Raw genomic sequence first — 117,914 nt, 5'->3', positions numbered from 1 at the left:
ACACAAATTAGCTATACAACTAGGGTATTCCTTTCACAGAGAGCAAAACAAAAAAGGGAAAAGAGGCATTCTCTCGGGCTTTGCCAAAGATCTCTGGCTCTTTGAAAGTGTTGCTACATCAGTAGCGGTACCTATTGTGTCCAGAAAATAGCCAAAACCAAAGCAGATCCCAAAGGAAACATGATGGTATTCATAGAAATAGTTGAAAGGGCCAAGCAGATGCCACTTGCCAGGCTGCTTACCAGATTGGTTCCTGATAATTAGACACCCCGTGGGAATTCCCAAAAATACTTAGAGAGGAGACAGCAGATTCAGGCCTTTGTAGAGACTTGAAGTTTTGCAGATGGGGTAAGGCCAATGAAATCCAGGTTATCATTATTCTTGTGATCCCACTTTCAATCATAGGTTAGCCAAGCTTGGGAAATCCTGGGTCACAAGAGAAAATGTATAGACCTTCTTATTCTATTAAGAATTTGAAGACTTGTGTGTGTAAATAGGAAGTTTGTAAATTGAATCATTTAAAATGTATTAGGGGAGCGTATTCTTTAAAAGTAGCCCTAGATAAAATTCTCCTGTAAGGCACATAATCATTTTAATAGCAAAAATAAATACCTGCTACATAGCTCGTAAATATGTTTCAAAACAGATATATTGATAACATTTTGTTTCTTCTTAAAAACTCTTTACTTACTATATTTTACAATTCCAGTTGGGTACCATTAATAAGGAGCAAGCAATGGGAAAGACTAATGGATGTCTTCAAATAGTTATAGTAAAGTAACAGGCTACATAGAAGAGAGAATCGACAACATTAGCATTGTTACCCATGTTTGGGAGTTGCCTAGGGTTGGTTAGATGTTAGGATGGCCAGATTTATTTGTTGTCTGTTTCCCCTATCAGAATATAAATTCCCTAAGTTCTGGGTCTTTGTTTTGTTCAAGGGTGTATTCCCAATACCTAGACAGTAGTTTTACATGATAGGCACTCAATAAATCTTTCAGATGTTGGTGAGAACGCAGAGAAAATGGAACACTTATATATGGTTGGTGGTAATGTAAATTAATGCAGCTATGGACAACAGTATGGAGATTTCGCAAAGAACTAAAAATAGAACTACTACTCGATCTGGCAATCCCACTACCGTGTATCCACCCAAAGAAAAAGAAATTATTATATCAGAAAGACACCTGCATTCTTACAGTTATTGCAGCACTTTTTTACAATAGCAAAGACATCATCCTAAGTGTGCATCAATGTGTAATTGAATAAAGAAAATATGATGTGTATATACCATGGAATACTATTCAGTCATAAAAAAAGAATGAAATCTTGTCTCTTTTTGTGAGACAGTATCTCTCTCTGTCACCCAAGCTGGAGTGCAGCGGTGTGATCAAAACTCACTGCAGCCCCAAACTCCTGGTTTCAAATGATCTTCCCACCTCAGCCTCCTAAGTAGCTAACTACAGGCATGTGCCCTCATGCCTGGCTAATTTTCTAAAATTTTTATAGAGATGGGGTCTGGCTATGTTGCCCAGGCTGGTGTTGAACTCCTGACCTCAAGCAGTCCTCCCACCTTGGTCTCCTAATGTGCTTAGATTATAGGTATTAGCCACCACACCTGGCCAGAAATCATGTATTTTTATGCAACGTAGATGGAACTGGAGGCCATTATGTTAAGTGTAATAACTCAGAAGCAGAAAGTCAATTACTGCATGTTCTCACTTGTAAGTGGGAGCTAAATAATGCATAAACATGGGCATAGAGAGTGGAATAATAGACACTGGAAACTCAGAAAGGTGAGAAGGTAGAAGGGAATGAGGGATGAGAAATTACCTAATGGGTACAATGTACCCATTATTACATTATTACAATGTACAATGATTGCACCCATAGCTTAATCTTCACCACTTCACAATATATCCATATAACAAAACTGCACTTGTACTCCCTAAATATATAAAAATAATAATTTTAAAAATCTTCCTGAATGAATACAATAAAATCTGTTAGTTATATCTCAGCCAAGCTGAAAAATTTTATCATTAAAAAATTCATTAGGGAGTCAACTAACATATATGTAAATGCAAGCACCTAAGACCCATAAGACACACATATAAATACACATAGACACACATGTTTTATCAAACATTACAGAAAGAAAACTTTTCCCCCACAAAGCACTATGTTTGAAAAACTGTAACCCGTTTTAGTGAATACTGGCTCATGTGACATATCCCAACAAGACAATATGAGCTCCATAAGACCAGAAAACAGACACAATAAGAACATTTCCCTTTCTGCTGTTTTCTGGTAAATAATACTGAGCACATTAATTGGGAACTGTCCATTATTATATATAATTAATTGCAGACAGTCTATTATTGTATATCTCTGAGACTAGAAAATAAAAGTATAGCAGGTTTATGGGGGTAGTATTGATAAATATATGAGTAAGGTAAATGTAGATATGTAATGCAGTAGAGATCAAAAGAATATACATGTAAACAATTTCAAAATACTTATTTTTAAAAAACAATCCCTAAAATGTTTTTAAAACTGTATATCAAATTGGTTACATAATAACACCATGAAAGGATTTATTTGGAGTGAATTTAAAACACAGTACAACACATTCCAAGGACAATAAACCAAAAAGACATGTTAAGTCTCATTCAGTCATTTTCTTGTTAGTATTAATATTGGTTTCGTTGTTTGAAATTATTTTTCTTAGAGTACAGGACAAACATATTATTAGGTTAATAATGTTAGGGATCAACAATTTCAGTGTAAGAGAAGAAAAGACCCAATTAGAAGACATACTTGCAGCCACGAAGCCTCTGAAAGCCTGTTCAACATCACTAATAATTAGAGAAATGCAAATCAAAAACACAATGAGGTACCAGATAAAGGAAATGTGGTATATACCCACCATGGAATACTATGCAGCCATAAAAAAAGAATGAGATCATGTTTTTTGCAGCAGCATGGATAGAGCTGAAGGCCATTATCCTAAGCAAAATAATGCAGGAACAGAAAACCAAATTCTACATGTTCTTACTTATAAATGGGCACTAAACAACGAGAATATTTTTTCCTTTTTCTTTAATCTATGCTCAGGAAGAATTTAAGGTTAAGTACAAAGTTCCCTTACTTTTAGTTTTTCTTCTTTAATAATGAAAGTACTCTAAATATGCCTTTCACTATATCCCATTTATTTTTTAAAGAAGAGGTCTTTTCAATGCTTCCTTTGATTTCTTTTTGCTCCAAGGACTATCTTAATTACATTTTATAACTTCCCAGTAATTAAGGTTTAATATTATATTATTATTTATTTCTACTTGATTGGCTTTTAGATCTGAGAATATGGTCTATAAACTCTCCAGTTTTTCTGATTTTAAGGTTTTCTTTGTGGCCAACTACATACCAGTTTTTTCACAAATGTTCTAAATCATACAAAGGAGACATATTACTCTAGTCAAATAATGCAAGAATACAATACGTTGAATTTATTGATTGTACTATTCAATTCTTTTATAGCCCACTAATTTTTGCCTACTAGACATGTTACTGAAAAAGAAATGTTAAAATCTTCCACAAATTGTATTTTCATCAAGTTTTCCTTGCATTTCTTCATTTTCTTCATTGTTTTTGTATTACATTAAGGGTTAGCAATAATGGAGAGCTCAGGAATGCTCATGCACTGGTAGTGAGAATGTAAATTGGCATGCTTACTTTAAAAAACAATTAGTATCATCAAGTACAACTGAAGATACCCATAGCTGTGATCACTGCTTCCAAACATAGAAATATCCCCGCCAGCACCAGGAGACCTAGATACGAGAATGTTCACTGCTACAATTGAAATATTAATAAGTTTAAGCAACCCAAATATTCATCAACTGTAGAATTAATAAAGCATAATACATGCATAATAGCTGCCATACAGCAATAAAAATGAATGAATTATAACTACATGCAACATAATGAATAAATTTCAGGGATGTAATAATTTTGAATGAGAAAAAGCAAGGCACAGAAAAAAAGCACAACAGGATTTTATTTATATGAAGTTCAAAAACATTTTAAACTAAACAGCATATTAGGAGTACACACACATGTTGTAAAACTATAAAGAAAACCTTGAAAAACCATTTCTTTCATTAGTAACTTGTTCACATTTTGAGATGAATGTTGGATACCTGCATTCTATAACACTTGAAAAAGTTAACTATATATAATATTAAATATTCCCCTGATTAAAATATAGGTCTTATTTTAGCCTTAGAAAACTTTGTGTTATAAATATATTTTGAACTGACATCTTTCTCTTTTTTGGATCTTAACAATCTGTAGTCATTACCATCCAGCTGAGTATCTCCTGATAGAATCTTCCATTTAGGAAATAGGCAAACTATAATTGAAGCATTTCAAGAAAAGCAAAGTCCAGACCAGGTGGCTCGCACCTGTAAATTCCAGAACTTTGGGAGGCCAAGGGAGAAGGATTGCTTGAGCCCAGGATTCTGAGACCAGCCTGGGTAACACAGCAAGACCCCGTCTCTTCAAAACATAAAAAAATTGGCCTGGTGTGGTGTCACACACCTGTAGTCCTAGCTACTCTGGAGGCTGAGGTGGGAGGAACACTTGAGCCCAGGAGGTCAAGGCTGCAGTGACCCAGGCTCACACCACTACACTCCAGCCTGGGAAAGAGAGCAAGACTTTGTCTCAAAAAAGGGCAAATAAATAAATATTACATACATTTTAAGTACATATAGTCCATATATATGGTGTGTGTGTATATATATGTATATGTATATATAAGCGCCATATATTGTTATGATCTTTAGTTAGAAGTCTACTAAGATGGTAACCTCTGCAGAGCATGACTTAAAGTATAGATTTTGTATTTTAATCCCTTCAGCTATGGTCATAGAGTATATTACTTAATTACCTAACTACTTAAGCAAATTTCCTTGGTCAAACCAACAATGTTCAAACATAATGAAAAAGAAAACTGGTCATTTTATGTAACTCTACGTAACTATAGAAAAGTGTCATGTTCACTCAGCAGTGCTAAAAATAAAAATGAAAAAGGATGCATCCCACCCTTTGTTTTAAACCCAACACTGCCAGCAAGTTGATGATGATACCTCTTTAGGAGGGAGCCCGGACATGACATAATTCGCTATGTGTGAATTTATCTAAATTTTCCATGAAACTAAATTTATTTTCAGCCAATACCAACAAATCATCTTAGAGACTTCTAAATTACTTTGTACAAAAATAATTCTTACATGTGAAAGATCGAAGAATACACCACTTCAAAATATGCCACTTTGACATAATTATTTTGAGCTGAAGTCAATTAAAAAGAAATACACACAAGAACAGCTCTTTGCCCTCCGCTTTCTACCAGGGAGGGCAGGATAATTCTTATTTGTCCAAGACAACTCTAGATGTAGCCCAGAGATGGCACCAGAGGAAGCTACATAACACACCAATCCAACAAAATAATAATATAATAAAATCACGAATTATTGAATGCTACCAATCTAAGTATTTAATATATGGAATAGGCATCATTTTAAAAAATTTAAATGATGTGTTTTCAAATGTGAAAAAATATACAGTTCATACAGTATGAAGTCTTCATACCACATCTACTGTATACATGCCTGTGACATAGGCTACTATATTTCAATATGAATTTCTATATCTCATAGTGCTATTATAAATACTATTTTGTAAGTAAGGGTTTATAGTTATGAATAATAATAAAAGTAAGGCATATATTATCAACTCCTGAATAATGTCCTGCAGCTTTACCATGTCAAGTCAATATTTGTATTTCTAAAGCAGTAGTTCTCAAACTTTTTAGTCTTAAAAACATGTTTGGCCAGGCATGGTGGCTCACGCCTGTAATCCCAGCACTTTGGGAGGTTGAGACGAGCAGATCACTTGAGGTCAGGAGTTTCAGACCAGCCTGGCCAGCATGGTGAAACCCTATCTCTACTACAAATGCAAACGTTAGCTGGGTGTGGTGGCATGCACCTGTACTCCCAGCTACTTGAGAGGTGGAGGCAGGAGAATCGCTTGGACCTGGGAGGTGGAGGTTGCAGTGAGCCGAGATCGCGCCACTGCACTCCAGCCTAGGCGATAAGAGTGAAACCCTGACTCAAAAACAAACAAACAAACCCGTTTACACTCTTATGTATTGTTGAGAACTCCCTAATAGCTTCTGTTTATGTGAGTTATATCTATTACAATTATCTTATTAGAAACAAACACTGAGAAATGTAAGAAATATTTGTTAAATCATATGATATACAGCTTCTTAGGTGGCCACTGATCCCTGCCTCCTGGTCTTCGTGCCCTGGTGTAATCCACTTCCCTTATTAATTCCCTTGAATAGAGCAGAAGCAATGGAATGTTACTTCAGATAACAGGTTACAAAAAGGCCGTGGCTTCTGTCTTGCTTGCTCTTTCTCTCTCTGAATCCCCATCTCTCTCTGAGGAAAACCAGCTACCATGTTGAGAGTTGTCCTATGGAAAGATCCATGTGGCAAGGAACCAATGTCTCTGGCCAACAGCAGTGAGGACCTGGGTCCTGTCAATAGCCATATAGTGAGCTTAAAAACAGATCCTCACTCAGTCAAGCCTTAAGATGACTGTCACCCCACTAACACTTAATTATAGCTTTGTGAGAGATCCTGAGCCAGAGATACCCAACTAAGCTACACCTGGACTCCTGACCCATAGAAACAATAAGATAATAAATATCAACTGTTTTAAGCTGCTAAATCTTGTGGTAATTTTTTGTTGTTGTTGTTTTGAGATCGAGTATCGCTCTGTCGCCCAGACTGGAGTGCAGTGGCATGATCTCGACTCACTGCAACCTCCACCTCCCGGGTTCATGCCAGTCTCCTGCCTCAGCCTCCTGAGTAGCTGGGACTAAAGGTGCCCGCCACCGCTCCTGGCTAATTTTTGTATTTTTAGTAGAGACGGGATTTCACTGTGTTAGCCAGGATGGTCTCGATCTCCTGACCTCGTGATCCACCCACCTTGGCCTCCCAAAGTGCTGGGGTTACAGGCGTGAGCCACCGCACCCTGTCATATCATGGTAATTTTTACATAGCAAAATAAAACTAATACAATTCATTTAAAAACTAGCAAAATAATAACATTTTCTATGAAAAATAACTATTTTCTAAAATAAAAAATGCAGTAAGCTGACTGGTACTGTTTGCATTTTTACAAATCTCTTCAATGTCTAGTACCATAGAAAACATTTGTTTCTCCTATCTGCTTCTGAATTTAAGCTGTTGCAGTACGTTGTTTTCGGTGAAATACATAAAGAAAATCCTGCTTCACACTGATATGTAATTGTAAAAGAAAGGAGTATTGTAATAGTTTTTCCAGATAACAGTGGGCATTACTCTTTGATCCTACAGCAGCACTCAACAAATGATGCCTTGGCACGGTGGCTCATGCCTGTAATCCCAGCACTTTGGTAGATCGAGGCAAGAGGACTGCTTGGGGTCAGGAGTTTGAGACCACCCTAAGCAACATAGCGAGACCCTGTCTTTACAACAAATTTTAAAAATTAGTCTGTTGTGCAGGTGGCTGAGATGGGAGCAGCACTGAGTCTAGGAGTTCAAAGTTGCAGTAAACTAACAGCTAGGATTGCACCACTGCACTCCAAGTCAGGGGACAGAGTAAGACCCTGTCTCCAAACAAAACAAAACAAAACAAAATGGTAATTTCTTAAAGATTAGGTGCAACCTAAATACCACATCAATGAACTTTTTATGCTCTGTTATATTAAAATTTATAGATCTATCCTCCACTTGGAATGGCTCATTTACTAATGCATAATTTTATAACATCATGCATTGATTATTTGAATAATATTGGTTCTCTCAAGATCTTTTATTGACATGTTTAATTTTATAATAAGTGCCCCCAAAAAAGTCCCAAAACAAAAGACAAATCTTTGCTAATATCACCACTGCTCTTATCAGAAAAGCTTTAAATATTAGAAACCTGTTGTATTAATTATCTATTGCTGCATAGCAAATTACCCCAACTCAGCAACTTAAAACAATAAACTTTTATTATCTCACAGTTTCTCTGGGTAAGGAATTTAAGAGTGGCTTAGCTAGGTGGTTCTGGCTTGAAATCACTCGAGAGGTTACAGTCAAGCTGTTGGCTGGGCTGTGGTCATCTTAGGACTCAACTGAGGGATGGTCCAATTCCAAGCTCACTCATGCGCCTTTTGGCTGCTTCAGAAGATCTACTCCCAAGTTCATTCCCATGGTTGCTGGGAACCTTCAGTTCCTTACCATGTGGCCTCTCCATAGGCTGCTTGAGTCTGTCCTCAGCTGGCTTCCCTCTCTCAGGGCCACCTCACAACCTGGCGGATTGTCCCATGGTGAGCAGTTCAAAAGAAAGAGGAGTGGCAAGGAGAGAGAGAGACACAGAGAGAGAACAAGACAGTCCGCTCAAGATGGGAGCCACAGTCATTTTATAACTAATCTCAATATGATAGCTCATCACTAGAAACAATCAACTCCACAATCAAGGGGAGGGAAGGTAACCTCTGCCTCTTGAAGGGCACAGTATTGAAGAATGTGTAGCCACAGCTACAAAACCACCACAAATTGTCAAGCTCATCATTCTGGATGCAAGTTTTCCCAAGTTCTAATTTTTGCTTTAAAGCTCAATTTATTATTGGCAATAAACACTGTCAATTGTTTTCCTTCAAATGACAGACATGCTTCTTTTACATTCGAGAAAATACCTGCCAAATACCCAGCTCCCTATAACCATAGTTGGGTGTTTTTGTCTGTCATTCTTTCAAGTGAAAATGACATTCCATGAAAAAAAAAAAAAGCAGCTCACAGCTCAAACAATTATACAAGTGCATTTCTTTGAGGCAATCATGTGTTTCAGTAAGCAGCAGAAGTGCCTATGCTTACTTCATATTTAATTACGTGGAATGTTAAAAATGATGTGTACCCTGGGGTCCATATTTAATATATGTACTCAAGTTTCTTAAGTAAAACTGATTTCTTCTTTTTTCTTTTGGTACAGACTAGAGAGCTTGGGACTTTCGTTTGGGAAAATCACTGTGGGAAGGAATAAATAAGGAAATACTTCATGGAAAAAGGTATGCACTGCGATTAGATGGGAATTACATTGAGATTGGCAGAAAGGAGGAAACGTGGGAGAGGAAAGTAAGCAGACAGTGGGGCTGGAATGAAATGAGCATGTTGTGGTCTAGAGTAAAGAGAGAGAAGGCTAAGTTCACAGCAAGCTGTGGACTTGATGCAAGCATAAGTGAATGGAGCCAGTCTGAAATTCTCACAGCAGGCTCCATCTGAAGAGGCAGTGTCAGGCCGACTCCTAGATGCTCAGGGACTAGATTGTTATCTGGCCAGAAATGCTGTAGAGGCTCCCAGAAGGCTTCCAAGAGACAAAACCTTGGGTTATTTGCCACTCCTAAGGGCACTAATGTCAGTCATAACTATGCAGTTAAGTAAGAACTTTTCCCATCTTACCTTTTTGTCCTTCCCTCTTGCAGCTTTGAAGAGGCCAAAAACAGAAACCGATGAGGGAGAAGGGGAGCTGAGAAGAGGAAAAGCAGCTGACCAAAGTTCCCTCACTTCTCCACTGTAGACTTCCAAGCCTGGAGCAAAACTCTACTGGGAATGGGAAGAAGTTTTAAATGAAATGAGATTAACGTTTGGTTTATTACACCGAACTGGATTCAGTTACAAAAATCAAAAGACTACTCATTTATTACCTGAGAGCAGCAAAAAAATTATTATTATTCATTTATTACAGCAAACTCAACTCAATTACTTAAAAAAAGAGTATTTATTTATTACCTAAGGGCAACAACAATAACTATAAAATCTCCCCGAGATTTGAAAGGGGTGGGAGTGGGGCACTGTGAGCTGGAACAAATGGAAGGTGCAGGCTTGAAGGTCAGTGGGAGCTTTCAGCATGCACCCTGCTCTGTTCAACTCATTTAATAAAGTGCTTTCAATACCTGCGATTCATTGAGCTTCTATTTTTGCCAGGTTGAGGTTCTGCTGGGTATATTTTAATGAAGGAACAAAATGTATTTATATTTAGGAGAATGGTGTTTCATAATGATTGTAAACAGGCTAACGAGTTCATATCCTGGCTCTGCTACTTAAACAATGTGGCACATTTGTAAATCTCTTGGACCCTCAGTTTTCTCATTTATAAAATGGGGATAAATGATGCCTGCTTCACAGGGCTGTCATAAAGTGTAAATGAGATAATATATGTACAGTAAGTATCACAGTGCCTGGTATACAGTGAGCACTCCATAAGTAGCATCAAGGATTATGATCACGCTCTTAGTGTGGTGACCTGGCCAATTGGAAACATTTACCAGAAGTTAGTATACCAAATAGACTAAAGAGGAATCACGACTAAGAGCAGGGAGAAAAATGAGAAACATTTAGCAACAACAACAAAAACACAGTAGCCATAGAAATGAAATAGAAGGGACGAATATAAAGGATATTTGAGAGGAAAATGGACACAAGAGATAACTGCTTAGACATATATGGTAAATAAAAGTGAAGGAAGAGTCCAAGGCAGCTTACATTTTAAAGGCTTGGTTGGATTAGAAAATAGTAGAAATGGGAGAAATACGGAAATTGCCAGAGTGAGCAAGTTTGGTGGGTGAGCTTAGTGGGAAGAAATTCTGGTTTTGTTTTGCTATATTTCGAATTTAGAAGACTGTGAGACTTTCAAGTATAAATATCGTATAGCTATTTTAAAAGTTATTTATTCATTCATTCATTCATTCATCTAATATTTCTTGAAAGCCTACTGTTTGTGTCAGACACCATGCAAAGATATAGCAAGAGCAATCTAGTAAAGAGTTGGAGTTTGAATGGGACTTCTGGGCCAGACAGAAAGATCTGGGGACTTCAACATAAGAGCTGGCCCCCGAAACCATGGATATTAATCAGTTTTCTATGAAGAACGTCAAGAAGAAAAAACTTGTGAAAATATTAACAGTTAGGGAGTCATGAGGAATGATCAAAGGGGTGAAAGCTAAAGCAGTATCTCATGTGGTAATTATTTTTATATTAAATTCTAACCACCTATAGTTTATAAATATTTAATCGTGTCAAAAAAGCAATTTCATAGTAGCTATCTATATTTTTTAATTTTTGTTTTAGTTAGCAGTGAGTTCTTGTTTGCCCTTCATGCAGTTTCCCCCAATAACTACATTTAAATTTTTTTTTAGACGGAGTCTTGCTCCATCACCCAGGCTGGAGTGCAGTGGTGCAATCTCAGCTCAATGCAACCTCCACCTCCCAGGTTCAAGTGATTCTCCTGCCTCAGGCTCCAGAGCAGCTGGGATTACAGGCGTGTGCCACCATGGCTGGCTAATTTTTGTATTTTTAGTAGAGACGGGGTTCCACCATGTTGGTCAGGCTGGTCTCGATCTCCTGACCCCTTGATCTGCCTGCCTCAGCCTCTCAAAGTGCTGGGATTACAGACTTGAGCCACCGCGCCTGGCCAAAAAAATTTTTTTAGAGATGGGATTTCGCCATATTGGCCAGGCTGGTCTCAAATTCCTGGCCTCAGTGATCTGCCCAGCTCGGTCTCCCAAAATGCTGGGATTACAGGCCTGAGCCACCGTGCCCAGCCCCAGTACTACATCTTATATAACTGTAGTACAATATCAAAACCAGGAACTTGACATTGCTCTAAACCACTGACTTGATTCAGATTTCACCAGTTTTATATGTACTAGTGTATGGTATGAGTATAGTTCTAAGCCATGTTATCACATATATGGATTCATATAATTTTCATCTTTATTTCTTAAAGTATTTTCCTTCTTATCACTTCAGTTACTTAGATGAGGTGAAGAATCCACACCACAAGAATTTGAAGAAACAATTTTTGTAGTTTACTGATACTCCCTAATGTTCAAACAGCCAAATATAGCAAAGGCCACAAAGATTCTTAAAATAGTTAATTAACAAGTAACATGTATGTATTTTACACTATTTGCTTTATCTGTAAAATGTGAGTTATGATTTCTAAAGTCCTTTATAACTCTGAAATTCTACAATTCTAGAATTCTAATTCCTAGGTCACTTAACCTCTTGATATAAAGCAGAAAATTGTGGCAACTGCAATAATTCTTTGGAGGCAGGGTTAGTCTCTTACCTTATCAGGCCAGTGCCCAGTGGGACACAATTAATCACTGTCTTATTGTAGTAAAAACACTCTGCTAGCTTGGGAGATTTAACCACATTCCCACAGGAACCTGCTTCTCCAAGAGGGCTTTGTAAACCTTTGATAAGGAGAGAATAAACTAATCAATAGTTGTTCTAACAAAAAAATCTACTATTTTTTGTAATAAAAATATTTTTATCATTATTGTTTTAATAATATTTTAACTAAAACATCTATACTGGTAGCATACAGTATATTAGTATTGAGCTTCATTCCCACTCACTTAAATCCAAATCTATAGTATTCTGATCTTGGCTAGACAAAGAGAAAGCATCTTCAGTTTAGGAAGAAAATAGTATTAAGCTAGTTGTCAAGAAAATAATTTGTAAACTAGATCCCCCCAACAGGTCTATAATTAATTTCATGAAAATAGTGAAAGCTTTTGTGCTTAGACAAAATGTTAGAAGATTCCTATAAGTAAGAGCAGTGTCAGAACAAATATTTGCAGGCTGAGAAGACACCACTTTGTGAAAGTTGCCATGAGATGTAGACTTTGTACAACGGTTACATTTGAGAGCTTGACAGACTTCATATGTTTTACAGATTGATGACAATACACAGCAATCATAAAGCTAGATTTCTAATTCAGTGACGTTCTAGAAAAATACAGTAACAACAATAGTGGATTACACCATTTGATGATATTACTTTTACTGAACAAAAGTTAATGGAGTATATTTAAATCCTTAAAGGATTGTTCAGTAGCTTTTTCCATTTTAAACTGTACTAGTACTTCCATTTCATGATACCAAAATTCTCTCAAGGGGAAACTTAAGAGCACATAGTACTTGCTTTCAGTCAACAGAGTCAGTAGAGGAAAAAAAACAAAAACCTTCTCACTAAGAGGAGTAAAACATGACACCATAAAACCCAGGTGTTAAAAAAAATTATGGCAAAACCAAAACACGCACACACACGCACAATTTTTCATGTTATCTTCAAGTTTTTGGCAGAGAACCACAGCACATCCTGGGGTTCAAAAAGTAGTTTGTCCTCATATTTAAACATATGTATCCAATTTGGAAATATTCATCAAGGGACAGAATTCACAAAGAGACAGAGACCATTTGCAGAGCACTTCCAGGCACAACTCTGGGAGAGAGGCCTGAGCGTCCCCAATTTACAGATGCTCAGAGGCATCAAGTGACTCTACCCTATCAGTCAGCTGCCCAGGGGCAGAAATAAAATAAGAACCAATTTGTCTAACTCAAAAATTTGCTGCTCTTAGATATATTCTACATTACCATCTATGAGTCATTCCTGTATCTTTATTTAAATAGTCAGAGGCCAGACACAGTGGCTCACACCTGTAATCCTAGCACTTTCAGAGGCCAAGGCAGGACCACCACTCAAGACCAGAAGTTCCAGACAAGCCTGGGCAACATAGTATGACCCCATTCCTACAAAAAAAAAGTTTTATAAATGAACTGGGCATGTTGGCACACACCTATAGTCTAGCTACTTTGGAAGTTTAAGAAGGAGGTTTGCTTGAGCCCATGAGTTTGAGGCTGCAGTGAGCAATTATTGCACCACTACACTCCAGCCTGGGTGATAGAGGAAGACTCAACTTCAAAAAAATAAAAAGAAAAAAAGAAATAGAGCAAAAAATCTACTGAGGAACATTCAGCACTTCGCTCCTGTACTTTGCATTTACTTCATTTATTTCTTTAAAATTTCCTATAAAGTACCATTTGCATTAAATCTGACGTCTTTTTCATTTGACTAAGTCTAACTATATGTTTGAGTATTATTTTCTGTTCTTTTGGTAAAGAAAAGTTTAAGTATAAGCAAGGGAAAACAGTATTTGGAACATATTTAGCAAAGGGCTAAAATCCTCACTTCATATGGAATTCATAAATAAGTACAAAAATATTCGAAATTAGGGAAAATGGCAAAGAACTTATACAGATGATCACAAAGTATTTCTCTATTTCTTTAACAGATACTTTCTGAATGTCTACCATGTACTCTATGCTGTGCTATGTATTAGGGATAGAATGAAAAAGTATTTATTGACTTCTTGCTACATTGTTTAAAAAATGGTTTATTTAGGGCCAGGCACGGTGGTTCATGCCTGTAATCCCAGCACTTTTGGAGGCCGAGCCAGGTGGATCCCTTGAGGTCATGAGTTCGAGACCAGCCTGGCCAACATGGTGAAACCTCATCTCCACTAAAAATACAGAAATTAGCTGGACCTGGTGGCACATGACAGTAGTCCCAGCTACTTGGGAGGCTGAGGCAGAAGAATTGCTTTAATCCAGCAGGTGGAGGCTGCAGTGGGCCGAGACTGCACCACTGCACTCCAGCCTGGGCAACCAGAGTGAGAGCCTATCTCAAAAAAAAAAAAAAAAAAAAAAACCAGTAAAAAAAAAAAAAATTTCATTTTTCAAAAATATGTATGCATAATTCATAAAAATGTCTGGAAGGATATATATCATATATTCACAAAAATATCTGGAAAGGTATATATCAAGTGATTATCAATGGTTGGTTGGATTTGTTTATTTGAAACAAAATAATAAACATTTCTTTTGTAATAAAATAGCTTCATAAAAATTAAAAACCTATAGACATTAAATCACTCAATTATTTCACATATTGTTCAGAGTTTTTGGTAATAAAAACATATTCTTTTTTCTTATACAATGGAAGATAGACTCCAATAGAAATGGACTTTCTTCCTTTTATAACATTATCATCCCACTTCCTGTATTCTACGTTCAAGACCCAACAGACACACAAACACTGACAAATGTGCATGCAGATACACAAATACACAGACAGAAGAAGATTGTCTCCCTCACAGTGCATACACACACACACACACTCACAGAGACAGAGAGAGACAAAGTCTCACTTTGATGTAAGTGAAAAAAGAGTTTGGCAGAGATCTGATGGTCTTGACCTTGGAAATACTTTTTATTATTATCTACATTTCTCTAGACTTTTCTTTCATTTGCAACCCCTGAATGCAGTATTTTTCATGTTTGTGTATTATAAAATGTATAAATTCTTTCATTGGAAAAATAGCTCTCTGTCTGACCCCTCTGTTTGTTTTTGTGCCTAAATAATCCATTCTATTAGCTCTGAGTATTAGACAGTCTAAGGACATGTGGCAGACACATGACTATAGCAGCTGCTAGTCTAAGGAGGTGGCAAATCTTTCTGTGGAATCAAAACAGATTAATATGAAATAGTTGATAGGAGGTAGTAATTTTTTCCACTTAACTTTTAAAATTATTTTATTTAGACTCATGTATAAAATGTTACATGTCAATCTATAAAAATAGTTTTAAATAAAATATAGGTCTCCTTTAAATGATTAATAAAGTATTAATTAAAGAGTTAAAACCAGCCCCATAATATGTTCCTTATAAATATATTGCCTAAAAAAAAAAAAAATAAATATATATATATATAGCCTTAGTCCATCTGTAATGCTATAACATAGTACCTGAGACTGGGTAATTCATAAAGAACAGAAATTTATTTCTCACGGTTTTAGAGGCTGGGAAGTCCAAGACTGAGGCACGGACATTTGGTGAGGATCAGTCTCCATTTCCAAGATGGTGCCTTATTGCTGCATCCTCTGGAAGGGAAGAATGCTGCATCCTTATATGGTGGAAGGGACAGAGGGTCAACACAGTGTACCCTTCAAACTTGAGCCCTTTTATAGGGGTATTAATCCCATACATGAGGATAGAGTACTTTTATTTATTTATTTATTTTTTTGAGACAGAGTCTCCCTCTGTCACCCAGGCTGGAGTGCAATGGCAAGATCTCAGCTCACTGCAGCCTCAACCTCCCAGGCTCAAGTGATCCTCCCACCTTCGCTTCCTGAGTAGCTAGGACTACAGGCACATACCACTGCACCTGGCTATTTTATTCATTTATTTATTTTTATTTTTTGTATTTTTTGCAAAGATGGGTTTTGCCATGTTGCCCAAGCTGGTGTCGAATTCCTGGACTCAAGTATTCGCCCACCTCAGCCTCCTAAAGTGCTGGGATTACAGGTGTGAGCCACCAAGCCCAGCCAGGAGGGAGTATTTATGACTTAATCACCTGCCAAAGGCCACATCCCTTAACATGGTTGCATTGGGGATAAACTTTCAACATGAATTTTGGAAGGGACACCATAATTTCAACCATAGCATATATAATTAAGTATTTCATTCAAGAAATTCAATAATTCCATGTTACTAGCAGGTCAATGACCATTTAAAAATATATTAATGGTTTAATCACAATGAAAGGTTATCTGATTTTCAACTTTTTCAGTTTTATGTACAGAGCTCAGTGACCAAAATTTTTCTTTTAAAAATACAACAAAGTTCAGCTGGTAATAATGCGTATGAAGTACACTCCTCTAATATAACTTTGTAAAAAGAAAATGAATTGAGTGTTTGTGGGGAGCTCGCTTTAAACCCAACTCTATAATGATTATAAACTAGATTAAATTTTTTCCGTAATCTAATAGTTACCCAGTTTTTTACTTCATTGTGAGAAGTCTTTTCATTTTCAATGATTATTTTCCAGCTAACAACTGTCAAGAAACACACGAACATTAACTGACATCTCAACAAGAGTTGGTCAAAATCTATCTCAATAGAATTATATCTCTGGTGTTTTTCCATGGGTTTTTATTACTCAGAAACATTCCCAAATTTTCTTTTTTGATATTCCAAAAGGAAGTTAGCTATCTCCTTACTTTTCCTCCCTCTCCCAGCAGCGAAACAAAAACCCATGTCGCAGACCTTCTTTTAGACTGATTAGTAACAGATCCTTTAATGGCCCACTTGATTCTATTAGGCTGTGAAGTCTTCCTGAATAAGGAGAGGATTCACTCACTTCCTAGAGCAACTGCCCAGTTGATATGGTTAGGATTTGTGTCCCCACCCAAATCTCATGTCGAATTGTAATTCCCGGTGTTGGAGGAGGTGCAGGCGGGAGGTGATTGGATCATGGGGGCGGATTTCCCCCTTGCTGATCTTCTGATAGTGAGTGAGTTCTCACGAGATCTGGTTGGTTAAAAGTGTGCAGTACCACCCCCTTCCCTCCCTTCCTCCTACCCCAGCCACTAATGGGTGGAGACGTGCCTGCTTCCCTTTCACCTTCTGCCATGCTTGGAAATTTCCTGAGGCTTCCCCAGAAGCAGAATCCTGTACAGCCTGCAGAATTGTGAGCCAATTAAATCTCTTTTCTTTATAAATTACCTAGTCTCAGGTATGTCTTTATAGTGTGTGAGAACAGACTAATACACCAGTAGATAATCTAAGATAGATCTCCTTTACATCAGACAGGTAAATTAAGTTGTTTCTCTCCCTTCTCATTCCTTTCATCATTTATGTAAATTCTTACATTCTAATGTTTTTTTTTCTTCAGTAACTAGAAAAGAGGACAATTTCTCCCCTTCTCAATCTTATCTAAACAGAAACTCTGAATACATTATCCAAACCTTCAACAATATTTATTTGTTTTAAAGTCACACAAATACACATGTGCATATATATACATAATTTTTATGCAAAGTATACCTTTATTAATATTTGTTTAATATTTCTGCTTTAATGTTAAAGAGACAATAAGATCCCTGCTATCAGAAACAAGTCTTATCAAGTCACTTGTATAATATAACAGGGCAATGTAGAGTTTGATTTTGCCATTTTGACCCTACTGTTTTTGACCCTGAGGGTATTTTGATGCGAAAGTATTTTTTAATAAAAATATGTAAATCAGAAGCTAACATTAGTGAATCTTAGAATTCTATAGTCAGCTAAATATCATTCAAGAAAAAAAGTTAAATGAAAGCTTATTTTCAGACAGAAATCAGAAGAATTTACCATGAATAGGCCCTAGCTGTGAAAGAACTACTAAAGGAGGAATTTTAGGAACAAGGAAATCCTGGAGGAAGAACGAATGTGAGAAGGAAAGATAAGAAAAGAGAGTGATTAACACATGGATTCGTTCAAACAGACACGGACCTTTAGAACAAGAATAATGACTAAGTTTTACAGTTAAAAAAAAAAGAATGCTGAAGTATTGGACAACAATTACATGTAAGTTGGGCATGGGGACATTCAGATAACATTTATATATTAACTAATTAAGAATTGAGATTCAAATGATGGCATCCAAGAACATGTATCTCAGATTACATTTTCCAAAGATGCTGCACCAGTATTTCCCATCCCACAATGTGACCTTGACACTCCTCTCATCAAGAAATGGGGTCTACGTCCTCGCCCCTTTAACCTGAGCCATCTTGTCTCTGAGTTGTACCCGGTAGCATGCAGCTGAAGTGACACTGTGTGAATTCTAAGACTAGGTTATAAAAAGTGACGTAATTTTCTCCTTGTTCACTGGCACACCCACTTCTGTACCCTGGCGCCACCACTTCTGTACCCCGGCGCCACCATGTAAGATGTCCAACTACCCTGAGGCCTCTATGCTGTGAGGAATGCAAGGGCAGGGTACGTGTAGGGCAACTGGTTATCAGCCCCAGCTGAAGTCCTAGCCAACAACAAGCATCACCTGTCAGACATGAAAGTGAAGGTGCCTCCGGATGATTCCAGCCTCGAGTCACTGGGCCACTGAAGGATGTTAAATCACCGCAAGTCATTTGAGTTTTCCCACCTGAGGCCCCAGACATCATGGAGCAGATACAAGCCATTCCTATTGTGTTCTGTCTAACCTCTGACCCACGGAATTTGTCAGTAAAATGAAATGGCTGTTTTAAGCCTCTAAACTCTAGGATAATTTTATTTGTTATCCTAATAGTAACTAGAGCAAACAGGGAAAGCCTTTTCCATGTTGTTTTTTTAATTGCTTTTTTATTAATGTTTAAAGTTTTCTTCATATAGATCTCATGCATTTCCAGTTAGTTGCATTCCAAGAGATTTTATCCTTTTTGTTATTACTGTCAGTGAAATATTTTCTCCTATTAAGTTTATAAGTGGGTGTTGTTTACATATATAGATTATGCATGCATACATTTGTTCCCAGACAATTTACTTAATTTTTCAATTTGTTTTAGTTCGTTTTCTTGTTGATTCTCTTGGGACTTCCAGGCATACAATCGTATCATCTGAAAATGATGACTTTATCCCTTTTCTCTAATTTTTTATATCTCTATTTTATTTTTCTTTTATATTTGCCTTGGGTAATTTAAATTCTATACATGTTGAGTTTGCATAGATATATTATTTTAGATAAAGTTAGTGAATTTTTATTATTAAGCTTGCTGGGGAAGATCAACTGGGGATGACTAGGCAATTGGATATACAGGCTCGAGGCTCAAGAGAGTAATATGGGATCTGAGAATTTGAAATCTGAGAATCATCAATGTAGGGGCAATCACTGAAGTCATGAGAGCAGATGAAAGGGCTCCAGGAGGAACAATGTATAGCAAGAGGAGAGAAAAGAGTCTAGGACAGAACCCTAAGAAACATCAACATGTAAGAGACTGACTGAACAAGTAATCCTGCAGCAGAGAAGTTGAAAAAACAAGAGCATTTTGCAATAGAAGGAAAAAAAGATGGCATTTCAAAAAGGGGGAAAGGTCTGTAAGCTCTTGAGAAAGCTAAGGATGTCCTTCGGATTGGGCAATTTGAGGGCTGTTGGTGACCTTGAAATAGCAGTGTGACTGGAGTGGTGGAGGAGGAAACAGTTTGTAGTGAGTTGAGAAATGAATGGCATATAAGAAAGACAGAATCATTTTTAACAAACTTTGAGGAAGTTTGTCTTAATTATTAGAATTAATAATGGGACTTAGCAGAGTTATGAAGGCAAATCAATTTCAAAAAATCAACGGTATTTTTATACACCAATAAGAAAGAGGTAGATGATGAAACAGGAAATGATTCCCTTTATATTCACTTTATAATAACATCTAAAAATATCCAGTATGTAGGAATAAAACATTACTGAAAAACATTAAAGAAGACTTAAATAAGTGAAGAGATACATACTATGTTTATAAGTTGGAAAACTGAATCCCATATTAATTCATAGACTTAATACAATCGCAGTTAAAATCTTAACTTCTTTCCTTTGTGTAACTTGATAGTCTGATTATAAAATTTATATAAGATTGTGGCCCGGTGTGGTGGCTAATACCTGTAATCCCAGCACTTTGGGAGGCCAAGGCAGGCAGTTCACAAGGTCAGGAGATCAAGACCATCCTGGCCAACACGGTAAAACCCTGTCTCTACTGAAAATACAAAAATTAGCTGGGCGTGGTGGTGCATGCCTGTAGCCTCAGCTACTCGGGAGGCTGAGGCAGGAGAATGGCGTGAACCTGGGAGGCAGAGGTGGCAGTGAGCCGAGATCGCGCCACTGCACTCCAGCCTGGGGAACAGAGAGAGATTCCATCTCAAAAAAAAAAAAAAAAAAAAAATTATGTAAGATTGCAAAGGGCCAAGACGAGACATATTTTTCAAAGGTGAAATAATTAAGGCAGCATAGTATTGACAGGATAACCAAGTAGACGAATAGAAAAGCACAGACACTTAACATATGAAGTAGATGGTACTGCAGAGCAATAGGGAAAGGAAACTCTTCAAAAAATGAAATTCAAACAATAGAATATCCATATGGAGAAAAAGAAAATTGTTTTCCTGTTTTGTGTTATGTATAAAAATTATTTGCAGGTAGATTAAATACCTACATGTGAGAGGCAAAATATAACACTACTAAAAATAATATAGAAAAAATTTTATGATCTCAGGGTAGGGAAGAATTTCTTTAACAAGACAGAAAACATCCTACTTATAAAGGAAAATATTGATAAATTTGATTTCATTAAACTAAAGAACTTCAGTTCAGCAAAACAAAGAAATTAAAAGATAAACTACAGAATGAGAAGCCATATAAGTAACAGATATAGCTAACAAAAACTAAAATCTAGAATACAGAAAGAATTTGTTCAGATCTAGAACAAAAACCACTCAATGTAAAATATGGACAAGAGTTCAACAGATACCACATAAAAAGACAAACCCAAATGGCTAATAAAGTCAATCTTATTATTGTCAAGGAAATGCAAATGAAAATCACGATGACTCACTGCCCACCAGAACTGGCAAAAATACAAAAGTGTGAAAATAACAGGATGGTTACTTTGGTGAGGATAGAGAGTAACAGAATCGCTGTGTACTATGGGTGCAGTGTAAATTGAAGCTGCCACTTTGGAAAATTGTCTGGCATTCTCTCATAAAATTAAATATGTGTATATTTTATGATGTCGTAATTCCAATCCTACATATATACCATAGAGAAAAATGTGTATATAGATGCATATATCAAAATGTTCCTAGATGCACTGTTTATGATAGCTTAAATCAGGAAACAACACACATAGTCATCAACACTAGAATGGATACATAAACCATGGTATATTCATGTATTAGAATTCCATACAGCAACAAAGATGAAAGAACTGTTATATACAACAATATGGATGAAGCTTCTATAAATAACACGGAACAAAGGGAGCACAACACAGGAAAATATACACCATGACTCCATTTATATCAAATTCAAAAGCAGGTAATTATATGATTTAGGATTGCATGCTTGCAAAGTGTATTGGCATACTTAAGCTGAATAATTAAGGACTGTTTAATAAAAGGTGTGGGCAGAGTTTAGGAAAAACTACAAGGAATGGTGCATGCCCTCGGGCTCATAACAGCCAGAGCCGTAACCAATCCTACGCCTGAGAGAGGTGCATGGAAAGGTAAGTCTCATAAAAAATGTGGCCTTTTGGGCTGAGCGCAGTGGCTCATACCTGTAATCCCAAATAGCAAATAACAACAAACAAATAATAGTTGTAATGCCAAAATACTTGAATAAGGGGTCCAGATATTAGCTACTTTAAGCCATTTTAGTTAGGGAGAAGATTTGTAAAAAATGCAAAGCTCTCAGGACCCTAAATTAGGAGTGTGTGTGTGTGTGTGTGTGTGTGTGTGTGAGAGAGAGTGTGTGTATTTTAAAAATAAAAGGCAGAATTCTCTATTTCTAAAAAGGCCTATTAAATTTTTAATTGGGCCAGGTGTGGTGGCTCATGCCTGTAATCCCAACACTTTGGGAGGCTGAGGCAGGCAGATCACCTGAGGTCAGGAGTTCAAGACCAGCCTGCCCAACATGGCAAAACCCCATCTCTACTAAAAAAAAAAAAAAAAAAAAAAAAAAAAAAAAAAAAAATTAGCTGGGCATGGTGGTGATGTACTCCAGTAGTCTGAGTTACTTGGGAGGCTGAGGCAGGAGAATTGGTTGAACCTGGGAGGCAGAGGTTGCAGAGAGCTGAGATTGCACCACTGCACTCTAGCCTGGGCAACAGAGCGAGGCTCCATCTCAAAAAAATAGAAATGTGGCCTTTGTTTGGTGTGACGGTTAATTTTATGTGTCAGCTTGGCTGGTGATATGGTTTGGCTATGTCCCCACCCAAATCTCACCTTGAATTGTAGCTCCCATAATCCCCATGTGTCAGAGGAGGGACCTGGTGGAAGGTAATTGACTCATGGGGCAGGTTTTTCCTGGGCTGTTCTCATGATAGTGAATGAGACTCATGAGATCTGATGGTTTTATAAAGGGCAGTTCCCCTGCGTATGTTCTCTTGTCTGCTGCCATGTAAGACATGCCTTTGCTCCTCCTTGCCTTCTGCCATGATTGTGAGGCCTCCCCAGCCATGTGAAACTGTGTGTCCATTAAACATCTTTTTATTTATACATTACACAGTCTCAGGTATGTCTTTATTAGCAGTCTAAGAACAGACTAATACAATAAATTGGTACCAGTAGAGCAGGGTGCTGCTGTAAAGATACATGAAAATGTGGAAGCGACTTTGGAACTGAGTAACAAGCAGAGGTTGAAACAGTTTGGAGGGCTCAGAAGAAGACAGGAAGATGTGGGGAAGTTTAGAACTTCCAAGAAACTTGTTGAATGGCTTTGACCAAAATGCTGATAATGATATGGACAATAAAGTTCAGGCTGAGGTGGTCTCAGATGGAGATGAGGAACTTGTTGGGAACTGGAGTAAAGGTCACTCTTGCTATGCTGAGACTGACAGCATTTTGCCTCTGCCCTAGAGATCTGTGGAACGTTGAACTTGAGAGAGATGATTTAGGGTATCTGGCGAAAGAAATTTCTAAGCAGCAAAGTGTTCAAGAGGAAGCAGAGCATAAAAGTTTGAAAAATTTGCAGTCTAACAATGCAACAGAAAAGAAAAACCCATTTTCTGGGGAGAAATTCAAGCCAGCTGCAGAAAATTGCATAAGTAAGGAGGAGTCAAATGTTAATCTGGTGATTAGCAAAGACAATGGGCAAAATGTCTCCAGGGCACATCAGAGACCTTGCAGCATCCCCTCCCATCACAGGCGCAAGGACTAGAAGGGAAAAATGGTTTCCTGGGCCAGGCCCAGGGCCCCCCTGCTGTGTGCAGCCTATGGACTTGGTGCCCTGCATCCCAGCTGCTCCAGCTGTGGCTAAAAGGGGCCAAAGCTCAGGCCGTGGCTTAGAGTGTGCAAGCCCCAACCCCTGGCAGTTTCCATGTGGTGCTGAGCCTGCAGGTGCACAGAAGACAAGAATTGAGGTTTGGGAACCTCTACCTAGATTTCAGAGGATGTATGGAAATGCCTAGATGTCCAGGCAAAAGTTTACTGCGGGAGCAGAGCACTCATGGAGAACCTCTGCTAGGGCAGTGCAGAGGGAAATGTGGGGTGGGAGCCCCCACACAGAGTCCCCACTGGGGCACTGCCTAGTGGAGGTGTGAGAAGAGGGCTGCCGTCCTCCAAACCCCAGAATGGTAGATTCACCGACAGCTTGCACTGTGCACCTGGAAAAGCCGCAGACACTCAATACCAGCCCATGAAAGCAGCCAGGAGGGGAGGTTATACCCTGCAAAGCCACATGGGCAGAGCCATGGGAGCCCACCTCTTGCATCAGTGTGACCTGCATGTGAGACATGGAGTCAAAAGAGATGATTTTAGAGTTTTAAGATTTGACTGCCCCACGGGATTTAGGACTTGCATGGAGCCTGTAGTCCCTTCATTTTGGCCAATTTCTCCCATTTGGAATAGTATATTTACCCAATGTCTGTACCTCCATTGTATCTAGGAAGTAACTAACTTGCTTTTGATTTTACAGGCTCCTAGGTGGAAGGTACTTGCCTTATCTCAGATGAGACTTTGGACTGGTGGACTTTTGAGTTAATGCTAAAATGAGTGAAGACTTTGGGGAACTGTTGGGAAGGCATGATTGGTGCTGAAATGTGAGGACATGAGATTTGGGAGGTGCCAGGGGTGAAATGATATGATTTGGCTATGTCCCCATGAAAATTTCATCTTGAATTGCAGCTCCCATAATCCCCACGTGTCATGAGAGGGACCCAGTGGGAGGTAACTGAATCATGGGGGTGAGTTTTTCCCATGCCGTTCTCATGATAGTGAATAAGTCTTATGAGATCTGATGGTTTTATAAAGGGCAATTCTCCTGCACACATTCTCTTGCCTGCCACCATGTAAGACATGCCTTTGCTCCTCCTTCACCTTCTGCCATGATCATGAGTCCATTAAACCTCTTTCCTTTATAAATTATGCAGTCTCAGGTATGTCTTTATTAGCAGTGTGAGAACAGACTAATACGGCTGGGTCATGGGGTCCATATACTTGGTTGCTTCTGTGAAGGTATTTTTTGGATGAGATTGACATTTAAATTGTTGGACTTTGAATAAAGCTGATTACCCTCTGTAATGTGGATGGGACTTATCAAATCACTCGAAGGCCTTAATAGAAAAAAGATTGTCCTCCCTCAACCAAGAAGGATTTCAGCCAGCAGACTGCCTTTGAACTCAAACTGCAACTTTTCCCTAGGTCTCCAGCCTGCCAGCCTACCCTGTAGATTGTGGATTTATTTGAGTCTCCACAATTGCATGAGCCAATTCCTTAAAATAAATATCTCTCTCTCTCTCTCTCTCAATATATAGAGATGTGTGTGTATATGTGTGCATATGTGTGTGGGTACACACATTATATACATATATGTATATGTTTGTATATACAAACACACACAACACACACATATATATACAAACATCATGTTGGTTCTATTACTCCAGATAACTCAACTAATACAGTGGTGACAAAGGAGACTCTGTAGAGGAGGAGCCAGGGGAAGGAAATATCCTATCTCATTCTGCTCCCTCTGATCTCTGCATTGACTAAACCTAACTAGAAGCCAGAGGCCAAAGGAATCTGTTGATATACAAGCTAGCTTCCCAGTGGATGGAGCAGGATGGAGAAGGGGAGGAATGGGCCTGGAGGGACAAAGAAAGGGTTAAACCCATAAAGAAAAGGTGAGGAATCATTATAATAAAATTCAGGATGGTGGTTATCTCTAGAAGGGTGAGATCAATTTAGAAGGGACATATAGGATGGGGTTATTTCCTTGATCTAAATGACAGTTAAGTGGGTATTTGTTTTATAGTTATTCATTAAACTATACATTTATGTTTTATACCTTTTGTATATTTTGTAATTTAAAAGTTTAAAGAAGAAAACAATACTGAGCAATTAAGAACTTATAAAATATTTGAATTCTAAGTGGTAAATAATTTTCCAGGTGAGCAATTTTGTAGCATTTAAAACCAGTTTGCTTTAAACACTAGAAAATATGTTATAGGCCATTATACGAGTCATAACAAGTGAAAAAGTTAAATAATCCTGAACTAAGAGATACTTTCTTTTTTTTTCTTTAAAAAAATGTTGCTTCTAGTCATATGGGGAAGAAAGAATAATAGCTAGAGACTTGCATATGTTTAAACGCTAACAGCGAAGAGCAGTAGAGAGATAAAAGTTGAAGACAGGGGAGAAGAAAAGGGAAATAGATGCCGTGCAGTCCCTCCAAGTTAAAAGGTCTACACACAGCACTGTCAGAGGGATCAGCCTGAGATCAGATAACGCATTCTTATTGCATTTTGACTGGAGGAAAAAGTAAAGGACGGATGTGGCTACATGCACATTTGTTAGCTAATTGTGGGAAGCTGAGGGAAGTTCCCCAGTTGATGCCTCTGTTTTCTCTGTGACAGAAAACATGAGACTGAGGGAAGAGATATCAAAGTTATAGACAGGGGAAAGTGAGAAGACTTGAACCACTTTGGAGAGCCAGGCAATACCAAATGCTCAATTGAAGTTGGAGGCCATGAATTTATAGTGCCATCAATATGCACTATTTTGAGATTTTCTATAGCAATATTTTACAACCCAGATATGGGTATTGAAAAATCACACACTAAGGTTGATCCAGGGTTTGGGTTTTAGACTAAAAAACAATAGAAAGGAGCTATGAGAACAGAGACAAGAGAAGCAGCATGAAATCTCAGTTGGATAGGGAAGAAAACGAAGACAGAAGAGGACTAGCAGAGAGGAAGAAAGCAGGAGGATCAAGAGTTAGCAGGTCCCAGGAGAGCAAAAGCGGGGAGCAACTGGATGATGGAAACAGGGTAGAAGGCTGCTTGTCCAAGTTGTTGGATAACTGAATGTGTTGTTTTAGATGTGGAGCTGTTGCAGGCAGTGACATTATCTAGGGTCTGGCCATGGTAAGGAGGTATAAAGTGGAAGGGAGGTGAAGGTCATCATGGAAAAACAGGCTGAGATGTTGAAAAGGAGTTCATGAGGCCATTGAGATCATAGAGGACCATGGACATATCTGGGGTCGAGAGAAAGACAGAGGCTAGATACTGAGCATTTAATGAACAATGTGTGTGTTGAGGGGAATGAGGTTAGGTGGTTGACTGGGATGTTGCTAAATGACAGCAACAGGAGAGAGAGACGGGAGTATAGTAAATGTCTTCCTTGAATCTCAGAAGAACAGAAGTGCTTCAGGAGGATGAAAGAGTAATTAACTGGCTCTCCCTCTCTACCCAGATTGGAATTCCAGAAGGTGAACTAGAAAGACTCGACAGGAAGCAAAGCATGGGTAAACCTAGATGGGTAAACCTAGATGGCCAAGATAAGTTACAGCTGGGCCTGTAATAAGGCTATCAGGGAATAGGGCAAGTTAGGTTAAACTGGCTATACAATTTTTAAGAATTCATTTTAGTAATACCCTGATATTGGGTAGTGAGCAGTATTGGTCTAGCTCTGGAGATTCCAAGTTTATACATCACTACTTGATATGAGAATCTAATAGTAAAACATATATATGCATTACATGCAATTATTTGCATACCTGTTCAGTTATAAGATTTCTTTGAAGAACCATATTCAGAGACTGGCTTTGTGACTGTGGCTCTTGGATGATCTTTGTAGTTAATGCCATCATGCAGAAAGGTCATCGGTCTTTCCTAAATGGCTGAACCTGCCAATCAGAAGAGAAAATTTTAGAAAATTGGTCAAGGTATAAATTGGCTTAATGCAGTTTGCTCTGGAAATGGTATCTCTCTGTGATAACTCGGTGTTGGTATAGTTCTAATAAAAGTGTTTATAGACACAAAACATCCTTGGGATAAAACGTACAGGTCATTTTGATCCAGGTGCTTAAAAAATGTCTGTTGAACTGAAAAGATAATGATAATGATGGGCTTCCCATGTAGACTTTCCTATAAGGGAAGACAATATTTGCTACCTATTATAAGTTTCTACCCCTTTAATAGTCGAGAGTCCTATTACAAATGAGCAAATAAGTATTCTAGTTTACACATTGGCCTCTTGTGCTTTGGATTGGGACAAACCTAGTCCCTTGAGTGTGATCAACCCTGGGCACCTTGACAAAATAAAGTTTGTGGACTTGCAAAACTGAAGAATGAGCCTTGGACAATGTGACTTAACAGGCAATGTCATCCTGAGGCCAGCCTGAGCAGCCCAGCTGGCCTCTCCCCATGACATTTCTAGCTCAGTTGTTTAGAATAGTGACTCTATTTAGATCAATTTCACTTCCTGCAATAAAAATCTTTGAGATCATGATGGGGATCATTAGCAAAACATTGTTGTAATCATAGTTAATGCAAAAGGACTGAGGAATTTATATTAGATCATAGTGAGTTAATAAAATGCACTGGCTGAAAATGTCTCCTAATTCTAGAGTCTAGCATGGAGAGTTACTAATAGTGTACAATTTGTGGCTGTTTGTGGGTGGTGGCCTAGTAACAGACTGTTCCATTTCAAGGCTACAGCTAGTGAGAAATAAAATGCTTGTGCTGAAACAAAACAAAGCAAAGTAAACTCTGCTTTTTTTTTTGTCTGTTTTGTTTTGTTTGTATTACATTATACTTCACTGCTGCTTATGTTATACCAGGGCTGCACATTTCTGAGTGTCTCATTCTTTTTATTCATAGATAGACACATAGATTTTTCCCATGATTCTGAAGAGTTAGACATAATGATCAGTAAAAACAGATTTTTGCCAATATGACAAACATTCTAGTAACAATGACTGATTATTCTTTTGTTTCTCTTCACCTACAAAAAGAATTGTGCACTAATTTGTTCAACAAAATGTCATTTGTTGCCATGTTTTACTGAAGAAAAGGATTTTCTGGCTCCTTAGAATTTAATAGGTTCTTCTTATGATTTGTCAATTTCTATGGTGGTAAACAAAACTATCTAAAAGAAAAGTCAGTCTAAACATGGCACATCCCTTAATTTTACCTGGTGGTTAAGTAATCCTTATTTTTATATTAAATCAATAAGGATACACTATGACTTAAAGGCAAAAAAACTCTGGGAAGACTTTGAAGAAATCAGGGCCTGCACTGCACTATTTACGTTGCAGCCTGAATGAGAGTTTAGGGATGGGAATAGTGGAGGCTCTGCTCAGGTATCTCTAACTTAGTGGAGAAGTTTGAAAAGCTCTGCTTGCCACTGAGATTAGTCCAGAAGGACCTTTGCTTGGCTATCCATACTTATGACATCACTGAGAAAGGTCTAAATGCCTTTTAATGTAGTTGGAGAGTGCCCTTGTCCTACCCAGGTCCTAGAACTGGAGGGAGCTGGTAACACAAGAACATGTTGAAGATGAACATTGAAAACACTCCTTCATTAGCAGAAACAGAATGGGCCTTGTCAGAGTTGTGACAGTTACTGACGGGGCAGGGGGTTTGGATCTGGCTAAATATAGCCAGGGGAAAGAAACTAGTAGTATAACTGGAAGGATGGTAACGATTACATGAGTGCATATGTTTTAATTTGAAGGTAAAAGAGGAGAGAATATCAATCAGAGATATTACTGAAGTCCCAGCTTAATATTTTAAATATTTAAGGAGCTCTAAAGAGGAATATCTGATTCTGCTTGAGAGACAGCATTCGAAAAAAAAAAAAAAAAAGGAACATGAAGATCAAAATAAGTAAGAATGTGTCCAAGGGAATCTCAGGAAAGAGTAAATGAGCAGGAAAAAAAAAAAGTGAAAAAATGTCTGTAAGATAAGCCAAAATTGTTAAATGTTTCAGCTAGGTGATCTATTAGAATGCCAAAAGGACTATTCATGAGGGGTAGAACTGCCAACCTAATATATAATGGCATTAGCAGGACTTTTCTCAAACAAAGAAAAATCTCTAAGAAAATTTTAATTACTATTAACTGTAAAATCAAATTTTTAACTGCAGACAGGATTATAGAGTGAGAAGTGAAAAGTTATAAACAAGTTGAGAAAAATGAGGACCAAATGTATTGTGTGAGGGCAGACGAAGTCAGGGGAAATGATCTGTGACAGCTTCTGAATAAAAAAGGAGAACATTTCAAAGCATGTTTGTAAAATGTGCCAGCTGGGATAGTACCCAATGGATGGCCATAGCAGAGATGCATGTAAACAACACAGCAAGCAAAGGGAGTGCAGGAGATGGGGAAGGCTTTTAATATAGTTAAAACATGAGTCAAATTATAGCAATACTGAACAAAATCTATTTTTTAACATATTAGAGTTCATTGAAAAGAAGACATACCAGCAAAGTATTATACCACTTAACTCTAACATACTATATTTCTATATGACTACAAATGGAAAACTTCAAAAAAATTATGCGTAACTACATAATACACAATCAATGGTGCTTGATAACAATACTTATATTTATTTATATACATCCCTGGAGGTGGTATTTTATAATTTAAAAGAGGTTTTTTGTTTTTTTTTTGAGATGGAGTCTCACTCTGTCACCCAGGCTTCAGTTCAGTGGTGCGATCTCAGCTCACTGCCACCTCTGCCTCCCGAGTTCAAGCGATTCTCCTGCCTCAGCCTCCCAAGTAAGTGGGACTACAGACTCCCGCCACCACGCCTGGCTAATTTTTGTATTTTCAGTAGAGGTGGGGTTTCACCTTGTTGGCCACGCTGGTCTTGAACTCCTGTTGATCCTCCCACCTCGGCTTCCCAAAGTGCTGGGATTATAGGAGTGAGCCACTGTGCCTGGCCTAAAAGAGTCTTATCACTTTTCAAGAGCTAAATAACAGAGCAGGCATATTAAAGGCCAGATTACCAGATTTCTTTGGAGTTCAACCCTTTGAAAAATGCTAGTAGAAAAAGGGAGCTCTGATTCAAAGAAACGTATGTTCTGCTATTTTTAAGTAATATTTTAACTGTAAAACCAAACAGTTGTTTTAAAAACATCACTGAGCACAATGATAGAGGTGGGTAGATAACCGAAGTTCAAACAAAGAAACAAACATCGACATTTTCTGAAAGAGTTTAGGATAGCTGGATTTCACATGTGCATAACATTCTAGATCAGGGCTTCCCTGGGCCACACTGGAAGAAGAAGAATTGTCTTGAGCCACACATAAAATACACTAACACTAATGATAGCTGGTGAACTTAAAAAAAAAGAAAAAAAAGAAAAAAAAAAAAAAAAGAAAATCTCATAATGTTTTAAGAAAGTTTAAAAATTTGTGTTGGGCCACATTCAAAGCCATCCTGGGCCACATGCGGCCCTTAGGCCGCAGGTTGGACAAGCTTGTTCTAGATTCTCACTTTGACGTCTCCAAACACAACTGAGATTACAGCCTCACAATTTAAAAGAAATCGACAATTTAGAAGAAGACTGTAGGCTCGTTCTCTGGGAAGAATGACCCAGGGAATAAAATAAGTAAAGTCAACTTTGCTGAAGACTGACTAAATGGTCATTGGTCTTGGTGAATTACTTTGCTTAAGTTACTGTCATGAAGTACATGCAAACTCTTGTTGTTGTTTTTTAAAAAAAAAGCCAATCTTGAATTTTATAAATTTTGTGTAAATTTGCACACTTTATCTCTCATTAGTTAAAACAATATAAATACATTTTTCGCGGAGCTGATTGCTAGGCAAACGGGTCTGCAGTTTATCTGTGTTGCTCTTCCCTATCTCTCCTTTACTTCCTGTGTCGCAGCCTCCCTTACCACAGTAGCCAGCCCCAGTGCTGTGTTCTGCATCCTGGCAGGCCCAGCTTCACTGTGGTATCTCTAAGCTTGTCCTCCAGAGCACAGCCCAAAGCACCAGCCAGGAGTCTCCAAACTTTTTTGACCGAGCATCCCATCAGAAAACAATGTGAGCACACTCCCAAGGGCTATAAATTACATGCATATATTACTATGAATACAATATAACACAAACAGAAAATTTTTAATACATGAGATGAAGATCAAGTCAATCGTAGTTTAATGTATTAATTGTGATACATTATTTGATAATGATACATACATTATGAAATTTTCCTCTCAAAAGTTATTGTGAATAAAGCTTTACAGGGAGAAGGACAATTGAATATGTCTCATTTTAAAATCTTGGTTTACATTTTATGACACAGCAATACAGTTATCTGGTTTTATGTTCAGTTTATTTAAAGGCTCTCTGAAAAGAACTTAAAAAGATCTGTGGAATTTATCAATGAAGAACTGCTTCATGATTCTCATTTTTCAGTCCCATTATGCAAAAGTTTTAGTTGATATTTGATGAATATATTTCCTGCTTGCAAAATGTTGCTCATCTGTTTCTGAAACTAATCAGAAGTGTAATACGTTTTTACATGTTTAACACATAGTTTCAGAACTGATTGAAATTATATTTGGAAAACGTTTAGGGAGTTAGAAAATTCTATAATATGGAAGAGATTTTATGGGTTACATGCCTTGTTTTCAATCACAAACATTACATAATGAAGGAGGCAGTTTCAAACACTGGGTAAGGGCACAGACCCTGGGGCCAATTGTCTGAATTGGAATCCCAGCTCCTCTGCTCCCTACTTGGGTAGCTGGGATTACTTGCCTTAGCCTCCCAAGTAGCTGGGACTACAGGCTCCCGCCACCATGCCCAACTAATTTTTGTAATTTTAGTAGAGATGGGGTTTCAACACGTTGGCCAGGCTGGTTTCGATCACCTGACCACAGGTGAGCCACAAGTTTCTTGCCTCTTTTTTTCATGTGGCCAAGTTTCTTAACCTCTTTGTGCCCCATTTTCTCTCCAGTAAATTAGGATAATAATAGAACCTACTCCATAAGGTGGCTGTGAGAATTAAATGAGTCAGTATTTGCAAAGCACTTAATGTAATGCCTGGTACATGGTAAGTATACTTAAGTGTATAAAGAATTATGGAGCTGGGCATGGTGGCATGCACCTGTAGTCCCAGCTACTTGGGAGGCTGAGGTGGGAGAATCAATTGAGTCTAGCCTGGTCAACAAAGTGAAACCCCATGTCTTAAAAAACAAAATTATGTGTAGAACCCTGGACATACACATGCCATGTGACCTAGCACACCCACAAATATACTATATTTTGAAGCAAAAGTGATCCTAGCAGCTTTGTTTATAATAGGCAGAAACTGGAAATAGCCCACGAGTCTATCTACAATGGGATGGATAAATAAATGGTGGCATATATTTGCATTGGATGCTATTCAGCAATGAAAAGGAGAAAAACAAACCACAGCTACAGCAACACCATTTAATCTTACAAATGATGATGAATAAAAGAATCAAGGCACAAATACATACAGTGTGATCCCACTTAGAAAGAGTTCAAAAGGAAGCAAAACCAAAATATCTGTTTAGGAATGCACATAGAGGTAGTAAAAGTCTAACGAAAAAATGAATAATCATTACAAAAGCCAGGCTTATTATAATCTCTGAGGGAAAGAAGAAGAGGGCTGTAGCTGAAGAGGGGCGCCGTGCATGCACACACACAAGCACACGCCTTTCCGTGAGCACTGAGACTGCTCTCACTTTTGACCTGAGAGATTTTAGGAATGTTTATTTTATAATTATTTATTAAATCATGTGCATAGCTTTTCTGCACTTTTCTTTATGTGTGTTGTATTGCACAACAAAAACTTTTTCAAGCTGCTATAAAATTCTTGTTTCTACAAAATTAACTACTTGTATAACCTTTTACAGTGTTGTGTATTCTGGCTCCAGCTTCTTTGTTAGAATAAATTGCATAGGAGATATGCTGTGAATGAATTTCATGTGGTTGCTCTCATTGTAATGTTAGCTTGGAATTCTTCTTTTCTATTCTTCTTTTTTTTTTTTAATGTTTAGTGAAAACAACTAATCTGTCAGTGGTTACATGTAAAGAAGTTTTGCATAAAACACAGTTTTTATTTTTAAACAGTCAATTATTGTTTACAGTATTGTCAAAAGATGTAGAAGAGAAAATATGTCTTCTCTACTACAGCTTTTCTTTAGTGGCTCACAAAAAAAGTTATTTCAAAATGTATTTCATTTGTTGGAACACAATGTAGTAAATACTAAACTGAAACAGAATTTCTCAAATACCATAAAGTGGAACATATTAAAAACATCTGTGCTTTCAGTTTAACCTTATAGTAAACTTCCCACATTGTTTAACTTGTTCAGATACTTATGACTGGATGTTTAGCAAAACTTCATGTGAAGATTCTCAAGGTATTTGCTAACAAAGGAATGCAGTTGTTTTTTTCCATTTGTGTTCTATGTATTATTTTAGATATTTTTATCTTGGCAAGAAGAAAACTATTTCCCCAAGAGTGTGCTGCTTTTTGACTTTCATTTTTAAGAAAGCTCAGAAGAGACTTTGTAGCATTTATTCTTGGTGACTTTTCTTGAAAGTATTGACTTGCATATAGTACACTACTTAAACATGCTAGAAACTTTATTGAGTTTGCCTTCAATACTTTGATGTTTAGTTTTTAAGCTGCTAGCTAATTGTAATCAGTTTAGAATATCATTATCTATTAACTATAATATGCACTTAGAGTGAAATCAATGTTCCCAAAAATGGCTGTAAATTCATACTTAAAACAGTGTTTTTTATAATCTATTATTACGGTCAACTTCTTGGCAAATCTGATTAGTCGTTGGTTTTTTACCTTGCAATGTGGCTCCCAAAGAATGTCAGAAACATCAGCTTGGCTGGGTGTTTTTGCTTCTTCTTGCATTTTTAACACTGTCTCCCTTGGTTCCTGCTGTAACAGTAGTTTACTTAAATATGATTCATAAGTCCCCTTAGAAACAGAAACTGCAACATGTGGCAGTATGTTGAACGTGAACATACAGCCCTCCCGCTACCCCTCACTGTGCATCCTATGGCTGCCGTGCCCCCAACACTCCTTGTGTCTGCCCACTTACTGGTCAGCCTGGGGTACCAGCAACAATCCTGACATTAACTAGTAGTAAAGCTTAATTTTTTTCTCCTCCCTTTTTTTTTCGGTAGAAAAACAATGGGTGTGATTAGAAGTTTATTCTGGAATTTCAGGGATCATCTTCTGTACCCCTCCTTGAAGACTCAGGCTCTAGATAAGTGGTCTTAAAAATTGTGTTGGTTTTTAACCTTGGAAAACCCATCTTTTTAAAGAAAATGAATATGAAACTTTTTTTTATAAAGATAGCAATAAGACCGCCCTGATTGACTTTAAGATGCAGTGTCAGAGTTCAGATCTCACTGCTTGCTCTTTTTCTGCCACCTCCTCAAGCTGATTTGAAGATTCTTCTATGGAAACCTAGTTTTCCTTGAAACATAGTTGGAAAAAATCTTCTGCCAAGCCTAGATCTCTAGGCCGGACCTCACCAATGCTTACTTCCTCTCCAGCTGTTAAGGAACCAACACGTTTTTCAAAAACCGGTATATGAATATTCACAATTTGGGGACTAGTAATAGCCCACCCAATTACTTTACATGTCCTCATTGTACCTTATGCTACATCTCCTTTAGGGATAAGAACATCTAATAGAGTAAATATGAAATGGTGGCATTTCAGTCACTAAAATAGGAAAAAAATATTGTTTGGGTTGGAAGCCCTTCCTATGTGTTCCCCAGTGACCTTGAGGTTGGAGGACATGTGATATCTGTTCTGTTAACACTGGTAAAATAAAATTTTTTAAATGTGCTAATGAGAGAAACTACAAATACATAAAACAAATAAAAATTTGAAATTAAAGGGAAATAACTTTAAAAAAGTGATCATAAGAAAATTATGAAAAGATCTTTAAGATACCAGGAAATGGACCATCTGTGATATTCTTTTAGCCAAGATAAATAACACTTGCTGCTGTAATAATTGACCTCAAAATGTCTGGCTCAACTCACTGAAGATCTATTTATCACTCAAATCACAGTACAATGCATGCTGTGAGGAAGCTCTGCTCTAACTAGTCATTCAAGGACTGGTTCCACACTGCAGTCCCAATAGCTTCAAACACCTGGCTTCAAGGTTGACCTGACTTCATGTGGTTGAGACAGGAAGATAAAAGAGAATGGAGAGACACACTTCTCTACTGCTCAGCAGGGATCATATTCCGTTGATGAGAACTAATCATGTAACTCTACCTATATGCACAAAATTTGAGAAATGTCATTTAGCTGTCTTGAAAGAGAAAACAGGTTTGGTGAGTATGTAGCCAGGCTTTGTACCAGATACTCAATTTGTAGCTTGAGTATCACCAGGTATGACTCCAGAAATCTCTTGGGAAGCCTCCACCACTCTTTTTTCTGCCTGCTTTAATATAGAAATCTTCATGCTAGCACTAACTTCATCTCTTGCTGTTCCTAGGACGAGTCATGATCTTCCATTTTTTTATACCTTTGCATGTGATGTCTGTCCAGATCTTTCAAATACTCCTTCCCTTCTAACCTCCTCTTCCTCCAAAGCTAACAAACTCTTAATCTTTTAAGACCTAAGACAATGTTTACTTCCTTTATGAACTTCTATCTGACACAGAAAGCACAGATCTCTTCCTAACATTCACTGAACTTATCTTTTACTTTGTACCTATCTCTTTTACTGACTGCCTAATCACTTAAGGAACTAGAATGTTTTCGAAAGGATTAAGTGTGCTAATATTCACAAACTAATTAATATGTCAGAGGCGTTTGAACCAGAGCAACTCCATCTTGAGTAGGGGCTGGGTACACCAAGGCTGAAACCTACTGGGCTACATTCCTAGAAGGTTAGGCATTCTTAGCCACAGGATGAGATAGAAGCTCAGCAGAAGATACAGGTCACAAAGACCTTGCTGATAAAACAGAATGCGGTAAAGAAGCCGGCCAAAACCCACCAAAACCAAGATGGTGGTGACAGGGACCTCTGGTCAACCTCACTGCTCATTATATGCTAATTATAATGCGCTAGCATGCTAAAAGACACTCCACCAGCACAATGACAGTTTACAAATGTCATGGCAACGTCAGGAAGTTACCCTATATGGTCTAAAAAGCGGAGGAACTCTCAGTTCTGGGAATTGCCCACCCTTTCCGGAAAAACTCATGAATAATCCACCCCTTGTTTAGCATATAATCAAGAAATAACTATAAGTATACTCAGCTGAGCAGCCTATGACACTGCTCTGCCTATGGAGTAGCCATTATTTTATTCCTTTATTTTCTTAATCAACTTGCTTTCACTTTATGGACTCCCTGAATTCCTCACTGGAGGTCCAAGAACTCTCTTTTGGAGTCGGGATTGGGACCCCTTTCTGGTAACAAATTGCCTTAGCCTCTTAAGGTCAATGACCAAGTCTTATGTATCTTGGGATCTCCCATGCCTACCCAGCACAGGCTTGGCTCACATATTCAGTAACGAAGGAAAAAATGAATACTTTCCCCCTTTCTGACACTTCCCAGTTGTCAGCAACTTTGGTGTCTTTTTTTGTTTCATTTTTGTATTAATATTTTTATATTGTCATAAAATATAACAATATTTACCACGTTAATCATATTCTAGTGTTCAGTACATGTTCTAGTGTTTAGTTAATAATGTTCTAGTGTTCAGTCCTATAGTTCAGTATAGTATGAACTACGGATGCACCTCATGCAACAGATATCTATATCTTTTTCTTCCTGCAAACCTGAAACACTATACCTGTTGAACAACGACCCCTTTTCCCCTCTCCCCAGCCCCTGGTAACCATTATTCTACTTTCTGTTTCTAAGAGTTTGACTACTTTAGATACCTCCTATAAATGGAATCACTTTTTGTGATTTGCAACTGGCTGATTCCACGTAGCACAAGGTCCTCAAGGTTCATCCATGTTGTAGTTTATGAAGGAATTTTCTGCTTTTTTAAAGGCTAATCGTCCATTACATGTGTATACCACATTTTCTTTATCCATTCATCCATTCTAGTGTCTTTGTTTTTGACTTATGGGTTTCTGGAAGAGACTGATGAGAAAATATATTTTCCATTAACCCAAGAGAAAAAGTGATCCTGAATGCTGGAATTTTTAAGGATGGTTTAGGTTCTAGAGACTAAAAGAGAAATCATAGAAAATGCAAAGGGAAATTAGATTTAAAAAAATTAGTGACCACATAAAGAATGTCTGCTATTATATCTTCTCTGAGCACGAGAAACTACTAAACTACTTTCAACCGAGCAATAAGGGCCCATAATAAAAAGCTGTTACCCTAGTTTTTTACTACCCTACTCAATACCCCTTCTTTCATACCCTCAAAATAGCTCAGTTGAGAAAAGAAACAGTCCAATTTTACAGAAGGGAAAAATAAATAGAAAAAAGGATAAGCAAGAACTCTTTTTAACACGGAGTAAGGTACTGGTTAGAATTTTAATACTGTATGGAGGAGTCTAACCCCAGAGTAATCCCTGGCCCATTTTGGTGTTAGTAAGTGGATCCCAGTGTTCGTTTGTATTGAGGTAGTTTGAAGCACGCTAGGGATATTCATAGCCTTTACTTCAGTGCATTATTATGAAAGAATCTAAAGTATCTTTGCATTTACATGATTATGTTTTCAGTTAGTCTGCGGAGCTATTATTAAATATGTGTCCATAATGTGTACAGAAAAATCTCCAAGTAAACTAGCATTTAACTCACCAACACATTAAACCCCCATACAAAACTTCCTTTAAAAACGATCACACTAAAAATCCCAGCATTTAAAATCCTGAAGTTTTCGCTAAAATACGCTAAATATAGCTCGAAATAGTAAATAATCCCCCCAAGGCGACATTAGCAAATTAATTGGTGTGCGAACAAAGAACCCTTTCTGCAGCGGCATGAATGTTGCCTTTATTTTTTCTCACAAGTATGATTTTAGAAAACAGCAGTAGCGCATGTTGACAAATGACAAAGCGGCAGTCGTGGTAAAGCACTTTCGGTCAAAGCCAAGAGGGGGGAAAATCGGGTTGCTGGGGCGGCACTCGTGCTGGAATCCCTAGCTTCCCTAACCTCCTTTTTCCAGTCCGGAGTGAGCGGGGGCCCCATCGCCCCACCCCCCTTTCCTGGCTCTGGTTACGGCCTTGCGAGTTGAACAAACTTGCTGCAGGCGGATTGGCGGTCGGGAACTCTCGGGCTGGGGCGTTGTATTTATTAATTTATATTCCGCGGCGCCCCGCGCGGGCCACTCCTTTGTGTCCGGCCGCCGCCGCGGGAGCTCCGGGGCCTCGGCGGGGAGCGCGTTCCCTGTGTCCGCCCGACCCCCGGGGCCGGCACGTGCTTCGCCCGGTCCGCCGAGGGGGCGGAGGCCCCGATCTCCCCGACCCCCCTTCTCTGCCTAGAGGAGGAGGAGGAGCAGCGGCAGCAGCAGCAGCAGGAGGCGATAGCTGCCAGCCGAGGAGGCGCGGCGGAGAGGGGACTGCGGTCAGCTGCGTCCACTCGGGGCTGCGCGGCGGTCCCGCGCCCGGCGATGTTCCCGGGCAGTCTCTGAGTAGCAGCAGCTTGCCCCCCGCCCGCTAGCCCACCCTGGTGTCCGGCTCGCTTGCTGGCTGGCGCGGCCCCGGCCCCGCTCTGCGTCGGCCCCGCCGCGGTGGAGGCGCGCGAGAGGGACGCGGCCGGGGATGAGCGGATTGCGGGTGAACTCGCCGCCCGGGGGCCCCGCGAGGCCGTAAGCCGCTGCTTTTCTCCGAGTCGCCGCCCTGCCCTTGGATTTGAGATCATGTACGTACGCGCCGCCGTCCTGCCATTGTCTCTCTCCAGCGCGTGCCGTGCGCCCCAGGGACGGGGGCTGGTGCCCATCCTAGCCGCGCGCTGTCCCCCGCACTTCCTGTTCCGAAGAGAGACCCGCGCGCTGACCGTGCTTCCCTTCTCCCCTCGCCCCCTCTCTGTCCGTGCAGGTCCATCCACATCGTGGCGCTGGGGAACGAGGGGGACGCGTTCCACCAGGACAACCGGCCGTCGGGTCTCATCCGCACTTACCTGGGGAGAAGCCCTCTGGTCTCGGGGGACGAGAGCAGCTTGTTGCTGAACGCGGCCAGCACGGTCGCGCGTCCAGTGTTCACCGAGTATCAGGCCAGTGCGTTTGGGAATGTCAAACTGGTGGTCCACGACTGTCCCGTCTGGGTAAGGAACAGCAGCTGCTCCACGCCAAGGCTGAAGAAGCTTTTCTTTCCTTTTTTGCCCCCTCCCCCTTCTGCCCACTTCCGTGAGTGTGGAGTGTTCGCGTTACATGGGTCAAATTTTTAAACATTTTTGAGAAAATATTCGGTCCTTTGTTTCACTGGGCAGGGCACAGCCCCGTCAGAGAAGACTCTTAGGAAGATAGAAGGCCCCAGTGGGAATGTGGAGCACTTACTGGTACACTTCACGACTGTGGGTTGTCCCTTGGGAGGCAGCTGACAGTTGAATATGCCAACTCCAAGGGACGGGGTCACTAAGTTTCACCAGCAGAAAGCAGTGTTTTTTTATGCCTACCCTATGGGTGATAGTGTAATATTGGTGTTCTAAAAATACAGCCTTCTCAAAGCTCAGCACAGGCAAAAATACTTTTCATTGGGACAGTTCAGAAATAGTTCCTCTGGAAAGCGGAGGAAAAGACAGGGACTGGGAGTTAATTTTAAATGACTCATTTATAGCACTATTAATTGATCTCTGAAAACTTTTAATTTTAATAATGCAAATATTCTTTATGTATTAGCCATTTGTCTTAGTGACTCATAAATCAGAAATATTACTAATGTTGCTTGGAAAACTTAAAAAATTAAAATTTGTAATAATTGAACAAAATTGTAGTGAAGTGGATAAATTGTAGCCCGATTCTTGAGTGTTTGATTAAGGGAGAAAGGAATTTACTTTCTGACACATGTAAGTATTTTCAGTATACAATAACATTATGTTTGAATGTTTTCCTTTGGTCTTATTTGAAAATCTCTGATTCTTTACTGATATTGGAGTTACGTATGTTTCAGCTAAGTTTACATTTAATAACAGAAGAAAGTTTAGTGCCTGAAAAAATACGAATTGTCATTGTGTGAGATTTCACATTTAAACAGCAATTTTAAAAACTGAATCAGGGCTATAGGAAACTATCATGCCTTTCTAAAAAATGTGTAGAGTGTACTTGGAAAAATTTTTTATGCAAAATTCCATGTAACAGAAAGAAGATCACTCGCTTGTGTAAGTTTTCAGTTAAAGAAGAAAGTTTGTTAATTTGGTAAAATAAAAAACAGACCTTTTCAGTTAAGAGATGCTATTAAACCCCTAGTTATGACAGTGATGACGCTGGTCATAAGAAGTGTGATGGAGAGCTTACTGACCAGAGTCTATGCAGGCAAATGAAGCACTTCTTTTACTTGGACTCTTTCGTCGTGAAAGATCTTACAGCCTAAAAACATAACGGTTCAACATGCAGTTGAACAAATGTTTGGTGAATAGAGTAAACGTAGGGAAAATAAAATTAGCTACATTAGGATGTTAAGATTGCTTTCCCTATATTTAATTTGAGCTGTTAACACTTTCCTGTTTATATTGTTAATTTTGCAAACAGCAATGCTTGTGATCCCATACCCTTTGTCTAGTAAAATGAAATCTTCCAAATGGAGAAAATAAGCCTCTATGGTACGGATTTTTCCCATATGCTGGTTGTTATGGTTTATTTTGCTAATCACTTTTTGTTTGGTTAGACTCTGGCCCTATTTAAGGCACCAAGTTTGTAACCCGGTACAATTTGCTGGGCTATAATGATCTTCAGATATGAGATTCCATTTCTAGAGTTGCTCTTTATAAGGTGCTTTTCTTCACTTGGTGGTAAGTAAAGCCCATCAGAGATACTAAAGCTGATTGCATTAATAAACTGTTATTTGACATATTACGGAATCAGAATATTACATTATATAGCAGAGCAGATAAAGCACAGCCTTTGATATCAAAAGGATCTGATTTCAGATTCTCACATTGCCATTTCAGGTCTGCGTGTCCTTGTTAAATCACTTACCTTCTCAGCCTTATTTTCCCTATCTATAAAATAATCTGCCTCCTAGAGCTGTGCTGAGAAGTGAATGAGAAACTAGCACGCATCACGTTCTAAGTATAGAGGCTGACATTTAGTAGCTGCTCTATAAGTGGTAGCTAATATAAAAATAAAGTGTTTGTTATAACTTTAGTATAGTTATGTATCACTTGTATTAATACTAAGCAAAAGTAAGATTTTCGCAGGTCATTCAAGATGTATACAACTACAGTACCAGTACACTGGGGCAGCGATGTTCATTCTTCATACATGCAGCCCCACATTCAAGTAAAATAAAATAGTTTCACTGTAGAAATTCAGATTTTTTTTTTAAAGATGAGTTCAATTCTCCAAATGTGGCTCCAAGCCTTGTGTTGCATAACCCCCTAGAGGAAATCCTGGAACTGATTTACAAGTGGTAGGAGAATTTGATTTCCTTCATAATTCTGGAAATCTTTGGAGTATTTTCTCTTTGACATAGTTTGAGAAGAGATGTGTTGTTGTTGCCTTGAAGTTTAAATGAGATATCTGTGTTTCTCTTCCCTAGTTCTCTTCTGTAGATCCTTAGCCTTACCCTGGATCCTTGCCTTAAATACTTGGAACTTTTAAAACAAATGTGCTGCAGATTCATTAGACATAGCACATTATTTAGTGTGTCTTTCTCTCTTTCCCATCTGTTTTTTTGGTGTGGTACGTTATTATTTCATTTCACGTTTCTATATCTTTTACTATTTGTTAAAAATATTCCACAAAAAGCAGTGAGGTAGTTTAATAGATTTACAGTTTTCTTTGCAGGGTTTGAAGCTCTGCTTTGGATTACAAATAAAAGTATTTATAGTCTTCACATCCTCAATCCCACAGAGTTAAAGATGCCCAGACCCATTTTTTCGTAACGTTTTCCCTTAAAGGTCCTCCTCTTCCCCGGATACTTCTCCAGTAACTCTGGAATTTTGAACTATTTGGAATTCGAAAAGCAGCTACTTTTGATTTATTCTCTCAGAGTTAAATGGCTGCTTAATATTGGCCCCACTTTTGTTTAGCTTTTTATCTCGTTTGTCTTCCTTGTTATACTTATGCACTCTGTTATACTTGTATACTTTGAACTTGAATGCTATAACAGATGCATTTGGAACTGAATAGTCTGTGTGGTTTGGGATTTGGCAGTTTGAGAGTTCTGCTGGGAAGCTTTCCCATTTTCTTGCACTGTGTCCCACTTCCCTTCTCCCCCCTTGCACCCTCTACTAAGTTCAAGCCTTGCCTTTGTTGTTTATAGTTTGCCTTTTTTTTTTTTTTTTGGTTCTTTTACCTTCCTTCAAAGATACTGTACGCATCCCAGTTTTGATAGGGTATTCATGACAAAAAATTCTGCAGTTCTTGTTACTCTGAGTGTACTTGTGAGAAATGAGTGGCTGGGAGGGTATGGGGAACTGGGGAAGGCACTGATGAGAAGCTTTCTCTGCAGAAGGGCATTGCTGTGTGATAACTCCTCCAGAATGTTCCATTGTAGGATAAAAGCTCTGTCACGTAGACCTTGGTTGGCTGATTCAAACACTGTTAACCCTGTTTTAGATTCATTATTTCAAAGTTTGGACTTTCTTAGCTCAACAGATTTTGGACCCGTTAGTCACACCTAGCTATTTTCTTAATCTAGCTTTATTACATCCTGGAAATATGTACCAAAGGCCACATAAAAGGACAAATGATTAATAGTTAACTAGAATGTGAGAAGAAAACTACTTGTACTTATTTGGTAGTGGAATTAAGATACCTAAAGATATTTTCCTTACATCACTATTCATACAAAAACTTTGAAAAATTATATTTAAAATATCAACCCAGACCAGGCGTGGTGGCTCATGCCTGTAATCCTACCACTTTGGGAGATCGAAGTGGGCAGATTGCCTGAGCTCAGAAGTTCAAGACCAGCCTGAGCATCATGGTTGAAACCCCCATCTCTGCTAAAGTACAAAAAATTAGCTGGAATGGTGGTGCACATCTGTAGTCCCAGCTACTCGGGAGGCTGAGGCACAGGAATTGCTTGAACCTGGGAGGCAGAGGCTGCAGTGAGCCAAGATCACGTCACTGAACTCCATCCTGGGTGACAGAGTGTAAGACCCTGTCTCCAAGAAAAAAAAAAAAAAAAAATCAAAACATTATATTTTTAAGGAATAGTGTTTGTCGTAAATTACTTATGGCCCCAGTTCTAAATAAATATAAATGTTATTAGCTGTAGCACAAAAGTAAATATTTCAGAACTAGAAGGGTTTATCCTGAATTTTTAATTTATGTAAGCAAAATACATGAATTGAAAATATATTCCTTACCATGTTAACACCTTGTAATACACAGTATTTCTTTTTTTATAAAGGAATTTCTCCCTCACCCCACATTCATACTCTATATATACAGTACTGTCCAAAGGATGGATGAAGTTGAAAAGTATACATGAGTTTTGAAAATACAAATAAAGTATATGGAACTTCACAGAATTTAAAATGTATTGCAGTTCAAAACACTGAAAATCCTGCAGTGTCTAACTGGGTCACAGGAAAACCTTTGACGCTTCGTTACTCATACTGTTGCTCTTCCATCTAATGCCATAATGTTACACTTTTGAATTTATGAGGTGATAAAAATATAGTGTAATTTTAAAACAAAAGGGTTATTTTTAAGTGCAAATAGTGAAAGAGGTTGCTTATTTCATCTGACTCTCAAGAATTCTCAGGTTCTCCTGTTTAACCATTACATAATTGTCCAGGCTACATGAGTAAGTAAACATTTTCAAAAAGAGGGTTGGCAGACTGCAACACTTTTAATTTTATGTAGTTACTTATTTTAAAATAATTTTTTATGAATTCCAAAAATTAATGTCATAAATTATTTCAGCATTGATTGGAAGATAAGTAGACTAAAGATTGCTGTTTGCATTTTGGTTTAGGACATATTTGACAGTGATTGGTACACTTCTCGAAATCTAATTGGGGGCGCTGACATCATTGTGATCAAATACAACGTTAATGACAAGTTTTCATTCCATGAAGTAAAGGATAATTATATTCCAGTGATAAAAAGAGCATTAAATTCAGTTCCAGTAATTATTGCTGCTGTTGGTACCAGACAAAATGGTAAGTATTTAATATTCTCTTTTATAATGAGCATGCAAATATTGTATATTTTAAATAGTGCTAACTTTATTAATGAATAATAGGGTTTGTTTTTGAAAACCAGGGTGACTTTGGTTCAATGCCAGCTGCTATCACCTCATCATTTGATACAATAAAAAGGCAACAAAGGAGAGGATTATGAACTTCTGCTGTGATTCTACTGGGTGCAAATCCGTCTTCTAAATGGCTCTTCTACAATAGTGATGGAAGTCAGCAATTGTGTTATTTTGACATATGAGAGGTATTAGGCTGATGCTGAGCCCTAGAAAACTCTTTTTGATGATCTGAAGGTCTACCCAATTGGGAAGAATAGATTGTTCACATGAAAATGTGGACTTGGGAGCAGGATTTTTTGGTAGATAATAATGAGTGAGCTGGAAACAGTGATAGTGCTGCCTAAGAGAAAGGATTGCTTATTCCATGACTGGTAGATTCACTGGGTTTGGGCTGCTTCAGCCATTACTGCTGTGCATATTATTGTCAGATACCTTTGGGCCAACTCAGGATTCAGTTTGATTTGGTGGTATTTTACCGATCTTCTTAGTGGAATTTCCTTAGTAAAGCTATTTTAAAATTTTTACTTTTACACATTATTGTAAAAACTTTGAAATTGAGATATTGCAAAGTAAAGGACATAAAATTTGGTCATCTTAGAGTGCAGCTAAATGCATTTTTACCTATGTATGCAGCCAGGCAACCCACACAGATCAAGGCATGGAACATTTGCAGCACTTGAGAAGGCTCCCTCATGTTCTTCCCAGTTAATACCTCTCCTCCTCAGAGGTAACTGCTATTCTGACTTCTAACAACATAGATTAGTTTTGCCTATTTCTGAACTTGAGACCAATGAAATTATACAGTATGTGGTGGTGTCTTAGGTCAGGCTAATTTCAGTTGGCGTAATACTTTTGAGATTTGTCCATGTTGTGTTTATCTGTAGTTTGTTCTTTTTATTACTGTATATTATTCCATTGTATGAATATGCCATAATGTATCCATTCTTTTGAGGATGCTTAGGTGGTTACCCAGGAGTGGGATTGTTGGGTCAGAGGGCGGGTATCTATTTAGCATTAGTAGATACAAATAAGGCAGGCATGACCCACCCATGACCCCATATCCTCTCTAGTTCCTTATCTTTCTTTTTATTTCTGGTCATGATTCATAAAAGAGGTATCCACACTTCCCGAGTCCATTTCCTATTCATTCTTCAGTCCACTACAGTCTGACTCTGACTTTCACAAGTGCACCAAGTTTGTTCTCACTCAGGGTCGCCAGTTGCTGTGGTCTGAATGTGTTCCCCCAAGTTCATGTGATGGACACAGTGTTGGGCAGTGGGACTTTAGGAGGTAATTAGGGCAAGAGAACTCTGCCCTCGTAAATGGATTGATGCTATTATCTTTAGAGTGGGTTAATTATCACGGGAGTGGGCTCCTGATAAAAGGATGAGTTTGGCCCCCTTCTGCCCTCTGTCTTGTGAGCTCTCTTGGACTTCTGCCTTCCACCATGGGACGATGCTGCAGGAAGGCCTCACCAGATGCTGGCACCTTGATATTGGACATCTCAGCCTCCAGAACTGTGAGAAATAATTTTTTTTTCTTTAGAAATTACCCAGTCTGTGGTGTTCCATTTTAGCAGCACAAAATGAACTAAGACACCATTTATATCCTTGTTAGCCAAATTTAATACACTTTAATAACAATTATCTTTTACTGAAGAGATAAGAGATAATAATAGTTATCTCTTATTGAAATTATTGAAACATACTTCTCCCTCCATTTAATAAAGCTACTGTTTCTTTCCTGGTTCTTCTAACTCTCTGTCTCCTTTACCTTTCTCCCATCTCCCACACACACAGCGGCACCAACATATCGTGGAATTGCTTCTCAGGGTTCCATCCTTTGACCTCACCTGTTCTTACTCTTCAACCAAACCATTAACCTGCTAATCTGTTACCCTGGCTTCTCCTGTATAAACACTGATGACTGTTCAGTCTGTCTCTCTGGCTTTAGTCTCACTCCTGACACATATCTCCATAGACATCATCTTCCTCTGGCCAAATTCCCTGTCTTAGTGAATGATGCCAATCCTATCCATTCACCCAAACAAGAATCATCCTAGACGCAGCCCAATTCCCCATATCCAGTTGATTAAGAAGCCCTTTTGCTTTTATATTTTAAATAAATCTCAAACTCATTACTTTCTCTTCATCTCCATTGGATTTCATATTTTGGTCATTTAATTATTTGTCATGGTGGCCTTCTTTTTGGTCTCTTTAAGGGATGGTTTCAGATTTTGTAGGGCCTCAAACTTATACAATTTGGGAGGTCCTTTGTAAGGAAAAAAACCCACAAAATAACAGATACATACATGTACAAAAGTAAATATTTAGAATAAGTGAAAGCACAGCAAATTACAACTAAAAAAGCTGTTAAATACTATAAACATTTTTAAATACATATATATATTTTTGAGATAGGGTCTCGCTCTGTTGCCCAGGCTGGAGTGCAGTGGCGTGATTGTAGCTCACTGCAGCCTCGACCTCCTGGGCTCGAATGATCCCCTCACCTCAGCCTCCTGAGTAGCAGGGACTATAGGCACATGCCACCACACCTGGCCGATTTTTTTGCAGAGACAGAATTCTGCCATGTTGCTCAGGCTAGTCTCCATCTCCTAGGCTCAAGCCATCTGCCCCCTTCAGCCTCCCAAAGTGCTGGGGTTACAGGCATGAGCCATCACATCTGGCAACACATCTTTTTAACAGCCTGATACTTCTTCAACTTTTCTTATATTTTTTGGGTGACCATAGTCTTTGGTCATCTCTTCATATGATAACCACTGATAGGTTATGGCTGTGTCCCCACACAAATCTCACACTGAATTGTCATAATCCCTATATGTCATGGGAGGGACCTGGTGGGAGGTAGTTGAATCATGGGAGCAGGTTTTTCCCGTGCTGTTCTTGTGATAGTTAATAAGTCTTGCGAGATCTGATGGTTTTATAAAAGGGCAGTTCTGCTCATGCTCTTTTGCCTGCTGCCATGTAAGATGTGATTTTGCCCCTCCTTCACTTTCCACCATGATCATGAGACCTCCCTAGCCATATGGAACTATGAGTCCGTTAAACCTCTTTTTCTTTATAAATTACCCAGTCTCTGGTATGTCTTTACTAGCAGCATGAGAACGGACTAATACAACTACTTTGTGATATTTTCTATAGAGAGAAGAGAATGATAATCAGTTTTTCTTTCTGCATGTTTCTTCTCTTTCCACATCTTTCTGGTCCTGGGCACCAGAGTTTGTGTTGTATTCCTATTTCAGCTCAGGATTCTTGTCGTAACACCAAATAAGTGTGCACTGTGGGTGGCAGAAGCATTTCTGAAAGTCATACGTGTATTAGGATAGTTATCACTCAACTATACATGGACGCGACTATAAACCACAAATAGCTAACTAAGCCTAAAGTTAAATTCCCCTTAGCAGCATCCCCAAAATGCCCATAGTTACTCCAGAGCTGCCTGATACAAGATGAAGTGATTTGGAGTGGAGACAGTAGTCTTGACTAAATATCTTATTTTGCAAATTTTACAAAAGAATATGACCATGTGAAGATATATTGCTTAGGTTCTTCCTGGGGCTTGGAAAGGATCCATAAGAAAAGAGCCTTGAAGCTTGAGCTTCATCAGTTTCATGGTAAATTGGCCTCTGGTGTGCTATTCCTGGTTTGTCTCTTTCTGAAATAAATTCTCTCAGAATAGTCATCCTAGAATACAAGTCAGATCATGGCGCTCAATGCTTTGAATTCTTTAGGAACTTTCTTCTTTGCCTCTTATTTTGCAAAATTTCAAACCTAAGAAAGTTGACAAGAATGAGACATTGAACCCTAGATTTTATAAGCAGGCGCGCGTGCGCACACACACACACACTATTTTTGGCTGAACTATTTGAGAGTAAATTGTAAACATTATGAGATTTCTTTATTCCTATTTACTTTAGCATGTATTATCTCATCATCAATCAAGAAATCTAACATACTATTATATTTTTACTATTATTTAAGATATAATCCATATTTACATTTCCCCAGTTGTTTGTTTATAATGTGCGTTAGAGCTGGGGTTTATTGTTGTTGTTGTTTAACCAATCCAGGATGCAGTTAAAAATTACACATTGCATTTAGTTGTTATATGTCTCTATTCTCTTTTTTTTCTTTTTTTTTTTTTTTTTTTGAGACGGAGTCTCGCTCTGTCGCCCAGGCTGGAGTGCAGTGGCCGGATCTCAGCTCACAGCAAGCTCCGCATCCCGGGTTCACGCCATTCTCCTGCCTCAGCCTCCCGAGTGACTGGGACTACAGGCACCCGCCACTACGCCCGGCTAGTTTTTTGTATTTTTTAGTAGAGACAGGGTTTCCCAGGATGGTCTCGATCTCCTGACCTCGTGATCCACCCGTCTCGGCCTCCCAAAGTGCTGGGATTACAGGCTTGAGCCACCGCGCCCGGCCTATTGTCTTTTTTTTCTTTCTTTCTTTCTTTTTTTTTAGAGACAAGATCTTGCTGTGTTGCCTAGGCTGGTCTGGAACTCCAGCTTAAGCAGTTCACCTGCCACAGACTGCCAAGTAGCTAAGATTATCGGCATGCATTACCGCATCTGCCTTCTAATCTCTTTTAATCTGGAGCAGTACTCCCAATGGTTTTTGAGGGGGAGGGACCGTGTCTTTTGTAAAGTTAACATTTTTAATGAACCCAGGCCCTTTAGTTTCATAATTCCTTCATTTATGATAAATGTGCTTGGAAAATAGTGATGTTTCTATCATTCCTCCTACACTTATTAGTTGATACTCTTCTGTAAATGGAGCTTTCCTTTTTCTGTGCTCCCAAATTTTTCTCTTAGAATTATCATGATTCACGGATTTGTATTTTAAATTCAGTATTTTATAATCTGTTCTGATTATTCTTTTGGGTGCTCGCATTGTTCCATATTTGCCTAGAGGTAATCATTTCAAGCTACCTCTAATCAGTTTTTAGCCCCTTCCTTATTTTCTGCCACAAGATATTCCAGGCTCAGACTTCGCCTGTCCCAGTCCTAGAATCAGCCATTTCTTTAGGGAATTCTCGTTCCTTCTAGGGGGCAATGATATTTAGAAACCAAGGTCTGGACTCTTAAATGCTCATAACTTTAGGTGTCTTTACTTCTAAGCCCTTTAATTGGCTAGAGCCAGGGATTATACCTTTTCTTTAAATTATGGGCACTGATACCCTTATTTCAGTCCAGTATTTGTATCTCATTTCAATGACTTTTGCTTTTAAAATCATTACCTAAAATGCAAGATCCTTCATGATGTAGCCTCTGACTGTTTCTAGAATCTTGCAAGGCACAATTCCCTGTCTTATGTAACAGTCACACTGAACTACTTGAAAAACTTTATGTTTTTATTTAGGTCTGGGAAAGTCTTAACTTTGTGACTTCAGATATTACCATCCCTCCATTTTCTCTATTCTCTTCTTTTGGGACTCTTGTTAGACTGATGTTGAAACTTCTGGATCTCTTCTCTGATTCTTTTATCTTTCTTTTATATTTCTTATTGCTTTATTTCTTTGTGTTGCATTATGGTAGATTTCCTTGGCCTTTTCTTCTGGTTCACACATTAATTCTGCTGGGTCTGTTCTGCTATTCTGCCTTATTACATTTTTTGTTTCAAAAGCTTTTCATACAAGATCTGTAATGGCTCTTTTCATAATTTCTTGTTCCAGTCTTAAGGATGCAAACTTTTGCTTAAAAAAACTCTCAGGGTAATTAATGATACTTAATAATTTGATTTTGATTTGTCTATTAAGTTTGGTTTTAAGACGGCATTATAAGTCATTCTACTTGATGAGATTTTATTTTATGGTATGGATGCTTCTTAAACATTGGGTAATTCTTAATTTGCCTACCTTTGCAGTTGACTTTCCTTGTTGGATTGATGCCTTCCTCTTTCTCTGCCCAGCTGCTGTCTGGGGATGGGGGTGTAAGTAGGAAAACACCCAGGATCAACAGACCTGGCTGTTTCCACAGGGGTTCTCCCACTCATCCCCAGTCGTTTGCCTTTGGGCCTCCTCCTCCTTCTTGCTCCCCGCATTGTTGAGCAGGGAGCGCTCTGGATGTGGCTGCAGTGTGAACCTGTACTCAGAGCTTCAGGAGGCCTCTTTTGTCCTGTGCTGCCTGCCTTCATTCTCTCAGGTGCTGCTAGTTTCTGAGCTGATGAGGTTTCCCCTCTAGTTTTTGAGTGTTGCTGTCTATTCAGTCCTTCCTGCTTCCCTCCCTCTCTTTCTCCTTCCCTCCCTTCCTTCTTTCCTCCCCTCTTTTCTCCTTCCCTCACTTCTTCCCCTCCCCCCCCTTTTATTTTGGAGACAGAGTGTCACTCTGTCACCCAGGCTGGAGTGCAGTGGCACGATCTCAGCTCACTGCAACCTCCACCTCTCAGGTTCAAGTGATTTTCCTGCCTCAGCCTCCTAAGTAACTGCAATTATAGGTATGAACCACCATGCCTGGGTAATTTCTGTATTTTTAGTAGAGATGGAGTTTCATCATATTGCCCAGGCTGGTCTCAAACTCCTGACCTCAAGTTATCCACCTGCTTCAGCCTCCCAAAGTGCTGTGATTACAGGCATGAGACAATGCACCTATCCTCTCTCCCCCTTCCTTCTTTCCTTCCTTCCTTCCTTCTTCCTTTCCCCCCTCCCTCTCTCCTTCTTCTCTCCCTCCTTCCCCCTTTATTTCACCATCTCTGTGATTTGGCAGGGAGGGGAGATCACAGTGTGAGCTTAGCTTTCCATCTTGAAACTGAAAATGAATGTTTTCCTTTCTTCTCACACCCCGCCCTCTGTATATGCTGTATTCTTAACTGTAGTACCCCTCTACACAGTCCCTGTCATATCAGCATAGCAAATTCACACTTACCTTTTAAATCATTACACTTTCTGTGAAGCCTTCCGTAATCCCCCCCCAGACAGTTAACTTTCTCTCCTCTGTTCTGTGGTGGCTTTGGACACCTTTATTTCAGTGCTTATTACGTTATGTTATAACTGTTTTCTGTCATGTCTATCTTGTCTCAGTTGACTATGAGTTTTTTTATCATTTCATTTTTATATCCTTGGTACTTGATGTGTGGTAGGTGCTCACTAAACGTTTATTCAGTGAGTGAATGGTTTTATGGATGATCTAAGTAAACGAAAAAATCAGTTTCACTAACGATGAAATTAATTTGCCATACAAGATGTAATTATAAAGTAATTACAAAGCTAAATCTGGCTATTCAACTCAAGGCGCTTTATTGGCTTCCCCCCATCCGTCCCTTGGAATACATGAAGCTGTGCTGCGTGCTCTCCTTATAATTCCCTTGGAATCCTTTTTACCTTCTTGTTTGTTTGTTTTTTGTTTTAAATAGAGATGGGGCTGGCCATGGTGACTCATACCTGCAGTCCCAGCACTTTGGGAGGCTGAGGTGGGAGGATCACTTGCGATCAAGAGTTCAAGACCAGCCTGGGCAACATGATGAAACCCCATCTCTAGTAAAAATACGAAAATTAGCCAGGTGTGGTGATGCACACCAGTAGTTCCAGCTACTAGGTAGACTGAGGTGGGAGGATCACTTGAGCCAGAGATCATACCACTGCACTCCAGCCTGGGGACAGAGTGAGACCCTGTCTCAACATAAATAAATAAATACATAAAAATTTAAAAAATAAAAAAATGGAGATGGGATTTCACGATGTCGACCAGGCTGGCCCCCAACTCCTGAGCTCAAGGGATCCTCCTACCTCAGCCTCCCAAGTAGCTGGAATTAAGCACATGCCATCATGCTCAGCTTCTTGAAATTCTTTTTAAAATTAAAAAGAATTCAGCAAATATAGTCCAGTCTCATATCTTTCCTTTGTTACCCATGTTTTTGACAACCTTGACCCTATGGATATCTTCAACATATTTGGCTCGGAATAAATTTTCAGCTTGTACGAAATATTGAATCTATCTTGAAAAGAGATACTTTTTTTCAGAATGTGCTTAGAATGTATGCATAGCTTTAAGCTCCCAAAGACAGTCATACTTTCAGTTATTTTTGAAACTCCAGTAGAGCCTGGTCCTTTACTAGTCTAGAATTTTTGAAAAGAATTTCTAAAACTTCCAAACAGTGGCAGTGTTGTAAGAATTAACTTACAGGTTCCCAAAGCCACTGCTTTTCAAAGAGATGTTACCCATTTGAGTGTCAGAGTTACATTGTGCTTGCTTTAAAAAAAAAAAAAAAATAGACAGCATTTTATGATAACATCTTAAACATGTAAGGGAAAAAAAGACTATAACGTTAGCTAGAAGTGTAGGACTGATTCAGTCACGTGACCATGCGGCACCACAGTTTAAAATTAGTTTGAGTCCTCTGCTTATTTCTGATTAAATGGTTAATGTAAATTAATTTAATTCAGAATTGGTTCTCCTGCTATAACCAATGCAAGTCAGACTTCTACTTGGAATCTTAGATCGTATAGCTGATTGATATTGAAGAATATAGTAATGGTTCAAAAGAGAACCACAAAGTAACTATTTAGAAACAAAAGCCTATGGAGAAGGTTTTAAGAAGTAAGATTTTAGAATCCAGATAAAGGGTAGGTAGCTAAGTTTCAACATAGTTACAGCATAATATGGTGTAGAATGACTAGACATTTTTTTCCTTTCTGGTGAGTGAACGAAAACAAATGTCTTCAGTGACGTAGAAGAGTTACAGGGTGCTTTCTAGGAACCTGTGTAGGTAAGTTGCTTACCACCATGCACAGTGGAAAACCCACCCCACTAGCATAAACCTGAAATTAGTTGTATTTTCTCCCTCAAATCAAGATTGTTAAAAATTATTTTACGTTATGTTCACTTCATTTTTCCACTTGAAACACTCCTGTCTCTGCTTGATTTCTGTCCAGAAATAAAGTTTAATAAGATGATCTGCCTACCCACTCCATTCCATCAACATAAGGAGACCTTTGTAGATATAAGAAGGCCTCTGTTTTCAGAAAACCAAAGGCACTGTTTACGAAGGCTTTGTAAAGAATGTTAAACACCAACATATTATTTTTCGAGATAGGCTAAATTCTGTATGAAAACTTTATTTGCTCCAAACTTAAAATGATCTTAGAAAAAGTAAAAGTAAAATCTCAAATTAGAACTTACGGCATAATTTAGAGAACTCAAGTTTAACGTTTAAATCACTGTATCTTTGGAATCAGTAATTCTTTACTAAAAGTATATCTTTATTTTTTCTTTTAGTGTCACTTTTCTTTTTAGGCGGAGCAAGTAGCAGTGTTATGTTGTTTATCTCTAACCCACAAAGAGACTTGGAAAAGTCACATAACCTCTCTGAGCCTCAGTTTCTTCCTCTGCAAAATGAGAATATGAATATATGGCTTCTGAGCTCCAAAATGCTTTCAGTGAAGCTAAAATTATCTAAGCCATGTGTGTCTGTGTGCATGTGTGTGTGCCTGTTTATGTGCATTTTTACATGTTATGCATATGCACTAAATATAATTCGCATATACCCAATATTTACATGTATCTGCTCCATCTGTATGCAATTCATTCGTAGGGAAGTTGCTGCATATGTGATGGGGAGCTGCTCAAATGTCCTTTCAGGGCCAATGTACTTACTCCCTCAGTTATTGGGGCTTGCTGGCTGCTGGTGGTGCACATGTGAGCCGCTTTCCATGCATTAGTCTGTGCCGATGAGAGCTGCCATGCCCAAGTTATGCCTGCTCCAGGGGTTTAGTCCTTGTCTGATTACTGGTCAATTTAGGGATAGGGTACAGCTCAGCGACCTCCTTTCCCCAAATGAGGAACAACTCTAAAAGACCATCTAAGCTCCAGAGCCCCCTGTAGGATCAGCTTTGGTCCCTGTTCCAACAGGACTGCAATTCCGATTTTCCCTCTACCCAGTCCTGCATTCCTCACCCCTGAGAAGGGTTATTCTCAAGATCGCTCCCCAATTAACCTTCTCCACACCGCTCTTCATCTTAGAGTCTTCCTCCCCACAGGAAGCCAATCTACAACAACATGCATTTCTGGAAATGAATTTACCCTCTTTTGATCTGGCAGCCTTTTTGAATGGTGACACATCTGATGTGGTCACGACACATAACAAATCTGGCTGACAAATATGGAGTTAAACATATATTTTTAGCCTTACTAGGGATGTTCTTAATAGATAGATTGTTCTCCCACCTTTCTAGCCATAGATCTCTACATGATACAACTGTGAATCTTGGGACATTTCATTTTTTGAGTTAATACTTTTTATTCCTTCAGTTTTTAATCTTAAAGGAAAAGATAAAGTTGAATGCTTTAGAGTTTAATGATTGAAATGTCTGAATTAATAGGAATGTACTTCATATGAAGTTTACAAAGAGAGTGACAATTTTGTTGCCTGGAAAATCAAGTCAAATTGAAGGTTCTGTTACAATAGAAGTATAAGGTTTACTCAAACTTCGTAAATAGATTTAAAGTTTATTATATTAAAAAAGCAAATCCACTGTTTTCCATGCTCTCCATGGCAATTAAGTTGTTACATTTATCTTCTTTTCTACTGGCCTAGAAATATTGATATTCAGGATGTCAAGGCTGTGTAAAAAGAAGCAGACCCACGAGTACTGGTTGTTTGTTAATATCCATTCACCTACTCTGAATTCTTCTATTTTCTAAAATGCTATTTATTATTCTTGCAGTGACTGCTTGTTTATTTAGGGACCTTTCTATGGTCATTGACGCTTTTTATTCAGGGTTTAGTGTGTAGTGGATATACTGAAGGCTTTTGAACTGTGGCTCTGGTATGAACTCTTAGTTTGTTGTTTAATGTTCAGATTGTCTGTGTCCCATTTTTTTCCCTGTTTAATTCCAAAACTCTTGGTTTTAAAATTTGTTTTCTCAGAAGAATTACCTTGTACATGCCCACTATGTACGTCAGACAGAGGGAGCTGTGTTAGTACAACCGAAGGGATCCAACTTGCAAAAGAACTAGGAGCGACCTATCTTGAACTCCACAGCCTTGATGACTTCTACATAGGAAAGTATTTTGGAGGAGTGGTAAGTGGAAATTCCTATTAAGTATAAAGTTACTTGTCAGGTTGGCTCATTAGGTATTTTCTAGAACATCAGTTAGAACTTCAGATGTAAAAGCATGGTTTGTCTTACTTAACCTGGAGAAATAAAATGAGAGTGAGTGCAGAGGTTTTATCAGAATAAAATTATAATTTTATTTTTCTCTCCAAATGAAACCTTTTCTATTATCTGATATTTTGGAATTTTTCATTTGGTGATCTTTAGTAGTCTTTGTTGCATGTATCAAAAGCGTGTTTACTTACCCAAACCTGTGATGCCAGTTTTAATAGTCATCTTTATACAGCTGAATGAGCCTGGCAGCCTGAGCCAGCAGGCCCTGAAAGTTCTCTTTCATTTCCATCTACTAGTTGAAAAAAATAATTTTTCTTCCTCTGTGTGTGCTTTGGCAAAATTTTATATACTCCTAATTTGGTTGTAGCTCAAACAGATTCAGAGGAGCTACTTATACAAATAGCTGCTTGTCGGATATGTGGGAGCAAGTCTGCTTGCTTGGTTGCAGTGGCGCATATTGGGTTCTGCAGTCATTCTGATACTGATCTTAACACACAGCACTTCCCATATAGTATTAGGACTGTAACGTCCTTGGAGAATACTGTGGAGTTGTATCATTTAAGAATTTGCTGACATAGAAACTACATTTCCAAACCTCTAAGAAGCAACTCCTCTCAACAGACAAATCTGATATACATGGATGAGAAGTTAAAAGCAAAGAAAACCTGCTTTACGCCGGAGCACCCTGGCATCCCTCATCGGTTCCCTAGCTCTTCACCATGTACTCTTTCCAACATGCCCCAGTAGTCATTATGTAAATTCACGTTGAAATGTTGAGGTTCCACAGATGACTACAGAAGTGTCATTTGTGTAAATGGGTAAAATAAAGACCAAATATAAATGCTGCTAATTTCCATCAAATATAAATGGCTTTTATTTACCCAATAATATAAAGAAACATTAATATTACAATGTTAAGGAAGATACACTCACAATATTGATATTATCGATGACTGTGAGAAACTTTTGTTGCATTCATTTATGGTGATGAGCAGTGAGTAGAAAGGTGGATAAGAGAGATTTAATCTTCCTGTCAAGCAGATTATATTCTAGTGGCTTTTTAAAAATCTTAATTTGGCGAAGAATGGTACGTTTCCTAAAATACCTGGGGAGCTGGAGAGCAAAACGATGGTTTGGTTTTGCTTGTTGTGAAGGTTCATTTGTCAGATAGTTTCATGCATTAGATTTGGTTTATTTGTTGAGGGGAGGCCGTTCCCGTGGAAGCCACAGGACTCCTTGCTCCCCGTTCCAGGATCCTGAACCTGAAATTCCCAGGATCACTCTTCCCACCTTCCCACTCCCATTTTCTCTCCTCTCTTTCTCTTCTTCTGGCTCCTTTTTTCTCTTTCTTCCTGATATCTAATGTTGCAATTAGGGTTAGAGGCATGATGAGGATTGATGTGGCCAAGGTTGGGAGAAAGACATGGCAGTTTCGTTTTTCCTTAATTTAAGACCTGATGAGAATATGGAAACAAGATCAGAATGATCTCTCTTTAGATGCTTTACTTTCTAGTAAAGTACAACTGGGATCTCAGGTGTAAAACAGAATGGCATTGGCAAGCATATGGATGGAGATGACAATGTTAGAATAAAAGGAGCATTGAAAATCTGCATTTAAGGGTCAGGGTTGAAGAGCTCTGCAGTACTACCCTTAGACCTAGGCCAGAGAGAAAGCCGCCTGCCTTCCAGCTTTAGAGAGCTCCATCTGTCCGTCCTCCAGTTGCACCCCTCCCCACAGGGTACAAGTCAGTGGAGCCAAGGGTTGTACCCACCTGGAGCTGGTGAACTTCATTCCTTTCTAGACCTGCGCTGTCCAGTATGGCAGCCACTGGCTACATGTGGCTATTTATATTTAAGTGAATTGAAATAAAACCAAGTAAAATTCAGTTCTTCAAGCATATGAACCATATTTTAGGTGTTCTAGGGCTACATGTGGCTAGTGGCTACTGTATTATATAATGCATATATTACAGAACATTTCCATCCACACAGAAGGGTCTGTGGAGTAGTGCTAGGACTGTGCTCCCAAACCCAGTACCCCAGAATTCTCTGGCCACTGGTCTTAGGCCTGTTTCGACCTGTGCCAGCCATTTTCCTGGGACAGTCCTCCTGATGGTGGACCACATGGCTGGTATATGTACCCCTAGGCCTGCCCAGTGACCCAAGGGTGAGTCTTTATGGGGAATGGGGGAGGGGGCGGTGGACAGAGCTTGGATGTCCACTTCTGTGCACAGAGCTCTTTAAAGCATGAGTTAGAGCAGGAGGTGAGAAGAGAATGGGTGGTCTTAGGGCTCAGGAATTAGGGACCAGCTCTCCCTTTGCTTTATGAACCTCTGAAGAATCTGAGAATTTAAATATAAATCTTGCCTGTGAGGCTTTTATGATGATGTATTTGTCAAAGCAGAAGTATAGAATATCTTTTATATGTAACGGTTTGTTTTCTTTATTTACAGCATTTAAATATTTAGGTATGTGGTGGGTGGGCCTCCTTTTGGACTTTTGCCCCAAGCCTTGCAAGCTAGGGCACAGGCCTGAAGCTATGTAAATGCACCTGAGTGAGATTTTTAATTTGTAAAGGACAGATTTTAAAGAAATTTGTTCAAGAGAAGAAAGTGAAGTTTCCTGGCTCATAGGAACATCTGTAGACACAGAGGCAGATCTGTTCCTGCTTTGAATTTCACTAATATTAACTGTGGTGGTTGCCCACTGAGAAAATTATTAGCAGCGTCACAATTGTAGAGATTGACTTTCTTGAGTATTCAAGAGAGTAGCTGCGTGGGATGGCATGCGCTTGTAATCCCAGTGACTTGGAAGGCTGAGGCGGGAGGATCCCTTGAGTCCAGGAGTTTGAGTCTAGCTTGAGCAACATAGCAATACTCCATTTCTAAAATTAAAATATATATATATGTGTATATATATAAAATTTTAAACAGAGAACCAACAATTCCTTCTTTTAAGAAAAAAAAAAACTTTTAGATTCAGGGGCACATGTTTGTTATATAGGTAAATTGTGTGTCACGGGGGTTTGGTGTTCAGATTATTTCACCAACAAGGTAATAAGCATAGTACGTGGTAGGTAATTTTCTGATCCTCACCCTCCTCCCTCCCACCACCCTCTCAAGTAGGCCCTGGTGTCTGCTCGTCACTTCTTTGTGTCCATAGGTACTCAATGTTTAGCTCCCACTTACAAGTGAGAACATGTGGTATTTGGTTTCTTGTTCCTGTTAGTTCGTTTAGGATAATGGCCTCTGGCTCCATCCATTTTGCTGCAAAGGACATCGTTTCATTCTTTTTATGTCTGTGTAGTATTCCATCATGTGTATGCACCATGTTTTCTTTATCCAGTCTATTGTTGATGGACATTTAGGTTGATTCTATGTCTTTGCTGCTGTGGATAGTGCATGTGTCTTTGTGGCAGAATGATTAATAACAACTCCTTCTTGAGTGGATAGTTTATTTATGTTCAGAGAAGGCACAGTCTGCTCCACTAGATTCATTTTTTTTTAATAAAAAATTGTTTATATGTGTTTGCTAATGCATACATATAAATGGTACTGACATTTAAAACGTTTGACAGTTGTGACTTCGGATACAAATTTTCATGTTGGATATATAGTTTTGTTGGATCTTCAATTAAAATTCGATTCCTGTTTTAGTTGGAGTATTTTATGATTCAAGCCTTAAATCAGAAGACAAGTGAAAAAATGAAGAAAAGAAAAATGAGCAACTCGTTTCATGGAATTAGACCACCTCAACTTGAACAACCAGGTGCATTTCTTAGCCAATGTGTAGACATTCATTAGACATTCATTACAGATCCTTTCTCACAGGTCTTAGAGCAGTTGTTCTCAAACTTGAGCATGCTCAGAGCTTACCTGACATTCTGATTCAGTCAGCCTTGGATAGGGCCTAGAATCTGCGTTAATCAACTTCCCAGATGATGCAGAAGCAGATTGGTACTTGAATCACATTTTGAGAAATACTGCTTTAAAAATTGAGCCTATAGATTCTAAAAGTAATATGTGTCGTGGGTGGAGAGCTGTTCTAGATTAAAGTCTAATGCTAAATAACTACTAAATGCAATGCATGAACCTTGATTGGATACTGGTTTAATAAAAATATCTAGATGTTCCTGCAACATGGGTTAATTTTAATACAGACTGGAAATTAGATAATATCATGTAATTACTGTTAATTTTCTTATGTATCATAATGGTATTGTGATGAATAGGAGAATGTTCCTATTCCCAGGAGATGAAGGTGAAAGTATTTTAAAGCCGAAGCATCCTGATGACTGCAACTTTTAAATATTTCAGCTGTGTAGCTGTGTGTGTGTATGTGTTTGCGTGTGTGTGTGTCTTTCTGTCTTTCTAGAGATAAGGGGAAAATAAAATGTTAATAATTGCAAAATCCAGGTGACGGATATATGTGAAGGGTATATGTGTGTTCATTGCATCATTCTTTCAACTTTTTTGAATGTTTGAAAGTATTTTTAATACAAAGTTCAGGGCAAATAAACTTAAAAGTAAATTATATCAACTGTTATCAGAATTTTCTGCATGATTTTGTAATAGAAATAGCGTAGCACTTTATTGGATCAATATCTTTTGGAATTTAAGAGACCCCATCTCTTTAAAAAAGTGCAGATATATAGACCACATATAAATCTAAATGATACACATTTGGCTTTGAATTTCCTGGTGTGCAAAGGGAAAGGGGAGACATGGTCTATTAGGTTGCAAACCCTTGGGCATTAAATCCTTTCTGGATTAGAAAATGAGTGGGAAATGACCAGATAAATAATGTAGATAGTTCTTAGTTCTCATTAATCAAGAAGACAAAACATACTACATCCTCAGAGAAAGCAAAACATTACATGTCATTTAGCTCTAAAAGAAATATCGAGGCGGGCGGATCACAAGGTCAGGAGATCGAGACCATCCTGGCTTAGCCGGGCGAGGTGGCGGGTGCCTGTAGTCCCAGCTACTCAGGAGGCTGAGGCAGGAGAATGGCGTAAACCCAGAAGGCGGAACTTGCAGTGAGCCGAGATCGCGCTACTGCACTCCAGCCTGGGTGACAGAGCAAGACTCTGTCTCAAAAAAAAAAAAAAAGAAAGAAATATCTGGGCCCAGGCATGGTGGCTCATGCCTATAATCCCAGCACTTTGGGAGGCCAAAGTGGGCAGATCAGCAGGGGTCAGGAGTTCCAGACCAGCCTGGCCAACATGGTGAAACCCTGTTTCTACTAAAAGTACAAAAATTAGCGGAGCATGATGGTGACGCCTGTAGTCCCAGCTACTCACGAGGCTGAGGCAGGAGAACTGCATGAACTGGGGAGGCAGAGGTTACAGTGAGCCAAGATCATACCACTGCACTCCAGTGAGACTCTGTCTCAAAAAAAAAAAAAAAAAAGAGAAAAAAGAAATCTCTTGTGTGGGTCTTCATGTGGGGGCACTAAGTGATATAGTGGACAGGGCCTTCAAAAGTGTCTCTTCAGGAAATGCAGCCTCAGCGTTCACAGAGCTGTTTCTTGTACTCTTCTGTTAGGACAGCTGTGTGTAAAACACTAAAGATATCCCAGGGGTTCAGAATAATACAGTCTGGGTACATATTTAGGGCTGATTTGTTCCAAGGACGGATCCTGGGCTCTGGGGCACATTGCATTTAGGGTTGTGTGAGGGCGCCATAGGCAGTGGAAGGGAGGAGGGTAGACTGGAATACATTGCAGGGAGAGCCTGGCCTCCAAAGGACTTTGTTATTATCTGTTTTATAGGCTGGGGTTTGCTTTGGAAGCAAGGATTTTTATTGCTAAAGAAGTTTGAATTTCACTGATTTAGATGGTTCCTTATCCTTCAACACTGCACAAATATTACTTTCCTCAGCTCCTCTTTGGATAAAAATGAGATGGCAGATGTTTTACAGTTAGGGTTGGTGGAGAGGGCCTGGAGTGTAGGTATTCTGAGTTGATTGAGGGTTCATCTCTCTTTATTGGTGATCAAACTAGTAGACTGAAGGTTATATCCTCTATTAGAAATTAGGGAGCTGAGTCAGCACTTTTGCTGAAGCATTTTACTAGAAGGAAAAGTACTAATTTTGGAATCCAGATAAAGGGGTCAAAATGTTTTCCAACAATAGTGTTCAAGACAGTGAGCCTTGACTTTGAGAAGTTGCAGAATTTTAACAGCTCAGCCGTCTACCTCTGCTTCTGGTCCCAAGAGGAAAGGGGCTTCAGATGTGAGGTTGGGTTCTTCGGAACTTATTTAGTACTCTGAACTTTTAAAATCGAGTAGAAGTAAAGAATGATGACTATGAAATACTAAAGTTCGGTATTTGGCGGGTTGTTTTATTTTGGGACACACAAGTAAGAAGAAATGTTATTTTATTGTTCCGTACGTCATTAGTAAGTTCTTCATTTGCTCTATAAAATGTAAATAAACATAGTATTTGTGTGTCTGTGTTATAAAATTCTGTAGTCCCTGAATAATTAGTTTATATATGTTTGTAAATTAGGTTAAGCTGTACAAAATTGCTGTTTTTGTGCATCAAAAAATGATTAAATATTGGCTGTTTCTTATGGTTTAACCTAATAATCTTTTAAAATATTATACAATTGTATTTAAAGTAAACATAAAATTATTGGGTCTGTAAACCTGAAAGGAGTTTATTATTTTTATTTTCTTTTTCAAAACAGAAAAAATGCCTGTCTTAAAGGCCGAAGCGTCACATTATAACGCTGACCTAAATAACTTGCTGTTCTGCTGTCAGTGTGTGGACGTGGTATTTTACAACCCCAATTTAAAGGAAGTTGTAGAGGCCCACAAGATCGTTCTCTGCGCTGTAAGCCATGTTTTCATGCTGCTTTTCAATGTGAAGAGTCCCACTGACATTCAGGATTCCAGTATCATCCGAACTACCCAGGATCTCTTTGCTATAAACAGAGATACTGCATTTCCAGGTGCTAGCCAGGAATCTTCAGGCAACCCACCATTACGAGTCATTGTTAAAGACGCCGTCTTCTGTTCTTGTTTATCAGACATCCTTCGCTTCATTTATTCAGGTATCTTGTCAAGTGGTTCTGGTTACTTACAATCTCATAAACTTTGCAAATGAAACGTGCCTGTGGTGCTCAAGGGTACTGGTTAGTTTTACAGTGATCTTTTCCTACCATCTGGGATGAAGATTATACATGAAATATTATTTGCTTTATATATAGGAATTGGTCCAAGCTTTCTGTTTTCCTTACAAACGTACTTGCCTCATCTTTTTCCTATCAATTTCATATTACTGTGGTAAAATATATGGAACATAAATTTTACTATCTTAGCCATTTTTAAGAACACAGTTCAGTGGAATTAAACACATTCATAATGTTATGTAACTATCACCACCATCCGTGTCCATAATTCTTTTCATCTTATAAAACTGAAACTCTCTACCCATTAAACAATGATTCCCCATTCCACCCTCTCTCCAGCCACTGACAGCCACCATTCTACTTTCTGTCTCTGTGATTTTAACTCTCCTAAGTGCCTCATGTAAGTGGAATCATACAGTATTTGTCATTTTGTGATTGACTTATTTTACTTAGCATAATGTCTTAAAGGTTCATCCAAGTTGTGGTGTGTATCAGGATTTTCTTCCTTTGAAGGTTGATCATATTCTGTAGTACCTATAGACCACATTTTGTTAACCCATTCATTCATCCATGGACACGTGGGTTGCTTCTGCTGTTGCAGCGATTGTGAATAATGCTGCTGTGAACATAGTGTACAAATACCTCTTTTGAGACTCTGCTTTTATTTTTTGTTTGCATATATACACAGAAGTGGAATTGCTGGATCACATGGTAATTCTATTTTTGATTTTTTACAGAACTGTCATACTGTTTTCCACAGTAGCTATACCACTTCACGTGCCTACAAACTGTGCACAAGGGTTCCAATTTCTACACATCCTTGCCAACACTTGCTATTTATTTTTTTTAATGGTAGCCATCTTAATGGGCATGACGTGGTATCTAATTTTGGTATTGATTTGCATTTCCCTAATGATTAGTGATATCAAGCATCTTTTCATATGTTTTTGTATTTGCCTTGGTTTTAAATCTACTTGTAAAAAAACAATAATCTACCAAACAGATATGTTAATATTTTATTTCCTTAAAAAACATCCAAAATATGAAATATGAGAATTTATTGTCCAATTTCATTTTAAAGACATAAAATATTCCAAGAGTAAGTGAAATCAAATGTCTATACCTTAAAACCTAGCTATTCACTCTTCAGTTCGACTCTTAGATTTTGTAGGCCATCAAAGAGAGAGTTGCTTTCAGCTTAGGAACTGGAAATCAATATCCAGTGTTAGTTGAGGTCTGATTAACTTTGGCCATGACTATCATAGACGTTACTTTTTTTTTTTCTTTACTGTGCCCTTTCTTTTTAAGATTCAGCTTATCAAGTATTTTTCTCTTTGCCCTTTTAAAAACTCAGCAGCAACTATATTTTAAAGATAGAAGTTCTATCTGAGTCATTTTAGCAAATGAATTGAAGGTCTTACATCTAAGTGTCCCATGTAAGAATGGAAAAGAACAGATGTAAAATGAATTTTAATGTAAGCATCTAAATATAAGTTTTCTGAGAACTCCTGTCTTTAATTTTCTTTACCCACTTCAAATCATGTACCGACGACCTGTTAAGCTAAGGTCACTCCTGCCCTGCAATGTGTCTGGAGAAACATTTATAATTAATTTGTTTTTAGGCTTCCAATAAAGCCTAATTGGGAACAGATAAAAAGTTTTAAGGTTTGCAAAACAAGTATCATTTCCTACAGGTAGGGAAATTAGGGGCAGCCTTTATTTAAGTAATTGATTATAAAAATAAGGTATTACTTTGTTCATGTGGGTTGTGATCATGTAATTTTATAAGTTAAAACTTAAATTATGATTTTGAAAAGTACAATTGCAGCATGCAGATTTATGTGGATAAAAAATACATATTGGAGTAGAATGTGGTGCTAGGTTACTGAAATATTGGCTTGGAAAAGGCATAAATTAAGCACCTGTACAGCACACACCCAGCACATTGCCTTCAACGGGTTCTCTCTAAGTTTTAGTTGAATTACAGGGAAGGCTACAGTAGCCGGGCATCATCATATCAATAAGCCAAACTACTTAAAGACTTCATTTAGTACTATAGATTTTAATGTTTAAACTTAGAATGTCACAGTTCAGAATTTAAGATTTTGAAAAACTAACATGTTTACATGTTAAGAGAAAAAAATATTTTTAATCATATGTCTAAGGAACTGTGAGGAACGTGACTTTTTTATGATAATTTTCTGTTGAAATTAAGTGAATTATTCAGCAGGTTTCCAAAATCATTATTGACTACTTTCAAAGACACATGAGCACTCTGAAGTCTTATATCCTTTTTAATACAGTAGCAGTAAAATAGCTAGATGTATCTCCAGTGGTTGATCCTGCCTAGCTTTCTCCTAGGGGGAGTGCTTTATTTAATTGCAAAATTAATACAGGCAGATGGAAAAAAAGGGAAAGAAAAGAAAAAAGTTATCCTTTTACCCCAGACCCTTTCCCCAGAGTCATTTACCTGTTGTAAATTTTTTGTGCATTCATTCTGATACTGTTTGAAAGAGATATACGGGGGACATTTGCATTGGTAAAAATGTAATCCTAGGTAGCTGCTGCTTTCCAGGGATCACAGGCCATTTCCCATGACTGGAGCATAGAGTGAAAGGTGATGGCTGATGGGTGATGAGGTGGGCAAGGTCTGTGGAAGCTGTTCCTGCTGCTCTTAGACTTGTGTTAGAGTTTGAGGCATGATCAGTCTGGGCTTTAGAAAGCTCATCTCTGGTGATGGTTGGAGGGTGGAACAGTGCAGCCAAGACAGGCATTCAATCAGGAGGTCCCATTACTCTGGCGATCAGCCTCAGGAAGGCCAACAGTCAGACAATGGGTGGCCCTGCCCTTGGCCCTTCATCATCTAGACCAGTGCTTTTCAAACCTTCAAGTGTATGCAGATCATCTGAGGATCTTGTTCCTGTGGAGATTCTGATTCAGTTGCCTGGAGTGGGGCATGAGTTTCTGTGTTTCCAGTAGTCAGTCTCCCAGGTGGTGCTGGATCTCTGGACTACCAGAAGCAGCTGGAATACCTGCTTTTGGAAGAACTGGGAACCAGCCAAAGCCAGCACAGTAGGGCCTAGAATTCAGTGCAGAGGCCTGAGAAGGCTACCAAGTTATCAGCTTAGGATTCAAAGTAAAAATGGGGTGAGCTGCAAGGCTGACTGAGGCAGGGCTATTTGGAACTGGGGCTCTCAGTGCCCTGTGTGTCCCCTGCCTGACATGAGGAAAAGTGGATGCCTAGTGGTTGGGTGGAAATTAAGTAAGGCTGGAATAGGGATCGGAGGGCAGGCAGGCATGATGGTGTGAAGAGCCTGCTGAGCTACAGGTCTTCAACCAGTTCAGAGTCCTGGCTTCTTAACCTGACACTCACCTGTTCCATTTCGGCTGTGATCTCTCCTTGTATGTCACGGCCAAAGCCGGAGATGCTGTCTGCTCTGAGCAGGAGCACGGGCCGTTGACCTGGGGCTGCAGAGACCCAGATACTGGTTAAGGAAAAGTGAAAATAACTGGTTCTGCAGGTACCTATTTATTATTCTTTAATTATTTACAGATTACAACCTCTGGCTCAAGGAAGGGTTTCATTTACATTATGTTAAAAAGAGATATCAAAGCTGTATTTGCACAGAAAAGACAATTTTGAAAAATGCTGAAAATTAAGAGAAAAAAATTTACCCAGATTCCACTATCAACAGAAAATGTCTAAACATTTATTGTTTTGTTTGATCCTCTGGTCGTTTGTGTATAAATAAGTGACACTGGTTTTGAAAGCATATATTTTGTAATCAAGTCAAACAAAAATTTTAAACCTACAGTTTTCTCAAAGACTTCAATAAATGGGCCAGGCTTGTTTTGTTGTTTGTTTGTTTTTTAACAGTTTTAAACCTGTGAGTAGAATACAAGTGTTAAGGCACAGTTTTGCAGTGGTTTTCCCGCAGAAGTGCCATGGTCTGCCCTTGGGTTATGCTAGAGAACCACTGAAGACAGGAGTTGTTTGTTTGTGTTCCCATCAGATGAGTTGGTAAAGCAGAGGTTGAACTCCATCGTGGGCTCAGGAATATTTGCCTTGAGCAAACATGGGCTAGAAAATTGTAATAAGCCTATCTTGTGTCCTTTTTTTTTTTTTTTAAAGAACCAAATTACAAAGAATATCTTAATTCTTTTTAAATAACATGCTTTTTTTAACCTTTAGGAATTTGAATTTTGGTGTGTATTGTGTCACCATGAACATTTGGGTCGTTATTTAGGAGGGACCTGTTTAACAACAGTCCAGTTAACATTTTACACCTATATATTCCTATTGAAATTTTTGATTCAATAGACACAGTCAAGGTATGTCTGTTTTGTATATGTTAGTTTTCTATTGAATAACAACAAAACACCGCGTAACATGTAAGTACTAAACTACTAATCCTAAGGAACAAGGAGTAATGTGATAAGTGAAGCCAGCCCTTTCCTGGTCTTCAGGGAGTAATTCTTACATGGCATACAATTGTAACATTCTTATAATACTTGATACAGTCTTATGCTTGCACATTCTTGAGTCACATGATCTCAGATGGTTAGGAAGTGAAGTAATTGTAAGAACCTCAAGAATTTAGCTTTGAGCTCTTCCTGCCACAGATGGCCCTTAGAGTTTCACATCACTTCTTGAAATGCCATCAGAGTAAACAAATATGTAGAAGCAAGCTTTCATCTTCCGTTTGCATAGCATTCTCCAGTTCTTAGAATTATTCCATGGCATGCCCTTTTCTGTATTGCGTAAAAACACAGTGTAGTATATGTGAGTATACCATGCGCCCTAAAAGTCTAAGTGAATTCAGTGCTTTAAGAAGTTAACTAAAGAAAATCCCAGTCAGTGATACAAGATGTCATCCTGCCCTTGTCTGCAGTCAGTCAATCAGTAAAGTTATGCCAGATGAGTAAGTTCTGGAGACCTGCTGTATGACATTTTGCCTATTGTTAATGATACTGTAGTATATACTTAAAAGTTTGCTAAGAGGGTAAATCTGATGTTAAATGTTTTTACCACTGGAAAAATAAAAAGAAAGTCCCAGTCTTAGGACTATTGGCTTATTAGGACTTGAAAGTTTCAAAGATGACTTGATTAATGTTTCTAATTATGAAAACAGCCCAATCATCAGTGTGCTCTTGAGAATTAGTCTTACTTTCATTTTCAGTGATTGATTCTTCCTGTGTGTGTTCTCAGACAGTTCAGCGGCCTGTGGGGATTTACCTGCTACTAACTCCATCTACTTAGATTATTTGATGCTTGCTTGCTTGCTTTTAGATAGTCTTCTGAATGGAGATATTTTATAGGTATTTTTTAGTTAATATGCTTTTACTTAAATAACAATGTAACTTTTACATATGTAAGTATGTAAGAGAACACAGAGACAGTACTTGTGTTCTTCTTTAGACTGGATGAGTGTAGACAATAAAAAATACCTACATGTTCCCTTTTTTCTGCATACCACTAACACTGGGTTTCGGTAAGGGCTGAAATTTCTTTCCTTTTTCCTCTTTTTTTTTTTTTTTTTGAGACAGGGTCTCACTCTGTTGCTCCCGCTGGAGTGCAGTGGCATGATCACGGCTCACTGAAATCTCTGCCTCCTGGGTTCAAGCAGTTCTCCTACCTCAGCCTCCCAAGTAGCTGGGATTACAGGCACATACCACCATGTCCAGCTAATTTTTGTATTTTTAGTAGAGACGGGGCTTCCCCATGTTAGCCAGGCTGGTCTCAAACTCTGTGGCTGAAATTTCTAAAGGGAAAACAGTGGCCATCAGCAGCATACAATGCACATTAGGGTCACCGGGGAGGATTTTAAAACACTGATGCCAGGGGCATCAGGCTCAGAAATTCTAATTTACTTGATCTGGAGATGAGACCTCCTCTGATGGCATTTTATAAAAGATCCCAGGTATTTATAATACACAGGTGTGGTTGATAGTCACTGGCATAGAGTAATGTTCTTGATCTGGGATCCATTGGCTTCTAAGGGGTTTTTGTGCTCTGACATTGTTATACTGACTTTAATGTTTGTATGCACATTAAATTTTCTGGTGATACAATCCAAAGAATTTATGAGATGGGAAAAGAGGATGTGGTCACAGAGTTAAAAAGCATTCATGCAGAAAGAGAGAAACAGAAATCATAGAGCTCTTCTACACTACACAGCTTTGGGATTTGAGGAGGAAGAGGAGCAATCAGTGAAGGCATAAAAAGCGCTAGCAAAGGCAGAAAGAAGCAGTGGTGTGCTGGAGCTGGCACCAGCTTGTGAGAGCCCAGTTGTGTTTATCATCCCCATTTCCTTGTTCTGTGATGTCATGTTGGTAGCATCACAGAAATGGCAAATGCTACATATCATTTGACTCCCTCCCCCAGGACACACTGTAAATACTTACATTAGGAAGGCCAGGTGGGGAGAAGTTGAAAGGATGCTCAATAGTGCTCAGTGCTGCCAGGCTCAGCTGTAAAGAGCCTGAGAGCTTCTGGACTTGCAGTCTGCCCCTTCTGATTGGATTTGGTTCCAGACTGGCTGCAATTGCCTGATCTCATTGGTTTAATAAGTGTTTATGTGCCTGCCTCATACCCCAATATCCATGAATGCATCTGGTGAGTGCTGAATACAGGAAGGAAAACATTAGAAGAAATAACTGAGAGCAGATTGAAAAGGATCTTGAATTACCCAGAGAGGTGAAGTGATTTGTCACACTAGTAGCCAATAGCTGAGGTAGAACTGGATCCTAACTATACTGCCCACACTAGGCTTCCTGAATTCTATTTTATGAAATAGGACCTTCTATAAATCATAGGATGGATGCGAGTAATCTCTTGGAATATCATGATCAGATTCGTGCTTTCAAAAACTCACCAACTTTGAGTAATAGGATGGGTTTGATGGGGAAAAGACTGTTAGGGAGCAGGGAGGTTGGATGGGAGGTTGCTGCAGGCCAAGTGAGAGAAGTCCTTGGGGAAAAGGTCAGCTTTTGCTGACCATAGAATAAGAATTTTGTAAGACATAGAGGAAAAGGGGCTGCCAGAGTGGGAGAAGTGAAATGAGCTTGGGGAGAGTTTTGAAGTGAACTGGGGAAAGGCAAGGGATGGTGGGGTGATTTTGCTCCAATGACATGAGCTACATGGATGATGTAGCTCCCTTCCTCGGGCTGGTTTTGTAGAGTTGACTCTCAGACATCCCAGTCTGCCCCTGACAAAACATGAGACCTTCTGAATGCATTCTATGGCTGCTGCATGTTCCTCTACCTGATGATAGTCACTGCTGCCCATGACTAGTAAGATTTAATTCACCCTTGGGAAAGACCACATCTACCTTCTTACTCAGGACAAGTAAATAATTTGGATGCTGGACCACTTGTCATGGTAATTCATATTCAGACCATTGCTGTTATCACTAGCTGGCCACCTATTGCAGAGAGGTAGCAGCAGTCCGGGGAGGAAGAATTCAGATTTTGAGAAATAATTTAGGGGAAGTTAAACTGTTTTTTTGAAATGTAAGTACTGTTTAAATGTTTTAGTATAGTTATAAGGATATATACATAGTAAAGAAAAATTAAAAGCACTAAAAAAAGGGAATGTTGTATTTAATAAGAGATTTACTTGAGTTACTTCCTCATTTAACAGAAAAATCCAGCATGTACTAATTTGTTTACAGGTGCTTTTCAGTGGGAAGAATTGGAAGAAGATATCAGGAAGAAGTTGAAAGATTCTGGGGATGTTTCAAATGTAATCGAGAAAGTTAAATGCATTTTAAAAACACCAGGAAAGGTAAATTAATTTGTTGTAAGTTAGTTAACTTTGACTCTCTGAATTATAACTCACATACTATGATGAATATAAAATTGAGTCCTTAGAAGAGTCAAATACTATATAAATGTAAATATTTCCCTTAAGTATATTTTGCCATTTAAATATTGAAAACATAAGCTTGGGTTATTTGTATCTTAGATTGAGTGTGTATGTGTGTGACAGGGTCTCACTGTGTTGCCCCGGTGGGAGGGCGGTGAAATGATCTTGGCTCACTGCAGCCTCCACCTCCTGGGCTCAAGTGACATCTCCCACCTCAGACCCCCCAGGGGCTGGGACTACAGATAGGCATCACCACACCTAGCTAATTTTTATATTTTTTGTAGAGATGTGGTTTTCCCATGTTGCCCAGGCTGGTCTCCAACTCCTGGGCTCAAGCGATCTGCCCACCATAGCCTCCCAAGGTGCTGGGAGTACAGGCATGAGCCACCACACTCGGCCCTATCTTAGACTTTATGTAAGAATTAAAATATGTGTGAGTCATGTCTTTAAAATGCTCGTTTGCGAATTCTGCCTTCTGAAACATTCCCCTGGAGCTCTGGGAATACACCATCTATATCAAGAATAAAAGGCTGTTTAATTTGTCCAGCTACGGTTAAGGTTATTAGAGAGGCTGCCTTCTCACTCCTCACAGTTTAAGTTTCAAATAGTTTCTGAGAGGAAGGCGGTTCTGTATGTCCCTTTTTCAAGTGTTCTGAGAAATCTATTCAATGAGGTGGACAGTTAAGGATTATCTCATCAATTATAGGTTCAAAATTATAAATTAGATTCAAGTTTACAAAAACAGACTTTGTATATTGCCATAGACTGGTGCACATTAAAACTCTAGTGACTTGATATTGTATAGTCTGTAAGGGCTTTAAAAAACATTTCAAAACTTTAGCACATTACACAGTTTAGCCAGTGTATTCTTTTTTCTGATTTTGTGATAAACAAATTGACTGCAGTATATAAATAAGGTAAGTTATATGCAGTGCTTAGCGGAATAAAGATATATATTCACTATAAGAAAAATGATTATTCTTTTAATTTTTTAATACAGATGACTTTTCTGTTTTCTAAAACCTGTTAACATTTTAAAGTTAATGTTTTACAAATATAAAACTGTACTAGCTTAGAGTGAAGATTCTTGATTGTTCTTTAGTTGAGAAATAGTCTTTTTTACAAACAAGTAACGTGGAATTAAGGAGTAAGTTTTTTTTGTTGTTTTTTTTTTTAGTAACACATTGAAGCAGGTATACAGAAGCTGTCCAGTTTTACAAGTATATGGCAGGATGGTAGCTCTTGCAGTCTAATTGAACTAAATAATCCGTTGTAAAAATGTGCACATATGCCTCTATTCTCATTTTCAAAACAGTTCATCTAGTTGTCTTGATTAACTTGTTTATGCACCAGTAAAAATGTACATCACATACATTTGTGTTCTCCCAAACTTCTGCCCTCCCATTTTTTTCAAATTCAAAACAGAATTGAGGAGGGAATCTGTTTATAGATTCTCTCCCTCTCTCTCCTGTTCTCTCTCTTATACATTCATGTGTAATATACATCTATAAAATATTCACAGTATGCAAATTCATAACCTTTATATGGCTGACAAGTACAGAAATGTTGACTTTTCTTCTAACCCTGAACCTTTTCTTGAGTCTGATTCGGAACACATTCCTTTGAATACAGAGAATAAAATGAATTCTTGTTGGGGAAAGGGAAGGCTGGGTGATACGATTCCATGGTATTGCACTGAATTCCCTCTGCATAGGGGGAAAGAAGAGTTCTTTCACCCCTTCTTTCTGTGCTTTCCCAGGGTAAGGGGCTGTCTCATTTACTCAGTACCACACGGGGATGTAACCCCGAATTGGGACTCGGGGAAATGGTAGATTACAATTGTGAATTTGCCACAAATCATCTCTGTGGCTTTGAGTGCATCAGGGCTTCCTATAAAATGAGGAATAAATTGGATGGTTTTTGAAGACTCTGTGAGCTGTCCACTTTGGTGACACTTTTTGTTTGTTTGTTGTTTTTTTGAGACGGAGTCTCGCTCAGTCACCCGGGCTGGAGTGTCATGGCGCGATCTTGGCTCACTGCAAGCTCTGCCTCCCAGGTTCACGCCATTCTCCTACCTCAGCCTCTTGAGTAGCTGGGAATACAGGCGCCTGCCACCACCACGCCTGGCTAATTTTTTTGTATTTTTAGTAGAGACGGGGTTTCACTGTGTTAGCCAGGATGGTCTCGATCTCCTGACCTCATGATCCGCCCGCCTCGGCTTCCCAAAGTGCTGAGATTACAGGCAAGAGCCACCGCACCCAGCCGGTGATGCTTTTTGACTGTTACTCTCCTTTACGCGTGGCAGGCACTTGACTCCCATCCCCGAATTCCTTGATGGTATGTTGTGTATAGGATCTTAGAGTGACTGTATAGGACCAGGATTTGTATGATCCTGTTTTGCCTATGGATGCCATTCTGGAATGTTTTCTGCTGTCTTAGGAGGAAGAATATTATCATTTCCCCGCCCCCCACCACCAAATATTTTTAACTTCCCACCATAGTAGATTAATTTAGAGTGAGAAGTAGATGTCATTTATTCTTATTACTGCTAATGTTGTGTGTTTATTTCTTAGGGATAAAGCTTTCAGAGTTCCCTAGCTAGCCGAGCAGAGGATTAGCATTCTGACCAGGGCTGGGGCTCTGAGATTCAGCAGGGGGAATGGGTGGAGACATCAGAATTTAAAATGAATAAAATATGATATTTCAATACAAATCCCAACTAAATCATTCCAAATTAGGGAACAACATAGACTTTAAGCAAGATTGCGGTCCTAATGAATCCTAGTATTTAAAATGACTTACTATTTCATCATCATTTGGGTAACATTACCTGAAAATATTCAGGCTTGTTTTGTTTACCCACTGTAAATAGAGTAAAATTAAAAGAAAAAGAGAGAGAGAGAAAGGAAGAAAGGAAAAGAAAAGAAATGGGTGGAGGGTATGGAAAGGGAGGCTGGCCCTTGACTACCAGGAGGGTTGGCACAAAGGGAATGCCTGAAGACCACAGAAAGGATAAAGCACTGAAGCCTGAATTAGACAGAGGGGCTGCTCCCAGAGCCACCAGCTCCAGCCAGGCGCGTCAGGACAGACGAGTTACCAAGGGAGAGGGTCTCAGGAATGCCAGATCAGAAACCCAGGAAGGTCTTTGTAGGTTCTAGTGGGCTCTGCTGTGAGTAGGAAGGACAATTAGGATTATATGATTGGACATGAAGATGGAGGTGAACCAGCTGGGCCTGGTGGCTCACACCTGTAATCCTAGCATTTTGGGAGACCGAGGCAGGCACATTGCCTGAGGTTAGGAGTTTGAGACCAGCCTGGGAAACATGGAAAAACCCTGTCTCTACAAAAAATTAGCTGGGCATGGTGATGCACACTTGTAGTCCCAGCTTCTCGGGAGGCTGAGGCATGAGAAGCACTTGAGCCTGGGAGGTGGAGGTTGCAATGAGCCAAGATCGCGCCATTGCACTCTAGCCTGGGCCACAGAGCAAGACTCCATCTCAAAAAAGATGGAGATGAACCAACTCATCGGTTATTTTTTAAATGTTCACTGCCTTAAGAGAAAGTGTTAAGCTAGTAAGCAGAAGGATATGGTGTGATAAGGGAAAGATGTATTTTTCTTTTTTTTTTTTTTCCCGGAGACAGAGTCTCACTCTTTCACCCAGGCTGGAGTGCAGTGGCGTAATCCTAGCTCACTACAGCCTCCACCTCCCGGGTTCAAGTGATTCTACTGCCTCAGCCTCCCGAGTAGCTGTTATTACAGGCACGCACCACCATGTACAGCTAATTTTTGTATTTTCAGTAGAAATGGGGTTTCGCTATGTTGGCCAGGCTCGTCTCAAACTCCAGACCTCAGGTGTCCACCTTGGCCTCCAAAGTGCTGAGCCACTGCGCCCGGCCAAAAAATGTATTTTTCTTAATTACAAATCAAGTACTATCTTAATGAACAAATTAGGTTGTACTTGTAAACATATTTTAGTAGTAGGCATTTGTGTGGGTTGGACTACTGTTGTCTGTTTCCCGACAAAGACTCATGGAGGTTTTAGGACCTTGCAGCTTCTCAGCCATGGAGCTGAATTTTCTCTTAGGCAGTTCGTTTACTGCTGTGAATGCTGAAGAGAGCAGTGTTGTTCACTGATAGGCAGCCCATACCGTTCTTGAAGGCAAGTTCCTTTGAAACCTATGATCAGAGATGCCATAGAGTATGGAATCATATTTCTTTTGAGATTTAGCATAATTTTCCAAATTCTTAGCCTAGCCTGTATGTTATCAAAGCATATTAAACACCTTCCCCCTGTATTTTGTTTTCCCTGGTAGATTAATTGCCTAAGGAATTGCAAAACCTATCAAGCCAGAAAACCTCTGTGGTTTTATAACACTTCACTCAAGTTTTTCCTTAATAAGCCGATGCTTGCCGATGTTGTCTTCGAAATTCAAGGTATGGATGAACTTTTACAAAGTTTATGATTCATTTTTATTTCTTGTTTCTTTCCTTGCTGTCTACTTCAGATTGGAATGTTTGTTGTGAAGGAATGATTATTCCCTATTATTCCCTATTGAGGGATGTAGATTAATGCTACCTTAAAGTCAACAAAATCTTCCGGGTAAATAGGAAGTATTTTATTAAAATGAGAAGAGAAATTTATATTTCCCTTAGTATTTTTTTCCTTTGCCATATGCTTCATCAACTTTTAGGGCCTAGCAAGGGATGGGATGATCTGTAATATTTTATTATATATTTTTGTGTGTATTTCTTTAAGATCCTAGTGTTTGCTGCATCTGGAGCTAACCCCTTTAAAATTATATTATATCTAGCTTATTTTATCCAGCTCTCTTACTTTTTATTTGAGAAAAAGGAATTGACCATTATTTTTTTCAGCTGTCTTGTTTCTTTTGAGAAAAAGGATTGAGGGTTATGCCTGGCCCACCTCAGGCACCCATAGATATTGCTACATTTATTCCTCACAGCACTTTGAGAATTTTACCACCAGAGCAACTGAGAGCTGCTGCTTATCTCTCTAAGAAAGTAAGACTACCTAATTTTAATGAAGATGGGCTGTTTGAGTGCCCATTATTGATTACTCGCTTGGATAATTTTGTCACTTTAGTAGATTAAGATCTAAAGAATGTGGTGGGAGCTGCCAGCACACAAGGTGCCAACGGGCAGGGGAGAGGCAGAGGGAGGGGACGTGGGCTTATCGCCATGTGCGTCTTGCCTTCTGTCCCTCACTGGCCGCTGACCTGTCTGACTGCACCAGCTCTGCTGCTGCCCCACAGAAATACTTGGATTACCCAGTCTTTCCGCATATGAGACCGGTGTCAGAATACTGGGCTCCTCATCTCATTTGGGCTTATGCCAAAGATGTAAAATTTGGTGCAAGTGCCTGAGCCTTAATGCTTCAAAGTGTCAACCTTTTAGTCAAAGCCATAGCTGCTACAGTGGGGCCGAAGGGAAGAACTGTGATTATTGAATGAAGCTAGGGAAGTCCCAGAGTAACAAAAGATGGTGTGACTGTTGCAAAGTCAATTGGCTTAAAGGATAAATATAAAAATATTGGAGCTAAGCTTGTTGCCAGTAACACTAAGATGTTGCCAATAGCACAAATGAAGAGGCTGGAGGTGGCACCACCACTGCTACTGTACTCGCACACCCTGTGGTCAAGAAAGGTTTTGAGAAGATTAGCAGAGGTGCTAATCCAGTGAAAATCCGAAAAGGTATGATGTTAGCTATTGATGCTCTAATTGCTGAACTTAAGAAGCAGCCTAACTCCAGCCTGGGCGACAGAGCGAGACTCCATCTCAAAAAAATAAAAAGCAGTCTAAACCTGTGGCAACCCTTGAAGAAATTATTCAGGTTGCTACAATTTCTGCAAATAGAGACAAAAAAAGTCAGCAACATTATTTCTGAAGCAATGAAAGGGGTTGGAAGAAAGGCTGTCATTAGAGTAAAGGATGGAAAAACACTGAATGGTGCATTAGAATCACCATATCTAATTTTTGCATACCTATTAATACATCGAAATTTTTGCATACTTTATTAATACATTGAATAATTAGGCTAAATTTTCACATAACTTATTAATACATCGAAAGGTCAGAAACGTGAATTCAAGGATGCCTATGTTCCGTTGAGTGAAACAGAAATGTCTAGTACCCAGTCTGTTGTACCTACTCTTGAAATTGCCAGTGCTCACTATAAGCCTTTGGTTGTCATTGCTGAAGATGTTGATGGAGAAGCTCTATAAACTTTCCTTTTGAATAGGCTGAAAGTTGATCTTCAGGTTATAGCAGTGAAAGCTCCAGGTTTATTGACAATAGAAAGAACCAGCTTAAAGATACGGCTCTTGCTGCTGGTGGTGCAGTGTTTGCAGAAGAGGGGTTGGCCTCATAACACAGGAAAAGTTGGAGAGGTCATTGTGACCAAAGGTGATGCTGTGCTCTTTAAAGGAAATGGTGACAAGTCTTGAATTGAAAATTATATTCAAGAAATCATTGAGCAGTTAGATATCACAGCTAGTGAATATGAAAAGGGAAAACTGAATGAATGGCAAAACTTTAAAATGGAGTAGCTGTGCTGAAGGTTGGTGTGGCAAGTGATGTCAAAATGAATGAAAAGAAAGAGTTACAGATGCCCTTAATGCTATAAGAGCTGCTATTGAAGAAAACATCATTCTGGGATGGGGTTGTGCCTTGCTTCAGTGCATTCCAGCCTTGGACTCATTAACTCCAACTAATAAAAATAAAAAATTGGTATAGAAATTATTAAAAGAATACTCAACATTCTGGCAGTGACCACTGCTAAGAATGCAGGTGCTGAAGGATCTTTGGTAGCTGAGGCAATTGTGCAGCGTTCCTCAGAAGCTGGTTATGGAGCTATGGTTGGGGATTTTGTGAATATGGTGGAAAAGAAATCATTGACCCAATGAAGGATGCGAGAACTGCTTTATTAGATGCTGCTTGGGTGCCTTCTCCATTAATTACAGCAGAAGTTGTAGTCACAGAAATTCCTAAAGAAGAGAAGGACCCTGGAATGGGTGCTGTAGGTGGATGGGAGGTGGCATTTCTGATTCCTAGAATAGAGCTTGACCTTTATTCATGAACTTGTGATAGGAAGCTCAAGGCAGTATTTCTCACCAGTAACTGAAGAAAAGGCTGGGTGATGTTTTAAAAAAGTCACTGTAACCATCAGTTACTGGTTTATGTTTTAAATCACTGTAACCATCAGTTACTGATTTCAACTGACAATAAATAGCAGTTTACTGCTGTCATTGTCCATGCCTGCAAATAATTATTTTGTACTTTTGGATAAAAACACATTTTACATTCCTGATACTGGGTGAAAGAGCCACGTACCAATGTACTGCTTTCAGCTTAAATCACTGAGACATTTTTACTACTATGCTGTTAAAATCAGGATTTTAGTGCTTGCTAACAACAGATGAGAAGTTAAGAAGCAGCTTTTCTGTGGAGAGTAAGAATAATTGTGTACAAAGTAGAGGAATACCCAATTATGTGACAACCTGTATGTAATACAAATTTGTTTAAAGTTAAAAAAGAATGAATTGTTAGATACCTTCAGTTATGCAAGAAAGACTGAATTCCACCATATTCACAAAATCCCCAACCATAGCTCCATAACCAACTTCTGAGGAACGCTGCACAATTGCCTCAGCTACCAAAGATCCTTCAACACCTGCATTCTTAGCAGTGGTCACTGCCAGAATGTTGACTATTCTTTTAATAATTTCTATACCAGCTTTTTATTTTTATTAGTTGGAGTTAATGAGTCCAAGGCTGGAATGCACTACTGTTTTCCAATGAAACTCTTAAGTAGAACTTTAGGTGGGCAATTACTAAAAGGAAGATATAATCTTATTTAATGGTAGAATTGTGTAGCAGCTAACAATAGTCATTTACTTTTAAAAATATTTCCTCAGAAAGATGCACATTACTTTTAACTTTGGTCATCTGCCACGACAGGGAAATGGAAACTTTCCAATGTACCTTCCGACAAGCCACGGCCAGCCCCGTGTGCAGTGTGAGCCTGGGACCCTGAAAGTAGGGCAGCGAGAGTGACCTTGAGATACAGAAAAACAACTGGGAAGAAAGCTAACAAGAGGATACAGACTTTATATCATGCTTTCGTCATTTTAGACCTAAAACTGGCTCTAAGCCCCTCATGTGATCACACCTTCATTTATTTGTTGCCTAAATAAAGATCCAAACTGTCTATCTAGAGACAGCTTTCATAAATTACTCATTATAGGTAGGGCACTCCTAGTCAGGGATAAAGCTCCTGGTGATTACAGAATTCTGTCACTAGCTTCTAGAAGAATAAACTCTCTGTTGATGAAGACATTTACTAAAAGTATTTGGTATGCTCTATCCATACCAGAGAAACACAGGAATAGATAATTTTGTACAAATCATCTAAGAAGCTTCTCATTTCAACAGAAAAGACTACATCCATTGTTAAGAAGAGAGATGATTAGTAAATTAAAAAGTATTTCCATCTTTCTAAAATTAGCTTTTTAAAAAAGTCTAGTTTATGGAGATTGAATCAGTTTCTGCATTCTGAAAGAAGGAGAATGATGCTGCTGGAGATGGCTGAATATTGTCTTCCAGATGACTTCCTAGGGGGCACTGGGGTCACCCATGATTTAGGGTTGACTGGGAGCAGACTCCGCAAGATGGAGATAAGGTGGGGGCAAACCATTCCGGTGACCATTATAACAACCTAGGGCACTGCTTTTCATAACCGGAAAAAGAATTAGTAATCTGAAGGTTATATGGTGAACATATGAGAGTAGTGTCTAGTGGTGTTTGATCCAGGGCTTGGTGAGTTCTGGTAGATGTCTTCTGTCCTATAACATAGTGTTTGTATTAATCAGACCAAGCATCTCTGATCTTCCTGGATGTTCTAGCTACTGGTTCTATGGCCAGGGCTGACCAATCTCTTAGCATTTGCACAATATTTGATACAAATTAAGTACAGCATACTCGATTAGGTATTTACTTCCTAAGTCCTGAGTATGTGTTAGTCCTTTGCTATATATATTTTTTTTAACGTACGTCCTCTTGATTGGAGTTTCGGATGTTCCCAAACCCCTCAGTCATCCCCTAAGACTCTGGAATTTTGGGTTATTCTCTAAATGACTAATCTCTGTCTTTGTGTGTGTGCTTTAGAAGTTTAACTATGAGAAGGAAGCCATAATTCCTGGTCACAGGAGGAAACTTAAAATTTCCACTAATAAAGGATCTATGTTATTATGTTGCTGTGTCTCCTACAGTCCCTAGAACTGTGACTCGCCTTTAATAAATGGCTATTGATAGTAAGATTAATGGTCCTGAACTTGGGAATCCACCACCGAAGCATAAATGCGCTTGAAGAAGACTTTGCATTGTAATAAACTTGTACAAGGAAAGAGGGTCCATCTCTTTGCCAGGGATGTTCATTTTGCAGCACAGTTTGAGAGCAATCTTTTTCAAGTAAATTGAATATGAATGCCTGTCCCCATCATACATTAATGAATTAGGGATTGTCTCCCATCCCCACCTTTTCTCTTTTGCTGTGTTATAAAATAGTTACCAAATGTGCTTGTAATTTGCATAGAAGGCATTGGCATCAAACATGATGTCAGCGTAACTCAATGAAAAGATTTTCGAAAGGAATATGGAACACGTGAAAATATATGTCATATTAAAAACGAGAGATAAGCAGTGATGTGGTGAACCCTTGCTCCTCCTAATCTTGTGCTTTTCTTCCATGATTCTACCTACTGCAGGCACCTGCTCCCCTTTCACCGTTTATGCAGGGGCTGGGGTCAGGAGGGCTGGCTGGATGATGATGTGCAGCGATTGCTGTGGTGCTCTTTATTGCTTCCCTAACTCTGAAACCAAGTCTTCTTAGGAGTTGGAAGCAGGGAACAGCAGGAATGGTGGAGGCAGGATCTGGCAGCAGCTTCTCTAAAGTCAGCTGTAGGCGAGGCACACCAGCTCCTGAGAACTGGGGTGGGGAGGGGAGCTGTAGACAGCAGCAGCAGTGTCGTTTCCTCAGGATGGGCCCCAGTTCCAGCCTTGGCTTGGTGTCCTGACCAGTGTGTCTATGGGCAAGTCACCTGACATTTCTTGTCTTCAAGTCTTGTTTGTAAAGTGAAGAGGGTGACGAACCATACAGATTCTAAAAGGTTATTTTTAGTTGTGTAACTAATAACCATCCTTCTTTGATTCTCCTTGCACTACTTGCAGGGTAGCAGTGAGAAAACTAAGAAGAAATTTTGAGTTAGAAGTTGAGTGAATTCCTGCTCCTTTCATAGTTGCAATATGTGACCACCAGCCCATTGAATGGAATGGAGTGTGTTTGAATTCTCCTCCCTGTGGTCACTGTGGCAGCAGGCTCAGCTTACTAGGGCCATTTCTCTAATGTACCTTTGGAATTCTTCCAAAATGTATAGGGAGAAGTAGAAAAACCAGAGGCGTTCTGAGTGAGGAAAGAAGCAGATGACTCAGCAAATCACCAATCTCCTTCATTTCCTTGAACAGCAGATAGTTGAATTTCATGAAGAAACTTTAATTTTTTTCTGATTATGAAAGTCTTATATGATTGTTTTAACCAAGTGTGCAGAGAATGATCATACTTATAGACAATGTCTGTTTTGTTCATAAGTGAATTAAAAAGGTCGGGAAAGATATATTCCATATTGTGAACAGTGGTCATGTTTAGAAACTGAAATGGGCATGGTGATTAGAAAAATGTTATAAGTGCTTATTGTAGGACAGTCAGATAATGTATAAAGGTGCAAAAAGTAAAAAATAAAAATCACCCATAATCCTATGCCTCAGTAACAATCCCAGTTTGATTCTGGCAAAATTCCCTCAAGTCAGTTTTCCTCTGCTTAGAAAAAAACGGCTGGGAAAATAGATACTACTGTCTACCCAATTGTGTGTCTTTTATTTTTGAACTTATGTCTTAAGCATTTTACGCTGGATTAAAATTGCTTGTTAACATGTTTAATATAGGTGTAAATTTTAACTATTTTAACTATAGGTGTAAATTTAGGTATCTCCTTTATTTTCACTATTAGAAATAAGAGCTGCATTGAAGATTTAATGTAAATTTCTCACTCTGAAATTGGGATTATGTCGTTAGAATAGATTCCTTGTCAAAGAATAGGAACATCTGTAAGACATCATAAATGCTATGAAATTGTATATGTCCAGAATACTAATTTACATTCTAGTGTAAATTCTGTACTAATTTACATTCCCATTGGCAGTGTATGAAAGCCTTGTTTTCATACAAACAAATCCTTGTCAGCATGAAGTATGCTTACATCTTAATTTTTCTTGCAAATTTGATACAACTGTGTGTTTTTAATATTCTACTCTAGAATCAAGAAGTTCAGACTGTGCAAATCAAAATCCAAATCTCCTCTGATCCATTGGATCTTTTAGTATTGAGACATTTGTATTACATATATATGATAGCATTGACTCTGGCAGCAACTCTACTAGAGATTATATATGTAAATCTCAAGTCTTGAAACATGGTATTGGTATTCACAACCCTACTTGCCACATGATGGTGGAGCAGAGATTTGCACCTTAACTCAAAGGCGAGCATGAGAGTGCTTAAAACACCTGGTTAGTGCACCTAGAAAAATTAGATTGATTTCAGAATGGCACAGTCATAACTGCTGCTTTATTTAAAGTCAAATTGCATTCTCTCATGTATCCTATTTTACATTCTTGTCATTATCTGAAAATTTATAAAGGTTGAGTACCCTTAATCTAAAACCCTAAAATCCAAAATATCCTAAAATCCAAGATTTTTTGAGTGCTGATGTGTGCTCAAAGAAAATGCTCATTGGAGCATTTTGGATTTTGGATTTTTGGATTAGAGATGCTAAACTATTAAGGAGATTAGAAATGCTAAACTATTAAGAATGTGTATATATATATATATGTACTATTAAACATTCTTAATATATATATACACACACATATATATATATATCTACATATATATATATATATTTATCAAATTTTCCAAAATCTAAAATAAAATGGAAGCATTGAAACATCTCTGGTCCCAAGCATTTCACATAAGGGATACTCAACCTATGCCAGGCATGAAGGTTTGCTTTTTAGATCATGTTAATGCCTCTCAGTGTGACAGCCTTTGGGCTCTATGGTTTTGAATTGTAGTTAAATTATTAACAGACAGCTAAATTTTAATGTCACTCTGAAAAATGAATGTCTAATTTTGGGGGCTATAAATAGGAATAGCAATTGGAAGTGTGAAAGTACTTCTAACTTTAATCCCAGCACTTTGGGAGGCCTAGACGGGCGGATCACGAGGTCAGGAGATCGAGACCATCCTGGCTAACACGGTGAAACCCCGTCTCTATTAAGAAATACAAAAAAAAACTAGCCGGGCGAGGTGGCGGGCGCCTGTAGTCCCAGCTACTCGGGAGGCTGAGGCCGGAGAATGGCGTGAACCTGGGAGGCGGAGCTTGCAGTGAGCTGAGATCCGGCCACTGCACTCCAGCCTGGGTGACAGAGCGAGACTCCGTCTCAAAAAAAAAAAAAAAAAAAGAAAGTACTTCTAACTTTATCAGTGATGTGTAATTCAAATGTTTTACACCAAACCAAAAAAAAAAAATTGGAAAGGAAAATATTTTTATGTTTTAAATTTATTTATGTCGAACTTAAGACAGACCCTGAAAGTAAGGATTGGGTAACCAGTCTCAAATCTTAATTATAAACTTTAAGTTACAGTGCAGTCTTCAGATAAATTTACAGTTTTTTTTTGCTATACACTGTACTTAAAATATTTATGATGCAAAATACACACTTCAAAAGATTCATAGTTGTGAAATAATTCACACTGGAATGTAACTTTGATATCAATACAAATTTATGTGAAGTAATTGGAATAATAATTTAAAAATTAGATGAGTATCCATTTAAATGTAATGTTTTGGCTGGGCATGGTGATTCATGGCTGTAATCCCAGCACTTTTGGAGGCCAAGGTGGGCAGATCACCTGAGGTCGGGAGTTCAAGACCAGCCTGGCCAACGTGGTGAAACCTCATCTCTACTAAAAATACAAAAATCAGCTGGGCAAGGCAGCACATGCCTATAATCCCAGCTACCCGGAAGGCTGAGACACAAGAATCGCTTGAACCCGGGAAGCAGAGGAAGCTGTGAGCTAAGGTCACACCACTGTACTCTAGCCAGAAGACAGTGAGACTCTGTCTCAAAAAGTAAAATTTTTTAAAAATGTAATTTATTTTATAATTATATTTTGTAATTATTTCACACAATAATAATCTGAAGTCACACGTATTAAGTTTTTGGCTTCTTTACTCCAGTTTTGAGCATGAATATTAATCTCATGAGAGGTTTAAGGAAAACTAAGTAAGAATGGAATCTATGGAACAATTTACACCAGAACTGATATACTGAGGGACCTTGAGGTGGTGGTAGTGCCACGGGTCAGAAAGACCTGGTTAAGATCTTTGCTTGGATGCATACTTACTATGTAGGTTTGACTATGTTACTTTACATTTCTGCCTTTTTTTTTTTGCCTATAAAATAGGGATACTAATTTCTACCTTGTGGCGTGGTCATGGGGGTTGAGATAGTGCATACAAAGGACAAGCAGAGGCTTCACCTGCAGACTCCACTCCCCTTCACCTGCAATGGCAGCTAGTTTAGTACTGGTGGATCGCTGTACTTTTTCCTGCTGAACCCACGTTCCGCAGCCAGTCTTTCTTTTAAAGTTTCCCAGGCCTTCACCAAAAACTGGCTGAAATTAGCCTACGATAGAAAATGGGATACCATCCCTCTAGTAGGTGATCATCAAATATATATATTTTCTTTACCACTCCCAACTTATTGTTTTGGCGTGTGAAAAAAAAAAAAAAACAGTTACTATAGCAGTTCTAAAGTCAGTATTGGTAAATATTTAGAGAGGTACGGATGTCCTTTTGACATGAGTCTGTGTCACATGAAGAGTTTTTTAGAAAATTACATTCCTTCCCCATTTACTCAGCTAGTATATATTCTGAATCTCCCTTGAGCTAGGTAGGTATCCTTTTTTAGCAATGAAACCAAAAACAGTTCTAAAAATTTCACTTTTGAAACCTGGAAAGTAGTATGAAGAAAGTGTGACAAATGTAGTATTTTATTTTAGTAAACAGTGGAAACAAAGATTTTTTATAATCTCTGTAAAGTGACTAGAAAACTTGAGCTTTTCATTTTTATTTCACTCTTGTAGTTCTTTTCCTTAGAAAAAATTCTTAAAATTGTAACATCAAATGAATACTACAAAGAGAAGATAGTTTGGCCTTGACAGGTTAAAGGAGCATGATTATCTTTTAACTAGAAAATGCTGTCTTCCATTTCCTTAAGTAATTTCTGTACCTGTATCCTATTGCCAGTTAGTACGTAAACCGCATTATGTTCCTCCCCTTCAGCATATTTTTATATACAGTGTTGAAAGATCTAACCATACTAAGGTATTGTATTACAGTTTCACGACAGAACAATTTATAACATCAAAACAGTAGTTTAAAGGTGAAAAACTGAAGTTGATGTTTTCTTAACAGGAAGTGTAATCGTTTTCCAAACTAAATTCCTATATTGAAATAGGCTTAAAAATGCTTTAAGGTACAGTTGTCGGCCAGGTGCAGGGGCTCACGCAGGTAATGCCAGCACTTTGAGAGGCTGAAGTGGGCGCATCACTTGAAGCCAGGAGTTCAAGACCAGCCTGGCCACCACAGCAAAACCCTGTCTCTAGTGAAAATACAAAAAAATTTAGCCAGGCATAGTAACGCAGGCCTGTAATCTCAGCTACTCGGGAGGCTGAGGCATGAGAATCATTTGACCAGAGAGGTGGAGGTTGTGGTGAGAGATTGTGCTAGTGTACTCTAGCCTGGACAACAAAGCAAGACTCTGTCTCAAAAAAAAAACAAAGAAAAAAGAAAAGGTACAGTCATTCCTTAATGTCCATGGGGGATTGGTTGCAAGGACCTCCTGCAGACACCCAGATCTGCTATGCTCAAGTTCATGATATTAAATGGCTTAGTATTTACATGTAACCTATGCATATCCTCTTGCATACCTAAAATCGTCTCTAGATTACTTATAATATCTAACACAATGTAAATGTTATATAAGTAGTTGTTATACTGTATTGTTTAGGGAATAATGACAATTTTTTAAAAATTTTGGGTATGTTCAATACAGTTGCAGGGTTTTTTTCTGAATATTTTCCACTCTCGGTTGGTTCAGTCTGTGGATGTGGAACCCATGGATTCGGAGAGCTAACTGTACTGAGTGTTTTGTTGCTGGGTTTTGCAACTCTGTTATAACCCCATTATCAACAGAAAATTTCTGTTAAAATTTCAAGGTTACTTATCAAATTCTACCCCCATCAACTATCTACTTGGTGTTTTTTGGTAGATCTTAAATCCCTGTGCTTACCCCAAGTTATAGATCATCCAGTTTATTGAAGTCATGCTTCTAATCATTAAAAAAATAGTGCCCTGTTTATCTTTAACATTTTAAAACCTTACAACTACAAGTCAAATGGCATTACCTGTTTGTATTCTTTATTAATTGCTACACACAGACATAGCCAGCATGCTATTTTAATTATGGAAACTGGTCCTTCCTGGTGGAGGGACACTGTCACAGTGAGGCAAGGAGGGGTGTGCCTGCCGGGAGGTGAGTGTTGACTGGGTGGGAGGGCTTCACAAGTTACTTCCCTGCTCCTCGGGTAGTTGTAGCTGTGCAAATCGCAGTGCCAAGCAGTAGACGCAAAGCTGGCAGTGCCAGGTGTTGCTTGTAGATCCTGAGTGATTATTGGCTTTGGAAAAAGCCACTGGGCTTAGATGTAACTCTTTTTCTTCTTTCCTGAGTCAGGAAATGGTTTGCTTGGATTTAAAAGGGATGAAGAACCCAATAATTGTAAATGCTTTAGAGAAGACTATATAACCCTGATAAGTACTAGATTTTAGAGGTATGTAGGTAAACTCTTGGGCAGGGCTGAGTCGTTTGGTTTGGTTGGAGAGTTACTTTCTGGAATGCGACAGCTTTGTCACCCACACTGGCTGTGGTGTCTTCCACGAAAGTAAAAACTGCTCCAAAGCAGAGGTAGCTTTGTCTTTCTCCTCTTTGTATCTTCAATTCCAAATGCAGTGATTGGCACATGCTGATGCTCAGTAATAATCTGTTGAAGTGATCCAGGCTGAACTGAAGACTGGCAGTGTGTATTCGTGGTTTCCTAAGGTGGTGTAAGTGGAGAGCCCTGGCCACCTGTGGCCCTATCCAGCGCTGCCTTTGTGTGGTGCAGCAGTAGCTAGAAAGCCTAGCCAGCTTTTCCTAAAGAGTCAGTTCAGTTCAGTGTGTTCAGTGAGCAGTATGGGCTGAGAGGCCCTCAAAATTCAATGTAGCGCTGGCTCTCCCAGCAGCAGGCGTTGTTCATGTGAGACAGAATGGTTGCCTGGGGAAGTAGTGTGCTCGGGAGACTGCAGGGATTAAGGTCACCCTCTTCCAGATTTTCATTAAGTCTGAAATGCTGTCCTTGGCTCCACGAGAGATCCTCTTGCTGTTCCTACTGTGGTGTGTGGACTGCTTATGGTTTACTTCTTACAGTTTCCCATTTCAGATAAGGGGAAGCGTGGCCAAGATGGTTCTGTGAGTCAGGCCCAGAAAGGTAGTAGGGTTGTTTTCTTGGGAAGCACATGGGCACGGGTGGTATTATTAATATTTCAAGCCAATTAGAAAGGATTGATGTTTCATTATAAAAATATGAAGCAAAATATTTCATTTCAGTGTTTCTATTTCTGGAAATACAAACCAAGTGACAAATAGTTGTCTGACTTGCAAATTCTTGGTTTCAAGGTCAACATCTGAACTTTCTTTATTGCTCCCTTTAAAATTAAGAAGTTTCTGGATTAATGGTACTTATCACTCCCAAATTTAGATTCTGCATATCAGCCTAGCTGTCCCTAATGTAGTAGTCTAATTAGAAGGAAAATTGCTGGAATAACCCTGAGGGCTTATCTCACTTATTTCTTGTTTCCCTTTTGAACCTTTCAGGTACGACAGTGCCAGCCCACAGGGCCATCCTGGTGGCCCGTTGTGAAGTGATGGCGGCCATGTTTAATGGTAATTACATGGAAGCAAAGAGTGTCCTGATTCCCGTTTATGGTGTTTCCAAAGAGACTTTCTTGTCATTTTTAGAATACCTGTACACAGACTCCTGCTGCCCAGGTTAGCAATACAAATGTTGGTAGTATCTTATAATTCTTTCTTTCCTTGCCACTCATTTTGTTAAATTGCATTCTGTGAAATCTGTTTTCATTTAAGATTTATTAGTTGACATCATGGAATGTATTAAGCAGTTAGAGGTGGTGCTGGAACAACAACGAATTTTCATTCAGTTCAAGTGGAGGTTCAGTGATTGGGTGCCTTTTATGGATCTCCAATGCCGGCCCAAGTTCACATGTCCCAGCCAGCACCTACAGCATGGGGATCACTGTAGGCACCCGGAAATGAAGGTGTCTTGTGGTACCCATGGCTACTGTAATTCTAGAGATTGGGGCAGATTGTTACTTGAAGCACTGTCTCGTCCACAAGAAGAGGAGGGTTGTGCAACTGCTTTGATGGCTGTGACTTCTGATTGGGTCACTTTTAAGGACTTTCAATATTCTGAGACTTTTTTGGTCTTCTTTTTGGCCCAGAGGATGTGGGATTTGTAAAGGCCTCCTTCTGACTTCTGCTAAAGTCAGAAACTCCTCAAACTGACTTCTCTGAAAACTTTTCTTGAGATGTTTAGAATGCCCAGTGGACTATAGGATTCATTTCCAAATTCACTGACCAAGGACTGTCTTTGACCAGGAACCAAACATCTGTGGCAGCTCTAGGTTGGAACAGATCCAGCAGGGTTCTTCTAGCTGGAGGCGCTTGAAGAAATAGCAAAATTTTTTCTACAGGCCTGGAGCCTTGCTTGGGATGCCGGCAGGGAAGCCCTCTGTGAGTAGTCTTCAGCCTTTGGCCACCAGGGGGCTCCCATCACAAGCACAACTAGATTCGGCCCCGTGGAGCTCAGTTCTGGAGCCTGAGACCTTGATTAGAAAATCTGGTCAAGCACCCTAATAAAAATAAAAAGCACACACACATTTAGGCCAGACCTCTCTTCAGATTCACTGCTTTAATTTTTAGAATGGAAAGGTTTCTTACATTAGGTATTGAAATAAGTTTTAAACAAGTCATGAGCCCTCTAGTGAAAGATTTTAGTTCAAAAAGAAGCAAATTTATTTGTTTTGATTAAATTAATTCTGGTCTTGCAGCTTGCTGTATTTTGGAGCCAGTTGCAGTTGTTTCTGTCAGTGTTAAAGACTGACTTATCACCAGGTGCGGTGGCTCATGCCTGTAATCCCAGCACTTTGGAAGGCTGAGACGAGCGGATCACCTGAAGTCAGGAGTTCAAGAACAGCCTGACTAACATGGTGAAACCCCGTCTCTACTAAAAATACAAAAATTAGCTGGGTGTCGCGACATGCGCCTGTAATCCCAGCTACGCGGGAGGCAGAGGCAGGAGAATCGCCTGAACCTGCGAGGCGGTGGTTGCAGTGAGCCAAGATGGTGCCACCACACTCCAGCCTGGGTGACACAGTGAGACTCCGTCTCAAAAAAAGACTGACTTATTATTTTTGCCTAATAAAAGTGAAAGCATTGGTTCTTTTTGGAAATAAAACTTATTGTTTATTATTTCATTGTTGGCAAATTTGTATATTAAATTTTAAAATTGACCAGATTTGAAATAATAGGAATATCTGATTTTCAGTCATCCTCTCACTCAAGTAATTGAAACTGCTAATATTAAGTTTTACCTTTTGCTAATTAGAAAAAAATACAGAGGAAAGCAGTAATAATGATAGGATTTGTTTTAAATTGGCAAAAATGTGTTAGGGAAAAATGAGTCACAATGAATAATCGAAAAGTTAAGCCAGATACTGGAATCTATGCATTGGGAAGATCACAGAAGACAGGTAATGTTATTATGTTAAATATTCACCATACACAGTGTTCCTGGTTCCATAGCTACAAAAGAATGTAAGAAATGTAAGAATGTAAGGTGGGATAAGAACGAGAATTACATGAAAAACCAGATTTCTAGGGAAGTATTGAATTGGGTGGTTGCCAGGGGCTGGGGAAAGGGGAAAACAGGGAGTTAGTGTTTAATGGGTACAGAGTTTCAGTTTGGGAAGAAGAAACATGTTCTGGAGATAGTGGTGGTGATGACTGCACAGCAGTGTGAATATGCTTCATGCCAATGAATCATATACTTAAAAATGGTTAAAATGGGCCGGGTGTGGTGGCTCATGCCTGCAATCCTAGCACTTTGGGAGGCCGAGGCGGGTGGATCACAAGGTCAGGAGATCGAGACCATCCTGGCTAACACGGTGAAACCCTGTCTTTACTAAGAATACAAAAAAATTAGCTGGGCATGGTGGCGGGCGCCTGTAGTCCCAGCTACCCGGGAGGCTGAGGCAGGAGAGTGGTGTGAACCTGGGAGGCGGAGCTTGCAGTGAGCCAAGATCGCGCCACTGCACTCCAGCCTGGGCAACAGAGCAAGACTCTGTCTCAAAAAAAAAAAAAAAAAAAAGGCTAAAATGGTAAATTTCATGTTATGTTTATTTTATCACAATAAAAGCAAAACAACAAACCAACCAACCACCCTGAAGACTAAAGTCAAGAAAAAAAAATGGCAAAGATCTAGTCCTGGAATTAATTTTTAAGGGCAATTATAGAGTCACCTTTTCTGAAGAATTAAAAAACAAAAAAGAAGAAGAATAGGTTCCCTTCGGAGTATGATGGCTTAAAAATGGATTCTTTTGTTATTTTATTTTATTTTTATTTTTATTTTTATTTTTATTTTTATTTTCTTGAGATAGAGTATCGCTCTGTCACCCAGGCTGCAGTGCAGTGGCACAATGTCTGCTCACTGCCACCTTCGCCTCCCAGGTTCTAGTGATTCTCCTGCCTCAGCCTCCCTAGTAGCTGGGACTACAGGAACCCGCCACCACACCTGGCTAATTTTTTTGTATTTTTAGTAGAGACAGGGTTTCACCATGTTGGCCAGAATGGTCTTGATCTCGACCTCATGATCTGCCCACCTCGGCCTCCCAAAGTGCTGGGATTACAGGCGTGAACCACTGAGCCTGGCCTTCTTTTTAAAATGGAATAATAGGCTGGGTGTGATGGCTCACATATGTAATCCCAGCACTTTGGGAGGCCAAGGTGGGAGGATCATTTGAGCTCAGGAGTTCAAGACCAACCTGGGCAACATAGTGAGACCTGTCTCTACAAAAAAAAAAAAAGAAAAAAAGATAAAATGGAGTAAACGTGCAGAATGCTGGCTCCCTTGAGGCTTTTTCTAAGTATTCTAGTCTATGGCGGATGATACGGCCAGCATGTTTTTTTAATTGTTGTTTTTGTGTGTGTGTGTGTGTGTGTGTGTGTGTGTGTGTGTGTGTGTGTGTGTGTGTTTAGGTCGTTAAAGAAACGGTTTTATCATCCACTTTCTCTCATGTCCCTTTTCTCATCAGCTGGCATATTCCAGGCCATGTGTCTCCTGATCTGTGCCGAGATGTACCAAGTGTCCAGACTGCAGCACATCTGTGAGCTGTTCATCATTACCCAGCTGCAGAGCATGCCAAGCAGGGAACTGGCATCCATGAACCTTGATATAGTTGACCTGCTCAAAAAGGCCAAGGTAATTGACTCTGTGTATCTGACAGCCTAATTTTTTATAAAATAGTTTTTAAATTATACTATTTTAAAATTTCTCCTTTTTAATCATACATTAATACTAGTCTTAGTTTGGAAGTTTGGCGAATGAGGCTAAAGTGCCTTCACAACAGTTTATCTGGCTAGATAATTTTGAAGCATTAGGGTTTGTGCGCAGTCCCTTTATAAGGAGGCAAAATGTCCAGACATGGAATTTTTTTAACTAAATAGTGGCCCGTAGCAAAGTCATTTGAATGTGGTGCTATACTGTGTCACATAGGCATTGTAGGAAATAGAATTTACATTTAATTTCCCCAAACAATCACATCTTCAGGTTCCTAAAAGGAAAATGACAGAATTGGCCCATATATACTGATAGCGATGGTTAAGTTAAACTCATTTACTTCTTCATTTTTTCATCATATAATGAACATGTTTTGAAGTTTCAGTTGTATGTAGGAGATACTGGTGTGCCTCATTTATCCTTGCAGAATGCCTTTTGTTTTCATGTCTCACTGTATTAGCAATCACTGCTGTATATATACATGCTGCTTCTGGGCCTCTTGTAAGCTCAGAGTCTTTTGTTTTCAATAATTGTGTCATTACTGATTTTAGAGAACGGGGGTCGGGGGGTTACATAATTAAGTTAATTTTAAGTAACTGCAGTTACAGAGACCCTAAATTATGAATTGGAGCCAGGTCTGTAAATAAACTAGGGCTACTGTGTTGAAATCTACTTCCCAAAGCCCCAGATGTGCTCACAGTCAAAAACCTGCCAAATCCTCATTCGCACTTTCTTTCATTCCTGGAAGCAGAAAGCTTATTCAGATGGGCCATCCTACCGTTGGCCATTCTGCCATTCCATCCACTGCCCCAGACAGTTTCAGGACTTGTGGTGGTTATGGCATACTCTTGTGTACTCAACTTGTGGTAAGCTAAGCCCTCTAGGTTTTTTCCACAGGAATATATTTGTTCAGTCACTACAGAGTGTCAGTAATTCTTGAAATATTATCTGGCATCCAACATATCTATACCTATCAACTTTGACATCCAGGGTTACAAAAGCATGACAGCTTTTGTCTCCATCTACATTGCTAAAATGGAGCCACATGATGGGGCAAATTCCGGATCTGTGACAGCTGAATGCTTGCCTCCAAGCTGAGATGAATTCATTCATCAACACTTCTGTTTATAGAAGGGAATTTATTTAAAGCATTTAGGTCTTCTCCTACTATCTCCTTAACTATTTTGGACTTCATTTCTCTCATAATCAAGTCTTATGATCACTTGTATTTAATATTAGGGCTAAAAACAAATTTAAAAATTGAGTAACACTGATCTCTCTTTGTAATATATTTACATTCATCTCATGATAAATAAATAGCTCCCCTCCAAATTTAGTTTACAAGTTTTTAAATTCTTTCTACTAGTTTCACAATCTCAGTTCATTTTTGATGTATCATTTTCATACTATTCTAACAGGTTGTTCATACTTTTTAAAAAATTGGACACAAGTTTCTTTTTCCTTATCTTTTAGTATCCTCTTAAATCGTTTATGTATAAGAGAACTTCCCGTGTGGTCCCACTGATTTCTTGAGGTGCCTCTCCTCTCTGCCCCCCTACATTTGGTTCCTCATCAGAATCATTTTTGATTGCACTGTCAGAAATTCTTCAGTTGTTTTCCCTGATTCTGTGGTTTCTGACTCTGTGATTATCTTTATCTTTTCCCCTTGACTTTAAAACAATCTAAGATACCAGCTCATTTTGAATTTGGTTTCTGAAGACTTTTTATTTTCTAAGATTACGCCTAAATTTACCAGTTTTCCTTTATTCTTTTCCCAGTGGTTCCTAATTTGGCAGTTGTGAATTCCAGATAACAGAAGTTTTCTTCCCAAGTTTTCTTTGAAGTTCCTAGTTTGAGGTTTCACTTCAGCAGCCAGTTCACCCTGTTGGTCAGAATTTGGTTAACTTTTCTCTTGCCATTTCTATGACTTTTAGGAGTGAAATTGTCTTTTAGCAGAATTAGACTCCCAGTAGCTCTCCAAATAATCAAAATTTCTGATCACTCTGCCAGTTCTATACTGTGTGTCAGGAAACATCTTTCATACTTTCTTAGATAGATGAGCAATGTGGGTATTCTCTCACTTCTCTGTCCGTTTTCCCCTAACCTCTCTCAGATCTCTACCATGATTTACCTTCAGGTTTCCATCAAGGAGGACTCTTAAAATTCAAGAGTTGAGATGCAGATTCCTTATGTCTACTCCTGTTTAAACCCTATCTGTTTAAACTTTGGTGATTCCTATGAAGTTGTATTTATTCTCGTATTAAAAATTTTAATGCATTTTCTTATTTATAATCTATATATTAATATTTGACTACCTGAAGCTACAAGTTGTATTTCTGAGAGTTTCTGGGTACTTTCTTTTGAGTTTATGGGTGTTTTCTCCACATTCTCCTTGTAGCTGTTACGTTCTATTGCTTTTGGCTTATGGCTTTTTAATGCCTTTTTAACAATTCTGTTGCTTATTTCAGTTTGAACCCATTTTCTTACATCAACACATATCCTTCTAAAACCTAGTTTTTACAGTGAGACATATTCCATTCCTGTTACAGAGGCCCTAGATTATGAATATGGGCCAGGTCTGTACATTAGCTAGGACTGCTGTGTTGAAATCTACTTCCCAAACCTCTACATGTGCTACCAATTCCTCATTCCTCAATTCTTTCATTCCTGGAAGCAGAAAGCTTCTTCAGTTGTGTCATCCATCCTACTGTATTTAAGATATTTTTGGATAATATAGTAAGATTTAAGATACTATAATTGTGGACTCTTTGCAAAAGAGTTACAAAAGCATGACAACTTTTATCTTCCATCCACATTGCTAAAATGGAGCCACATGATGGGGCAGATTCCAGATCTGTGACAGCTGAATACTTGCCTCCAAGCTGAGACGAATTCATTCATCAACACTTTGTTTGTAGAAGAGAATGTATTTAAACCCTCTAGGTCTTCTCCTACTATCTCCTTAACCATTTTGGACTTCATTTCTCTCATAATCAAGTCTTACGATCACCTGTATTTAATATTAGGGATTAAAAACAAATTTAAAAATTGAGTGTGGACTGTTTGCAAAAGAGTCCACAATTGTAATATCTTAAAAGTACCTTAAATCTTGTTCAAAAAGAAAATTCTTCATTTTTAAGCATGCTTTTGTGGCCAGCTGTTTATTTCTGTGACCTCCCTTTTCCTTCTCAATCACAGCCCTTAAGGCAATGTCCTAACTTCCTGGTGTTTTGTTATCTGCTCTGGGTTAATCATCTAATAGTAGTGGTGGCTTTAAAAAGCTGAAGGGTCTTACTCTGTTCCCTTGAGATTGCACACATTCATCTGCTAAAAGATAAGGGGAGAAAAAACTGTTAAAATGTTATGTGGGATTAGATAAACTATAAAGTTATTTCCAGTTCAAAAATTCTGATTTTATGTAATGAAAATAACAGGGACCTGTGAATATATGTGTTTAAGTACTCTCACACTATACAGCTTTAAAAAAAAAAAAAAGCAAATCCTTGAGTTTTTTTCATTAAGGTATGAGATTACTAATCACTCTTCAATTTAGCATTACTTGTTGCTTACTTAATATTTTTGCATCTCCTTAGAAGAGCTATATTTAGCCAAAAGGTAGAGGCAACCTGAACGTCCATTGACAGGTGAAGAGATAAACAAAATGTGGTATATATGTACAATGGGATATTATTCAGCCTTAAGAAGGAATGAAATTTTGATATCTGCTACAACATGGATGAAAAATATTACCATAAATGAGCCAATCATAAAAGGACAAATATTTTACAATTTCCCTTATATGAGGTACCTAGAATAGTGAAATTCACAGAGACAGAAAGTAAAGCAGTGGGTGCTAGGACCTGGTAGGGATAGGGAGAAAACTGTTTAATGGTACAGAGTTTCATTTTGGGGTGATAGAAAAGGTCTGGAAATGGATAGTGGTGTTGGGTTGCCCCACCATGTGTATGTACTTATTAATGACACTTAACTGTACACTTAAGAATTGTTAAAATGGTAAATTTTGTGTAATACATATTGTACCACAATAATAATAAAAAAAGAGTTCTATACTCATGTACCCAAGTCGCCTGCCAGCAAGTTACTGTCATCTGTGTTGGTGGTTGGATGGATCAGTGAGTGTCAGTGCATGGACACCAAGGTGATGATGTCGGTGGCCTGCTTGCTTGGAGTTTTCCCTCCATTAGCAACTGTTGGAACTCCGAATGAGGAGAATGGAGCTGGAAATCCTGCTCAGTTTACTGTACATCTCATTAGAAGCAAATATTTAGACACAGCTTTCTCTTAGAAACATTTACACATTGAAACCCAGGCCTTCGACCGATGGTGTTTCCTCCTCAAAATATGTTTTGACTTGCTCCTCAGGTGAACTTGTTTCAACATTGCTCACCATCATCTGCTACACAGATACAGGTGCAGTTAGTGACGTCCGTGGCTTTAGATTAAAAGCTTAAATTAAATCGTCAAGAACCTCAAACAGATGCAGCCATGCATTGCTTAAAGATGTTTGGCCACTCCGGCAGCCATAGATTGTTGTTCGCTGTTGGTTTGGCTTCTTCCAAGAATGTACTTTTAACATTATCTGTTAATAGTGCTCCCTCATCCTGTCTGCTGTCACAGTAGACTGAAAGCTGCATCAGGTAAAGGCACATGAAACATGAATATGAGCTCTCCCATATTGCTCATATTGTGATTGCTCCCAGGCCGTTCTCTTGATCTGATCATCACACTGGTGGCCATTATGTGCAATGTTGTTTCACTTTTCATTTTTCTTGCAGTTTCACCACTCTGATTGCCTTTCAACCTGGCTACTTCATTTCATTGCTACTAACTACCTCATCTTCAGTCAGAAGCCTGAATTTCAGGATCTTTCAGGTAGATTGCCAATTTCTATTTTGAAAAGAAAACTTTATGTTCTTTGTTCTTAGATTTGAGACATAAGTTGTAGAAGTAGTGCTTTTAGCAAAATAAGAATAGTCAATGTAATAAATTTCTTACAAATTATGCAGTGTGGTAATTATGGAAACAATTTATAGTCACCTGTGTTACATAAGCGGCTTAACCTGTGTTACACAAGAAGTTTTCTAATGATTATTTTATAGCTCCCATCCATTTTTAAACACATTTTCTTTCCCTGAAATAGATAAGGTGACAAAATGTGTCCTCAGGTGGCATTTGCTTGTGAAAAATGATACCTTAGTTGTAACTACCTAAGTTAGTAGCAAAGTTTAGACAGTACAGATTTAAAAATTTAACTCTTGTTAACTATATGATATATAGCTTTATTGTACTGGATATCTGTATTTACTGAGTATATCTATATGGGAGTCCATTATATTTGCAATAATGGTTTTTCATATATAAAAGAATGTTGTGAAACTTACTGAGAGTACATGTAATATGCTTTCTAAGGTAAATTATAAAGATTAAAACCAAAGTGTGAACTCCTGAGTACTGCATAAAAAGAAAAAAATGAAAATATAATAGTTGACAGAATAGACAGTTTAGATGCAATGGTTTGCTCATGTTATTTTCTAGCATAGACTCAAGGAAAATTTAAGCTAAAAAGAAAAGGAAGTGAAAGATTACCTTTTCGAGGAGTTTCACACTCTGGACAAACAAATCTCCGTGGAGATAACTGAAGTGACTTCTAGGGTGGGGGGCAGAAGGTAGGGAGTGGGTGAGGAGAAGAGAGAGAGGGAGTAAGGGAAAGGGAAAGAGAACGCTAAAATGTAAGCTCTTGGACTCTTCCCTTCCTTCTTCAGTCAGAGTACTTCCACTTTATCTGTTTCATATCTTGAGTTCTACCTAAAATTATACATCCTAAAAAAGACTTTGCTGGTAAAAGATATAAAAATCATACGGTCAAGATGGTGATTCTACCTCAGTGTAATCCCAGCCAACTTGGGAGGCTGAGGCTGAAGGATCACTTGAACCCAGGAGTTTGAGTCCAGCCTGAGCAACATAACGAGACCCCTGTCTCTAAAAGAAAAAAAAAGTAAAAATCTCTTGTTTGTATTCAGCTACTTGTTGTACAGTTAAAGGAAACCCAGGAACACACAATCAGTTTTTAGGAGATGTATTCAGCCAGTCAGCAAACATTATATGTCTATTGGGAGCCTCCTTACATAAGTCAACTATTAGTACAGTAGAGAAGCATAATCACATCAAAACAAAACAACAGGTATTAATTAGCTAGATACTTTGTGCAAGGAAAAAACAAAGTCGGTTCATAAAAAGATAAGGCTTGTGTATGCTTGCTGTCAGTAGGAACATTCTTCTACAGTTTTTTTTTTTTTTTTTTTTTTTTTGAGACAGAGTCTTGCTGTGTTGTCCAGGCTGGAGTGCACTGGTGCCATCTCGGCTCACTGCAAGCTCCACCTCCCTGGCTCACGCCATTCTCCTGCCTCAGCCTCCCGAGTAGCTGGGACTACAGGTGCCCGCCACCACGCACAGCTAATTTTTTTTTGTATTTTTCATACAGACGGGGTTTCACCATGTTAGCCAGGATGGTCTCGATCTCCTGACCTTGTGATCTGCCCACCTCGGCCTCCCAAAGTGCTGGGATTACAGGTGTGAGCCACCGCACCCCGTCCAGTTATTCTTTAAGTAGCTGCTTCTATAGTTATTTAAGAAGCTAGCTAAAAGTTAAATGAATTGCACTTTGGTCCTGGATCCACTTTCATCATGCTACCTTAGGTCACTCTTATTTGTAAAAGAAGAATAAGATTATTTTCTACTTACTATCTTGTATAGATATGTGGTATATATGGAGTACCATTACAACCTTGGGAGAAAGATGCTCTATAAATCCTTTTAGTTATGAATTTTCATTATATGGTATTCCTCAATTGCCTATAAAGTATGTTAGGACATCTGGCATGGTGCAAAGCAGCGCTTCCAGTGCGATGTGAGGTGGCAGGCTAAGGAGGACAGGCTGTGTCGATGTTGCCTTCTGTTCCTTTGATGGGAATTAAAAGGGAATCATGAGAACTCTCATTCTGCAGTGCCTCTTCCTGTCCAGGGACCTGCTATGAGGTGTTATCCTCTTGGGCAGAGGAAAAAAGCACCTTTTGGATAAGGGAGAATTTAATTGTCTAAATCAGTAGTTACTCACTGGCTGTCTATGGTTTAGGTGTAGCCTGCCAATGTGTTTTATTTGGACCCCACAGTTAAAAATATATAGTGCTAGTATTTAAAAATACCATATTTATGACTTCTTTTGAAAAATTGGAAGATCTGGCTACCCCAGGCCCATCTTCCTAGTGGCAACATGTGGCTTGGCACTGGCGGCCCACCTAAAGGAGTATGCCCTCTCCAGAGGGTCACAGTCACTTCTCTCCAGTGCTTTACACTTGGCCTGCTGCACACGGTGACTTGAAGTTGGGAAAGGTTCTTGTCACAGTCACTCTACAGCTTCCTTATAGAACTGCCCATCTTCAGTTTCAAAAGTTCTCAAATTATTATTGGAATTCTACAACTTGTTTTCTGTTGACTGAGAATTTTTCATTTTTAGACGTGTTTAGAAATCAAAAAGTGAGACTGGAAAAGATGTCATGTCAGTACAGGCACAGATACATCAGAACCCAGTTAAAACGTCATTAAATATTAGGTTTCTATATACTGGACTCATGAACACAAACAGCAGTGCACAGGAATATGTTACCCTTGGCATTTATGGATTCATTATTCTCACAGTTTAATTTAGCTCAATATTATGTGTTCTGTGTTATGGGATTGTTTGTTTTGTTTTGTTTTGCTGGCTGCCAGAGCTCATCTGTAATAACTTTTCTCTGGTTTTTGATATTTACTGAGGGAGTAGCCTCATATTACCTTTGCTTCCTGTTGAAACTTAGAGCTGAGCAGCTAGTTTGTATGATCCTGCAGCCTGAATCAAGACCTTATTAATCTGAATTATAATAGATGAGGTTAAACAGTAGATGGAGAATCAAGCAATTCTCCTGCCTCATCCTCCTCAGTAGCTGGGATTATAGGCGTGCACCACCACACCCAGCTAATTTTTTTTTTTTTTGGTAGAGACGGGGTTTTACCATGTTGGCCAGGCTGGTCTCGAACTCCTGACCTCAAATAATCCGCCCACCTCGGCCTCCCAAAGTGGTGGGATTACAGACATGAGCCATCGTGCCTGATCTCCAGCAAGGTCTTTATGATCTGTATCTTGTGTCGATCTCTTATCTCATTCTGTAACCTAGAATGCCTAACTGTCTGGGAATGCAGCCCAGTAGGTTTCAGCCTCATTGTCCCCAGCCCCTATTCAAGATGCAGTTGCTGTGGTTCAAATGCCTCTGACAGTTGTGCTTCACCAAAACTAGAGAATGAACAAAGCGAAGCACCTGGAGTTCAAGAATGGGGGGATCCAATCCCAAGGCAGGAAGCAGGTCCAGAAAGCAGGCAGGGCAACAGCAACAGGAAAGAACAGCTTATCTGATGACTGGCTGGGTGGGAAGCACAACTGAGAGGACTTGAAGGATTTTGGAAGACTAAGTTAGCTACAAAGAAAACTAAGTATTATAAATTGAAAAAAAAAAAATCTGTCATGGCCAGGAAAAACAAACATTTTATTGAAAAAGAAAAGCCAGGCATATGGTGGCTCACGCCTGTAATCCCAGCACTTTGGGAGGCTGAGGCGGGCGGACCACGAGGTCAGGAGATCTACCATCCTGGCTAACAAGGTGAAACCCCATCTCTACTAAAAATACAAAAAATTAGCTGGGTGTGGTGACACACACCTGTAGTCCCAGCTACTCGGGAGGCTGAGGTGGGATAATTGCTTGAAACATGGAGGCAGAGGTTGCAGTGAGCTGAGATTATGCCATTGCACTCCAGCCTGGGTGACAGAGGGAGACTCCCTCTCAAAAAAAAAAAGAAAAAGAAAAGGAAAATAATCAAATACTACTCAAAGTAGTGGACAAAATGTATATAATTGTAAGTCACATCATAACTTAAATCCTGATACTAATTTAACCAAAATGGTAGTAAATTGTTTGGGAAAGCTTGCGAGAATGGTAGGAGGTGTATCACAGAGCTTGAATCTCATCTATTAAAGAGGAAATCAATAGCTGATATCTTAATTGATCCACAATAAAACATTCAATTAACATTCTTTTTCTTAACACTTCAGTGGAGGAACGCAGTTTTGTTGAAAAGCACAGATGGCCGTCGAATATGTACTTGAAGCAGCTTGCGGAATACAGGAAGTATATTCACTCCCGGAAATGTCGTTGCTTAGTAATGTAACCTGGAGCTTTTATATACTGCATTTCTTTTTTATTATTATGAAGAATGGGATACTTCCAGGTTCCAGTAAAACTCTTCCGACTGAAACCAATGTGGGTGTTAGAAAAATTACCATATAGCTTAATATGTTCATCAGTTCTCTTTGGGAAAAAACTACCATTGTGGTCTTAAAAAGGGAACAAAATATACCATAGGCTAAAACTAAGGCTTTCACTCTAGAATGCAAAGCTGTTTTGCAGCTATGTTTTCCCTTAAAGATGTCCTGTTGCTTTAGTGATATTTAGACCCCTCTCAGTTAAGAAGTGCTTAAATTAAAAAAAAAATTATATAGGATTAATACAGAAATTTTATCATGTCTGATTAATTGCTCTATTAAAATAAGGGGCATTTAAAGACCCAGCATAACTATTTGTATGATGAGAAATCTGGGGGAAAACCAATCAGTCCAACATGAGATTTTAGGAATAGTAATTTACCTGCCCCTTGGAAAGTGAAATGCCACTTGGTTCCCAATTGGTGACAGTGTTTGAATCATCATAAAAAAACTTCTGCTTTTCACCTGGACAACCCAACTGAGCCACTTTGTCTCCTTTTGGCAATCTGAGTAGGCAGGGAACCTAGGCAGGGCTGGCTTTCTTAGCATGTAACTTGTGTAGCAGCACAGGGCCCACACTTAGAAGGACCCCGCGCTTGGTTCAAGGCTCTGCTATAGCGGAAATTCTTAATGATGTTTGAAGAAGGGTCCCATGATTTCATTTTGTGCTGAGCCCTCAAAATTATGTCTATTTCCTGGCAGGAAATATCCTATGTTTTCTTGCTCAAACAGCTTTCTCTGTTTGAGCAGAAAAGAGGCACTGATATAAAGGGAAGAGAACGAGGCTCACCCGGAGGGAAGAGAACATAGTAAAAATTCCCGCCTTTGGGGAGGTCTCAACCACCCAGGGCCCCCACTGCCACCTCGGCTGGCAAGGGAGAAATGTGTTGTGTTGTCTTAGCTTTAAAACAGTCACAGTTCTTGCTCTATCATAGATGAACAAATACTTTCTTGATCATTTTGTAAGACCAGGAGGTTGGTAAGAGTGACTAACCAGCCTAACCTTAATACACATATATAAAGATGCTCTCAGAGAAAGATGCTCTGTAGAGAATTGGCTACTGAAGTTGGCTCAAGAATTTTTTTTAGTGTTATTTACCAAGATTAGGACGTCAGTGGCTTAAATTCTTTGAATTCTTCTCAAGGACTACAAGATTATTTGATAAAGAGTAGCATGAATGTTGTCCTCTAAGATTACACAGTAAGTTCAAAGAAAAGATATACGTCAAAGGCTTGTTATGTAGAGGGAGAATGGACTGGGATAGAGGACAGAATGATAGTTTCTTCCTTTCATATCACATGTATAGAGAAATAATTATATCAGAAACTCAAACCTAGAGATGGAAAAACAGATTACTGTCTATTGTCAGCATCATTTTAATCTGTAAGTCAGTACTGGAATATGTTTTTCTTTTAATTTCCAGTGACTAGAATACACACAGTTTTTCCAACTTTTCAAAATTTTGACTAAATGGTTTTATAGTATATTGTTGGGACCCCATACCGTTAGCCCTTGTGTGTATACCAACACTGCCAAAGTGAAACATTAGGCCAGGCATGGTGGCTGAGGCCTGTAATAACAGCATTTTGGGAGTCTGAGGCAGGTGGATAACCTGAGGTCAGGAGTTCAAAACCAGCCTGGCCAACACAGTGAAACCCTGTCTCTACTAAAAATACAAAATTAGCCGGGTGTGGTGGCACACACCTGTAATCCCAGCTACTCAGGAAGCTGAGGCAGGAAAATCGCTTGAATCCGGGAGGTGGATGTTGTAGTGAGCCGAGATCGTACCACTGCACTCCAGCCTGGATGATGAGCGAAACTCCATCTCAAAAAAAAAAAAAAAAAAAAAAGAAACCAAAGTGAAACATTAAAAATTCCCTATAGATATATTCCAGGAAACATTTTAATTGGGCAGATTTTAATAAGGGTGTATCAGTGAAGATTACTGAAATTGATTTTATGTCTTTTGTATTTTAATCACTTGAGTTAATCAACCACCGGCAAATCCCATTTGACAAGGATTAGCATTGTAAAAAATAGATACTGTAGTAGATTTCTCGAAATTCATTCACATTTAAGACTTTTAAAATGCAATAATAGCCTTTTGTTTTTCATGAGCATATTCTCACCTATATAAATTACGGCATTTAAAGTTCAAACTCAGTAACTTTTAATCTAGGAAATTGAAAAATGTAAGTTGCAAAGCAAAAAAAGGTATTTTGAAAATACTATTTAATGTTTAACTAGACTATAGGTAGTTCCTTAAGGTTGTTTGACCTGAAGTGGAGTTGGGTTTGGAAGCTGGTTCCCAGTTGGTGCAGAGCGTGTAGTTTTGTTATGAAAGTTCTTTACCACCTGTGTAAGTGACACCAACACCCAGATGTCACGGCTCTCCAGAGCTAGTCAGAAGAGAAATCAAATTAGTGTTTAAACCCATTTGCATATAGACTCGTCAGTACATTTAACTCAATATAACAAGAAATTTAAAATACTTATATCTTAGAGAAATGAGTGCTGGTTTTGAGCGTTGTTTTTTAACTGAAAGATTATTTCTAGATGGGTATGTGCTTTGTGCTGGTTTCTGCTTCCATATATTTCCCAGGCATTTTAATTAGAGAAGACACTGTGGTAGAACTTTCCTTTCTTGGCCAGAGTCTTTACCCTATTTAACCCTTTGTGTATTTCTGACTGCTCACTGTTCATATTATAGGAGACTAGATTTGTAATGTAGAACTCTCCATAACACGAATGAAATTAATCCCGTCCAAGCCAGCATGGTGGCTTCATATTGAGTAGTAACAGAAGTCTGAACAATTGGATAAATTTGACTTCCAAGACAGCTAAACTTTTCAACTGCAATTTTAAAAACTACACTACACTGTTATAGTTAATCTGACAAAAATGTCCTCAAAGAGTACTTTATTTTATTTAAAGCATCTGTTTAGTTCAACCTTTAATAATTTTGCAAAGAAGGGTATGTGTGTATTTTAATATAGCCTGACCTGAATTTATATGTTTTTAGCTTTAGTATTTAACATTTTGTAACAAATAAACCTTTTTTAAAACAAGTTTGATGAAGTGTCCTGTGGTTATTTTACCTTGGATGTTGAAATACTGAAATGATTTGGAGAATGCTGCCTTGTATTTTTCAAGCGTAATTATGCTTCACAGGTAATTTTCATTATGTATAAAATATTTAGAATGTGGCTGATACTATAGATGACTCATATGTGTCATGAGATAAAGAAATTTATATTGTCTTTAACAGTCAAGACCGGAATTTATCTCAGCAAAATAACTGCCTTTGTTTAGAAAAGTGCTTTGATAATTAAACATAGAAGTGAGCCCCTTATAGGCTTGAGTGTTGTCTGGGACCAAGGCTTGGGAAGTGGAGAAGCTGCTCTGCATAATAGATGGAAAAGAATCTGGAATTTCCCAGGGCTGAGGAGCCCAGGCACGGAGGGGAAAGAGATGAGACAGCCATACCATGAGAATGGATGGTGCATGGAATGATGCGGCTCCTCCCTAGCAGGTTCCCAAATTTTCAGTAAAGCCTACTAAACTCACGAAGGGCTCCACAGTTCCTTTGGAATTATGTTCCTCACACAGATCTTATCTGGACACACATCTTCATAGAAGAGCCCTATTGCCTTTAGTTACCTCCACAGTCCTCTTTGCCATGAGGCCTTTTATGACTTAGCCCTGTCTTTTCTGCCTGAGCACTCCTCCCGCAGGGAGAAAAGGTGCTGCCATCTTGACACACTGGACTGTCCATTAAGATTGTGTACTGGCAGACTTTAAACTCTTCTTATGGCTTGAGGTGGGTTGCCGTTCCCTGTCTACTTTGCAAACCCCTGCATATCCTGAAAAGCCCGTCTTAAATATCATTTCTCTTTTGTGTTCTGTCACTTTCCCAGAAAGAATTTGTTGCTTTTGTGTGTGTCTTTCCTTAGCTCTTTGTTCATACCTCTGTTATGGTGCTTATGGCATTTCTAGGTATTTGTGTATTGGTGGTCTCTACTGGGCTATTACTTGAGGGGCAGGGACCGTGTCTTGAATCTTCTTCATGACCTGCTTCCCAACCCTCCATCTAGCATAAGGCCTGGCATAACCTGTGTAATACATGGGACTGAAAAGGCCAGATTGCTTCAGTTGGAACAATAATTGGAAGCTTGCAAATGAAAATGAAAAGCATGCTAACACTTGAAACTGTTCGCTCAATGTCAGGAGTAGCCAGTATCAGCCAGCATGTAGGACCAGGGTGATCAGCGAGGCCAAGTGTATGGGGAGTTGATGAACATAGAATGGAAAAGTGATAAGTGATGGACCACTGAGGAGATGCAGAACATGAACAAAATAGTCCTTGGAGACGTCTTTGCCTGGGAGTCTTCACTGGAGTTTGGGCAGTAAGATGAGATGGGGAGACAGAAGAGTTTTTGTTGGGCATAACAAAGTTGGAAATGCTCTTGGTGCTATACACAGTGTTTGACTGTATGCAGATGTTCCTTCAACTGCATGTACTTAATTTTCCAGGTCCTGAGGCAGGCTGTGTCTCAAAATCTCAGTTGTCCTCTACTGTTATAGCTTAATGTTCAACAGTAAACTAATGATCAGCATTAGCATAAAAGTGTCTGGCATTCTCTCACATGTTCAGAGCAAAGAGCTCTCTTATTTATAATTATTTAAGAAAATAGCATGCCATTTATGTCACAGCTTGACGAGTTCTTCCTGCCTGCTGCCTCCCAAAAAACCAATGCATTGAGAGCAGCAAGTGTTGTAGCAAAGAAACAACACTTGCAGGGCCAGCCAGGTGAGGAGAATGGGAGACTTTTCTTAATCCACCTCCCTAACAATTCAGCTACTAGGGTTTTCAAGGGTACTTTGGTGGGTAGGGAGCTGGGGAACTGAAATAATTGATTGTCTGGGGATGGAATTACAGGGGTGTGTGTCTAAACTGCCTTCATGCATCTGAGTCAGTTCTGAGGAGGGAGTCTCAGGACCAGGTGGTATCTCTTGGTTTACCAAAATGCTAAATCTGAAAAATACCTGAAAAACCAGTTCTCTAGGTTTCAAAATAGTGATATTATCCGTAGGAGTAGTTGGGGAAATTACAAATTTTGCAGCCTTTGGTTGTATAACTCGGGGGCAGTAAGCAACTTACAGAAAAGCAAGTTAAGCAAACAATGGATGTTTATTGTTCACCTATGCCTATTCTTTAGCAAAGTTCAGGCCCCTATCATAATTCTAACCTTGTGACCTCGTGTTGGTATTTACAAATACAGTTTCAATTTTTGAACAAGGAGATCAGTTCAAGGAGGGAAAGGACTGTTATGATTTCCACACAAGAATGAGCAAAAGCACTTTAGCCTGTTAGAAGCAAGATGGAATCAGTTATGTTAAACTTCCCTGACTACTATAATTTTTGCAAAGGCAGTTTCATTTAATGGACAGGATATATTATTATTTTTTAATTAAGGAGAAAGGAATGGGGATCTCAACCCCTCTTCCTTTGTTGGGCACTTGGAAGATCTGAAGAACTTTTTAACTTAAAAACATATGAACAAAATCCAAAACATTAACTTGCCTTGAAGGTCAAGCCCAGTCCCTCATCTTTGACTTAGTGCCTATCCTGTTTTGTTCATGCCCAAGCAAGATTCTGTTTCTTCCCCTACTGCCTACATCACCACTAAAATGCTTTTGCTTTCAATACTTGTAACCTCTAGGACTCCAGGTCCCAGTGGTTTGATCTCTGATATGTCATATTCAAACTGAATGGTTCAACACTCAGAAATTACTAAATGGGGTCTCATTCTCTTTATTTTTTGATGGTTAACGTTGTGTAAAAGGTAATATATTTGCCTGGCTCAAAGCTCAAAATAATATAAAAAGTCAACTTTGAGAAGAAAGTGCTAGCTCCCATTCCTTCCCCTCGTGCCCTGCATCCTTCACAGGTACTCAGATTTATTAGTGTCTTGTGCATGAAAACTGTTTATTTATGTGAATACAAGCAAACGAAAGTGCATATTTCTCCTCTTCCTCCCTGTAGGAAACTATAGCCTCCTACGAAATGTCCATATTCCTAATCCCCCGAACCTGTGAATAGGTTGCCTTTCATGGCAAAAGGGATTTTGCTGATTTGATTAAGTTAAGGATCTTGAGATACAGAGATTGTTCCGAGAGGGTTCATTGTAATCATGAGGGCCTTTATAGGAGGGTGGCAGTAGAATGATCATTAGAGGAGAAGGCAGTGTTGATGGCAAGAGATTTGAAGTGGCTGCCCTTTGCCCTCAGGGGCCCTGAGCCAAGGAATAAAGATGGGTTCTAGAAGCTGGAAATGCCAAGGGGATGGAGTCTTTCCTCAGTGCCCCCAGAAGGAACCAACCTTGCTGAGACCTGGACTTCAGTCATTCTGATTTTGGACTTCTGACCTCCAAAGCTATAAAGAGAATAAGTCCCTTTTTTTGTTTTTTTTTTTTTTTTTGAGACGGAGTCTCACCCTGTCACCGGGATAGGAGTGCAGTGGCCGGATCTCAGCTCACTGCAAGCTCCGCCTCCCGGGTTTACACCATTCTCCTGCCTCAGCCTCCCGAGTAGCTGGGACTACAGGTGCCCGCCACCTCGCCCGGGTAGTTGGTTTTTTTGGGGGTTTTTTTTGTATTTTTTAGTAGAGACGGGGTTTCACCGTGTTAGCCAGGATGGTCTCGATCTCCTGACCTCGTGATCCGCCCGTCTCGGCCTCCCGAAGTGCTGGGATTACAGGCTTGAGCCACTGCGCCTGGCCCCCCCATATTGTTTTAAGCCACTGTGTTTGGAATAATTTGTTACAGCAGCTCAGTCAGTCCAGTAAACAGCTGGTTTAATGAATTGTTTTGTGAGGTCTTAATACCTGAAACACAGCATTTTGTTAAACAAGTTGTTGTCAAACTGTGGCAGTCATCAGAATCCCCTGAAGGGCTAATTAAAACGGGCTGGGTGTGGTGGAATGTGCCTGTAGGCCCAGTTACTTTGTAGGCTGAGGTGAAGGATTGCTTGAGCCTAGGAGTTGGAGTACAGCCTGAGGAACACAGCGATAGCTTGTCTCCTAAAAAATAAAATTAAGGCTGGGCACAGCTGGCTCAAGCCTGTAATCCCAGCACTTTGGTAAGTCGAGGCTGGCAGATCACTTGAGGTCAGGAGTTCAAGACCAGTCTGACCAACATGAAGAAACCCCGTCTCTACAAAAAATGCAAAATTAGCAACGTGTGGTGGCGCATGCCTGTAATCCCAGCTACTCGAGAGGCTGAGGCAGAAGAATCACTTAAACCCAGGAGGCGGAGGTTGCAGTGAGCTGAGATCGTTCCATTGCACTCCAGCCTGGGTAAGAGCGAAACCCTGTCTCAAAAAATAAATAAAAATTAAATTAAAATACAATTTAAAAACCCAGAAACAATGCTGGGCCTCAGTCGCAGAGTTCTGATTTTGTCTATCTGGGGTGGGACCTGAGAATTTGCATTTATAAGAAGTTCCCAGGTGATGCTTATATGTCACTGGTCCACAGATCATGCTTTGAGAACCCATAAGACAATTAATTCCAGTTTTCAGGTCTGGAGCAGCACCAGCTCCTTGAGGGCCGTTCCTTCTCCTCCACTCTGCCCCAGCCCACAGGAACTTCCCTTGCCCTTCCACCACCAGTGTGACCTTTGACCTCTAGGACCAGGCTCCTCCTTTCTCCTTGATAGTTTTTCCAGTTCCATCACTCAACCCCCATTTTTCTAATTATGTTTCACAAACATTTGACCGAAAGACCAGACTTTTCCCTGAGGCATAGGGTAGCCTAGCGGCTACTGCCTCCCAAAAATGATCTCTCTTTGTGGGAGGGTGGGTGGGAGCTGGGAGCTGATCTAGACCTTCTCAGGATCACACATTCAGACCTGTGCCCTCCTTTCACATTTTGTTGACCTTATAATCTCTCCTGCTCAGGGTTTCTCTGGGCTTATACTGAGCGCTGTGTCCTGGACCCTTTGGACCAATCAAAGACCCAGGACTGTGAATTCGTATGGAGTTGATACAGAAGTTATTAAGAAATAATTTGTAGGCAGATAGTAAGGTTTTTGGTGGAATTTTTCCTGTAATAAGAATCCCTGAACCATCTCTTTCCTAACAGAAAGGGTGGCTTGAACGGCCAGGCCAGCAAGCTTTGATATGCCAATACAGGCCCGTAAAAACTGGGTTCACTCAATATGGTGATTCCCACCATCTTTTCCTTGTCACCAGGTGTACCAAATGTCATGGCCACCTCCAGATAACACCATGGGTTCAGAACATCATGGTGACCCGTATTTGCATACCAAAGGGCTAAGGTGGGAGGGCCAGGCTTTTTGCCGGCTAGGTGAATGACACACCTGGTCAAACCAATCCCCTGGGCCCTATGCAAACCAGACACCACCTCCTCCAGCATCCAAATATAAGCAGCCACTTTCTGGTGCACACAGGGTTTTCTCTTTGTTTGAATCCCCCTCCCTCTGTCTCTGTCCTGGGGAGGTACTTTCTTCTTCCTTCCTTGTTTCTTGCCTATTAAACTTTTTGATCCTTAAAATCACTCCACGTGTGTTCATATCATTACTCCTATTGGCTCGAGGCCAAGAACCCTGGTGTTCCTCCAGCCATCAGAGCCGTATCAGAGTTAATGTAAAATTAAATTCTGAAAAAACTTAGCAACAGTCTTATATGAATTTTTAAAGCATTTTAAACATAAAATTTGAGTCCCTCAATATTTTTTGTTTACAATGATAGAATTTTCTACTGTCTCAGAATATATATTTTTTTTACCTGAGTTGTCTACCTTTTTGTTAATTTCTGGTTTTTAAAAAATATTCAGCCGCCTTGTAAGAATGAGAAGAAATATTGGAGCACAATCATAAATAAATAATCTTTTTAAGCCTAAGAGCCTTGCAACACCAAATTTGGCTAAGCAAGTTCTAAAGAGAGTTACTGAGTAACCGCTATCCTCAGGCAGGCTGGCTTGGAACGGGAGGGTGCTTTTTCCTTCCTCCTCCCAAGTGGAAGCATCTTGCTTTTGCCTTTACTTTTCATAAATTTAAGGCTGAGGAAAAATGCAACATCCTCAGTTTCAGTTTCCATAAAATTAAAATTTATGTAGGCAATTTTCATTTTCCTCAAAATCTCTTGTCTAATTCTCTCCCCATTGTCCAGCCTGAGTCACTGAACACACCATTGTTCTGGGGACTTCTGTCCCATTGGTTGGAAGAGGACTAGGGTTGGTTTTCTAAATTTAGTGACTTCCTCTGAGGAATGGATGGCCTCTGAGGCAATAAAGCCGTTCTAGTTTAAAGTAACTACATACCAAAATCCCTGAGAGGCCACCTGCTAGAACCCTGCTTGCAATGCTGCAGTGCCCAGGCGAGGTTAAAATGCTTTCTTTGACTAGACAGAAAGCAAAAGTTAAGAAAATTCCTTAGCAAGAACTCAGATATAAAGATTATGCACAAAAGCTAACAGGTGCTATTAAGTATGCCTGGGCATTTTTCTAAGCTGTACATCACCACCAACAACAACAACAATAACAACAAAACCTTCTCTTTTACAACCCTCACAATTTTTTTTTGTTTTGAGACGGAGTCTCATTCCATTGCCCAGGTGATCTCCGTTCACTTCAGCCTCTGCCTCCTGGGTTCAAGTGATTCTTTTGCCTCAACCTCCCAAGTAGCTGGGGTTACAGGCACTCGCCATCACACTCTGCTAATTTTTGTATTTTTAGTAGAGACAGGGTTTCACCATGTTGGCCAGACTGGTCTCGAACTCCTGGCCTCAAATGATCCACCTGCCTTGGCCTCCCAAAGTGCTAGGATTACAGGTATGAGCCACAGCTCCCAGCCTGACCCTCATGACTTTTAATGAATGTGATAAGAAAGACTGAGTTTGTATAGCACCTTAGTAGGCATTGAGTGGCCCTACGCTGCTAGAGGGTGTCCTTGTAAACATATTTGTTGCTTGTAACTTACTTTTTTCTTTATTTGTTGTTCACAAATGTCATTTGCTCAGACATCCAAGGAAGATGGGCTACCATTAGCTCTTACTTTTTGTGTGTCTTCTAACACTTTCTCCAAAATATAATAGTTGCTTAGGAAATGTCTGTTGAATGTAACAGAACACAGCAGGGAACACAATGTCACTGGTCTCCAAGTGGATGGTATTGACTGTTTCGGTCCAGATACCCATTTGTGCTTGGGGCCCAGGGAACTTGGCCAGAGGGCTCAGGGGAGAGGCATAGGGGACACCAACATCAGTGGAAGGGTGAGACGCCACCTCAAGGGACTTCACAGGCAGGACCTCAGGGAGGGGCAAGTGTGGAAGGACAGGAGGTCAATGGGAGGCACCCCAAGAATAACTTCAGGAGACAATGGGGCCTGGTTTTGGAGCAGGCAAGAGGTGTTTGCATGAATTCCATAAGCTGGTGAGGCCTGAGGAAATGGAAGTATTAGTTATTTCAATATCACCATTTATTGTGCTCTTACTGAGGGCCAGACATTCTGCGTACATGATTTCCTTCAGAAGAGCTGATATGGCACAGGAAAGTGGTCTGGTGGGGTGGCTGAGCATGTGATGAAGCCAGACTGCGCAGGCAAATTCACATCCCAGCTCCAACCCTTACTGTGTGACCTCAGACAGGTAAAGTGACCTCTCTCTGGACTTTAGCTGCTCATTGTAACATGCAGCTAATGGACTACTAACCCCATAGTGTCACTGGGAGGAGTAAATGAGGTCATACACATTAAGTGCTGAAACCAGTGCCTTGCACAGAGTTAGCACTCTGCAAGTATAACCACTCTCATTATCTCTGTCATTTTATTGTCCCAGCAATCCAGTGGCCAGGGGCTGTCAGTATCTCTATTCTAAAATGAGCACAGTGAGTCACCGCCTAAGGCCATGTGGTTAATAAGTTGCAGAGCTGGGAAGAACTGTGACCTGACTCCAAAGCTCGCATACTTCACCGACTAGCAAAGAGCCTCCATAAGCATTCTAAGAAAAATGTACAATAATCCAGCAAACACGGACGTCAATGTCCTCCTTTGAGGATGCTGTTGCATTGCTGTCTTTGGGCAATGTGAGGGAGGCTGGGCATGTTGCTGGGAGACACATTCTTTTAGTTGACTTGCAAGGCTGACTCCAAGGTCAAGGAGTTATTAAGGTCATCCTCCCTCCCCACTTTCCTTCCCACCCACCTCTGAGGAAACTATTCCAAAGTCTGACCTGATTAGGATTCTTCAAATGTTGTGACTTGTTAACACACCAACCTTGTGGTTAATATTTGACTTAACCCAAAACGGATAGGAAAAAACAGCATGCTTGGTAGGAAGTGTTTGGGGAGAATGGAGAGCTGCTTGCAGGGCTCATTCAGCCGCGGGGAAGCCAGACAGTGAGGTTTCTCTGTGAATCACCTTTCATTTTAATTTAATTAGTTAATTTAATGTTCATTATCCTTAATTCTTATAATAAGAAGCCAAACTGGAGAGATTTGCTAACCTATAGTCACACAGTTGGGAAATCGCCTAACCAGGATTTGAATTCAGTCCACGTGGCTTCTGATCCGTGAAAGGAGCAGGAATTTTAGATTCTGGGGCCAGTTCCTGTTAGGAGCTGAGCAACTTAAACATTTTCTCATTAAAGAAAATATACTTCAATAAAGTTGTAGAAAAAGGAAGAAAGAGAGAAGAGAGAAAAGAAAGGAGGAAGGAGGAAGGGAGGGCAGGAGAGAAGGAAGGGAGGAAGAAAAGTATAGGTAGCTAGAAAAATGTGTTCTGACTGGTTCTGTAACCACTGTAGACCAGTGACATGTTCAAAGCAAGGCCAGCAAAACTGGATAAAAATGGAAAAATTTTGTTTCTGGGCAAATGCTTCTCACACCTTCTTGTCATCTTCTTCTGAATTTAATTACCCACCGTGACACCCACAATACAGCCTTGTGACCACAGAATTCTACAATCCATGAAGAGCAAGTGCACCTTTTTGTGTTTGCTTTTGCTAACTGCTTGCTGCAGTTAACAGAGTCCTAGAATTTATGGTTTTCCAGGAGAGTTCAGTCTTAACGATGCCTTTTATACACTTGTTGATGCTTAGGACTGTATTGATAAATCAGCTCTAACAGCTCTTGGCACAGACTTTGGTCTATAATGATGCTTGAATTGAACCAGGAGATGAAGACTTTGATGGACTCTGTGTCATTATTAAGAAACTTGGGAATTATGCCAGATTATCAGCTGAAAGTGTAAATAAGTTACAGAATGCTGACATAGAAGAAATGCCAAACATTGACATGATGCACCCATTCAGCATCTGTCTCAGGCTGTCAGAGCTGCTATAACAAAATACCATAGACTGGGTAGCTTATATACAACAGAAATATATTTCTCATAGTCCTGAAGGCTGCGAAGTCCAAGACCAAGCTCCTGGCTGCTTCAGTGTCTGAAGAGAACACATTTCCTGGCTTGTAGATGGTGCCTTCTCACTGTGTCCTCACATGGTGGAAAGGACAAGCTAGCCCTCTGAGTCCTCTTTAAAAGGGCACTAATCCCATTCATGAGGGCTCCACCATTATGACCTAATCACCTCCCACAAGGTCCCACTTCCTAATACCATCACCTTAGGGGTTAGGATTTCAACATATGAATTTAGGAGGGGCAGAAGCATTCAGACCATAAGAGCATTCCTTGCATGAAATGGTGTTAACTGTGGAAAAGCAAGTGAGAGCAGCAAAGGGAAGAGAAGTGAAAGGGCAAAATATTAGCATTTCCAGTGCTTGTAACCCATAAAATGAATTCTGAGAGAGGTGCTTCTTGAAAAAAGGGCAGGTAAAAACTTTGAAATATAATGGGTACTTAGTTACTACTTTGGAAATTCACAATGCATGTAACATATTAAAGGCTCTGGCAAGTCCCAAGGTCAAGCTTCCAGCCCGTCTGTCTTCACAAGCCTGTGTGAATGTCTGCTAAGTAAATTTACCAAGCTTGGGGTCTTGCCAGTGCTACCCCCTTGCTCTGCCGCTAATGTCCTGGACAAATGAAACATCTACTTCTTTCTTTCTTCCTTTTTTTTTTTTTTTTTTTTTGTCTGAAATGAAGTCTTACTCTGCCAGCCAGGCTGGAGTACAGTGGCACAATCTCTGCTTTCGCTCACTGCAACCTCCACCTCCCAGGTTCAAGCGATTCTCCTGCCTCAGCCTCCCGAGGAGCTGGGAGTACAGGTGCACACCACCATGCCCGGCTTTTTTTTTTTTTTTTTTTTTTTGAGATGGAGTCTCACTCTGTTACCCAGGCTGGAGTGCAATGACGCGATCTCGGCTCACTGCAACCTACACCTCCTGGGTTCAAGTGATTCCCCTGCCTCTGCCTCCTGAATAGCTGGGATTACAGGTGCCCACGACCACACCCAGCTAATTTTTGTATTTTTAGTAGAGATGGGGTTTCCCCATATTGGCCAGGCTGGTTTCGAACTCCTGACCTTAGGTGGTCCACCCACATCGGCCTCCCAAAGTGCTGGGATTACAGGCGTGAGCCACCGCGTTTGGCCTAATTTTTGTATTTTTAGTAGAGACAGGGTCTCACCATGTCGATCAGCATAGTCTAGAACTCCTGACCTCAAGTGATCCACCCGTCTCGGCCTCCCAAAGTGCTGGGATTACAGGCATGAGCCACCGTGCCCAGCTGAAACATCTAACATGTTGCAGATACTAATTCCACAGTACTTCCGGAGTGTCTCAAGGGTAAGACTGGATTAGGAGCCCTGACTGAGCTCACCTGCTGTATTACTCCACATGACTCATCCTCTCATCATCCCTCTAAGCTGGAGGTGCCTCTCAGGGAGGCTGTTTTCCATCCATCCTCTGTTGCCCTTTCCTATATCTCAGCAAAGGGAAAGAGGTAAATATTTTATATGCTTGTGGGGTTTAATGAGGCTAAGAGTATCTGTTTTTAAAGTTTATCAGATAAAAGGCATAGACTCTCAAAATGGGCACAAGTCCTGCAGGCCAGCACTGCATAGCCCAGCATTTCCAAACTCATGGAACCCATTTTTTCATGTAACATTTGCTGATGTGCCATGGAACCAGTGTTCTGAGACAGCTGCTCTGGAGACTCTGAGCTCAAGTAGCTGGGATTACAGGCATGTGCCACCATGCCAGCTAATTTTTGTATTTTTAGTAGAGATGGGTCTTCACCATGTTAGCCAGGCTGGTCTTGAATTCCTGACGTAAAGCGACCTCAAGCGATACACCTGCCTTGGCCTCCCAAAGTGCTGTATACAGCCTCTTTGAATGCCTGGGAGACACTGCTGAAGATTCCTTATACCCTGACCTTGGTAAGAGTAGACCATTATTTGGTACTACCCTCACATGGCAGCAATTTGCTAGATTCTCTGTAAGTAGGAAATTTCCAAACTACCAGTGTCAACCACCTCTTTGGTTCAGAGCAGTAATTTTCAACATTTCCAAGCTTGTAGACCCCCCCCTTTTTTTTTTTTGCTATAGTAAAAGATGGGACAGACCACAGCCTCTCCATATATACTGGTGAGTTTTGCCATCAACTGAGAAAGCAGAATTGGTCAAAAGCTACTATGAATGCTGGGATTTTTTTTTAAAGTAAATTAAATATTTTGAATAGATAATTATATGTACATGGCAGTTATCCTTGAACTGAGTTTATATTGTATTCCTTGCTGCTTCCGCCATACAGAAAATAAACCAGGAAAAACTTCTAACTGGGTAAATCAGCTGTTCACCTTTATTGAAATATTGGAAAAGGGCCAGGCATGGTGGCTCATGCCTGTAATTCCAACACTTTGGAAGGCCGAGGCAGGCAGAGCTCATGCTCCTTAGTGGGGATCACTTATCCCTCACTTATCAAATTCCTATAAAGGAGGAGGGATTTTTCTTCTCCTTCCAGCTCAGGGAGTGTTGAAGGAGCACTTTGCATCCTTTGCTCCTTTTCTCACTTGGAGGAGGAGTCCTCTGGTTAGATTAAGGACAGTCTATCTGCCATTGGACCACACCTTCACACAGGGGTGGGGAAACTGACTCAAAAATAACCTAAGGTGTGGCCGCCCCTCCCTTGTGCTGCCAGCTAAAGGCTTCCTGGATGGGGAGGAGACCTAGGGCTCCTTGGTTTTCCTGTGGTTTACCTGTCTGGAGATGCCCACACTGTTCCCTTTCTGGGGGCAGCCGTCCCTGCCGCCCCCTGCATTTTTTAATTGTACAGTGACTGCTTTGGTGAGGCTAAAGGAGATCTTCTATGCAGGGGGCTGGATAAAGGCACCCGGAGTCACCTCTACACAAGGGTTGCATTCTAGATGTCAGGGGACAGCCCCCATGGCCACAGGTTCCAGCTGTGCTCTTTAATTCTGTCTTCCCAGGAGTTGCTGGTCCTCCATTCCCAGAGTGGGTCCTTTGGTCCCCATTTAACACATCTGGCTAGAACCCTGGGCAGACTGTGTTAAAGATCATCCACACTCAGTTCTCAAGGATGACTTAATAATGGGAGGAAGTGCAAAATCTCCACCCCATAAACAGCTGTAATTTTACATATGAAGTGTCTTAAGTTTTACAAGGCATACAAGAGAATAGGAAGGAGGCATCTCTGCTTGCTTCTGAGAAAGCGCAGCTGCAGGTCCCCAGAGGCTTGAGCCCAGTCAACTAGGAGGGAGGAGTTGAGCGCGCAGGAAGAGCCGGTAAAAAAAACCCCAGAGCCTCGGGTTGCCTCTGTGCTCTCACGTTCTGTGCCGTCATTGACTCTCCTAGTTACCCCTCTCTCTCCCACTTTCAGCTCCGCACAGCTCACCAGGAAAGTCGCCTGGGGACAGGAAGTATAAACTTGTGCATAAATATAGACCCATTTTAAACATCACTTGTGCTTAAAGGGACCAGACCAGAATTCTCTTCCCCTAATGAGCAAGATTAAATTCTGCCCCTTCAAACATTCGGTGTATTTAAGAAGAAGACCCCTATTAAGGCCGGGTGTGGTGGCTCACGCCCATAATCCCAGCACTTTGGGAGGCCGAGTGGGTGGATCTCTTGAGGTCAGGAGTTTGAGACCAGCCTGGCCAACATGGTGAAATCCTGTCTTTACTAAAAATACAAAATAGCCAGGTGTGGTGGTGTGCATCTGTAATTCCAGCTACTCAGGAGGCTGAGGCAGGATAATCACTTGAACCCAGGAGGCGGAGGTTGTAGTGAGCCAAGATCACGCCACTGCACTCCAGCCTGGGCGACAGAGTGACTCGTCTCAAAAAAAAAAAAAAAAAAAAAGACCCCTATTAATATAAGAAAGGAATTCTAAGTAAAATATCTCAGGAGCCCAGTTCTTTACAATATTATGGTATAGTCAATTAAGGAGCATGGCTTTCTCTGGCAACCAAATGTCAAGATAACGATCTAACAATACTC

At 39.4% G+C, this 117,914-nt stretch overlaps 1 protein-coding gene, 2 long non-coding RNA genes and 1 pseudogene across 4 annotated transcripts in view; 3 read left to right on the top strand and 1 right to left on the bottom strand.

Moving 5' to 3' along the window:
- Positions 1–39,101: 39,101 nt before the first annotated feature.
- LOC105491979 (Rho related BTB domain containing 3) lies at positions 39,102–103,336 on the top strand. 2 transcript variants are annotated; one of them, XM_011758819.3, is made up of 12 exons: positions 39,102–39,612; positions 39,789–40,014; positions 44,838–45,024; positions 56,003–56,154; positions 59,898–60,009; positions 62,932–63,297; positions 71,049–71,161; positions 75,557–75,677; positions 88,352–88,525; positions 91,867–92,033; positions 96,908–97,004; positions 101,272–103,336. In XM_011758819.3, coding segments are annotated over exons 1-12 (1,833 nt in total). In that variant the 5' UTR covers positions 39,102–39,610; the 3' UTR covers positions 101,388–103,336. The 2 variants fall into 2 exon arrangements, with proteins under 2 accessions (XP_011757121.1, XP_011757120.1); XM_011758818.3 differs by having other exon boundaries at positions 39,105–39,612; positions 56,000–56,154.
- Positions 77,007–82,780, top strand: LOC105491978 (60 kDa heat shock protein, mitochondrial pseudogene; annotated as a pseudogene).
- On the bottom strand, positions 91,772–96,912 carry LOC139363827 (uncharacterized). Its single transcript, XR_011624860.1, has 2 exons — positions 96,191–96,912; positions 91,772–95,461 (listed from the first exon to the last, which is right to left on the bottom strand). It is a non-coding gene; the product is annotated as an uncharacterized lncRNA (long non-coding RNA).
- A 6,095-nt stretch (positions 103,337–109,431) lies between the features above and the next one.
- Positions 109,432–117,914, top strand: part of LOC139363826 (uncharacterized) — an 8,744-nt gene continuing 261 nt past the window's right edge. The window contains exon 1 of the long non-coding RNA XR_011624859.1: positions 109,432–114,330. This is a non-coding gene — a long non-coding RNA (uncharacterized lncRNA). The remainder of the gene's footprint in view (positions 114,331–117,914) is intronic.

This window comes from Macaca nemestrina, chromosome 6 (assembly GCF_043159975.1).
Source record: "Macaca nemestrina isolate mMacNem1 chromosome 6, mMacNem.hap1, whole genome shotgun sequence".
NCBI lineage: Eukaryota > Metazoa > Chordata > Mammalia > Primates > Cercopithecidae > Macaca > Macaca nemestrina.
Note: the sequence above shows the minus strand (reverse complement) of the source record. Positions and strands in the feature narration are given on the sequence as shown.

What these genes read in the sequence shown, in the direction of transcription:
- LOC105491979 (XM_011758818.3), top strand. An exon ending in TGTTGTCTTCGAAATTCAAG is followed by an intron (nt 75,678 to 88,351) that starts GTATGGATGAAC and finishes TGAACCTTTCAG; the next exon opens with GTACGACAGTGCCAGCCCAC. An exon ending in CACAGACTCCTGCTGCCCAG is followed by an intron (nt 88,526 to 91,866) that starts GTTAGCAATACA and finishes TTTTCTCATCAG; the next exon opens with CTGGCATATTCCAGGCCATG.